This window comes from Oryctolagus cuniculus, chromosome 18 (assembly GCF_964237555.1).
Source record: "Oryctolagus cuniculus chromosome 18, mOryCun1.1, whole genome shotgun sequence".
Taxonomy (NCBI): domain Eukaryota; kingdom Metazoa; phylum Chordata; class Mammalia; order Lagomorpha; family Leporidae; genus Oryctolagus; species Oryctolagus cuniculus.
Genome location: NC_091449.1, coordinates 44483525 through 44627703, shown reverse-complemented (window position 1 = coordinate 44627703; position 144179 = coordinate 44483525). Strand labels below are relative to the sequence as shown.

Sequence of the window (144179 nt, the reverse complement as noted above, 5' to 3'; positions counted from 1 at the left end):
AAACGAATCTTGATGTGAATGGAATGGGAGAGGGAGCGGGAGATGGGAGGGGTGTGAGTGGGAGGGAAATTATGGGGGGGGGGAAGCCATTGTAATCCACAAACTGTACTTTGGAAATTTATATTTACTAAATAAAAAAAGAATGATACACTAGTATAGCTTTAATGATCTGCGACTATGTTAAAATTTACTGTATTAGTGAAATTGACATCTTTCCATTTGATTATTGTTGTAGTCCTTGCCTATATTCCTGTTGTACTATGATCTTTTTGCTTTTTATTTGTTGAACTCTTTATTTAGTGAAGCATTAAGCCTTTGACTACATTGTAAATAAAAATATGTTTTCTCAAAAATGAAATTAAATTAAAATTTGAAAAATTGGTTAAAAAAGAATTTCAGGAACTTACAAGCATTGAAGACTAATGTCCCATTCCTATCCTAATTTCTAGGGGATAAGAATGTGAGAAGATGGCTAGGGAAAGGAAAATAGTAGAGGCATTTATTTTGAATGTACAGAAAAGTTAAGAATGTGAATTTACCATGTGTGCAGGAACAACATGGAAAATCTCATCAATATTTGGTCAGGAGTTGAAGTTAGAACAAATATTATAAAACGTTCAACCTTCCCCTGCAAACCACAACACGCTATCTTTTTTTTTTTCTTCCCAATAATGACCTATGACTTTAGGTGGTAGTATCTTGCTTGTGATTCTCAGAACAGTGATGTTAGTCCTATTGTTGGATTTTGGAAGAGTTTCCAGATTATGGACACTGAATAAGGTCCTGGTATACAGGTAAACCACAAAATATGAACTTGGATAGGAACAAGGTATCTGTAAGTGGTTAAATGTGGTAGGTGTAGAACTGATTCAACTCAATTTATTATCTTCATTGAGCTAGCACAGCAGTTGAAAATCACTTTTTTCTCAGCATGACCATATGCACCTGTAAATGAGAATGGGAATACCAGTCTATTTAGGACTATTTTAGGAATGCAATGCAGTGAATGATAGAAAGATACCTATAGACATGATTCAATATTATTATGCAATTGAAAGGTGTTTGGCACAAAGTATATGTTGAGCACATGGCATTTGGTTTTTTGAATCAACTGTAATAATCATCATTGCCATCATTACCACCACAAGTAAGAACATTGAGATCCATAGTGGGAGAAAATAACTTTCCCAATGACACATGACATTTACTAATATGTTTCAAAAAAGGCTAAGTGAGGAGAAGCAAAAACTCTGATTCAGTGTATAAGGATACCTAAGTTCTATTGTGCGATAGTTGATTGCTTGAGAAGTTACCAAGTCTAGTTTCATATTTGTACAGCTTCTCACACTGAAAAATAAGACAAACTTCTCCAAAAACAGTCAAGTGTGCTTTATATATTTTTTTTCCTGATTACTAAAACTGATTATATTCAGCTGTCATAGCAGATGAAGGCCAACATCTGCTCCTCTGGATTTAATTTTCCTAAAAGGAAAAGATCATCTGCATGCCAGAGTGTCAGAAATGAGAGTGCTGAATATGTGCCCCTGGAAGGCAAAGCTGACCTTTGTCTCACTGGCCTGGAGCACCTCTTTGATTTTATATCCCATCTATGATGGTCTATGGAGCAGCTTGGTGCTCCAGCATAGCATGTCACTCATCATTTAATCAACTTGATTGTACCAATTCACAGAGTGTGATGGTAAATACCAACCTGCTGCTTCGCCTACTCTAAATTGTATGTATTGGGAAAATTGTAGTCAGACAGCATGGACTGTTCATGCTCACATATATCCTTTTGAACATATATTACAGGTTCAGAAGTCCCAGGTGTGGCTTCCAGGGAAGAAAAAAAAACATATTAAAATTCCTAGATTCCCTTGCAACAAAAATGTGGATGTAAGATTTAGGTTCTGCAAGACCAGTAATGCCAATGTGAGCCATTAATTTGAAGGGAGTAAATACAGCAAAGAGAGGAATGAATTGCATCTGTAATAAAAACACCAAGAGTACATGTTTTCAATCTTGCTGAATCTGGGTACTACAACTATGTCACAGGGATTAATGTCCCTCTGTTTTTCAGATACTCTTAAACTCTCAACAGTGAAGTTACAAGGCCTATAGCTGGCCACAGCCTACCTGCATTTTTACAGTTTAATAATCTCAGCAAAAGATAATTTAACTTCTTTAGTCATCCCAATGATAGTCTGAAATTGTGTTTCCTTGGTCTTATCAGTTTTACATGCCTGCCTCTGAACTCAGTCAAGGCAGACATGAGGATGGAAAGTTCTAATTGTTCAAACCTGAAGCACAATTCCACACAAACCATGGATTAAGGGTAGTGTAGGAAGTGTTCCCCCTAGGAAAATGAGAGTTCTATTCCTGGAATAAACTTGAACATCTGACCACTTCTAGGCATATGAAAGTGCTCTGCTCCCATCTTAATGTACATCATGGGGTTCTAAACACACTGTTCTAAAATATAGCACCTTAGCATTTGAGAAAACAGCAAGACGAAAGTCTCTTTCACCTTCTCCTGTTCTTCTCCCCCAAAGTGAGTCTTAAAAACTAGGAAGAATTTTCACTCTTCCTCCCCTGAAGCAGGAAGGACATCATGGGAGGAAAGGGATGTCCTCATCTGTGAAAACAGGGACGTTTCGAAGAATCTGAACTAACAGATCTTGCTAAGCCCTCTCAACCCTGGTTTATTACCATTAGATCATGCAGTCTTTGTGAAATTATATTTATGTATGACTGTCCAATCTTCATCAAATACAGTCATTTCTTTGTTGTTTTGAGGTCCTCATTGCTAAAGGCTCCTGTGTTATAAAAAACTTGTGTTACATAAATTTGTATGTATTTCTCTTGTTAATCTGTCTTTGATGCTTTAGCCATGAACCTTGCAACAGTTAGGGTACAGGTATCAAATTTTCTCCCCATGTGAATATAGTCATAGTGTCACCTGGGGAGGACTTGATCTCTCTTGGCACATTCTCCAAAATCGTGCCACTTCTACAATTATTAAGTAATTGTTTAAGCCAGATGCTTTTTTTAAAAAAAGAATATTTATTTATTCATTTCAAAATCAAACTTAGAGAGAAAGGGAGAGACAGAAAGAGAACTCCTATCTGCTGGTTCACTCCAGAGATGGCAGTAATGATCCAGCTTGGGCCAGGCCAAAGGCTGGTGCCAGGAGCTTCAGCTGGGTCTCCCACTAGAGTGGCCGGGGTCCTAACACTTGGGCCATCTTCTACTGCTTTTCCCAGGCTATTAGCAGACAGCTGGATTGGAAGTGCAGTAGCCAGGACATGAACCAATGCTCATATGGGATGCCGCCATCATGGGTGGTGGCTTTATCTGCTATGCCACAATACCAGCTGGAAGCCAGATGCTTTTCAATTACTGATGAAAATGATATTAGACAAACTTCAAAAGTCAGGTAAGAAGCTGATTGAAGAATGGCAGCTTTTACAGGGCAGCTATTTTAGTATGAGTCATGTTGGCTCTGGTATGCTGCACAATTCCCATGCTTCCGAGATATTGGAGTGAGAACCCAACCATTCTGATCCTTATTTTCTCTGAGCACCACAAAGTCCTTCTTATTCCCAATGAAAATGAATACCTCTGAAAACAACACAGAATAATAGAAGCAGATGTATTTAAAAATATTCAGAGTAAATATTGTTGCACTGCAGATTAAGCTGCTATTTGGGATGCCCACATAGCACAACGGAGTGCTGATTGGAGTCCCAGCTACTCTGTGCTTCTCATTCTGCTTCCTGCTACTACACCTAGGGGACAGCAGGTGAATGGCCAAGAATTTAGATCTTTATCACCTACATTGGAGAACTAGATGGATTTCCTGGCTCTTGACCTTGGCCTGACCCAACCCTGGCTATTGCAATCATTTAGAGAATTGATCAGTAGATGGACAATCTCTCTCTGTCTCTCCTTTTCTCTCTGTCATAGTGCTTATTAAATAAACAAATAAATAAACCTTTAAAAATATCGTACTTACCCTTCCCTTTGTATCATGAGATCACAAGATTAGTGATTTTACTACTGCTACTACTACTACTACTACTTTTGCTACTACAATTTTTTTTTATCACAACCAGAAATAATGGAGTGTTAAGGCAAGAGTTTATTGGGACAATTGGCAATTGCTATCAAAAGACTGAAGCAAGCTCTCTGTTTGGAAGTTGAAAACTGAATTTATTATTAAACATGACTATACAAATACACTTGTATACATGGACGTACGCATATGTCTCAATCAGATCTCTCAATTATTCAAAAGGAGAGGAGCTGCTCCAGGTAATTCAGCTAACTTATGACACCATAACACTTACTCTAATTTATACTTTACAAACAAACCTAAATATATCCTCCCCTGAGCTAAAACAGTAATTCAGCTTGTGCTCACTGTGGAACTTAGAGTAACAATTTTGTTCTGAGGTTAGAAATTATGCCTAATATATGCAATGATTCTCTTTTGTAATGCTAATTAAAACAAAAACTCAAGGAGACAACCAATTCAGGTTATTTATGCTGAACTACCTGTACTGCCCTTCATTTTTCTCCAAACAAAATACCAAACCAGATTTTGTGTGCACAGAGGATTGCATTTTCCTTCTATTTTTATGTGTAACATTTTAGAAAAGGAATATTTGACTGAGATGTTAATTGAATGTGAATTTTTCAGGTTTATTTTCTTGCTATTCAGTTGTATAAATTTCTTAAGTATTTTGGATATTACCCTATTCCAGATGTATGGATGCCAAATATTTCGTCCCAGCCTGTAGGTTGTCTTTCCACTCTGTTAATTGTTTCTTTGACTATGCAGAAGCCTTTTTAGTTTGATGTCTGTTTTTCTCTTTCCCTGCCTGTATTTGCAAGCTCATATACAAAAATAACCATTGCTCAAATGAATGCAATGTAACTTTTCTCCTGTAACTTTTCTTCTAGTAGTTTTACAGTTTCAGATCTTACATTTAAATTTTTAATTCATTTTGAGTTGATTTTTGTGTACAGTGTGAGACAAGGGTATCATTTTATTCTTTGACACATGGATATCCAGTTTCCACAACACCATTTATTGAAGAGACAGACTTTCCCTGTTGTGTATTATTTGCTTCTCTGTAGCCTGAAAAGAGCAAAGGATATAATTAGACATTTCTCCAGAAAACAAATACAAATGACCAACTGGTATATGAAAAACACTCTGTATCAGTAATCACCATGGAAACATAAGGTGAAATCACAGTGAGGGGCAGATCTTTATTCTGGTGTGTAGGAAACTGAGACCCCATGTTCCACGCTGGAGTATGCAGGTTTGATAATTGGTTCCACATTCCAACTCCAGCTTCCTGCTGATGCAGACCCCAGAAAACAACAATGATTGCAAAAATAATTCAGCTCCTGTCACCCATGTGGGAGAACTGGATGGAGCTCCCAGCTCCCGGCTTTGGACCAGCTCAGTCCTTGTTGTTGCAGGTATTAGGGCATTTGGAGGGTGGGAGTCAATCTCTCTCTCTCTCTCTCCTGCCTTACCTCATTCTCCCTCTCTCTCCCTCTCTCTATCTCTATTACAAACTCTGTCTGTCTCTCATATAAAACAATATCAAAACACAGCAGGGTTTTCAGCTTGCCCCCATTACAATGATTACTATGAAAGAGACAATTATAAAATGTTGTGAGGACTTGAAAAACAGGGAACAGGTGTACATGGTTGGGAATGTAAATTAGTACAATCGTTATGGAAAAGAGTGTTAAAATTTCTCAAAAAGTTAAAAATAGAATCACCACATTATCCAGCAAGCCCATGTTCTGAGAATACATCCATAGGAAATAGAATCACTACAGCAAAGAGATGTCTAGTCTCCTGGGTTTGCTGAAGCATTATTCACAATACTCAATATATGAAATCAAACTATGGATAGATGAATGGAGAAAGAAAATGTGGTGCACCATCCTGCCTTAATAAATAAGGAAATATTATCATTTGCAAAAAGGATGAACCTTGGGGATATTATATTAAGTAAAGTCAGACAGCCACAGAGGAGCAAATATCACATGATCTCACCATATGGAGAATCTCAAAAAGTTGAGCTCATAGAGATGGAGAGCTGAATGGTTACCAGCAGTTGAGCTGGAGTTGAGGGTTGTTAGTTAAGAAGATGGTAGTCAAAGGATACAAAAGTTCAATAGCTAGGAGGAATAACTACTTGAGGTTGATTGAATAGCTTAGTGATTATAGTTAATAGCAGTACATCATATACTTGAAAATTGCTTGAAGAATGGCTCAGAACTGTTCTCACCACACAAAGATGAGAGAAATATATGGAGTAATGCATGGATTATTCAGTTTGGTTTGGTCATTCCATAAGATCTACACATTTCAGAACATCAAACATAAATCAATATGTTTTTTAAATTATAGATTAAATATAAATCAACAGAAGAAACTACATTTAATAATCATGAGAAAATAGGTTTATAAGAATTTGGGGGTTAGTTATTGTTATCAACAAATAATAAAAAGAAAGGTAGTTGAAGTAAAAGAAATCAAGTTTAATCTAACATCTTTTAAACATTTATAAAGCATAGAAATTTAGACACTCAATGAAATTTCAAATAAAGATCAGTGTGTGGCACAGCAGGTTAAATCACTACATGTGATGCTGCCATTACATTTGAACCCTGGATCAAGTTCTGGATGCTGCACTTCAGATCCAGCTCCCTGCTAATGCCCCTGGGAAGGCAGCAGAAGATAGTCCAAGTACCTGGGTCCCTGATACCCATGTGGGAGACAGATATGGAGTTCCAGCCTCCTGGCTTTAGCTTGGACCAGCTCTGGCTCTTCTGGCTATTTGAAGAGTGTACCAGTAGATGGACGGTCTCTTGCTCTCTGTCTCTTCTCTCTCTCTCTCTCTGTAACTTTACCTTTCAAATAAATAAATAGATTTTTTTATGAAATAAAATTTCAAATGGGAAATCTAAATGTCTGCCTATTTTCTAGTTACAATGAGAATGTTCCCCTTCACAGCATGATACAATGCAGATTTCTCCATGCTGGCCATGGTACTTTTACTAGTTTTGTGGCCTTATAACCAATGTAGCCTTTTAAGAAAAGATTTATTTATTTATTTATTTTAAAAATGTTTATTAATATAAAGAGAACAGATTTCATGTGTTTCATAGATGTAATTCTAAGAAGATAATGATACTAGCCTACCTCTCTTTCTCCCTCCCTAAATCCCCTCTCCTTCCTTCCTTCCTTTTTTCTTTTAATTTTTGCAATAACACAATTTCAATTTATTTTTTAATCACATGGTTAACTCATCACTAACCATAATGTTCAACAAGTAAAAAGTAGAAAAATCACTGTTCCACAGGAAAATAGACAAGGGCAAAAAACAGAGTGACAAAGAGATGGAGAGACAGAGAGTGATCTTCCATCCCTGGATCTGAGCCAGGTCTGAGCCAAGTTGAAGTCAGGAGACAGGAACTCCATTTGGGTCTCCCATATGGATGGCAGGGGCCCAAGTACTTTCTTCATCATCTATGGGCTTTCAGGCAGATTAGCATGGTGTTCGATCAGAAGCAGAGCAGCTAGGCCAGGTTTAGAACCAGCACTCTACAACACTGGCCCTGATCAAGCCAACTCTCCGAAATATCATCTTCTTCCAACCCCTTCGTTAAGCCAGAGCTATAAAGTTTCTACATGCTTCTGTGATTGTAATGCCTCCACAGGCATTATCCACTGTCACTGTCACTTTCAACTCATAAAGATAGAGGATACAGGTATGCAGGGGGTGGCTTAGCCAGCTGCTCTGGGGTGTCCTCTCTTTTAACAGCTTCCCTCCTCCCTTAGGTTGAGCTCTTTTAACTGTACTGTATATTACTACACCGAAAACTCCAGATACAATTCATACGTTCATCTCTGGTGTAAACTGACTCTCTAACTAAATTTGGAGCTGAGACCATAATACACATTTGCAGTCCTGTTTCCCTTGGACAGCCAAACTCAAGGGCTGTATTTGAGATATTCTTTTCTGTGGACTAATCAACAGAGAAATCAGGCTGGAGGGAGAGGCATAGAAATTGTGGCACTAAGGGAAGCATAGTACGACTTGGAGGCAATTCCATGTGAAATCTTGTTTCTATTTTCTATCCTGTTTATATACCTGCATCTGCATCCATAGCTGCATCCATATCTTAGTAATAACTCTACCTGGGTTGAAAATGTTTTAAAAATATTGTTTATTTTCATTACATGTGGAAGGGAGAAGGAGAGAGGAGAGGGAGGGAGGGAGGGAGGGTGGGAGAGAGAGAGAGAGAGAGAGAATCTCCCATCTGCTGATTCACTCCCCAAATCCCTGAAACAGCCAGAGTTTGGCCAGGCTGAAGCCAGGAGCCTGAAACTCCATCAAGGTCTCCTGTGTAGTAGCAGGAATATTAGCACTTGAGCCATGATCTGTTGCCTCCCAGGGTGCGTCTTAGTAGGCTCTGATATGGTGAAAGCAGCAACCTAATGACTGCACCAAAGCTCACCCTTGGATTTTTAAAATATGGTCAATTTGCATTAGTTTCTGTAAATTTTGGGAAGACCACTTAACTAATACAATTGTTTCAAGTAACAAGGTATATTGTAAGTTTATTATTGTTGTTATTTTTGAGAAACATGCTGAAGATTTTTTAAAAATATTTTCTCCTGCTGTATAAGAATGTTAGCTAGGGAACCCTGCCAAGTCTTACAATAAACAGACATCTGGACTAGATAAATTTTATGTAACTATGGAAGATTATATTCTGGAGCTTAATCAGATAAATTCTATTCCTTTCAGAATGCTGCTTTACAAAAATTTAGGATGTGCTATATTTCATATTATCTAATGCTTTCACATTTCATTTCTTTACTGAATATGAATACATTATGAATGTGTAATTTAAAAATTCAACAAAGATGAAGAAAGCATTTGACACATCTATCACCTTGCCCAAGTATAAAATTTGGTTTTAATTACACTAATTAGAAAATAGACTTTAAAAACTGTGCATAATTCTTAACAGGCTAGCAACATAACTTTTTATGTTTCATAATCAGTTACAAAACTGTGAAATTCCCAATTGGTACCAGTGCTAATTTATAAGCTGCACACTTAGAAACTTATGTGAGCTCTTTTAAAAATGAAAACAACAGAAGCAAAACAAAAATCCAACACACACACACACAGACACACACACACTGATTTTCTTTTTGTGATACACAGGGATTGACAGTTGAGTATCCAAAGCAGACTACCAGTTTGCATTCACTCCATAATGCAGAAAAGTTATCTGTGTTTGAGGGTAGTGTGATCTATGCTTTCAATACGATTGAGTAATGACTCAAAGCCAGTGGTGCTGCCAGTCTTGATTAAGGTGCCAAACAAGATTTTCATTCCCATCAACCGTGCTTTATGTTGAAATGATCATGCTGCTGTCAATAGGGATATGATCAATGGAATTACCCAAATAAAACTAAAATCTTGAGAATAAATATCTACTTATTTGCCAATTATATCAATGTGACTGATAATTTCTATAACTATAAATTTATTTCAGCACATTTGATAATACCTTTGCAAGGGACTGAAAAACATAAATTATAAAATATATAGGGGATCACTCTATGGATTTATTGTCATCATTCTAGAAAAAATCAATTTGTCCTTCCAAGGATCAGTTAACTAGTTTTTTTAAAGATTTATTTATTTATTTATTTGAAAGGCAGAGTTACAGAGAGGCAGAGTGAGAGCGAGAGCGAAAGAGAGAGAGGTCTTCTATCTGCTGGTTCACTCCCCAGGTGGCCACAATGGCTAGTGCTGATGTGAAGCCAGGAGCCAGGAGCCTTCTCTGGGTCTCCCCAAGGACTCAGACCATCTTCCACTGCTTTCCCATGCCATAGCAGAGAGCTGGATTGGAAGTGGAGCAGCTGGGACTCGAACTGGCGCCCAAATGGGATGCTGGCACTGCAGGTGGCAGCTTTACCCGCTATGACACAGTGTCAGTCCTGTGGATATACTTTTAACTCTAATTTGTTTAATCCAAATTTTGTTCTTCTACTACCCAATAATATTTTGAGTCCTTTTACAATCTCTTTGTTACCATGTTAATGAATACACAATTTCACTACAGCTAAATTTATCACATTTGCTACTCTAAAGAAGGTTTCAAGGAACATTTGCTCTTCTATATGCTTTATGCAGGCATCTTTGATTATTTAATGAGAGGGAGGGAAGGAGGGAGGGAGGAGGGAGAGAAGGAAGGGAGGAAGGAAGGGAGGGAGGGAGGGAGGGAGGGAGGAAACAGAAAGAGAGAAAGAGAGAGAAAGAAGGAAAGAAGGAAAGAAAGAAAGAGAGAAAGAGAGAGAGAGAGAAAGAAAGAAAGAAAGAAAGAAAGAAAGAAAGAAAGAAAGAAAGAAAGAAAGAAAGAAAGAAAGAAAATATCTTCCTCATTGCCCAAATGCCCACAATTCTCCAAATCCTTTCATTGATGATTCCAAGGCCAGGCTGATACTGGGATCAGGGAACTCCGTCTGGGTCTCCCAAGCAGATAAGAGAGATGTAACTACTTGAGACATCCCCTACTGTTCCCTAGGGTGCAAATTAGCAGAAAGTTGCAAATGGGGGCAGAGCCAGTATTCCAGCCTAGGCATTCTGACATGTGATGCCAGTAAACTAACCAGTACTTTAACTGTTAGGCCAAATTCTCATCTCTTCTCTTTACTTTTTGATAAAGATGCTCACTTACAGCATTGCTTTATACTGAGTCTCCCCAAACTGACATGATGCATCTCTTCATACCTGATATAGCATAGATTACTGTTTCACCGAAGTACACTTCCCTTTCAATCCTTGTTTCATGACCTTTTGGAGGCACCATCATAAGCAGCTATGACCCCGTGACATTGTATTTGCATCTTTGTCTTAGTTAGCAGAAGCACAGCAGACCCAGTCAATAAAAGCTCTTTTCTGGGAATAAAAGCTGGCATTTTAGATCTGTTACTTGAAGGGAAAATTCTGGGCAGCCTGTATGTTAAAGTTCCATCTCTGGATAATGTAGATAAAGAAAGAGGGAAGAGTTTTTGTTTTGTTTTTAAGATTTAATTAAGGCTGGCGCCGCGGCTCACCGGGTTCTAGTCCCGTTCATGGCGCCGGATTCTGTCCCGGTTGCCCCTCTTCCAGGCCAGCTCTCTGCTGTGGCCCGGGAATGCAGTGGAGGATGGCCCAAGTGCTTGGGCCCTGAACCCGCATGGAGACCAGGAGAAGCACCCAGCTCCTAGCTTCGGATCAGCATGGTGCGCCGGCCGCGGCCATTGGAGGGTGAACCAATGGTAAAGGAACACCTTTCTCTCTGTCTCTCTCACACTGTCCACTCCACCTGTCAAAAAAAAAAAAAAAAGATTCATTTATTTGCTGGAAAGATGGAGAGAGAGTGTGTGTGGGGGACAGAGAGAGAGAGAGAGAGAGAGAGAGATGAGAATCTTCTCTAACACTCAGGGCTGGCCAAGGCAGAATCCAGGAACTCCATCTGTGGGTGCAGGGCTCAAGCACTTGGGCCATCTTCCTTTGTTTTCCCAGGCACATTGGCAGAGCACTTGGTCAGAAGCAGAGGAATGCTGACATTGCAGACAGCAGCTGAACCCACTGCACTAAAATGCTGGCCCCAAGAGTGAGAGCTTTTATTTTTTTACTCTCATTTTTTTAAAGATTTATTTATTAATTTGAAAGTCAGAGTTACACTCTCCAATTGGCTGCAACAGCCAGAGCTGAGACAATTGGAAGTCAGAAGCCTCTTCTGGGTGGGTCTTCCATCCAGGTGCAGGGGTCCCAGGACTTGAGTCATTCTCCACTGCTTTCCCAGGCCATAGCAGAGAGCTGGATCGGAAGTGGAGAAGCCAGGACTCGAAACAGCGCCCACATGGGATGCTGGCACTGCAGGTGGTGGCTTTACCCACTATGCCACAACGCCGGCCCCAAGTGAGAGATTTTAATCAATGACATACAAACCTAGTCATTCTTCACTTTCAAAGTTTGAAAGAACACATAGACTTCCTGATGCCAAAGACACCTGCCTGTCCTGGGACACAGCAGAGGAATAATGCATTTTGGAAAAGAGAAGGAGGAAGTTGAATGTGTAGATATTAAAATATATGTGAGTAGCATGATAACTTAAAGCATCAAATGCAAAAGAAACAAACAGTTAAATCTCTGTTAGGCTTCTCATATTCTGCATATTTATTGAATTATTTGAATTTCAGTATTTTAAATTTTTGTATGTATTTAAAGCTGATATTAAGCAGTCATTCCTTGGTAACCATGAGGCAATGATTCCAAGACCCACCACAGATACCAAAATGTGAAGATGTCCAGTTACTAACACAAAATGAGAAAGGCTGGGGGGGAGGTGGCGGGTAGCTGGTGTTTGGTCTCGTAATTATGATGTCATTTGAGAGGGTCAGTGCTGTGGCATAGTAGGGTAAGCTGCCATCTCCAGGGCTGGCATCCCATATGGGCGCCAGTTCCTGTCCTGGTTGCCCCTCTTCTGATCTAGCTCTCTGCTATGGCCTAGGAAAGCAGAAGATGGTGCAAGTGCTTGGTGCCCTGCAACCACATAGGAGAGCTAGAAAGAGCTTCTGGCTCCATGCTTCAGATTAGCTCAGCTTTGGCTGTCATGGACCTTTGTGGCGTGAACCAGTGCAGATGTAATTTGAGACACCTGCATCCATATGGAATTGTCTGAGTTTGAATACTGTTGCTGGTCCCAATTCCAGCTTCTTGTTAATGTGCATCTTGGGAGGGAAGGTAACAGCACAAGGAATTGTGCCCTCCTGCCACCCTTGTGAGAGACTTGGATTGAGCTTCTAAATACAAGATTCAGCTTTTCTCAGCCCTTGATACTGTGGGCATTTGGCAAATGAACCTGCAGATGGGAGCTCTCTAACTCTTTTCTCTCTGTTTCCTGCTCTAAAATAATGTGGTGTTTTCATTTAACAAATATAATCCTCTTAAATACATTAAAACATTTCCAGATTACTTATAATAACTAATATATTGTGATTTATAAATATTCATTATACAGTGTTGTTTAAAGAATGGTAACAGTGTGTACATGTTAAGTACAGATGGAATTCCGCTAATATATTTGCTCCATAGTTAATTGTATCTGTGGATCAGAACCAATGGAAACAAATGGATACTTGTGTAATAATACCTGGGATGATTACTCCAAGGATTTATTGAATTGACATAAATTAGTAATTTGGTAGTGCTCAAAAAAGAATAAAAGCATGTCTTATAACTTTACAGAGAGATGTCAAAGTTTTGCTTAAATTTAGTATAAATATCTTGAAGGGTTTCTCCAATGTTCTCTAGTAACTTGATGGTGTCAGGTCGTAGATTTAGGTCTTTAATCCATGTTGAGTGGATTTTTGTGTAAGGTGTAAGGTAGGGGTCTTGCTTCATGATTCTGCACGTGGAAATCCAATTTTCCCAGCACCATTTATTGAATAGACTGTCCTTGCTCCAGGAATTAGTTTTAGATCCTTGATCAAATATAAGTTGGCTGTAGATGTTTGGGTTGATTTCTGGTGTTTCAATTCTGTTCCATTGGTCTATCCATCTGTTTCTGTACCAGTACCATGCTGTTTTAATTACAACTGCCCTGTAGTATGTCCTGAAATCTGGTATTGTGATGCCTCCGGCTTTGTTTTTGTTGTACAAGATTGCTTTAGCTATTCGAGGTCTCTTGTGCCTCCATATAAATTTCAGCACCATTTTTTCCAGATCTGAGAAGAAGGTCTTCGGTATCTTGATTGGTATTGCATTGAATCTGTAAATTGCTTTTGGGAGAATGGACATTTTGATGATATTGATTCTTCCAATCCATGAGCATGGAAGATTTTTCCATTTCTTGGTATCCTCTTCTATTTCTTTCTTTAAGGTTTTGTAATTTTCATCGTAGAGATCTTTAACGTCTTTGGTTAAGTTTATTCCAAGGTATTTGATTGTTTTTGTAGCTATTGTGAATGGGATTGATCTTAGAAGTTCTTCCTCAGCCATGGCATTGTCTGTGTATACAAAGGCTGTTGATTTTTGTGCATTGATTTTATACCCTGCCACTTTGCCAAACTCTTCTATGAGTTCCAATAGTCTCTTAGTAGAGTTCTTTGGGTCCCCTAAATACAGAATCATGTCATCTGCAAAGAGGGATAGTTTGAGTTCTTCCTTCCCAATTTGTATCCCTTTAATTTCTTTTTCTTGCCTAATAGCTCTGGCTAGAACCTCCAGAACTATATTGAATAGCAGTGGTGAGAGTGGGCATCCCTGTCTGGTTCCAGATCTCAGTGGAAATGCTTCCAACGTTTCCCCATTCAATAGGATGTTGGCTGTGGGTTTTTCATAGATTGCTTTGATTGTATTGAGGAATGTTCCTTCCAAACCCAGTTTGCTTAGAGTTTTCATCATGAACGGGTGTTGTATTTTATCAAATGCTTTCTCGGCATCTATTGAGATAATCATATGGTTTTTCTTCTGCAGTCTGTTAATGTGGTGTATCACATTGATTGTCTTGCGCACATTAAACCATCCCTGCATACCAGGGATAAATCCCACTTGGTCTGGGTGGATGATCTTTCTGATGTGTTGTTGCATTCTATTGGCGAGAATTTTATTGAGGATTTTTGCATCTATGTTCATCAGGGATATTGGTCTGTAATTCTCTTTCAGTGCTGCATCTTTTTCCGGCTTAGGAATTAAGGTGATGCTGGCTTCATAGAAAGAATTTGGGAGGACTCCCTCTTCTTCGATTGTTCTGAATAGTTTGAGAAGAATTGGAGTTAGTTCTTCTTTAAACGTCTGGTAGAATTCAGCAGTGAATCCATCTGGTCCTGGGCTTTTCTTTGTTGGGAGGGCCTTTATTACTGTTTCAATTTCTGTCTCAGTTATGGGTCTGTTTAGGTTTTCGATGTCTTCCTGGTTCAATTTAGGCAGGTTGCATGTGTCCAGGAATCTATCCATTTCTGATAGGTTTCCCTGTTTGCTGGCATACAAGTCCTTGTAGTAATTTCTGATGATTCTTTTTATTTCTGTGGTGTCTGTTGTTACATTTCCTTTTTCATCTCTGATTTTATTGATTTGGGTCTTTTCTCTTCTTTTTTTAGTTAGTTGGGCCAATGGGGTGTCAATTTTGTTTATTTTTTCAAAAAACCAGCTCTTCGTTTGGCTGATTTTTTGTAATGTTTTTCTTGATTCAATCCTGTTGATTTCTTCTCTGATTTTAATTATTTCTCTTTTCCTACTAGATTTGGGTCTGATTTGCTGTAGGTTTTCTAGATCCTTGAGGTGAATTGAAAGCTCATCTATTTGGTGTCTTTCCAATTTCTTGATGTAGGCACCTATTGATATAAACTTTCCTCTTAACACTGCTTTTGCTGTGTCCCATAAGTTTTGGTATGTTGTGCTGTTATCCTCATTTACTTCCAGAAAGTTTTTGATTTCTCTTTTGATTTCTTCTATGACCCATTGTTCATTCAGGAGCATGTTGTTCAATCTCCATGTGTTTGCGTATGCTCTAGGGATTCCTGAGTTGCTAATTTCCAACTTCATTCCTTTATGGTCTGAGAAGCTGCATGGTATGATTCTAATTCTTTTGAATTTGCTGAGACTTGCTTTATGGCCTAGTATGTGGTCAATCCTAGAGAAGCTTCCATGTACTGCTGAGAAGAATGTAAAATCTTTAGCTGTAGGATTGAAAGTTCTGTATATATCTGTTAGATCCATTGGGCTATAGTGTCGTTTAAATCTACTGTATCCTTGTTGATCTTCTGACCGGATGATCTGTCTATTTCTGAGAGTGGAGTATTGAAGTCCCCCAGTACTACTGTATTGGGGTCTAAGTCTCCCTTTAAGTCCGTTAATAAATCTTTTAGATAAACTGGTGCCCTGTAGTTAGGTGCATATACATTGATAATTGTTTTATCTTCCTGTTGAATTGATCCCTTAATCATGATATAGTGTCCCTCTTTGTCTCTCTTAACAGTTTTTGTGGTAAAGTTTATGTTGTCCGATATTAAGATGGCGACGCCCGCTCTTTTTTCATTTCTGTTGGCATGGTATATCTTTTTCCAGCCTTTCACTTTCAGTCTGTATGGATCTTTGTTGGAAAGATGTGTTTCTTGTAAGCAGCAAATAGATGGGTTTTGTTCCTTAACCCAATCAGCCAATCGGTGTCTTTTAACTGGACAGTTCAGGCCATTCACGTTCAAAGTGACTAATGATAAGTGGTAACTTTGCCCTGCCATTTGCCCTAAAGGCATTCGGAGCTGGCTGAAAAGCTCATGAGAGTATTTCAGGCATGGAAAGCCAAGACACTCTGGCAAAAGATCTCTGCGAGTGAGATCCCAGTGGAAAGAACAGGTCATCAAAGAAGGAGGTACCTTTCTCTGAAGGGAGGAGAGAACCTCCACTTTGACTATGACCTTGTCTAAACAAGATAAGAGTCGGAGAACTCAGAGGGCTTCCATAGCCTTGGAAACTCATGACTGGAGCATAGGGAGATTACTGATGCCATAGACAGGAGTGTCAATTGGTAAAGTCAACAACAGGAGTCACTGTGCACTTACTCCTCATGTAGGATCTCTAGCCTTAATGTGCTGTACATTGAGATTTAATGCTATAACGAGTACTCAAACAATATATTTCACTTTGTGTTTCTATGGGGGTGCAAACTGTTGAAATCCTTACTTAATGCATACTAAACTGATCCTCTGTAAAAAAAAAAAAAAAAAAGAAATTATCAATTCCCAACTTGACTCTCACTGGGATTAAACATGACAATAGTTCTGCTCTGATTTCATCATCATTTAAAAAATCATCTATTATTTTTCACTTTATGTTTCTGTGTGGGAGCAAACTGTTGAAATCCATACTTAATGTATACTAAGCTGATCTTCTGTATATTAAGATAATCGAAAATGAATCTTGATGTGAATGGAAGGGGAGAGGAAGTGGGAAAGGGGAGGGTTGTGGGTGGGAGGGACGGCATGGGGGGGAAGCCATTGTAATCCATAAGTTGTACTTTGGAAATTTATATGCATTAAATAAAAGTTTAAAAAAAATTTAGTATAAATACAAACGTGTACATTTATATCAAACTATATATGACAATTTCAAAAGCTATAGAAAATTATAATTATTCCTTATAGTGGCTGGACCATGCATTTGATTTTGTTGTTAGAGAGTGAGAGAAAAGCATAAAAGCTCATATATATTTATTTTGAAAAACATCATTTTCTAAAACAACTCAACATTGCAAACAGCAGCAGATAGGAGGCCTATATTTGTGACAAAGCTTATGTGCTTCAGTGCTAATTTTTTAAGGTAGCATGCAAATATTTAATGAGAGTTTAATTAATGTTTACATATTTATTTTAATGGAGAGATTTGTCTATTTATTCAGGCTTTGTCCAAGCCAAGCTAAAGGTGGCATGGTTTCTGATAGTTATTACTTTAAGCAGTTGAAAGGAGACTAATTTTCTTGGGCAGCTCTTGGATTTCAAAGACTACTGTTTCTACTTCCTATGAGTATCTGGCCTTGTACAGCTCAATTTCCCCTCAGAATCACAATTTCCTGTCCTATAAAATGTTAGGACTGGATTTAAATGGGTTCACAGACCCAGCTACCCTGTTTTCCTTTATTTTTATATTTTTGTGTTAAAAATGTCAAATATCTTCATTTGTACTATCTAAGAGAGTGACTGTGAAAGTGATTGTGGAGAGGGAGATGAAGGCAAGAGAATTCTAAAGGTCCCATAAATCACGGAAAACTGAATGTGCTGTTACAGGCTTTGTCATTTTCTGTACAATGGAATTACCCTCAGAGTAGGCAGGATTCTACTTCCTATGCTTTGTTGAAACATCGCTTTAAATCCCAAGTTCATGGGAAAACATTATCCTTCCTATTGTATTAGAAAATTCTATAAATGCATTAAACCCCAAAGAAATGGGTTTGTGAATGAGGTGCAGAGGGCTCAGATGTGCAGAGGAATGAAGCTGACTTGACTGAGCCCAAAGGCGGTGGTTTAGAAAACATTCACTGAAATTTGAGCCAGAGGTCTTTCTACAATTCCATACAAGCTCACCTGTTCCTACTTTCAAGTCAAAGCATAACAGACATAATGAAAAAAGGGGAAAATGGCGAGATTGTTGAGTTATGTGTATCCCAAGTTGTAGTAGTGCACCTCACACATCCTTCCATCTATCTGATAAGCAACCGTGTAAGGAGCTTCTGCAATTTTCTACAGACCTTGCTAAGCGTGAAGGATACAGATACCAAGAGAGAGTTGGAAAATTCCTGGGATTAGCCAAAAGACCAAACCAAAATGAAACCTTTTATACTGATACATTGCAAAAAACTGGAAAACTAATGAATTTGGAATTTGGAAAATAAAATAAAATGTTGAAATATGTAAGAGTTTTTACCCAAAAGTTGTTCTGCTTTAAGGAGAGGGAGAGAAGATCTGTTATGTATAGCTGGAGAAGCCAATAGTCAACCCTGGCATTTGCTCCAATATTCATGTTCTTAGCCATTATGCTATGCTGTTTCACATTCATCAGGCTCACATACGCAATGGTAATAACAGCTGAAATAGATTGAGCACTTACAAGTATGCTCTCTCTGAATTGTTGAGTTTAGTCCTCATTATAATTTTGTGATGTAGGTGCCATTTTTTAATTTTACTAACCAGAAAACAAATTAAGAAAGATTAATTGCCCAAGGGTCATGAGACTGGAAGTCACAAATCTAAAATCTCAGCCCAGTTTGTGATTAATATTAGGAACTATACTTTTAATCATCAACTTACGTTAAGCTTCTGGCTTGCCATGTAAGTTATTTTTCTCTTCTAATCTATTTCTCTTTTCCTTATATTGATCATATGTTTGGCAGATATTTCAAATTCTGATTTCCAAATGTGCCTACATTTTTGAATGGAAATATTAATACAGCTTGGCAATATTTTAGTCCTATCTGCAATCAACTAATGGTGTTATTTTTGGTGAAAGGTGCACTTTGCCATGGTTTTCTTTTTTTTTCAAATAAAGTATTTTGTGAATGAGAAATTCATAAACTTTTCACATACATATGTGTATACACACACACACACACACACATGCATGATACATTTTAGATGGAATCACCACCATCCAAAGGTTGACATGTGAAATGGTGAAGAATAGGTAGCCTTGTATTTTTAACCCATAGCTGTAGCAAATAAATAAAGCAACTCCATATCCCCTGTTCTAACCATCACCTTGTCCAACCATTTACCCCAAATTCTCCTGAACATTCCCAGTGAAGATTCTCCTTTCATTAATGATTTATTATTCAGTTTCCATCTTCTCCTCATGATTAAAAGTGCTATCAGGCAGAGACAAATCTTATTTGTTACTATGCATCTCTAGTATTCAGTACACAGGGTGATACTCATAAAATATATTTTAAATACAACTACATCTCACCTTTTTTTTTTAAAAGATTTTATTTATTTGACAGATGGAGTTACAGATAGTGAGAGAGAGAGAGACGAGAGAAAGGTCTTCCTTTTCCATTGGTTCACTCCCCAAATGGCCGCCATGGCCGGAACTATGCTGATCTAAAGCCAGGAGCCAGGTGCCTCCTCCTGGTCTCCCATGCGGATGCAGGCGCCCAAGCACTTGGGCCATCCTCCACTGCCCTCTTAGCCCACAGCAGATAGCTGGACTGGAAGAGGAGCAGCCGGGGCTAGAACCTGGCACCCATATGGGATGCCGGCACCACAGGTGGAGGATTAACCAAGTGAGCCATGGAGCCAGCCCCCATCTCACCTATTTCACGTCACCATCATCTTATCAGATCATGGTTTCTATCCTATTCTCCAATAATCTCTATACAACAGTGTTCCTAGAAATCCTAAAATCAAAAAGCAAATTAGGATACCCCTTAAGAGCTTCTAATGACTCCCATTTCCATTGGCATAAGCCCAAGCTTCATAAACATGACATAACATTAATAAACCACTTCAACTTCCTTAACTTCATATCTTTTTTTAAGATTTATTTTATTTATTTGAAAGTCAGAGTTGCACAGAGAGAGAAGGAGAGGCAGAGATAGAGAGATCGCCCATCCACTGGCTCACTCCCCAATTGGCCTCAAAGGTTGGTGCTACACTGATCTGAAGCCAAGAGCCAGAAGCTTTTTCCAGGTCTCCAAAGTTGGTACAGGGGCCCAAGGACTTGGGCCATCCTCCACTACTTTCCCAGGCCATAGCAGAGAGCTGGATTGGAAATGGAGCAGCTGGAATTCACTGGCTCCTATGTGGAATTCTGGCATTGCAGGAGGTGACTTTATCTGCTATGCCACAGTGCAGTCCCCATCAACTTCATATCTTGCAAGTTAATCTTTTTGCACTATGTTTCAGCCACACTGATTCCTCACAGAGACCAAGGCCACCGTTGTCTCAGAATATTTGACTCTGCTGTTGGCTTTGACCTTTGTTTTGTCCAGAATAGATCACTTGATTGGGTACTGCTAATCATCCAGAAATTGGTGTATATTTTTCCTCTCCAGAATGACTGCTGTGACAACCCTTTCTAAAACCATCATTCTCTGTCCTCTAGCTCATTTGATCTTATTAATATCCTCCATGTTCTATTAACTAAACAAAGAAGATAATTTATAGTGATATTTCATTTCATTAGAAGGTATGCACTGAAAACAATCTGAGTCAGTCTGGGTCTGACTACCTTGTACATACTAGAAATACAAGAGTTAACAATGAAAAGCAAATAGTAAACATTCAAATATTAGTGGAATTACTGAAATGTGAGTTTAAGTATATCCTAAAGGGGGTGGTCACGTGAAGTGTCATCAGTAAAGAGCTCCACATGATCAAGATGCAATACACATGGAAACCATTGGCTTCATATGCCTAATATTCCTTTTTGAATAGCTGGATACTGCTACCTCTTTGCCCAGGCAATGTGGCTATGTTTGTGCCTATAAGAGCAATTGATCTAATCATATTTTCTACCTTAGGAATACACATTTAGATGGAGGCACACAGTTATAAAAAGTCAATAGGAAAAACACTAGGAATGCAACAAGAGCAGCAGATACTCATGTAGTAATATTCCTCCAGTATCTTCCTCCATTGTAATCCATAGACTGTACTTTGGAAATTTATATTTATTAAATAAAAGTTAAAAAAAACATTTTATTAATTTATTTGAAAGATAGAGTTAGAGGGAAGTGGGGTGTGGAGGGGTCTTCCATCAGTTGGTTCATTTCCCAAATGGCCACAAAAGTCAGGGCTGGGCCAGGCTGAAACCAGGATGCAGGAGCTTCTTCCAGGTCTCTCACATGAGTGTCAGAGGCCCAAGTACTTGGGTCATCTTCTGTTGCTTTCCCAGGTGCATTAACAGAGAACTGGAATGAAAGTGGAGCAGCCAGGACTTGATCCAGTGCCCATACGTGATGCCGGCATTGCAGGCAGTGGCTTTACCTGCTATGCCACAATGCTGGCCCCAAATGTCCTATATTTTCAATCCATATCTTAGATTTGCAGAAATTTGGCAAAATTGGCTCTGTTGCTGGTTACTGAAGAACATAGCAAGGAAATGACATCAAGGGATTATGACACTTTGCACTGCACAATCACCTTTTTGTCAACACAACATGACTTCGAGTGGCAATTTTGTACCTATCTCTTCTTTTTCCCTTTCCACTGCCACCACCCAAAGCCTCTGATAACTACCACTATACTCTCTATTTCTACAAATTCCACTTTTTAAAATTCCACACATAAATGAGATTATGCAGTATTTGTTTCTCGAGGCAACAAAAGGAGAGTATTTTGCATGTTCTCACCACAATAAATGTTCAAAGTAATGGATGTAATCATTATTTTATTTAACTGTTCCATCAAAATATTATTTAGTACCCCAAAATATGTATACATATATATATATGTATAATTATCTACCAAGTCAAATAAAATAAATAAAATTGAAAAGGAACTCAAAAAGAATGGGCATGATAGCATCCAAAATATGAGTTCGCAGTAGCAGGTGCACTGTTAGAATTTTATCAATGGTGTTCCAATGACTCTAGTGGATGTTTAGATAGACTAAAGGAAATCTGTGCTTTTGGGGGCAAATCACTTGTATTTAAGAAGGTATAAAAGGCTAGATATAGAGAGGTATGGCAGTGGCTTCCAGTCTGTTTCCAGATTTATAGTTTTTAAAAAGCAGTAAGACAGAAATATAAATAAAGAAGGAAATGTCTTTCTGAAGTTTATTATGACCTCATATTGTTTTGTATTACTCTGACATCTTAAATATTGCTTCTAAGTAAATTTTTCCCAAGATACTCTATTTATATTTTAAATAACCAAAGTATGCAAATATTTTGTATCTCGAATATATCATGCTGGGCCATCAAAATGAGTTTCCTTGGGACCATTCTTAAGTTTCTTTTCTTCTCCTTGATTGTGTGTGCTTCCCAGAAGTCTCTCCATGATTTGGGTCAATTGATTATTGACACCGAATTTCTCCATTCCTCAATGGGGATTTGATAGAAGCAGAGCTCAGTCACAACAAAGGCAGTTTCATTACACTGAATAATTACAGTTTTGGATATAATTGTCCCCATTGGGACCTCATGAAAACCTAAAGTAACAGAGATATTAAAAGGCTATGGATAGCCCTTTATTAACTGAGAAGATGATTTTCATGGGGAAAATTTCTATAACAAAAGAAAATGTTTCCTTTTATATATACATGAAGCGTTTTTCTGCTACTTTTTTTTAACACCCTTATATTCTTATTCAGTGTTTGGTTACCTCCCAGCAGTTTAAGGCCAACAAGCCTGTCATTATTGTTGGGGAATTAAAATGGAGTTGACAAACACATGCATATATTTTTCTATATACATACCTCTTTTTGTAATCATAACATGAGAGATCCATATCAGTAATAACTACATTTATATAGCATTTTCCAGCTCCTAAAATATATTGACTTCTATTCATTAATATCAAAATATTAATTTTACAAGCAAAATAAAGAAAGATGAAGACTTAAGGGACTATACAGGATCATATAGTTAGAAAACAAAATAAACAAAACACCCTCCTCCTCACAAAATACAACCCTGGATTTGGAGCTAAGTCTGCAGCATACCAATGTTCACATTCTTTCCACAAGACATACAAAAGATGTAGTCTTAGGAGGCTAAACAGCCTCAATAAGTTAAGTTTTCGCTCTCAATTCTGGAAAAAATAAATTACTATTTTTCATTAATGTGTCTTGTCTAATGTCTTGGTAGATCTCTGATTTTGATTTCAGTTCCATAAGAATTCGTCTCTAACTAGGCCCAGAAACTGTAATTTTTTTATCTCATTCTTATTACTATTATTATCATTACACGTAGATAGAATATTTAAAAGTCAGCATTCTCTCACAATGATCATGAATAATGCTACCTGGTGGACAGGCAGATGAAAACTGGGAAAGCCAGTAAACACACACTACTTAATCACACCTTTTCAAATCTCAAGGCTGACTGTCAGCACACGGCAGCTTCTAGTGGTTCTCACAAACAGAACAGTAATCCTGAATGTTATAAATAGGTTGTTTGGTCAAAATATTGACAACCTAATTGAAAAATATATATCCTACTGTTTCACTGTTTGCTAGCCAGTGAAATGAGACAGAAACCCCAAGGAACCACCAAAGGCTTCATATGACCTGCCACTTTGACTTATGTATCTGCATTACCCCTGCGAATGAAAGCCCTTGTTTATTTTTAGTTTCTTATTTTTCCCTGTCAATTTGGTCTATGAGGCAACTGTAAACAACAAATGTTTAGAAGACAAAAATACTGTTAAAACTTTTCCGGTCTAAGTCTTCATCTGGGTTTTTAAATAGACAGCACAGGGTGCTTGATGCAACTTGACCCCACTAGGAATCCACACAGACAGCAGCAAATATTCCTATGGGTGACAGTAGAGTATTCAAACTGCCGGTGAGTAAAATTGAAGTGGTTTAATGGGACGATTGTTCGGGAAGTATTCTTTACACTCTGTTATCCTGGTTGATTAATCATGAATGACTATCTAGTAATATTCACATCTAAGTGTTTTACAAGAGTGGCATCCATTGACTTACTTTGTTTTATGATCATCAAAAATATCTGTGGGTGGGTTGTGATGTGACAGGTTAAGTTGCTGCCTGGAATACCTGAATCCCATATGGAAAGGCCTAGGTTCTATTCCTGCCTCTGTTTCCAATCCAGCTTCATGTTAATGTTTACCCTGGGAGGTAGCAGATGACAGCACAAGTACGTGGGTCCTTGTCACTCACATGTGATACTTGGATTGAGTTCCTAGCTTGGCTTCAAACTGGCCCAGCCCCAGCTGTTTTGTGCACTTTGAGAGTGAAAAAGTGGATGGAAGATATCTCTCTCTCTCTGCATGTGTCACTCTGCTTTTCGAAGAAATGAAATTGAATGCATGCACTTTAACAATATTTGAACACCAATACAAGCAAGATTCTGGGAGAAATTTTGGCCTGAAGGAAATTGAAAAAGAGTAATACTCAGTACCTACAAGTCTTACAGGTCCAAAACAAGAAGCATAGGCCCATCACTTAACTTCTCTAAGCTGAAGTTTTTTCTTGTTAACTGGAGACAAATTATGTCTGCTTTTCAATCACTTGGTGAAACAAACATATATAATTTTCCGTGTATGTCATATTATTCAGCATTCCTCAATCTTCAACTTGTCCCTAAGTCTTACCATTTTTCCCACTGTATCCTACTGTATCTTAAATCAGTAATATTAAATCATTTGCTGCATGGCTTTCAACTCTCTCCTCAAACTGCTTGCATATATTATTTATGGTAGAGAGTACAAAAATATTCATTATTCTATTTTTTAATGTAATGAGACCTAGATTTTTACAAGTCCATAGCATGCTTAATTAAAGCAAACCAAAATAAAATAAAATAAAAACAAACAACACTACAGCTTAACAAGACTTCTTGGAAATCTTTTTTGGCAATTCTTGCTTAAATTGTGCTATCCTTAATTTAGGCATGTGCTCCTACATAACTGAACGGGAGTGGTAGGTAGGGGACAGTAGCTAAAGTATTTGTTGAAACACACATTCACTATATTTTCTTGAGTAAATAAAAATGTTATGAGTAGTTTACCACCAGAAAAGACAGCATACATGTGTTAAAAATGCATAATGTATTGGAACTTGAGACCTTGTTAAGAGAAAATCTATTTCCTAATAGGAATAGATATAACAAAAAGACAAGCCTTTCAAAAAAGGCAATAACTTACATTTTTCTTTTAATCCAGTACAGAATATGGATATGATACTTGTAAACACATCATCCTTTTTTACCATCAGGCAACCTGAAACATGATACAGAAATTCCGATTTTGACATCTTTGGGTGGTACAGACGATGATGATGACCACTCAGTAAATGCATGTTGTAAGAGCAATAAGTATCTGTTTAATTGACCTGCCAGTTATTTGAAGTAGAAACATGTCTAATGGGTACACTTAATCATTAGGGCTATTTAGATCCCAAATATGCTTCTAATTCCAGAAACAATTTCCAGTCTTTATGCCATATGTCTCAGGTCATTTATGCCTCTCTCTCTCTCTCTCTCTCTCTCTCTCTCTCTTTCATTTTGACTGCTTTACAAAGTCCAAACAAATAAGAAAACTGATACGACTCTTTATAGATTGCCACCAAAAGATTATTACAGAAAAGATCTTCAGAATCAGACAAGTAATGTAGGTGACTACTATGAAGAGCACTGGATCCTAGATCTTGATGTAAGCAAGTCCTTTGTGTCATCTCATTTGGTATTTCCCAAACGTGGTTACACATTGAGTTTTCAAACGAATGAGAGAGAGAGAGAGAGAGAGAGAGAGAGAGACTGATTTTCTGACTTCTTTCTTGAACAACTGAATCTATAGTGGAAGATAGTGGAAGAAGACACATGGCAGGTAGTCTGACATAATAAGGTGAAAAGTTATTTTCATATGAACCTCTCAAACTAGGTCAATGCCTTATGAGATCAGTTCAAATTTGAAGAAACTAAGGCTCAAATAAGGAAAATCACCATTTTTGATGTCAGAGCTTGAGCCAGCTAACGACAGAATCAACATTACGACATTACAATCCTATATCTTAGGCTACCATTCCAATTCATTCTACATTGCATCTATCTGATGTCTTTGGTGATAATCTTGTTCTGGTTCCTTACTTCTGAGGCACTTGAAAGCACAACACTTGGAAACTTCTTTATGCACCCGCCCCGTGTGCACCTCACATGCAAAAACTGTAGCTCAGTTTCCTACTCATCAACAAATAGAGAGAGAAAAAAGAAGTAGAAAAATAGGGGAAATATTTAGGCATCATTAATTAATGTTAGGTGAGAAAATCAGTGAGTTTCTGAAAATTATCTAAATTCACAAAGCCCAAGAATAGCACAGTTTTATGAGAAACAATCTAAATAATTTGAACAACTTGTGTGTTTTTAATATTGTCTAGCTACTGATGAAGTACAGTTGACTCTCTGGATCTGCAGGTTTGTTAACATCATGATTTCAATTAACAGTGGTTTGAAAATTGCTTCTGGGGGCGGATGCTGTGGCACAATAGGTTAATGCCCTGACCTGAAGAGCTGGCATCCCATATAGGTGCCAGTTCAAGACCTGGCGGCTCCACTTCCAATCCAGCTCTCTGCTATGGCCTGGGAAAGCAGTGGAAGATGGCCTAAGTCCTTGGGCCCCTGCACCCTTGTGGGAGACCTGGAAGAAGCTCCTGGCTCCTGGCTTCAGATCTGTGCAGCTCTGGCTATTGGGGCCAATTGGGGAGGGAACCATCGGATGGAAGACCTCTCTCTCTCTGCCTCTCCTTTCTCTCTGTGTAACTCTGACGTTAAAATAAATAAATAAATAAATTTTTTTTAAAAAAAGAAAACTGCTTCTGTATCGAAAATACACAGACTTGCTTTCCTTGTCATTATTTCCTAAATAATAAGCAAAACAATATTAATAAAATATTCTTATTCAATTACTTGTTATAATAATCTAAAGATGGTCTAAAGTACATGGGAGGAAGTGTGTAGGTTACTGCAAATACTGTATCATTTTATATAAGAGACATGAGCATCCATGGATTTGGGTATTTGCAGGGGACCAAGAACTAAACGCCCACTGATCCTCAGGGATGACAACGCATGGCTTAGTGCACACACTTGATGCTAAAACTGGAATTTGAGACCCGAAGCAGCTTGACCTTCTCTACCTGAAAGTCTCTCAAAGCCAATGGACTAAGTGTCAGAGCTAGATTTTGGAATCAGTTCTGTCAGAATATAAATCCTGTGCTATTTTTATTAAACAATGTTTACACTGAGTTTGCTAAAAACTAGAAAAAGCAGAAGCTGCATTATGGTGGGTTTTAGGGTCTCTAGTTCAGTTTCTCTCCTCAGTTGTGGCCACATCTTCCTGACCACATAGAACTTACATCAAAGAAGAAAAAGTTGTAGAGACAGCAACATTTCCTAGAGTCCAGGTTCTTTCCTGATAAAAATGGTCTCATATGAACTTCTGTGCAGAACAAGCATGCCAGGGGCAGAAACAAGACTGGACAATTAATTTAAAGAAAAGCTTTCTTAAGCCTCATTCTGCCTGTGTTGTGTAATTGGCAGGCCCCTCTACTCCTGTAGAGAATCATACAGTTATCAAGTGATTGAATCTTGGTTTCCCAGCCTTCACAGATAAATACAGATCTGTGTTCTCTAAGGACTTGTGAGGGCGATATGATTTACCCAACTTGCTCTCATAAAACTTTCTGTGGGGCTAGCATTGTGGTACAGCAGGTCAGGCTGGTATTTGACATGCCTGTTTGACTCCTGGCTGCTCCATTTTTTTAAAAGATTTATTTATTTTACTTGAAAGTCAGAGTTACATAGAGAAAGAAGGAGAGGTCTTTCATCTGCTGATTCTTTCCCCAAATGGCCACAATGGCCAGCGCTGTACTGATCTGAAGCCAGGAGCCAGGAGCTTCTTCCTGGTCTCCCACAGGGGTGCAGGGGCCCAAGGACTTGGGCCATCTTCTACTGCTTTCCCAGGCCACAGCAGAGAGCTGGATTGGAAGTGGAGAAGCCGAGGCTTGCACCGGCGCCCATGTGGGATACTGGCATTGCAGGTGGTGGCTTTACCCACTACTCGCAGCGGCAGCCCCAATTGCTCCACTTTTGATCCTGCCTCCTGCTAATGCCCCTGAGAAAGCAGTGGAAGATGGCTGAAGTACTTGGGACCCGTCACCCAAGTTAGAGAAGTGGATGGAATTCTTGGCTCTTGAACTTCAGCCTGTCTCAAGTCTGTCTGTTGCAGCCATTTGGGGAGTGAACCAGCAGATGGAAGATTTACCTCTCTCCCTCTCCCTCTCTTTTTCTCCCCCTCTCTCCCTCTCTCCCTTTTTCTGTCACTGTGCCTTTATAAATAAATAAATCTTTTAAAAAATCTGTACAATAGCAAGAATTCAAAATATGTTAGATAAGATCACTCATTCTCCTTCAAACCCTTTCTCAGTTTTCCATTATTTTAAAAATTGAATCCATACTCCTGCATAGCCCACAATGTGGACAATTTTTAACCCTGAAGGTTTCCTTGGTTTCACATCAACTATCCCACCTTCCCCCTGATGCCCCAGCCCACTGACCTCCGTTATTCAAAATATCCTTGATTCTACCTCAGAGCCCTTCCCTCTCTGTTCTTCCTTTCCGAAGAATTCTCTCCACAGCTCATGCTCAAGTTTCTGCTCCCCAGCTCCAGCCTGAGAGAAGCTGTCCTTGTCCTCTTCACATCTTCTCCCCTTTTCTTTTTTTTTTTTAAAGATTTATTTTACTTATTTGAAAGAGTTACAGAGAGAAGTAGAGACAGAGAGAGAGGTCTTCCATCTGCTGTTCACTCCTCAGATGGCTGCAACAGCTGGAGCTGTGCCAATCTGAAGGCAGGAGCCGGGAGCCTCCTCCAGGTCTCCCACGTGGGTGCAGGGGCCCAAGGACTTGGGCCATCTTCTACTGCTTTCCCAGGCCATAGCAGAGAGCTGGATCGGAAGAGGAGCAGCCGGGACTAGAACCGCCGTCCGTCCGTATGGGATACCTGCGCTTCAGGCCAGGGCTTTAACCTACTATGCCACAGCGCCAGCCCCTCTTTTCTTTCTAAATTCTGGCACAACACACAATCACAAAATTTGTTATTTTACCAAATCTAAGTGTATTGTTTAGTGACGTTAAGTATGAAGTATTGACATTGTAGTGCAACAGATCTCAAGAACTTTTTCAACTCGCCAAACTGCATGCCCATGAAACAAGTCCCTGTTTCTCTCTCTTCTCTCTCTAACCCCTGGAAGCCAGCATTCTGCTATTCTTTTGTGTTTCACTGCTTCAGATAACCTTGCATAGGTGGTCGCACAGTATTTTTCCTGTATTGGTTGCTCTGTTTCACTTAATGCAGTATCTTCAAGGTTCATATATGTTGTAAATTTGTCAAATTGTCTTTCTTTTTAAAGGCTAATAATATTCTGCTGTGTATATATTAAATAGTTTTTTTTACATTCATTTATTTCATGGACAATTGGTTTGCTCTTCTCTTTTGGCTAATATGACTAATTCTGCTATGAACATAGTTTTTCAAACATGTATTTGAGACCCTGTTTTCACTGTTTTAGATAAATATTCAGAAGTGGAACTGATGACTTACATTTTATTATAACTTTTTTGAGATTTCCATGCTGTGTATTATGGAAACTGCATCATTTTACATCTTCAACAACAGTAAGTAAGAGTTCCAATGTCCTCGTGTCCTCATAATACTTGTTATTTTCCCTTTTTGCTCTTTTTTGTTTGTATATAGAAGCTATTTTTATAAATTCATAGTGATATTTGATTGTGGTTTTGATTTTTAATTTCCCTGGCAAATTGGTGTTGATCACATTTTCATATGCTTGTTCCCCATTCGTATGTCTGTTATGGAGAAATGATATTCAAATCTTTGCCCATTTTAAAATCAGGTTATATTGAGGCCAGTATTGTGGTACAGCAGTACAAGCAGCTGTTTGGAATGCTAGAATCCTTGCCAGAATCCAGATTGCATCCTCTGGTTCAAGTCCTAGCTACTCCAATTCTGATCTAATTCCCCAGTAATGCACCTAGGGAAGCAGTAGAATATGGCCCAAGTCCTTGGGTCCCTGCCACCTACCTGGTAGACCTAGATGGAATTCTGGTTCCTGGCTTTGGGCAGGATCTGGCCATTGCAGCCATTTGATCCAGTGCATGAAGAATCTGTCTTTCTCTGTTTCTTTCTCACTCCCTGTCCCTCTGCCTTTCAAATAAATGAAATAAAGCTATTGACAACAAAGAATCTTAGACGTTCTTTATATATTCTAAATATTAATCTCCTGTCAGAGTAATATATTTACATATTTATTTGGTATATACATATAAGAGAAAGATACAGACAGAGATCTTCCATCAGTTGATTCACTGCCCAAATGCCTTCTGCAGCCAGGCTGGTCCAGGCTGAAGCCAAGAGTCTGGAACTCAATCCCGTGTGCTTCATGGGAGGCAAGTACCCAAGCACTTGGTCATCATTTCCTGCCTCGCAGGGCCTGCGTTAGCAGGATGCTGGAGTCAGGGATCAGAGGCAAGTATGGAACCCTCATATTCCAATATAGGACATGGGCATCTTATCGTCTACCCTATCAACACTCCTGTCAGACATTTGATACACAAATGCATTCTCTCTTTTTTTAGAGTGCCCTTATACTCTGCTTATTATGCCCTTTTAAACTTTGATCTCATATATATATACATATATATATATGAAGATTGAGTTCTTGGCTGTATATTCTATTCTGATAATCTCTATGTCTGTTCCTTCTTTTCAAAAAATCCCATTAACTTGAGTGATTTCTTCCTGGAAATTATGATAGTTATTTTTAATTATAAAAGCTATTTTTGATTGTTTCAGGAAATATCCCTATTACTAGTAAGACTTTAAATATGTTATCTTTAAATTCAGCTGCCAAGAACTATTGTTATTTTCTTGTCATTTTGTGTTCTCTGCTTATTTGTTTCCTTTACATATTTTATTCTAATACAATTATACTACTATAAAATTATACTGTATGATATAGTTATATATGGAGGCCGGTGTTATAGCATCATGTATTAAGCTGATGTTTGCAGTGTTGGCATCTCATATTGGAGTATTCATTAAAATCCTAATCGCTCCACTTCTGATCCAGCTTACTACTACTGAATCTGAGAAGGCACTGGATAATGGCCCAAGTGCTTGGTCCCTGCCAACCATGAGAGAACAGATAGATTTCCCGGCTCTTGGCTTCAACTTTGCCCAGCCCTGGCTGTTGTCATCATTTAGGGAATGAACCAGGAGATGGAGGATCCGTCTCTCTCATTCTCTCTCCCTCTATCAGACTTTCAAATAAATACATAAATAAATAGAAAATATTTATATATGGTACAATCTCTGTATTTATATATATATACAAGTTATTATTTACTCAGTATGATACTATATTATACTACATACACTATCTTAGGCTCTTAACATTTTGATTTTATGCTATTAAATAGTTCTATACATAAATTATTTTTAATACTTTTTGAATATTGTATGTCTAACTTTGGTGAATATAGGTTGTTTATGACATCTTATTAATTAATAAACAATATGGCACGTAAATATTGATTGAAACTTCTGATTTTCACCTAAAGACAAATTTCCAAGGAGCAGAATTAAAATTACAAGGTGTAAATGTATGAGCATGTTGTAGGCATTTGATTTATGTTTCCAATAGATTTACGTAACTGTTGTGCCAATTTACACTCCCACTAATATAACAGAAGAAATATCTCTAATTGAAAGACACAGTAGCAAGGGTATTACGTGTAAAGATGAAAAATGAAAAATAAACTGTTACTGATTTTGGAACTGACTGAAGTCCTCCTATGTTACCTGAGTCACTGGAATGTTTACTTTTGCTCTTGTAAATCCGCATTCTCACCTGTGATAATGGGGAACATGTGGTGCTTAGAGACTTCTCAAGAGCTAGAACTTGCATACCAATCCTGGTTTGTGCTTTGTCATAATTATTAGCTGCAGGTTGTTAAGAAAACACAAGGATTCTACCACATCATACCAGGAGACTGTACTGATGAAAACCCTCTCGATGGAACACACAGTCCATCATCTTTGAGCAGACAAAGCTGAAGACAGACTAATTCTGAGGCAGTTTTGAGAGCTTCAAGGATACCTGAGGATTACTGATGATTTTTCTTAGCAATACATGATTTGAACCTTTTTATTTGTAACACATTTTCAAATGTCATTATCAAATTCCTGTGGCATTAGAAAATGGATTTAAAACCAACACAGACAAGTCAGTGATATTACAAGGCAGCATATCTCATAAGGTATACAATCATATTTCTTAGCAATTTGACTGTTTTCTTGATTGTCATATTACCTTGTGTAGTAGCTGATTTTATCAAAAACTCCAAAACTACAGGCTGACTTTTCACAGATGATGTTCTTAACCAACCCAAAACTCAGTTATTTTAATCTATAATACAGAGGTAATTATACATCCCCCACCTGGAAAAAGTCCAAAGTTTGATTAATGCTGTTACCTGTTTTATCTCTCAAATGTGCCAATTTTGTTTCAACTTCCAGTTAGCGTGATCAGTAAACAAAGATTTTTTATTAAAGATTTATTTTATTTATCTGAAAGGTAGAGTTACAGAAGGGGTTGTGGGGAGAGAGAGACAGAGAGATCCTCTATATCCAAAAGGCTGCAATGGTCAGGGCTGGGCCAGACTGAAGCCAGGAGCCAAGAGCTTCTTCCAGGTCTCCCACATGGGTGCAGGGGCCCAGTGATTTGGGCCATCTTCTGTTACTTTCCCAGGTACATTAAAAGGGAGCTGGATGGGAAGTGGAGCAGCTGAGACTCAAATTGGCACCCATATGACATGCTGATGTCACAGGTGGTGGCTCTACCCACTACTCCACAATGCTGGCCCCTAAACAGAGATTCTTTAAATTCAATTTGCTGATAACTTTTGAACTAGTTTTTGTGGTGGAATGAGAAGGCCATGCCAAGATGGCCACTGGCAAGTGAGTGTCAGTTACTCAGGAATGGCTTTAGAACCCGCCTGGCAAAGGAGCCTGCCTGGCAACAGGCAGTGATTGGTTAGGGCATAAACTGCCCCTTGACCAGAGTGGCTGCCTCGGCTATATAAGCTGCTGCACCAACTGAAATAAACAAGTCTGTGAGCTGCTTGCATCCAGCCTGCTTTCACCCGACTCCCAGTGTCTGTGTCGTGACTCTGTGCCTCTTGCCCCTACTGCGCTCCTCTTCTCAGAAGGAATCCACAGCAACAAGTTTTGGGAGACATCATTACATACAGTAGAGACTGACATTGTGACACAGTGGATTAAGCCACTTGCAGTGCAAACAATAGGAGTGCCAGTTGGAGTCGGCCAGCTCTGTTTCTGAGCCAGCTTCCTGCTAATGCACCTAGGAAGGCAGAGGAAGATCGCCCAAAGGGGAAACCCAAGTGGAGTTTCAGGCTACTGGGTTCAGCCTGTCCCAGATCTAGTTGTTGGAGGAATGAATTAGCAGATGGCAGATACCTCTCTTTTTCTCCTTTTCTCTTTGTAGCTCTGCCTTTCAAATAAAGATATAAATAAATATTTAGAAAAATGCATCTACTAATATTAATGAATTAAAATGACATATATTTTCCCCCTCAAGCTTGGAGTAAAAATTTGTGAAGAAGAATTAAGAGACAAACAGGACAGAGCAGGCACCACCTGTTCGCTGGTGTACTGGCTTCTCTTCTCTGTAAGGACTGACTTTCATTCCCTATTTACATTATTTTGTCCTCACTATAAAACTCATCTTCTAGAAAATCACAAAGAACGTATTTTAAAGCTGTTTTTGGTCTAGAACTTCTCTGTAGCCAAAGCATACAATTCATAAGAGGAGAATAACCAAGGAAGATAAAAGAAAACATGACAGTGTTTACACAATACTGCAATGGTCACAGACTTCACAAATATTAACTTTTGTATCATACCCAATGACTGAATTCCTTTGTCAGTGTTCTTTTCATCCTATACTATCCATATCTTCTTTTTTCAGAGTCTCCCTCTTTTATGTTATACCTTGGCCACCAGTAATTCTTTAAGTATTTTTCTACTTTGCAAAATCTTTAATTCTCCTTCATATTTTGTTCCATTTTTTAAAATAAAAAACATCATGTCCTCTTGGCTTCTTTTTATATTAACATCCATCATTTGTTGGCATCTAACTTTCATGAGAAAAGGATGAGAAATATAAATTATTTAAGAAATGGAGAAGGATAATGGTGTTTAGTGATAATTGTGATGGCACTGGGATGGTAATGTATATAAACTGTAAATGAAATTTAAATGTACTTGCAGATTTTATCTATTCAAATATGACAAACTTCATTCAAAATTGGAAGTTTTAGGAGCAGCAATGAATAAAAATATAAAATACTTTGAGCTATTTATTTATTTATTTATTTGAGAGGTAGAGTTACAGACAGTGAGAGGGAGAGACAGAAAGGTCTTCCTTCCACTGGTTCACTCCTCAGATGGCCTCTACGGCCAGAGCTGCACTGATCCGTAGCCAGGAGCCAGGAGCTTCTTCCAGGTCTTCCATGCGGGTGCATGGGCCCAAGGGCTTGGGCATCTTCTACTGCTTCCCCAGGCCATTAGCAGAGAGCTGTATTGGAAGAGGAGCAGCTGGGACTAGAACCGGAGCCCATATGGGATGCTGGTGCTGTAGGCAGAGGATTAACCCACTGTGCCACGGCACTGGCCCCCTGAACCAATTATTTATAAAAACATAGATCTTAGATAAGATGAAGAAAGTAATATTGTACTGGATCTACAATACTTTCATTTCAAAGCTCACTTCTGCCCCACTGAGTTTTTATACATTTATAAAATAATTTTAAACAAATCATTTCGTCTATGTGTACCACTATTTCTCCAACTGTAAATGTGTAAATGGGTATTGAATTGCATTCACGATTCTTTGTTAAAAAACTTATTAATTTGTTTGTTTGTTTGGAAGGTAGAATAACAGAGAGGTAGGAGAAAAGAGAGTGTGTCTGTAGAGAGATTTTCCAACAGCTGGCTCACTCTCCAGATTGCCAGAAGAGTCAGAGTTGACTCAGGCCGAAGCCAGGAGATAGAACTTCATCTGGATCTCCCACATGTGTAGCAGGGACCCAAATACTTGAACCATCTTCTGTTGCCTTCTCAGGTACATTAGCAGGGATCTACATCAGAAGCGGGGCAGCCAGGACTTGAATGGACACTCTGATATGGGATGCCAGCATCACAAGCAGCAGCTTACCCACTGAGCCACAATGCCTACCCCACATTCACGATTCTTAAATGAGTTTGCTGAGGTCTCCCAGGGTCCTGCAGTAGAGTAGGTTACCTTTTTTTTAATTTCTTTTTTTACAAAGCTGAGTGAGGGAGGAGGATTTATAAAATACCATAAACTACAATCCTTTAATAAGCAAATCAATAATCTTGGAAACTACCAGACGAGGTATATACTTTTGTTTCTAATTATCTGTGCAATTTGAGAGGCAGAGCAACTGATAAAGTGAGGAGAGAGAAAGTGAGCCAAGTGAGAGAGAGAGAGTGTGCTCGCATCTGTTGGTTCACTCCTCAAACCACTGGCACTGGACCATACAAAAACCAGGAGTAGGGAACTCATTCCAGGTCTCTCACATTGTGGCAAGAACACAATTACTTGAGCCATCACTACTCCCTCCATGCTCTCCATTAGCAGGAAGCTGGAATCAGGAGCCAGGGCCAGGGCCAAGAATCAATTCTGATACTCCACTGTGGGTAACGTCTGGACTGGATGCCAACTCTCAAGCTGTCTTTCAGACTCCAAGTCTATTGTTTTATAATTTCTCTTCCACATTTTGATCCAGTTAGCAGCTAATGTCTGTAACTGTCACAGGAAATGGATTGAAAATGAGTTTCTTGTTAGCTAAATTGTGTTTTGCTTTGTATTTCATGTTTTTTTATCTGCTGATGTTTTTACATTACCATTACTGTGTAACTCATGTTCACATGGGAATTCTGGTGACAGTACCTGATTGGGATTTTGTCTCACTCTGATGAAGACTGAAGGATGTGGACAGGAAGGAACAAATAAAAGAGGGTGTATCAATAAAATAAAAGTCAGAAAGGACTTTCAGCACAGTAAGGGCTCCGAAAGCAGGAAGCTATCTGGCTTCTTTAGGGCATACTTTTTATCCAGGTAAATGGGGAACTTCTTTTGACTGGCTGGCTAAAATGTCAATTCTGAAAGTAAGATACCAGCCAAACATCAGATTGTTTGGTTGTAGCCAGCCAACTTGCTTTTTGCACAGAGGGTCTCTGCTTTACCTTCTCTTACTCAGTCTGCCTAACTGTAACCTTTTCTGTCTCTTCTCTTATTATCCGGCCCTTTTAAAACTAAAATATCTACTACATCTCCTCTTATGTCTTTAGAAATATAAATTCTTATAAGAAGAATATTTCAAAAATAAATATTGGGGAAAAATGGGGAAGCTGCTTTCTCATTATTTTGCTTCTCTGCATGCACCAGTCCATGCATTTTCTATTCCTGGAAGTATGAAATGAAGTCCTTCGTGCTAATGCCTTTCATAGAAAGCAGTGTGTAGTATAATAGATGTTATGACATACAGAAGAAAGAGTCTGCTGATTTGCTGGAGTTGAGATGTAGCAGAGCATTGACTTACATCTTGAGAAAAACAACTTCAAGGGGCCAGTACTGTGGTATAATGGGCCAAGCCTCTGCCTGCAGTGTCAGCATTCCATATGGGTGTTGTTTCAAGTGTCGGCTGCTCCTCCTCCAATCCAGCTTTCAGCTTTGGCCTGGGAAATTCTTGGGCCCCTGAACTTGTGTAGAAGACCTGGAGGAAGCTCCTGGCTCCTGGCTTCGGATCTGCCCAGCTTTAGCTGTTGCGGCCAACTGGGGAGTGAACCAGTGGATGGAATATCTGTCTCTCTCTCTTTCTGTCTGTAACTCTATCTCTCAAATAAATAAAATCTTTGAAAATAAAAAGAAAGAATAACAACTTCAAAATATATATTAAGTTTACACAAAGTCTGTAAAACAAACTGGCTATTGCAACATGAAAATTTGTTTTCCAATAATAATTGTGCAACTTCATGTAGTCTAAGGGTGGTCACTCCCTTGCCCTTCTCTAGATCTAATATTGATTGTCAAGGAGTTCCTATCATCTTCTTACTCCTTTAGGAGGAACAATTCACTTCTGCAATCTTTCTGCTATTCTAGGGCTCCAAGCCCACCTTTAGCTTCCAAATCCAGAAGCACAAAGAGGCTTTCTATCAGGATCTACTTTTCTAGAAAATGTACTTGCTGCAAATAATTATATTGTGTTTTTGCTTTGGTATTTTATTTTTTCCTTAATTCAATTTAGGAAGACCCATGTATGTTGATGCTCATAATAATCCCATGAGTCATATGGGGATTATTTCAAAGGGTGATGCTTCAAACGTGTAGAATTTTGAGTTCCTCTATATTTAAACATATTGTTTCAAATACTTTTCCAAAAGTATTTGCCCTTCGGTGCCCCAATGTGACTTTTAATGACCCACTTCACTGGTCTCAAATGATTCAGGACTTTAAGTGGGCATTCACACACTGTGTCAAATCCATTTGTAAAACCTTTATTAAGTTTAACAGAAAAATCTCGTAAGTTTGGCTTGGTTAATCTATCAATTTAAGGCTCATTAAGATAAGGAATTACAAAGCTGGAAGTGAATGCCTCTCTTTTCTTTGAAAAATACTTATAAAATTAAGCACTCAGCTGTTTCCTTATTGTATGCTGCTTTGGAAATGGCAGGCTTGTCTGAACTGTCAAAGCCATCAAAAATACTGCTGAAACTGCAAAGGGGACAATGACTGCCTAGGAAGACTCCATACACAGCAGGACCAGGAGGCTGTTTATCCCATGAGAAGGGAGGAAATTTCGAAACGGTAAAGTTATAGGGCCAACTTTCTTCATGCGAGGTCTACAGAAGAGTGAGTACATGCGGGACTGTGCAATGCCACACAGCTGCCTTGAAATGGTCTCCCCTACCTCTAGGGATCTGTGTTTTCACTGGCTCCTATCCACCTTTGCTATTTTTTGTCTTCCCCAAAACCTTCAATTGCTTTTGGGTGGAGAGTTGTTCTGGTGTGACCCGAAGCCTATATGCATCTTACTGAAATATATAGTAACTTCTCCAGGCTGGAGGCAGTTGTACCTAACAACCCTAAAAAAAAAAATAAAAACTTGTCCAGCTCTTTGAGGTGTCTTAGAGTCCTCCCGAAAACAAAGCCTGAGCTAAGGGCTTAGTTTCAATTGCAAATAACGGGGTCTAATTTCCACTGGCAGCTTTGGAGACAGCATGTTGAACTTCTCCCACTGGAGAATGAGAGATATAGGTAATCCCCATTCTCTTTTGGAGAGGCTTAGCACTCGGTGTATCAACCCCTCCTTATGTATATGGACCATCGAATAAATCAGTTGAGTCAGCTATCAAGCATTTGGAAAAATGGTGAAAGCAGAAAACCAGAGGAATGCGGCAGAAATTTTCAATGCGGTACATTTGAAAGGCAAGGTAACAGGTCTGCCATAACTACGATGGCTTCTGTATTGTTAATAATATACCCACTATGAAGGAGATGAGAAATCCTATATTACTGAGAAACTTAGCACTCTTTTTTGCCATGGATTTCTCACACTGAAGACTAAATGGGGACTGCACAATACAAACTTGTCAACATGAAAAGTTTGGAATTTTAAATACTATATTCAAATTTCTTTACTGAATAACATCAATTACTTTTCCTCCCTCATTCCTTTATCTGTTGCTGGTCTCTTTAATATAACTCTTGTTTTAAACAAACTAGTCTATTCAAAAGCTCAAAATCTTCCTCCTAAGACATATTTATGGATCAAAGCTATCCTCCATCAAAAAGTTCAGGATGTGCACTAGTAGGAAGGTATATTGGAAGTGGAGTTGGAACTAGAACCAGGGTCTCAAATACAGGTGTGAGTGTCACAAACAGAATCTTTTTTAAAGAAAAAAATTTATTTATTTATTTGAAAGGGAGAGAGAGAGAGAGAGAGAGAGAGAGAGAGAGAGAAACCTTCCATTTATTGCTTAACTCCCCAAATGGCCACAACGCTTGGAGCTGGGCTGAACTGAAGGCAGGAGCCTGGAACTTCTTTCAGGTCTTCCACACGGGGGCAAGAGCCCAAGGACTTGGGCCATCTTCTATTGCTTTCCCAGGCCATAGCAGAAAGCTAGGTTGGACCAGCCAGGACTCAAACCCATATGGGAGGCAGGCATGGCGGGGGGCAGAAGCTTTACCTGCTATGTCACAGCACCGGCCCCCCAAACAGAATCTTAACTGCTGTGCCAAACCTAGCCCTGGCTTTTGCAGATGTTTGCAGAGTGAATCAGCAGGGGTAAGATCTCATTCTGTTTGTATCTGTCTGTCTTTCTAATAAAATAAAAATTAAAAATTAAAAAAAAAGATTATGGAAAGCTCTGGAAATCATGGGACCCTTTGGAGGGGAAAGGAGAATGGACAGTTGCCTATAGCTTCATTTCATAAACTAATATTTGTAATTTTTGTCTATTCCTTAACCTTGTTATTATTACAAACACTTGGAAGTCTCATATTGTCAACTTTAACTGACATAGTTTCCATTAAGGTCTCCAAGATCTTAATGATCACCAAGCTCTGTGGTTATTTTCAGTCTTTGCTTATGTGAATAGTTGGCCAAATTTGATGTCATTAACTGCAACTTTTCTTTAAATGCTCTGCTTCCCATTTCATATCTAACTTTTTAAAAATTTTATTCATATATATATATATATATATGAGCGACAGTAAGAAAGCAAGCACACTCTAAGCCATGACTTCTACCCCTGAATTCCCATAATGACCAGCCAAGAGCAATGAATTCAATCCAAGTCTCCCTCATGTATGGCAGAGACTCAATTACTTGAGCCAGCTCTACTGCCTCCCAGGATCTGTATCAGCAGGAATCTGGAGTCAGGAGCTGCAGGCTTTCCAGAGTGGGATGCAGGCATCCTCACTGGCATCTTAACAGCTATGCCAAATGCCCACTCTGTTATTTTTATTTATTTATTTTTGTTGCTACTATCCTTGTTTTCCTTCAGATTTCTTTCCTTTGCCTATACCTTAATATTACTTTTGGCCAGCTTTCCATCCTTGGCTCTGCTTTTTACTGGAAGTCCTTTCCTAGACATCAAGGAGAAAGAAGAGATCATCTGGTTGGCAAAATATTAGCATATTCACTATAAATTGCCATGTGCTTAGAGCAGTACACCAAGTGCTTAAACCAGTCACTTAAAGCTAAATTCATGGGCCAGCACCGTGGCTCACTAGGCTAATCCTCCACTTGTGGCACCGGCACCCTGGGTTCTGGTCCCAGTTGAGGCGTCGGGTACTAGTCCTAGTTGCTCCTCTTCCAGTCCAGCTCTCTGCTGTGGCCTGGGAGGGCAGTGGAGGATGGCCCAAGAGCTTGGGTCCCTGCACATGGGAGACCGGGAGGAAGCACCTGGCTCCTGGCTTCGGATCATCACAGTGCCGGCCATGGCGGCCATTAGGGGAGTGAATCAACAGAAGGAAGACCTTTTTCTCTGTCTCTCTTTCTCTGTCTAACTCTGCCTGTCAAAAAAAAAGTTTTAAAAAAAGAATTCACTAAGAAATGTTTTGTTTTATCTATACATACTTCTAGAGATAATGGAATGAATCACAAAACAATCAGATTTTTCTGCATCTTGCATCTTATGAAAAATTAAACAATCTGGAAAAACTAGGATACCACTTCTGCATACAACTGGTTTCAACTCAGTGGTAACCTTCTACGTTTGGACTAATGATCTCCTAAAATACCTACACATATTCATTTCCCCACACATGTATGCTTTATTCCAGCCAAGCTCTTCAAATTTAAATAGGGTGGTAAAGAGTAGAAAGCAAAGTACTCATCTATCAAATATACCTTGAGTTCATTATCCTATCATTTTTTTCACAATCTTAATCAATATTGTTAAGTCATCCTTAAAGTTATATATATCCTTAGATCTCATAACTTCAGCTTTTGGTTTTCCAAATAACACTGAAAATAGCTCTTCTTAATCTTCTTCCCTTGCTTCTATGTTGATGCTGTATTCATAAACGCTGACATTCCTAAAACTTTCATTTTTGAAAATTTTATCTATAATCTGAGTTTCTATCTATTGTCTATCTTGTAGATGGCATTTAGGATGACATCATTGTGAATGCAGCACAGCAGACTTGCAATTTATATCTTCTATTCTTTTCCTGTGCCTCTAAATAAAATGTGTGGAATCCACTTTACTCTTAGATTTTGCAAGTGTGGAGTGTTTGTGTTGAATTAGATATCCTTGAGAAATTTGTTGAAATAGTACTATTTTTTTTTTTTACTTTTCCAACCTAAAGAAGCCAAGTTCTCAAAGCATGAAGCTCTTTCAAGTAAATTTTGATCAGAATTACTTTGATATTTCACAACTTTATTTAGCATATTATTCTATTTCTTAAAAGCCTTCTTTTAGATTATATTGACAGTTCAGTTGTTTTTCAAAAATATTTACACTGTAATAAATATAACTGGATTTTTAAAACAAAACTCTTTTTCCTCCATGTATGCCTGAGGGAAATTATCCTGGAAGTGAAATAGTGGTCTCCAAGGAAAAAGAGTTAAATTTGAAACGTTGAATTGTAGCAAACACTTTTTAACAGTTAAAATCAACTAATAAAAGCCTATTTCTTCTTGGTTCCCCCCCAAGGTCAACTCCAGTACTGAGTCTGGATCCAAAGGCACTAATCCTCCCTGCCTTTCATCAGGAATTTTAGAATACTTTGGTGTTTCCTGGAAGAAAGTGATTAAAATAATGCATAAAGCATACCTGATACAATGTTGAGTTCAAATAAAATGCCAACTGCATGTAAATTTTGCTCTTTATTTCTTACTGCCCTCAGCACTACTCATGAGGATTATGCCATTAGACCTTTTCAATCAATGACTACTGAGGTCTATTTGGCAACTTATATGATATTTTCTCCCACTGTTTAATACTATTCATCTCAGGAACTCATGAAGATTCAGTCCAAGGACTGTTGTCCAGATTGAGCAACATATATCATCTCTAGAACTTGGGTAGCTGACGTAAATTATTTGGGACTCATTGTCTCTAGGAGCTAAAATAAAGCATTTGGGAAGGGAGGTCTTTCATTATTCTCAGGTTGTCTTGCAGCATTCTATGATTTCAGCCTATCATTCTAGGAGGTTCTCTCCTGACATATAAGGAAGATTCATGCCTGCATTTCTTATTAATCCTGAAGTTCTGTGATTTATTTCCTCAAGTTTTATGAAGTAATTACTTGCAAGAGCTCTTTTTTGTATGAACTGTAATAAAAATGACTTAAGAAAAACGGTTAGTCCTTGCATAAAATTAAGCTGAAATTAAATTAAAAGGCAGGACATCTGTTCATTTCACATCAAGCTTTAGAGAATGTTCCCAATGAGTTACTAAGATTGCAATAATAAAGAGACTTGGGAAAAACTTTGATTTCTAGAACCTACCTTTCCTTTCTCCTTGTCATGGATGTCTTCGTTCCCTCTCTTCTGCCTGATCTGGTGCATAATTTCCAATTTTCACACAGAAAGTTCTATCAGTTGATGAGTCAACTATTCCAAGAGACATCTTTCCTCTCCAAGCAAACTTGTACAAGAGAATAGACAGAAATGTCTGAAGATACACACACACACACACAATTCTGACTATATATAATTTTTGTTGAAAACTTAATTTATGTCAGGAAATTAGCTTATCCTTAGTATTTCAGTAAATCATGAAGACAACTGTGGAGTCATTCTTTATAGTAGGGTACCAAAAGATTGTATAAGAAATAACAGAATCTAACAATTTACATTAAGAGTGAACCAGGTATCTGTCATCTTATTTGTATTTCAAAACTTTAGGCAATCCTGAGTGAAGCATGGTGTTGTTAATCCCTGCTTTATAGTTCAGAAATGTAAGATTCAGAGAAGTTAAGTAATTAGTTCAGTATCACGTTAAGTAATGAAGCTCAAATGTGGATAAGAAATGTAAGCAAGTATGTGCATATTTTTTTGCCTAATCAGGTCCAGAAATAATAGAGAATAAACACAGACATCACAAGGTTTTCCATCTGAGAGGGGGTGAATATTCTTTCGTGGACACATGAGGGCATAGGTAGAGTTATCCTTAACAATCTAGATTCAGAAACATATGTTCTTATGAACACATTGCATAATTTCTAGGACACAAGGGCCAAATGACTGAAGAATATTCATGGAATTGGTGTGATTTTTAAGGAAGTGAGGGAAGAAGTGAAACTGTCATTCTATTTTACTATAAGTAAATCTATGTGAAATATTAATAAAGTTACTTAGTTTTCTAAAAGGTATATTTGCTTTCTGCCACAGTCTAAGGGAGAATTGGTCTTGTCTAGGCTTGCAATGACTGGAAAGGAGCCAAGCTGAAGCTGAGAGTCAGGAACTTAATCCAGATCTCCCAGGTGGGTGGCAGGGACCCAGGTATTTGAACCATCATCTGCTGCCTCCCAGTGAGTGCATTAGCAGAAAGTTGGAATCAGGGGTAGAGGCGACTTGAACCCAGGAACTTCAATATGGGATTCAGGGGTCCAAAATGATATCTCCACTGTCAAGCCAAGTGACCAGCCAGAGTTTTATTTGTTGTCAAACTATTTTCATCCACGTCAATAAACCAATGATAAAGAGGCTGTGTTTCCTAGGAAAACATAAGGCAACCGTGCATCTTGCCAAGGATGATAAGATTCCATTCCCTTTCACTACTGCACTCTGGAGAAAACAGTTGGATACATCAAAGAAATGAAAATGAGAGAGAGAGGGAGAGAGAGAATGTCTTCAGGAAGGAAAGAAGTTTTTCCAAGAAGAACCCTGAGAGTTCAGAGCATGAGCTGGCAATGGCTACTGTGGAAGGATTAACAGAGCCAGCATCTGCTGCAGGCAGGTGGCAGCCCAGCAGAAAGGGAAGTGGAGGCTTTTGGTGTCAGGGAAAGAGAACCCAGGTGAAATCACTGTTCACTCTACTTTAGAGTTTTTTTTTTTAACCTATCAGATGAGTATTGATAACATCCCCATTTTCAGTGAGAATTGGGACTGCGCAAGACTTCAGCATGATGTATAATTCCTGTATGAGATTTTTTAAAATTAAGAGATGTCATTAAAAATGTAGAAGTAAAATCAGATGCTATATATTGCAGGGCTTTCCAGAAATTTTGGGCAGAGGATTATCACATGAAACAGAGATGTTTGGGGAGGGGCTTGTGGTACAGCAGGTTAGGTCACCCTGGAGGTGCCATATCCCATTTTGGAGCACTGCTTCAGGTTTTGGCTGCTCCAGCTCTGATACAGCCACTTGCTAATGCATTCTTGGAGGCAGCAGAATTATGGTTCAAGGGCTTGGGTTCCTTACACTCTTGTGGGAAATTCTGATGAATAGCAGGCTTCTTACTACAACCTGGGCAGCCTTGGCTGTCCCATTTGGAGAATGAATAAGCTGACAAAAGATGCTCTCTATGTATTTCAGGTATATGAAAATAAAATTAATAGATATTAAAAATTTTTTGTCAGCGATTGTGACCAAAAGAACCAAAAAGGTAAGCTAGTTCCATCTCATCAGTGAACCACGAGAGGGAAAGGTGTTTCCCTGTCTACTGAGACTCTCACGCCAAGACTACATCTGCAGTTCACCAGAATTGATGTGAGCTCTCACTGTTCCCCTCCTACTTCTTCAGGATTCACCATTCCTGAAGGAACTTTTTCCTTATAATCCTTCTAGCTGCTTTTCTTGCTAATATCCACTTCAAGTAAAATTTTGATTAGAAATTTAGCTACTCTCTAATTACCTGTTGTATAAAGCATACAATGTAAGTAAATAAACATAAATTAATTGAACTACATAAACAAAGGCACTTGAGGCTGGTGCTGTGGTTTGGTAGGCTAACCTTCTGCCTGTGGCACCTGCATCCCATATTGGCACCAGTTCAAGTCCTCGCTGCTCTCTGCTATGGCCTGTGAAAGCAGTGGAAGATGGCCTGAGTGCTTGGGCCCCTGTACCCACATGGGAAACCTGGAAGAAGTTTCTGGCTCCAGGCTTTGGATTGGCCCAACTCCGGCCCTTGCTGCCATTTGGGGAGTGAATCAGTGGGTGGAAAACCTTTCTCTCTGTCTCTCCCTCTGTCTGTAACTCTATCTCTTAAATAAATAAATAAGATCTTTAAAAGAAAAAAAAATCAAAATGAGGGATCTTTCTGTATAAATAGTGGAAATGGGGATTGTCATGTTTTAGTTGTTTTCTTTTGTATGGTGGCAGAAGTTATTGTACATTTTGTTTTACTAATGCTTGCCTCCACCTTTTAATGCTCTTCCAATATAAAGTCTCCTGAGTAATTCTGGGTGATCCCAGGAGCTTTGTCAAATGGGCTGTTTATTTTTGTCTTTTATTTTACATTGCCCTCTTGTATCTGGCTACTAATACTAGCAACAGACTTTAAAATATAGCCCCCATTGAGACATCTGCACAGGATGTATTGTTGGTACTTCCAGTGACAATTCTCACATGAACTGGGATCTTGCACATAGCCAAGGCATCCTTATACTCAAATCTAGGTTTCTTGGGGGTGGAAAGCCTAAGCAGATAAATAAAAAATAGCTAAAATTTAATTATCATGTGTAAGAAATGATTGTTTTGATGTGTTCTCATGTTAAGAAGAAAAAGAGCTCCAAATTTCTCACTCAGAATCATTTTTTTTCAAAAATTCAATGTTTATTTATATGTTACATGCCTTAAAAAGTTTTGGGGTAAAAGATCCAACAGGAAGTTAGCAAATACAGTGCTTAGGGAGAAGGAGACTTGGAGTCCCCAGAGCTGGAAATCTTGATGGCAGAAGTTCAAAGGAATCAATCACTTGCCAAGGAAGTGCCATATTTGCTCTTCTTCATTATTTTCTTTATTCAGTGAAGATGAAAATTCAATTCAATGAATGATCTTGCTTCCTTTTGAGTACAAAGGAAAGGACTATCAAATACCTGCATGTTTTTGGAATTTATTGGCCTTCCATCACACTTCTTCATGAGCAACGCTATCCAGCCATCATGAGTAGATCTAATAACTTCAAGAGCAAAAGCCTTGTTTCTGAATTCTCCATTAACAACAAACTGGTTTTCTGGTTTTCCATCTGGTACATTTTAAAGTTTACACCAGTTAAGAGTAGCTCCCAGGTCACCAGGTTTGAGCTTCTTAACATCATCGATATCATCAAACCTTGAGGCTTCAGGATCAATCACACGGATACTAATTAATTACCAATCTGTTTCACCTGCATCAATCAGAATCAAAATTCCAAGAATCTTCACATGAGTAACCTCTGCATGAGTAAGAACCTTTGAGCCTATTTCACAAACATCAATAGGATCATTGTCTCCACAGCAGTTCGTGCTCTTATCTGTTCAACTGGATCTTTCAAGTCTGAAAGAACACCGTAATTCCGTATGTAACCCTTGTGAGGGAGGATATTCCCCACATAGAGTAGTTTGCCATGTTTTATATCTTGTTTAATGGAATTCAATGGCTCCTTGGTGGTAACCTCCATTTTGGCATTTGTCCACCAAAGTACTTCTACAACCATATTAAAATAATTGTCTTTAGAGTCTATTTTCAGAGCAATATCATGAAAGGGGGAAATGTGGTGACCAATTACATTCTCTGTGAGTAGAAACAAACATTTCTGGGAGCTGGGCCCTCATCAGACTCCACTACCCCTGGCGAGAAGAGCCACATTGTACTGGGCTCTGCCCCAGTGGGTGGGCGGCCGGGCTGGGACCTCCGGCCCTCCTTCCCCAACTCTCACTGAGATTCTTAAAGCATTACTATTCAGAGCACAACAGCCACTTTCTCTGAGAACAGTGTGGCATCTGAAAATGATGACTTTATTCCTAGGTTAATCTTGACCTTGATTTCTTTACCTTGGAAGATGATTTCTGTTTCTGTAACCAGTTTGGTCCTTTACACAAGGATTGTATCCACCTCAGTAATTAGCATTCTAATCAGAAACATAAGCCCCAAACAGAGTGTTAAGTAAATTGTAGGTTTAATATATCTGTACATGTACATCGCATAGAATATAGAAAATTAGAGTATAATATTCCCTGTGTATGCATACAGATGCCAAGAGAAACAGGGCAAGACAGTGAAATTCAAAAATATACAAAGTCATAGAAGAAAAAATATCTCCAACTACTATGCAGATACAACCATTTTTAAAAATTGATTTATATATTTATAACTACATTGTTTTATACCATTTTCTAGTTTTTATTTGTAATTTACAAAATACTGTGTCTTTCCTTTCATTAAAATTTCTTCTAAAACATGCGATGTTAAAGAACTTTTAGAAATATGGCTGTAGTGTAAGGTATTTCATTCATCTCATACTGACAAACTTGTGCTAGAAAATAAACTCAATTATTTGGCTTTATTTATTGCAAATGTTGTAGATTGTCTGCTGAACTACTTCTGATGCTGCTATGCTGAGTGCCACATCTTGGATGTTGGTCAACACGCACGGTGGCACACCCCCTAGAAAAGATCCCTTGAGCAGCCAGTCAAGCTCCCACTGCATACCCTCTTTTACATTTGAAATCATGGCATTTTTAATATAATTCAGAATATCATTTGTCTTCCAATCAAGTTTTAAGTGGTCTACTTGGCATAACAGATACAACATTGTATAGAACAGAATATGAAGCCCTTATCTTTATGAAACTGGTTATGTGAGTGCGGGAACAGCTTATATAAGAAGCAAGGCAATCAAAATTTCAAATTTACCAGAGATACTACAGTCGTATATAGGAGTGTTACCAGGGGATAAACCCCAGGATAAAGGCCCTGAGATTTCTTCTTCTTCTTTTTAATGAAATCCAATGCCCTTTTCTTTGTGGAAGGCCAGACTTAGTGTCACATTTCCTTTTTGTTGTTGTTCATTTTCATCTGTTCTATTGAGCTTCTTTCTTTCTTTCTTTCTTTCTTTCTTTCTTTCTTTCTTTCTTTCTTTCTTTCTTTTTTGAAAGACAAAGTTACAGAGATCTTTAATCCACTGGTTCACTCTGCAAATGGCCACAATGGCTGGGGTTGAGCTGATCTGAAGCCAGGAGCCAGGAGCTTCCTCTGGGTCTCTAACATGGGAAGAGAGGCCTAAAGACTTGGGCCATCCTCCGCTAATTTCCCAGGTCCGTTAGCAGGGAGCTGGATCAGAAGCGGAGTAGCCGGGACACAAACTGGTGCCCATATGGGATGCTGGTGCTGCAGGCTTGGGCTTTAACCCACTACACCACAGTGCCACCCCGGCACTGTGATTTCTACCAATTACTCTCCTACCTTAATGGGAGCCAAAGTGGGAGGTAGTCTCAGAGTAACTGACTTAGACTAGTCACATCCAAGGTGGTAGCAAAACTAGGCCAAAGATTTCCCCACTTCCCATCATAATAATAAAATCTCTTTCCCATGGGAGCTATGAGCAAATCTTAACTGCACAAGAACAGAGAAGTGGGGATAATTTGAGTTCCTGGAAATCACTCCTGCTTTCCCTGAAATTTGATGTCACCAATTACGAACCATTTTCCTTCTTCTCCATCCCCTACTAAAACCTATAGCCCCAGACCTCCCCAGCCTGGACCTGAAAGAACCCTTAGAGCAGAAGCCCCCCTTCCCTATCCTTTGGCCAAGGAGTAAACTTTTCACTCTGCTTTTGAAACTCAGTATCATTTCATTGGTTAGGATGACCCAAAGCAGGGGCAAGAGGGAAGTGACAGGAGCTTATGCATAGAGACAGATAAATGTGAGAGTTTGGCCCCGTGTAAATCATCTCTGCATTGTCTAGGAAGCAAGGTCATTAGGCAGAAATGAGGATTAAGGAAGTCATATGCACATTTCATCACCTGCTTTTTTTCTTCCAACGTCCTTCGTTTGTTTTAAATTTTCTCAAGTTGCCCTGTGTGGGACACACAACAAGACCTACCTGTCCTATTTCTATTTCACCTCTGTGAGATTTGTGTTCCTCAACACCTTGCAAACCATGCACAAGTTTGCTCAGGAAAAAAATGATGAAACTTGCACTGAAGTCAACTGTGAAATTTTAACACAAAGTGATTTCTTTTTCCAGCCTGAGGTGCCTAACCCTCTTTAAATGTTCTTCACAGAAGCAATCAGATCCAGAATTCATATCTTTAGAAAAGCAGCCTTCCTCTTTCTCAAAGCAAGCCAGGCGCATAAGAAGCATTCTTGCGATAGCCAGCCCTCTAAGCCATATAAAACTGGGCCATTATTACTTGTGTCCTTGTAGGTATTTTAGCCTTTAAATGGTGATACTATCATTTTAATTAAAGCTGAAGTTTTTGCAGCATTCAATTCAAAAAGGGACTGCCAGACCCAATTCTACAATGGAAACTAAATCCTCAGTCCACAAGTAAAACAAAGTGTATGCATGAAGGTAGACAGGCTTGGGATGGTTCCAAAACGTGATGGTGGGAGATCATTGGCATGTAAGCGCAGCAAAGAGATCCCTCCAGAAGGATGAAAGTCATACTCATAAAGCTCCTTTTCTGATGCATAAGATAAGATATAGAAAAAAAAAAAAACAGGATTCTGAGACTGTTTAAGGAATAAGATCTGACAGAGACCCTCAGCCCATCTTTTATCTTTAAATTTTGAGTGATACAGGACAGGTCTTATGGAGCAGCAGATTAAGCCACTGCTTGGTGACACCCACATCCTATTTCAGGGTGCAAGGGTCAAGACCTAGCACCTCCACATCAAAAATAGCTTCCCGCTAATGTGTTTGAGTGCCTGCCTTTGGCTTGGCCCAGCTTTGGCTGTTGTGGAAAGCTGGGTAGTGAACCAGCAGGTAGAAGCTCTCTCTTTTCTCCTTTTTTTCTTTTTTAATAAAACCTATCTCTTAAACACTGTCAATACAGTTATGCTACAGCCAACCTTTTCTTTATTTCTTTAAAAGATTTTTTTTAAAGATTTATTTATTTATTTGGAAGGCAGAGTTACAGAGAAGCAGAGGCAGAGAGAAAATCTTCCATTTGCTGGTTCACTCCCCAGATGGCTGCAATGAACGGAGCTGTGCTGATCCGAAGCCAGGAGCTTCTTCCAGGTCTTCCACACCAGTGCAGGGACCCAAGAACTTGGGCCATCTTCTACTGCTTTCCCAAGCCACAGCAGAAAGTTGGTTCAGAAGTGGAGCAGCCAAGACTCGAATCGATGCCAGTATGGGATGCCAGCACTGCAGGCAGCGGCCTTACCCACTAGGCCACAGAGCCAACACCTCTCTGAATTTTGCTCTGCTTTGCGTTTACATGAAAAAATCAATGAACATTTAAAAGATAAAATTTGAGTTATAAACATAATTTAATTCACATACCCATCTTAGACATAAGATGTAGATAACAGAGATTTTTCAGTACACACAATCACATAAATGTTGGAAATATATATGAATATGTTATACTATTATATTATTATAAATTATATTATCATATATCCTAATAATATACAATAATTACATATATGATGGATTTTGCAAAATCCTCACTATCAACATTTTGAGCTGGAGTGGAAGCTATCTTCTTCATCCTAATACGTTTACTAGCATCTATGGCCTCTAACCATTGGATGTTAGTAGCAGTTTCCCCTGAGCTACAATAAACAAAACAAAACAAAATCTTCAGATGTTGACAGAAGTCGCTGTGAGAGTGGGTCATGTCAACATCATCCTAGCTTGAGAACTATTGATATAGACAAAGTATCTCAGGGTGTAATATGTACCATAATATGGTACTTACTTCCTGCACTACAAAGAATACTTCATAAAAATAATAAAAGCCATAGCTTTTCTATTCCCAGTACAATGGTTGTGAGATTTCACATAAAACCATACAGCCAAACCCTCTCGGTTTACTTTTGTTTTTCTTTCTTATTAAGTAACTCATCTTCTACAGACATATTCTTGAGAGAAAAGATAGATGTATCTGGGACAGGCACTGTGTTGTGGAGGGTAATGCTCCTGCCTACAGTGCCAGCATCCCATATTGGCGCCGGTTCGAGTCTTGGCTGCTCCACTTTTGATTCAGCTCTCTGCTGTGGCTTTGGAAAGCAGTAGAAGATGGCCCAAATCCTTGGGCCCCTGCACTGATGTGGAAGACCTGGAAGAAGCTCCTGGCTTCGGATCGGCGCAACATCGGCTGTTGCGGCCAAATGGGGAGTGAACCAGTGGATGAAAGACCTCTCTCTCTCTCTCTCTCTCTCTCTCTGCCTCTCCTTATCTCTCTGTGTAACTCTGACTTTCAAGTATATAAATAAATCTTAAAAAAAAAAAAAAGATGTATCTCAGTTCCCTTTAGAAACAATTGTAGGATAGAAATGGATCTGTAATAAATAAAAGTCAGCCTTTTCTCCATGATCCTACACTCTAAAATTGTATAGCAAATTCACTATGTATATGAATGCTAACTACAGTTACTCATGGATTGCCTAGGGAAAAAATGTGCTGAAAGCTAAGCAGACATTCCGGTGTGCTTGGCAGTTCTACTGACCTGAAGAAATTTTGACGTTGGTGTTTTATGGCACGTGTTAATCTACTGGCAGTGTATTTAATGCGGATCTCTCCCTTAGAGCCTCATCAATTTTGGGACATATTATCATCTAGACCAAGAAGATAGGGCCTCTATTTCAGGTTTTGTGACTCTGGGGCTTTCAGGTTTTTGAAAATTTAAAAAAAATCTCCTCTGTTGCCAGGAGTCATCAGTAAAACATGGCAGTGAAACCGTTGCATTGATTAATCAATGCAAAACATTAAGGGTAGCGTGCCTTGGGCTTAGAAGAGAAACTATAATGAATTTAGGGCTCAGAATCTTGCACATTTCATGGATGTACTTGTCTGGGTACATGACATAATTGAATGTAGACACCTTCAACTAATTACTTGCCCCTATTTCTTTGGGGTTGTGGTGGTTATAGATACTTCCTACAGTGGCCAATTTACTGACTTAAACATTTTTTAGAGGGTTATACAATTACCGACATGTTTCAGCTGATGAATAAACCAGGAGTGTTAAATCTGAGAAACACTGTGAGCTTCAAGATACCTTTTATGCTTCGAAATAAATTTGAGCATGTGCTCATATGTGAGTTAGTCTTGGGAAAATGTTTATAGATTTGCTCAGATTATAAATGTATCAGTAATGCAATTTCCTTATGAGTGGGCTTCAAAATATTCATGGAAAAGTTTATTTTGAGGCAAAAACCAATTTTTGAAATCCATGCATAATATACATTTTCCATAAAGACTCCCTTCATACTAACCTTAGAAAGAAATTTATATTTGGAAAATTTGAGTCCACTTGAGTAGTTATGTATTTCTATGATTACCTTACAAAGGTGTTTATATTCAGGAAGTTTTAGTGACCTCCCAATTTATTTGCAAAAGTTTTCAGGTTTTTTGACAATTGTGACACATTTGGAGGATCTGCACATTCAGAGATAAGTCAGATGGTTTACTATTTCAATGATATAATTCTCATCTTATATGAACCTCAGGAAAAAGTATTTAGCATGTTCTCTCTTTCAGGAACATCCATGGTTTCCTTGTCCATATTTGAAAATGTCTTACTTTGTTACCAAGGTAGTCTTCTAAAAGGGACAAGGGACGAGATTACTGGTATATGTATTTTCTTGTAACCTGTTGGAAATTCCATTTCCTGCTATACATACTAAAGGTTCTTAGCGGGTCAGATAAAATCTGGCTTCTTAATATTCAAACGTTAACATTTCATTTAAAAAGTTTAAGTTTTCACCCTAAATATTTTGTGACAATTGGTATTTTAACCACTAGGCCAAGCAACATTTCCATAATATTCTCTTTTCAGTCCTGTGGAATGCCTGTTGTCTTGCATTATTTGCAACACACTGCAGTCAATGTGGAAATGAAATAAAGTTAAGTGGAGCTGCAAGGAAAGAAAACACTTAGAAAACATCAGCAATCAGTGAGACAAAAATCTGACTCACACTTCTTAGTAATTCTCTGCTCTAGGCAACACCAGTCCCACTTTACAGGTCATAAAACTTAAGTTCAAAGAAACAGAGAATTGTTATTTCTAACTACAGAAGCAAAACTCCAATCAGTATGTCACAAGAGCATATATTTTTCTCCTGGTTGTTTTGAGACATTTAGAGAGAGAGGAAAAAATAGCGAAAGGGTCTTTTTGGGACATAAAGATCAGGAACCACAGGACCATATGTGACTGCTGTCTTCCAAATCGGTAGAGTTGACTACCAATTTATTATTTATCAAAAGCACATAAAGCTTACAAGATGTAACCCTTTTTGTTTAGACAAGATATGAAAGCTTACCAGGATGAATTCAAGTAAGACTATTCATATTAACCATTATATCACAATGTTTTGGTTTGGGCAGGAACTTCCCTAGATACATCTAATTCTTAGTAAATTTCTGAAATCCATTTTTAAAGGAGCCTACAGAGTCTTATTATTATCACTATACAAATTTTTAAAAAATTCAGGAGCTTATATTGGCATCAAACTTGATGATCCTCTCCTTACTTGAATAAATGAAAGTTTATTTTCATTAAATGATGTCAGATTAATTAAAAGTACAGCCAGAATTAAAACCTATGTCTCTTGCTCTTCAGACCAACAGTTTCATGATTACTTTGTCCCTTTGCCTCTTTTTCTTGATTCAAATACTCCCTATCATAGTATCAAAGAATATATGTATTCTTTTTATATCACTTTCAATACATTCATAAGATCGATTGATAAAGGAAGGACTTGGCTTGAAAAATACTGCTTTATATTTATTTTGACTCATTTTGCTTATGACAGTTTGAATTAGGAGACTTTCTTTAAGGAATTAAAGTATTTTATTCACTTTGAAAAGTTGCATAGAAGTCAAACAGAAAAGAAGAGCGTGTTAGAGACTTACTGGCTTATGTAGCTCAGTAGTTAAGAGTGTATGCTTCAGTATTAGCTGGATCCAGGTGCTCTTGTGTTTTCGGGGCTGTTTGTCTCCCACTACCTGTCTTGGTGTTGCTTTCTTCTGTGCAGACTTCATTCTCAAGAAGTCCTTACTCGTGCATTTTGGAACTTGCTTGAATCATTGCTAGCATGCTTAGACCAGTAGTTGTGAACTCAGAGTGTACCATGTTTGCGAAAGCCACATCAGTTATTTATACCTGAAGCCAGGGAACAAGTGGTACTTTGATTGGATATCTAAAACAAACACACAAACACACAAACAAAATCTACCTGTAATGCAGAAGTAACAATTCCTTAAATAAGGAACTTTTTTGTACTACAACTGTCTACATAGAAGATCACTGAGATTGTGAAAGGTCTTTTATTTAGTAAAAATCACCAACTCAATAGAGTCTTTCTGTACTAAAATTCTTTTTGTTTTAAGTTAAAGCTACCTAAATGAAGACTACTATTTTATTTTGTTAGCAATTGACTATATAATGCACCCTTTAATCCGGTCAATGGAAAAGTGGGCCTGCTATTTCATGTAGTAAAGCTAATATCAATGAAGTCCAGAATATCATTGTCTATGCATTATCTACAAGAGCAGCATCAATAAGACTTGGTTCTGTCCTCAAGATCTCCTTTTTCTTCCTATTTTTTATTACAATGTGTAGTTTAAAGAATAGAAAATTCACTATTCTAGGTGAAACCTCATCTCTACAAAGGGTTTCTGAGTTATTTGTTTCAGACTCTCTTGGGCAAATGGGTCATAAGAATATTATAACTCCAATTCCAAATCCCTGGAGGAGAAGGAAGAGATAATTTGCACGTAGTAAGTACCACTTTTTATTAAACATCTGGAATGAGAGATGGTAAACTCTAGATGAATAAGGTGCAGATGACCTATCTTCAACTGTTAATCTTTTCCTTACTTCCACCTGCATTTATTCATCTCTGTATCCCTAAGCATCTAAACAGCCCCTGGCATTTGATGGGAGTTCAATAAGATGTAGTGACTCCCCTTACAGAAGAAGAGACTGACAAGAAAATCAATGATTATAATGCAGAATATTAAGTGCTTTGATGGAAGAAGTAGAACAAAGGAGAAGAACCTAATGAAGTCTCAAGAGGTACCATGCAGTGTTTGCAGAAGATACCAGGAAACAATTCACCAGAACCTCTTACATTTCTAGGCATCATTCTTACTGGGTCAAAATTGCAGCGGCCAACTCTCAGGATGACTTACACTGTTGGAAATTCTGAAAATGAGAAAGTGCAGTGCAGGAATGAGCTACAGGGTCTCATAATGGACCTGGTTTGCTCTGTATAAATAGCATGCTTATTTACGTTCACAAAAACTAGAGGAAATGTACCCTAAAGATACACTCAGCAATATACATGCACGCTGTAATCAACTGCAGTACTGTTTGTAATTATCTGTGTTCTCTTATATGTCTTTACATAAGTGGGGTTGGAGAAATGTGGTACATCTGCACAGTGGAATATTCTGTGTCTACAAAATAAAACAATGAAAAGGATAAAGTGAACCAAAGTGGAGAGCTGTCCAGGATGAAATTTTAAGAGAAAAATAATGAGTAAAAAAGTACCCTTAATAATCGAAAATGAATCTTGATGTGAATGGAATGGGAGAAGGAGCGGGAGATGGGAGGGTTGTGGGTGGGTGGGAAGTTATGGGGGGGGGAATGCCATTGTAATCCATAAACTGTACTTTGAAAATTTATATCTAGTAATAAAAGTTAAAAAAATAAAAATAAATATTTGTCATTTAGCAAAAAAAAATACACTTATATTTAAAAAGGAGATAGAATGATTTGTTTACTTGATTCCAAGAGTCTGGGTTAATCACCTAGATTGAGGAATTATGGGGAGAAAAAGGAGTTAAAAAAAGTACCTTTAGAATGTTATCTTTGTATTAGAAATATGGAGCAATAGAAAATAGACAGATATATGCTAATTTTTATAAAATGAAAAGTCACATGAAGCAAAAATAGGCTAATGATATTACTTACTACCTATAAGGGGTGATGAAGGTGAAAAAGAGAAAAATGTTGGGGGAGTAGGGGTAAAAAGTGACACAGTATCTTTTGGAATCAAGTTAATGTTTTCCACACTCAAGAATAATAATTTTTTTTGAAAAAAAAATGAGGCTGGGTAAAAAGTCCAAAACTATGAAAATAAATGAATGAACTCATATTTCAAATGAATAATATAACCTCACTAAATGGAGGAAACATGAAAATTCTATATTTATAGAATTCTATATTTAAAGAATTGTAGTAAATATTGAACACTTCTTAGTAGGTTTGGTTTTTGCAAAGGTATAAATTTCCAGTTCTGACATCATTCTCTGTATATTTTAAACCAAGCAAATTGCTAAATATATCATAAATATTTGCAACTCAAAACATTCAGAATAAAAAATACAGTTACATATGTTTTTAAGCATGTAGGAGGGAAAGGCAAGCATTTTTTTAAATAAAAGCTTGCAACATAAGAAGAGAGAACCTTCCCTTCATTAAAGCATTCACTTTAGCAAAATTGTGACTTTAAATTCTCTATATGAAATCTGCAATTTTTTTTTAAAAAACTAAATACCCAGGAAAGTCTTCCTCAAAGTGCTGAGAACCATCATTTTGAAATGTAATCATCAAGATAGTTTCCTTATCTCTCAGTTTTTCTGATAGGTTAGGTGTGTGTATTTGGTGGTCTCCTTTCTTGAAGTGAAAAAACTATCTCTTGTAATGACAAGGAAAAGTCAATTAGCTAGCATAGAGTCACCCCATTACTTGTGAATTTAGAATTAAATGTATTTGACAGTGTTGTCAAAGCCTCTCATTCTATTGTTTTTTCTCGAGTACAATTATGTAACAGGTTGTTTCTGGCTAACTATATAAAGGGAGGAGATTTCTTTGTGTCTACGCAATCTCTTAGCAGATTGCCTGTGATGCATGTCAAATTCTGATTTAAAGTTTTTTCAACAATAATGTTGCTTTCTTCTCATTTAATAAAAACATGAAGAATCGCCTGAGATACAAGTTCCTCACTATGGTACTCCTCATGGCATGTACAGACTCCAATCTAGAGAAATTGGAATGAATAGAATGCATGAATGGATCATTAGGAAGATAATTTTAATGGATGAAACATGATTGCACTCATTGGTGTTATTAGTATAGATGGTAATAAATGGATGTGAGATGCAGATGCATTGAGGGAGGTGAAACTTCTCTTAATAAAGCAGAAATGATGATAGACAGAATAGGGTTATTGATGTATTCCATGTCCCAAAGTAGGCTTAGATGGCAGTGGATGTCAGTTACTAAAACTTTATTCAGTTTTATAGTTTTAGTAGTTATTGGTATCTGTGATGGGTTCATCAAGGTGAATCAATTGTATTTTGTAAGATGGAATAAAAACTGCTAAATAGTCAAGTTGCTATACCACTAGAAGTCACGTCAGTTAACTTATTTCAAATTTCAGCTTTAACCATATGCATTATTTCATATCCTCAGAGCAAAATGATAAAGTCTTAATTATATTTCACACATGTATATTGAACTCGTTCATGACTCAAGTGTTCTATGCAGCCTGGGCAAAGTCCCTCTTTATTCCATTGTCCATGGTTTCCATACCTAAGTGCCCTTCCTTTAAAACAGTGTTTTTGTTCTTTAAATAGGGGACACATACTTTCTGATAATTTCAAGCACATCTATGATGAACCTGTTCTGAGTTCTATTATTATTTGTGATTTTAGGTTTCAAAATGGTTGAGACTCAATAATTTGTTTAGTTGAGGAAACAGAACAATTCCTTCCTTTTTCCTATTCTCACTTAGAACTTAACATTTAATTCATAGATGATATATATTTTGGCAATGTGCTATATACATTTTATCTCACTTAATATTTTATAAAATGTCATCTGACTGGCCAGTGCCGCAGCTCAATAGGCTAATCCTCTGCCTGCATTGCCTGCACCCTGGGTTCTAGTCCCGGTCAGGGCACTGGATTCTGTCCTGGTTGCCCCTCTTCCAGGCCAGCTCTCTGCTGTGGCCAGGGAGTGCAGTGGAGGATGGCCCAAGTGCTTGGGCCCTGCACCCCATGGGAGACCAGGAGAAGCACCTGGCTCCTGGCTTCGGATCAGCACGGTGCGCTGGCCGCAGCACGCTGGCCGCAGCAGCCATTGGAGGGTGAACCAACGGAAAAGGAAGACCTTTCTCCCTGTCTCTCTCTCTCACTGTCCATTCTGCTTGTAAAAAAAAAAAAAATCATCTGACTGAGTTATTACATTATAACAATCATTTTAAATATGAAACCAGCATTGTGCTTTCACTTGTGAGAGGCAGAATCTTACACCTAGTAGTTACAAGTATGCAAACACTGACATACACACAGACATACATACATGCATACACACACACATACACAAGTATTAGAATACAGAACATGCATACTGCTTTCTTGTGTAGACTGAAGAAGTGTGAACAGTGGAGGACAGTAATTTCCTTGCTAATGTTCAACAACTTCTCAAAAGACACTGGCACTGTGGGCTGGCACTGTGGCACATTAGGTTAATTCTCCATCCCATATGGGTGCCGGTTCTAGTCCTGGCTACTCCTCTTCTAATCCAGCTCTCTGTCATTGCCTGGGAAAGCAATGGAAGATGGCTCAAGTGCTTGGGCCCCTGCACCTATATGAGAGACTTGGTAGAAGCTCCTGGTCCCTAGCTTTGGATCCACAGTCATTTGGGTAGTGAACCTCCAGATGGAAGATCTTTCTTGCTATTATCTCCCTCTTGCTCTCTGTAACTCTGTATCTCAAATAAATAAATAAAATCTTTTTTTTTTTAAAAAAGACAAGAGACCTTCCACCTGATTATTGGGCCATGCTTTATGTCCTACACAACTGGTTGATGTTATTAACATATGTAGAAAAAAGTATCTAATACAATGGAATATCATTATGTGGTATTATTAATTTGTTTTCTTGCCGATTTATTTTAACTTCTCCAAATTAAAAAAAATGGAAAAAGATTTGCTTTACACTTTTTCCAAAGCTGTGAAAATAGAAACTTTCTGGTTGAGTGCAATGCTGTGAGTCATTCATCAGATCAAGTTACAAATAAAAAATAAAGACGGAAATTTGACTTCTGTATGCTTGCTCTGATAAGGACATTGAAACATCAAACTGGACATCCATGGAGCGCTACTACAGGAGCAGTTGCCAAAATGCCTTTTTGTATTGGTTGAACTTGGAAAAGTCTTGAATATCCCTTTGACCCTCAGCTGTGTAAGTATCAGGATTAAATTTCAAGATCTGATGTGGTAAGTAGCTGGATCAGCATCAAGAGCCAGAGTCAACGTCAAGTCCAGAAGGAAAGTCCTGCCTTTCTGCTGCTTATGGATCCAAATCAGTAATGAGATGAAGGTCATAATCCAGGTTTGAAGCAAAAGAACCATCTTAGAGGTTTGTCTCTCATGGCTTCTGCATCCTTAATATTCCTGCCAAAGCTGAAATAAGAATGCCACATATTGTCAGGTATCTTGATACAAATATCCCGTGTGCTGTAGCTCCAACTCCTTTGAACCTTTCTTGTATTAGCTTTGGCTTGCTTCACACACAGTCTGACACAACTGCTATAAAAGTCCTGGGTCAGAAGAGGAAAAGGCACATAGTTAGGAAACAAAAATGCTTATCATACTTTATTGTTCTAAACTTATTTTTAGTAACATGCAGTATCTGTTTGCCTTTCTAGAACACGTATTTCAACACATATATTAATGTAAACTGATTAAATCATGAAAAACAGCATTTTTGGAGCTTTCCAAGTCCTCTCTTTAACAGCTTCCTTGAAGAAAATGGTCAACCTTGTTTTTAACCCTGGTTAAAATCAATCAGGTTCTTGTAAACAGATACAAGATATAGCTTTTAAGAGGAGGTCACATTTCTGTGGGAGACTCCCCTTGATGAGTAATCATGAACCCTGACCTGCCTGAAGCCAAGTTGAGGATCCTGTGTGTAAGGAGCAGCTGAGTCTTCATCTTTCCTTTTTTGATGCAGAAAGCTTCAACCCCTTCCTTCCTTCCTTCCTTCCTTCCTTCCTTCCTTCCTTCCTTCCTTCCTTCCTTCCTTCCTTCCTTTCTTTCTCTCTCTCTCTCTTTCTCTTTCTCTCTTTCTTTTTCTCTTTCTATCTCTCTCTCTCTCTCTTTCTCTCTTTCTCTTTCTCTCTCTCGTTCTCTCTTTCTCTCTCTCTTTTTTTTTTTTTTTGACAGGCAGAGTGGACAGTAAGAGAAAGAGAGAGACAGAGAGAAAGGTCTTCCTTTTCCATTGGTTAACCCCCCAATGGCCACTGTGGCTGGCACGCTGTGGCCGGCGCACCACGCTGATCCGAAGCCAGGAGCCAGGTGCTTCCTCTTGGTCTCCCATGCGGGTGGCAGGGCCCAAGCACTTGGGCCATCCTCCACTGCCTTCCCGTACCACAGCAGAGAGCTGGACAGGAAGAGGAGCGACCGGGACAAATCCTGCGCCCCGACCCGCACTAGAACCTGGGATGCAGGCGCCACAGGCGGAGGATTAGCCTAGTTAGCTGCAGCGCCAGCCTCAACCCCTTTCATTATAATATTAAATCTCTGCCCTCGACTGAACATGGAAAACCTATAACATATGGGAAAACCTAGTAGGCTTGTGCACCCAACCCCTTTTAAATATGTATGATGCTTCCCAAAATTCACAGTGAATTTGCATCGCCTTCCTAGAAGTAAGCCATATAAATTTCATGAACTGTTTTATTGTGTAGCCTTGACTTTGTTTGGAGACCACCCTGGCTCTTTGTCTTGGTCAGTCCAAGTGTATTCCTTTCTGCTTACAACTCAAATTGGTATCTATGTATTTCCAGCAGCAGGCACTGTAGGTAAGTACTCGGGAGATTTTCTGATTTCACCTCTGTTTCTTTATAGAGTAAACAATATATTGTTAAAACTGTAATTGCTCCACTTTGCTGTGGAAATTAGAACCTGTTACTTGCATCTAACCCCCTCTGTCTCTAACTGAGACTGCTGAGTTTAATCTCTCAAGCACTATGATAAGTAGTTAACTAAAATGATATGTCAATTCTCAGTGACATTTTTAAAAACCTAGCCCCAACACGTATTACCTGTGTATCCTTGAGTCAAATTTAATTCTCTTTCCTATTAAATTTAGAAATCATTGTGTGGGGGCCAGCATCATGGCATAGCAAGTAAAGTTGCCGCCTGGCTGCTGTGGCCACTTTGGGAGTGAACCAGAGGTTGCTAGATCTCTGTCATCTGTCTCTCTCCCCACCCCACCCCACCCCATCTCTCTCTCTCTCTGTTTATGATCTTCTCTCTCTGTAACTGATTTTCAAATAAATGAATAAATCTTTTTAAAAAATAAATTATTGTATACACTTTAAAAGATAATACTACCACAAGGAGTTGATATTTAACTATCTCACAATATTCCAGACAGTATGCCAAAGTCTAAAATGGATTTTAGAATTATAATAATTACCCTGTAATGTAGATTTTATCATCTTCCTTTAATAAGCGAAGAAATGGAAGTTCAAGGAGTTCCAAGTGACTTAGTCTGAATCACCATGAAAATAAATGATTAAGATGGCATTCAAATCTAACCCAAATACTAATCTCAAAACTTCAACTCTAATCTTGAATATGTTTTTATCAGTTCAACATCTACTATATCTTTTTTTTTCTTTTAGATTTATTTTATTTATTAGAAAGGCAGAGTTATGGAGGGGGAGATGTCCTCTGTTCACTGGTTACTCCCCAAATAGACACAATGTCTGGAGCTAGGCCAAAGTGAAGCCAGGAGCCTGGAACTCTAACATGTGGGTGGCAGGGCACAAGTCCTTGGGCCATAATCTGCTGCTTTCCCAGGTGCATTAGTAGGGAGCTGGATCAGAAGTGGAGCAGCCAAGACTCAAACTGCTGCTCATATGGGATGCTGGTGTCACAGGAAATGTCTTAATCCACTCAGCTACATGCTGTCTCCCAGTGTATCTCCTTGATTGTGCAAAAAATTATTATAAACATCTTTGGGATGCTTATATCTTTGTATTGTCATTGGAGAAGAAGAGAAGAAAAAATACCACGCCCATTTTCAAAGGTATCTTTCAAAAAATTTTTAGGATTTAAAAATATTGAATGTTTTTCATACTATCACTAATTATATTAATAGACATGTGGAAACAGATTATTAATAGAGATGTAGAAATAATGTAATACCTTCCTGTGGAATTAATGTTCTAATGGCTGTGTCAAGTTATTATTGTCATTCAAATTGATAGGGCATTACGTCTTTAATGGCTTTGAGTGTTCATCTGTTTGAAAAGTTTTAGAATCCATGCTGATGTTTTAATATGTGCCCTTCCTGTAGACTGGATATTTCACAATTAAAGGAAAAAAATGTGTGGAGACTAATATGTTTAAAGGTAGCTATTTATATACTATATTTTCTTTATATCCATCTATCTATATATATATAGATATCATTCAGCTGTAAAAAAGAATGGAATTTTATCATTTGCATCAAAATGGTTGCAATAGGAGGAAATCATGTTGAGTGAAATCAGCCAGACACAGAAAGACAAATACCACATGTTTTCCCTTATATGTGGGAGCTAAAATTAAATAAAGTTAGGAAGTAAGTAAATAAATATATAAATAAATCTGACTGTATTAGTTTTGCTGAGAATATCAAGTTTTGTCACTTTGTTTTAAATCTTTTCCAAATTAAGAATTGTATGGTACTATAATTTCAATGTAAAAAAAGCAGCTATCCCTGTTTTGTTTGAAATAATAAATCACAAATCTGAAGCATCTGTGTCTGCTGACTTGGAGTTGTCAAAGTCGATTAGTATTTAATTAAGGAATGAATCTTGAGTTGTGATTTGGAAATATCTTAGTTTTACCAAGGGAAAGAGAGGAAGTACAATAATTGCTGAAGTTAATGGACTAGTTTTACTTTTTAAGTGAAACACTATGGCCAAAGTGTGAGAAGAGAGTGAAACAAAAAGGGAAAGAGAGAGAGAAACTGTTTCTACGTTGGTTCAATTTGTTCTCATTTCTAATATCCATCAGCTAATCCTAAAATACAAGAATGTTTTTGTCCTAGTGCTATTCTCTATCAAAATATGCTAATGGATTTGTTTTTATAGTTTTGAATCTATTAGCCAGACTGTGTCCTGATAATTATTAAGACCCATTAGTCAAAAACAATGTGCTAGCGGTCATAATAACTGGAATCTGCTCTCTCCATTTATATATATCTCTGTCTCTGTCTCTCTCCCTCCCTCTCTCCTTTGCTCTGGTCCTCCTTTCTCTCTCTTAGCATCTCTCCCTCTCAATTGAGTTTGGTTTTCATGAAGGAATCATCTTTATTTATAAAGGCAAAATCTTTACCTGAGCTTGTTTCCTAGGACCAAAATTCCTTTAAAAATTCATACAACCACCAACTATGTTATTGTTTTTTGAATATTGCTATCAAATATTTATACACAGCATGAAATAATTTTAGGATAAACTATCTCAAGTTTGATACCCATATAGTTTTTAAAACTGAGAATTTAAACCTGTTGGAAAAAAATCTCCCCAATCATCTGAAAATTATGTGTAAAAAGTTCTCTAGTGATTTTTAATAATTTTCTCATAGGATTAGCAAGTTTATAAAATATTTTGGTCTTGCAAACTCATAATCATACACTTTACTTTTGACACGTAGCACATTTTAAAGAGGCATGGATATAAACTCATTTTCCCCTACAAGTGACAAATCATAAAATTAATATTATTATAATCAAAGATGCTTAAATTATTTCTCATGCATGTTAGAAGAACTGCTATTTTTTGCATTGCTGATTAAAATCTGTTTGCACTATTGACCGGGGAGGTATTCTTCCCAACATTTAAGTTTCATCAAAATATTCAAGGTTTAACACTGTGTCCAAATTAAATTTTAGAGAATGTCTTAGTCAACTTGACTGCTATAAAAAAAAGAAACATAGACTGGTTGGGTTAAACAAGACATTTCTTTCTCAGAGTTCTGAAGATTATAGAGTCCACAATCAAGGGTGGCAACTTCAGTTCTTCAGAGCCCTCTTCCTGGCTTGCAGATGGCCAAGTTCTCACTGCATTCTTGCATGGAAGAAGCACTAATTTCTGACATCTTCTTCTCCTTTTGTAGGGGCACTAGTTTCTTTCTTTCTTTCTTTTTAAAGATTTATTTATTTATTTGAAAGAGTTACACAGAGAGACAAGAGGCAGGGAGGGAGAGAGAGAGAATGAGAGAGAGAGAGAGAGGTCTTTCACCCACTGGTTCACTCCCCCAATTGGCTGCAACAGCTGGAGCTGCGCCGATCCAAAGCCAGGAGCCAGGAGCTTTCTCCGGGTCTCCCACACGGCTGCAGGGACCCCAACACTTGGGCTATCTTGTACTGCTTTCCAAGGCCATAGCAGAGAACTGGATAGGAAGTGGAACAGCCAGGAATCAAACTGGCATCCATATGGTATTCCAGCACTGCAGGCCGCGGCGGCTTTCCCTGCTATGCCACAGTGTGGGTCCGAAGGGCATTAGTTTTATTGGGGGTTCTACCATCATGAAATCATCTGAAACTAATCATGTTTGGGTCCACCACCTAAAATCCTCATATTGGAGATTTGGACTTCAATATATGAAGATAGTAAAGAGTTTGAGGAAAAAATAATTAAAAGATAAGTTAAATTTGGTGCAAAAATATTTGAATCTCATGCATAGTTTCTTCATAATATATTTTCCACGAACTTTTGAGTTTAGTTAATTTTATTAAAATTATTAGAAACATTATGATTGTTATGATTTATTAATGCTGGAAATATGTTTGATTATGCTGATTGATTTTACAAATAAAGCAAGATAATAATGTAAGGTAAATAATTTGAAAAGTAGGAAAATATTTTGAAAAGAAAATATGAACAATTCTGATATAATTCCTAGCTATTAATAGTGTTAGCAATTTAAAACATTTTGTTTTGTTTTAGTTTGTATATATTTTATTATATTGTGTTACAAAATTGAACTTTTGTAAAATGACTCTATGGGGTATATGAAAATAGTTTTTTAAAATGCATATGTTTATCTGAAATGCTAAGTGGCACAGAGAGAAAGAGACAGAGACAGAGAGACAGAGCAACACAGAGGGAGACATCTTCTATCCTCTGATTCACTCTGCAAATGCCCACAACAGCCATTGCTGAGCTATGCCAAAATCAGGAGCCTGGGATGCCATTTGGGTCTCCCATCATGTGCTGTCCCCAGTTTAACCCACTGCTTTAGTTTAACCCAGTGCACCACAACACCCATGAAAATATGTTTGATATATATTTAATGATTTCCTTTAAGAAAATGTATATTAGCTTCTGGTTATTTGTATTACATGAAGTAGCCATAAAATTGAGCAACCCAAATAATCAATAAAACATGTGTATATGCCATTTATAAATATGTACATGGGCATGTTGTGGATAGTACACCAACATATACACACTCAAACATGTGTTTATGGGGCTGGCACTGTAGTGTGGCAGGTAAAGCTGCCGCCTGCAATCCCGGCATCCTATTAGGGCACCGGTTCAAGTCCCAGGTGCTCCACTTCCAATCCAGCTCTGTACAATGGCCTGGGAGAGCAATAGAAAATGGCCCAAGTTCTTGGGCCCCTGCACCCGTATGGGAGACCTGGAAGAAAATCCTTGCTTCTGGCTTCGGATTGGGACAGCTCCAGCTGTTACAGCCACCTGGGCAGTGATCCAACGGTTGGAAGACCTCTCTCTCTCTCTCTGCCTCTCTATAGCTCTGCCTTTCAAGTAAATAAAATAAATCTTTAAAAAATCCATTTATGTGAATACATACATATATTGCTAAAATTCTCATTTGTAAAAACCAGACTACTTAACAAAAGATATATGAATATTGTATGAATATTTTTAAGAGAGTGACTACTTGATATAAGAATTTAAAGAATAATTATTTTGTGCATATATGTAAAGTACTACAGAATGTAAGACTTTTTTTCGATATTTTCTCATTTCTTCCTTTGAACGATAGCATAATTTTAATTGTTTTCATACTGCATTTGATAAACACAATCTCTGACTAGTTAAAAGAAAACTAAACTACTTAAACCCAGGTGCTTGAACTCCAAATACTGAACTTCTGTTGTCCCCGATGTTCTCATCAAATGATTTCTGCATGACACAATGGGAAATCACAGGAAAAGTGATCGATGATCAGAAAAGGTTATAATTAAAAAAAAAAAAACAAAGAAAAAGTAATAGCTATTAAATGGTAATGAACCAGAAAGATTGGAATTCAGAGCCAGACTATAACGTAGTGAGGTAATTTTAATATGAAAGCATAGAAATCAGAAAACCCAAGACTACAATATTTTTCATATGCAAGACCTTAGTAGAACAGTTCTTCAAGTTCTCTGTTAGTTTTCAGAGCCAGAATTAATTTATTAATTAATTAAGTTTTGATTTTCTAGAGGTGAAGGGGAAACATTTCAAAAATCCAGACTTAAAATTTCTCTTGAAAAAACTGGGAAACTTTGCAAAAAAGTACTGGGTCCCATTCCCTCCTGGAAATAACTGAACAAGGCCGAGTGGACCATGGCTGCTGCTCTTAGGCAGTGTCTGTTAGTCACAGCATTAAGTCCATGTGAATAAGTCCAGGTCACTTTTCTCGTTCAATGACTTCTGGCAACGGTAGCCCTCTGAGTTCACCACCTCCGAGTGGGGCTTCATTTCCTGCCCCCATTGCATTACTTCAGGGACCATGGCAAGCAACTTCATGTCATTATGGACTCCTCGTGCTCTCATCACTACTGCTGCTGAATCAGCACATGCTCAAACCCTGCTGATTGCAAATGGGAAGTGTAACTATGATCTCACGAACGCTCATTACCTTCTCTATTAGCACTGGTCCAAAACATAAGACATCATTGTCTGTGACCCGCTTCATTTCAACAGCTTCCTAACTGCCTCTGTCCCAGCACTCGTATAAACCAGAGTAGAACTTGGAAAATGTAAATCACAGCATGCCAGTTCTGTCTAGGGATGGGGAACACCCAGCTGGTGGGCAGTACAGGGCCTGCGAAATCATATGGTCTGGCCCCACCAAGGCAGCTGCAGGCAGCACTCGGGATTCAATAAATGCATAGCATGCTAATTATAAAGTTGATAGTTTCATATGACTCTTAAAAATGTTATAAATATGCAGATGGCCGTTGCCAGAGAAGAGATTTCCCCATCCAATTTAAACCATGCAATGTGTTTTTTTCGTTATCAAAATAAAATCCAAAATCCTAACAATAGACAAGACTCACCAGTTCTGTTCCTTTTTACCTCTATAATTATTTCCTATGAATCTCAAAAAAACTCTATTAGTATCATGGAGCTTCTCGGTATTTTTTTCTAACCTTCGAACATGATTCTGACTCAGATAATTAGCACTTTTTTTTGGCTCTTGTTTTTGTTTTTACCCTTTCTTCCTCACATATCACCATTGTTATTCTGTTACTTTCTTAATATTTCTGCTAAAATTCACTTTGTTATCCAGTTAAATAATTTAGAATATTCATGCCATGGCATACCAAGTATTCATTGAAAGGACTAAAAAGAACTTTGTATAATAAGCACAGTAATACAGAAAGTTCTCTATGATGAACTCATTTTAATGCAAGGGTAAAGGAGTGTGTAGTACTCCAATACTTATTTCTTTTTGCAAAAAGCTAGAGTTACAATTTCTGTTAGTTTGTGTATCTACGAGAATAACTCCACAGGAATTAAAAAAATGTTAACTTTTTCACTGTAAGAGATATAGTAATTACCATACAGAGAAATGAGTAGAATAGAGGCATTTGTCTACACTAAAATGTCTCTGATTTTCCTGAGTAAAATGCCATTTTGTGACTTCCTTTCAATGCTCTTAATTGTCAATAGATAAACAATGAGCAAAATGCCAAATAATTTTCAGCATCACTACTATGTGGTCTTCAATAGGAATGGGCTTTGCTATTTTGTTATCTGCCATATTATTATGTCCCTAATAAGTCCCAGAGCACATTAAAGCCAAAATGTAAACAAACACTTCAATGAGAAAAATAATCATAACATTATTATTGATATTTACTTCATTTAGTTATGAATACTAAATGAACTAAGATATCTGAAATTACTTGACACAAAACTTGTTCAATAAATATTAAAAGTTATTTTTGTGGGGCAGCGTGTGTCATAGTGGGTAAAGCTGCTGCCTACGATGCCAGCATTACGTATGCATGCCAACTGGAGTCTAGGCTTCTCCACTTCTGATCCAGCTCCCTGCTAATGCACCTGGGAAAACAATAGAGAATGGCCTAACTACCTGAGACGTTCCACCCACATGAGAGATGTGGAAGAATCTCCTGGCTCCTGCCTTGGGTCTGGCCCAGCCCTGGCTATTAGGGCCGTTTAGGGACTAAATCAGCAGATGTAAGATCTCTCTTTCTGTCTCTCTCTTCCTTCCTCCATAACTCTGCCTTTTAAATAAATAAAATAAATATTTATTTATTTTAGGATTTATTTATTTATTTGAAAGTCAGAGTTACACAGAGAGAGGAGAGGCAGAGAGAGAGAGAGAGATCTTCCATCCACTGGTTCACTCCTCAATTGGCCACAATGTCCAGGAGCTTCCTCCTGACCTCCCATACAGGTGCAGGGGCCATCTTCTACTACTTTCCCAGGCGAGCCCCAATAAATCTTTTTTTTTATTTTTTATTTTTTGACAGGCAGAGTCAGACAGTGAGAGAGAGAGAGAGGCCGAGAGAAACGTCTTCGTTTTTCCGTTGGTTCACCCTCTCAAGTGGCCGCTAAGGCTGCTGTGTTGCGGCCTGCGCACAGCGCCTATCGAAAGTCAAGAACCAGGTACCTCCTCCTGGTCTCCCATGTGGGTGCAGGGCCCAAGTACTTGGGCCATCCTCCACTGCACTCCCGGGCCACAGCAGAGAGCTGGACTGCAAGAGGAGCAACCGGGACAGAATCTGGCGCCCCGACCGGAACTAGAACCTGGGGTGCCAGCGCCGCAAACAGAGGATTAGCCAAGTGAGCCTTGGCACCGGCCCAATAAATCTTTTTTAAAAGTTACTTTTCTTCTTATGAGATATAAGTACTTGTGCTATTGTGTAACCGTAAGCATAGTTGTAAGTTCTCATGGCTAAAGTATCTGGAAGCCTGTGGCCAATCCATTTCTGGCTTATAGTTACACAGTTAAAATAGGCAAGAAAATTTTAAGTCATCCTTCATCTTCTAGTTTGATCTTTGTATCTTCCTTTTAAATCATTTCACTGTAACAACAGAAAGTTATACCATGGGCTACATTATACCTGGGCTACAACTCTTTTCCTGAAAGTATTTCTGTATATCAGAGTATGAGATATATCTAAACTATACCTTAGATTTGGAATGCAGGCTAGAGTTTACAAGGTAGGTAGTCTCCAAACATGGCCACCCACAGTCCTCCCATATATACATGGGCACCAACACTCCAGCCTTCATGGAATAGAGTCTATTTCTAGTCTTAAAACTTATTTCAGTGAAATAATGTGTCTGAGGTAAGTTCATGCAAGTGTGGGGTTTAGCTCATAGAATTGGTCTGGCTTTTTTAAAACTGAGCCACCATGAAAAGAAACTCAGGGTAGTCTACTAAAGGGTGAGAGGTCATATAGAGGAGCGAGGCCATAAGAATAAAAAAGCTATGGCTTCCCAGCTGTCCTTCAGATATGTCTTCAGCTATGTGAATGAAGCCACCTTGAATGTCATTGCTGTAGCCAAATTCAGTGAAAAGCCACATCAACTTGATCTGAAGTTTAGTGTCAATAGCGAGGCAGAGCTGCCCAACTAAATCCAGCCAACCTACAGAATTATGAGAAACAAAATACCACTGCCTTAAATAACTAAATGTGGTTATTACGCAGCGGTAAGTAACTGAAGCAGTGGAGCTGTTCACATTCTCTGGGTGCAGTTGCATAAGAAGCAGGATGGAAGTGAGTTGAGAGCAGAAGTCTTTCACTTACGGATGTATGAGATCCTGACTACCTGTTTCATTAGAACTTACTTTATTTTGCGAAATAATCTTCAGATTGTCTATAATGTAGAGAATATTCACTAAAATTCATTGTGGCAATTCAACTAATATAATTCATGGTGTCATCTTCTCTTTTTTTTTTCAAATACACACTTTATTAAGCAGGCTTTATTTGACATCTGCATTATTAAAATTAAATGATAAAATCTGAATGACCTTTATTATTTTGCATGGAGCTGTTCTCATCAGCTTATCTCAGTTTTTCAAAAGGTCATCACCAGTTGTACTATGGGATCAGTTAATAATGTATTAATATTTGTTTTGTAGGCCAAGGAATTATCCACAAATCAAAACACATAAACATTATGAAAATAGAGTTTACAACCCTTGGAATCAATTCTAGTGGGATGAGTGTGCTATTTTTATATATGTTCATTGCTTGGCAGTAATTGGAAGAATTTAATGCTATTAGTATAAAATTCTACTTGTGACGGATAAGCCATACTGAATAACATGCAATGATGTATACTGGTGATGGTGGTATGGACAGGAGACTAAAGCTTAGGCAGCCTGAATCAGAATGCGATGTCTCACATTGAATGTGTGATTAGAAACAAACTCCTGGGCCTCTTTACGTTCCTTATCTACAAATGTCAATCATTTTCCTTTCCTAATTGACAATTAGCTTGCTGTGAAAATCAACTGTCATACAATTCTAAATATTTACAAATTACAATGTTCTTTATTTAAAAAAAGTTCTCAAGTATAATGATTGTTTCATGTTCAATATATAATACTCCAATATTGTTAATTCTTCTTAGTCGAAACAGTGTGTGCATGTATGTCTGTGTGTGTTGGGGGCTGGTAATGGATCTGGACAGATTTGGGATTGAACCTATAACCACAAATTACTACTTGTAAAAACTTGGGTTCATACTTTTCCACTCTGCATTACAAGTTCCTCAACTGCAATACAGGATAACCTTATGAGTGTGGTAGGACTTAACTAGCATCAGGCAAATCGTTTTTTTTTCCCCTAAATTTTTTTTTTTTTTTGACAGGCAGAGTGGACAGTGAGAGAGAGAGACAGAGAGAAAAGTCTTCCTTTGCCGTTGGTTCACCCTCCAATGGCCGCCGCGGCCGGCGCACCGCGCTGATCCGATGGCAGGAGCCAGGAGCCAGGTGCTTTTCCTGGTCTCCCATGGGGTGCAGGGCCCAAGCACCTGGGCCATCCTCCACTGCACTCCCTGGCCACAGCAGAGGGCTGGCATGGAAGAGGGGCAACCGGGACAGAATCCGGCGCCCTGACCGGGACTAGAACCCGGTGTGCCGGCGCCGCTAGGCGGAGGATTAGCCTATTGAGCCGCGGCGCCGGCCTCCCCTAAATATTCACAGTTGTTTCTCTGCCCTTCTCGTCAGTGCTCCTTGCCCCTACATGCAGCCATTTCGTTTTTTGTTGATTCAACAATGGGAAGTAACCACAGAAAAAGGTAGCGCAGAAGGAAAGAGAGGTCAGGTTATTTTTTCATTGCCAATGTTTGAGATCTTCCAAGGTTTAGTCTCTTGATGGGTCAGTTCCTCTTTCATCACTCCAGCTCTTACAACATCAGATACCTGCATCCTATGACCTTCAGTCTTAGAGGCATTAAGAGCTTCTTCTCATGTCAATCCTTTAGTGCCTCAGTGTCCCTTATTTGTTCCTTCAAACACTTAAATTCCTTTAGGTTTTCTAAATAATTCATTTATTTTTACATAAACCCTTCTGAGTGTTCCATCTGTTTTCTTGGCAGGATCTTCAAAGCTTCCAATTTTACATTATTCTATTTTTTTTATTTTTTAAAGATTTTATTTAATGAATTCGTTTTCCATAGGTACAACTTTAGGAATATAGTGGTTCTTTCCCCCATACATGCCCTCCCACCCTGACTCCCATCCCACCTCCCACTCCCTCTCCCATCCCCTTCTTCATTATGGTTCATTTTTAGTTTAAGTTTATATACAGAGGACCAAATCAATGCTAAGTACAGATTTTAACAGTTTTCACCCCCCACAACATATAAAGTACAGTTTGAGAAAAAGCTTTGTAGTTAATTCTCATAGTACAAATAATAGGTATATTATAGATATATGTATAGATACACATAAAATAAAATAGAATGAAATTTAACCTGTTGATTTAGCAGGCACACTGATGTATATAGAAAGATAGATAAGGCCGGCGCCGCAGCTCACTAGGCTAATCCTCCGCCTTGCGGCGCCGGCACACCCGGTTCTAGTCCCGGTCGGGGCGCCGGATTCTGTCCCGGTTGCCCCTCTTCCAGGCCAGCTCTCTGCTGTGGCCAGGGAGTGCAGTGGAGGATGGCCCAAGTGCTTGGGCCCTGCACCCCATGGGAGACCAGGAGAAGTACCTGGCTCCTGCCATAAGATCAGCAGGGTACGCCTGTCGCAGCACGCCAGCCACGGTGGCCATTGGAGGGTGAACCAACGGCAAAGGAAGACCTTTCTCTCTGTCTCTCTCTCTCACTATCCACTCTGCCTGTCAAAAAAAAAAAAAGATAGATAGATAGATAGATAGATAGATAGATGATAGAAAATAAATACTTGTCTGGCTAGACAGGTAACAATGTATTAAGGTGTTATACTTCTATATGAATATTTTACATATATTTAAATCCCAAAGGCTTTTCATCACAAATCTAAGAAGAAATAAACTTCCTATGCTTGTTAAAAAGTTTTCCAAGACACCACATGGCTGCTGTCTTGGGTTATCAGTCAATATTTTCTTTGGAGGATATAATTTTCAGTGTATCCACCCAACTCTCAATCATCCCCCAAATGCCCATTAAACATCACCCAAAACACTTTATTGTGATTCACCTGTATCTTGGCTTTTTCCCTTTTGTTTGCACCTGCAATGGAGTAGACATCTTGTTTACTAGAGACTGTAGGAAAGTGAATTCACTTATTGATTGACATTATCAAGCAGGCAGACAGACACCGTAGCAGGTAAAATTGCTTTTTTGTGTGTTGTTGTCTGCCAAACTTTAACAGAGAAAGTGATGTGCTTTTGCCAAGCAGGGCTACTATACAATCAGGTAATGGGTCTTAAAAATGCTGCAAACGTTAATGGTATCAGATCAATAATATTACTACCACAGGTAAAATGCTATTACATATATTATTAAGACATTGCTCAAAATGGAGTGACTCAAAAGGATGTTGAAAATGTATGAATAATTGCTGGATCATTAGTACAATAAAATGCTAATGGAAGTTTTGTCATACAACATGCTGTGTGTATTTTTTCTGCAAGATTTCAGAGTGAATTAGTGCTAATGCGTGATACAGACCCCAATTACTCCATCACAATCTCATCTTCCTCCTAAATATGAGTCAATTTAGAATGCAGAAGATGCTATTATTTCTCTACTAATGTATTTCTTTTATTCCAAAATATCCCATATAACAAAACAAACATCATAAGCACTCCTTATTGTTGCTTATTTTTAAAAAAAATTAGTATAGTGATTAAATAACAATATCTTTATTCTTCATTTGAAAAAGGTGTAATATCAAATGTTAGCTCCAAAAAGCACTGCAGATTACCACCAAAAAGAAACATCTTTATTTGTTAATTCCAAAGATAAACGAATGTTATTTCAGTGAAGTTAGCCAAACATGAAGTTCAATGCAACAAAAGAAGGTAATTTAAAGGCTATTGTAATAAATTGTTATTTCACATATGTTCTCTTTAGAGAACATATTTTTAATACATGAGAAATTAGATAGATGTTAAATAAGCTGGATATATATTATATAAAATATCATGAATTCAAATCATGTAGCTCTTATACTTTACCCATTTTCATTACCTTAAATGCTTAGCATTGAATTTGTTTTAATTTTTGTCAATCAAAATCATGTATTGTTGAAGAAATATGTTAAGGTGAAAAAAATCAAAGGAAGAAAGAAGGAAAGAAAAAAGGAAGAAAGAGAAAGAGGAAGATCAAAAAAACAAATAGCAAAGAAAGGATGAAAGAAAAAAGAGGGAGAGGGAGAGAACAAGAGTGAGAGAGGGAAGAAAGGAAGAAGTAAAGAATTAAAGAAACAAAGAATGAAAGGAAGAAAGAAAAGAAAGGAAGAGATAAAGAAAGGCAGGAAGGAGGGAAGGGAGGATGGAAGGAGGGAAGGAAGGAAAGAGGGACGGAGGGAAGAGGGAGGAAGAGAAACAAAAGAAGGAAAAAAGGAAAGTCATTCAAGTAGTTTAAATGGGGGGGGGGGAGTACTTAGCCACGAATATGAAAACACAGGCCCGATATAGATGAAATTGTCTATGGGCACTCAGGAAGCATCTTTTCACCCTAACATATTCAATTCTATTTCTAGCTCAAGCAACTTGAGCACAGTATTCCTGGTATCAATTTTAGCTTGTACAAAATACAGCTGTCTAATTGCTAACTGAGAAGGGAAATATATTTTTCCTCAAATTTCTGGTGCTTTCTATTGATTTCTAATCCTGTCACATCTTTATTTTAAAAAGTGTATCCTTTTTGTGTTTCCTAATAACTGGAAGAATCTGTTATTGGAATAGATTCCTATTATTTTAGTATTCTAAATTGTGGAGCTTATAGCACAAAATAACACAGCACTGTAGGTAGAAATGCAAAATGAGTTTCCAACTTTTCAGAGGTCTCGTTTTATAAGATATCTCATTAACTTGAAGAGGGGCTCCTTCAGGACTTAGCAGAAGAACCCAATATTGTGTAAGGTAAACCCAAAAGGACTACAGGGACACCCGACTCAAAGGCAAGAAAACCCATCATGCTATCTACAAGGGAACAAGGTAGATCACAATCAAAGTTACCAGATGGAGAGGGCAAAGTGAAAAGTTGTGTCAAATTAGAGAGGGAGAGATGACCAATCAGTAAGCAGGTCAAAGTAGGTTGGAGAGAATACGCAAAACTGACAAGAAAGCCTGCCGGGACAGCCCCTCGTGCGGTCTATGTGGCCGCTTGAGGAGAGCATCCTTGGAGCCATTTAAAGAGGCAGATTAGGATTTGGCATTCTACTCACGTATCTGTTTGCATTTGGATTTGTTTTCATATTAATGTACAGGATGTTAGCACATATTAAATTATTTTTGAAAATAGGTAGACAACAATACGATCAAAATAAGAATAAAACCACAAGCAAGGGCTCCTTCCAGGACTTCAAAAAAATTTAAAAAATAAAATAAAAGAGGAACCTTTAAACAAATAAGAATCTCAGAGACTCGCAGCACAGCCATACATCTCAGCCAGTGAAACCCAACATTCCGGACCCAGACTGACTGCCCCCACTCTGCGCTTCGCTGTGTGTGTTTCCTGTCCTCGCCGCTGGGCGCGCCGGGCCGCTCCCACTTTTCCCCGTCAGTATTCACTGGACCTCCGGACCCCACGCAGGAGTGCGACCCGGGAAGCTGGTCAGGCAGACCCCCGCCTGCCAGCCACTGTCCTGGGTCGGCCTCAAGAAGCAGGCAGCAGCATCCCTCCCGCCCCCAGGCTTGGGGGAACCAGAGCCCAGGGCGCCCTTGATCCTGCCACCTCCCCTGTCCCTCCAACCGACGGAAGGGATCAAGGTCCTGACATCCCCCAGACTCACCCTGGGGCCCGTGTTACTGAACCTGTGAATCGGATGCCAGGGCCTCAGTCTGACATTCCAAACCTGGGGTGGGTGTGAGCTGTGTGATTTCAGGCTGCCCAGGAAACACCCCTACCCCAGGATGCCCCTTCCCCCCAAAATACATTTATTAAATGTGTCAAAGTGGAAAGATAACTCTTAGAGTAGAAGGGAAATGATTAAGAATGTAGATTTGGACGGGTAAGGGTAAAAGGAAAGAAGCTGGTACACAGAGCTCTGTGATACAATAAGCAAAAATGACTAGGTCACCAGGACAAATGCTTACAATCTGATTGCTAAAACTGGACTCCAGTGAAAAACACTGTATCAGATTACATACTGCTAACACTTCAAAAATTCTTCTCTTGAGCCCTAGGATGGGCTCAACAAATTAATTATTTGTGATAAGGATTTTTGCGATCTGCACACTTTGTATGAGCTGCTTAATTTGAAATAGGGTCTGTGGCATAGGTTTGAATGAATTTCGATTCTTAAAGGTAAAGCAACTTCACTTCCTGCCCGACAATACAGAGCTGAAATCTGAACATAATCATGGCTGACTCTGCAGCACAATTTTCTTGCACTACAGTTCCTATGTTCAGTATAAAACTTATCTCTGTTTATTAATATATAGAGAGGTGCTTTGAAATGTAGGGGACTTCTTGTCCAGTTGTGTGAGTGGTTTCAGTTTATGGGTTAGTTCAATGACCAATAAATTATCTATACTTATTTTAAAAATTCAACAGTGTTGAGGTGGGCTTTTTGGCATATTGCAGTGCCAATTCAATTCCCAGACACTCCACTTCCTTTCCAACTTCCTGCTAATGCAGAAAGTTGGGAGGCAGAATGTGGTGTTTCAAGTGTTCAGGTGCTCCCCAAATGGGAGACCTAAATGAAGGTTACAGTAGAGGGCATTTGTGGAGGGAACCAGTGGGTGGAAGATTTCTCTTTCTCTCACAATGCTTTTCATTTAGGTAAAAATACCTAAAAGTTTTTAAAGTATAACACTTATATTTTTAAAATAATACTTCATCTGCATGATTCAACTTTAAATATTTTACAAATTAATACACATAGCTTATTTCTGGGAATAACTTCAGAATGCCATCTAGAAAATGAGTATTCTCTCTCCTCTGTACTTCATATGGGGCCATTTTGGAACCAATAATGCATTTAAGTGTTTGTAATTATTAAGTGTGTCCAGGGACAATTGCCATTTCACACAATTGCTCTCTTTATACTATCTTCTAAATGTTGATAGTCTCATTACCTTAATTATTTTTGTAATTGATTTCTAAATTTTACTATTAGGTAATTTAATTAATGATTCTATTGTTAACTTCATGGTTATTAAAGTATTTTTAAAGCAACCCTTCAATTCTGCTAAGTGAACCCTGAATTTGAATTTTTTTGTTAATAATTATGAAATTTGTACCCAGAATACAAGAATGACCCTTGAGGGATTTTTATTATTGTAATATAGACAGCATTGAAAGAACACGGAGCATTGATCAAGTGCAACAGTTCTTCAGTGATTAAAAACATCAAGGAAGATTATACTCCATTCCTCCTCTAATGGGTAGAAAAGGAAAGGAAAGATAATTACAGCCAAAGAGTGATCCTAACCATTAATTAGTTTCTACTTCAAAGTAGGTCTATACTGGAGGGAGGTGACTAACAGCCACTGTTTTCTTTTAAAAGCATGAATTTGATTATGTTACTTCCTTGTTTAATGCTTTTGAATGAATTGTCGTTAGACCAATGATGGAGTTGAAAATGCTTAGTGAACATTATAAGACTGCGTAGTCTAGCTGCTGCCTACTTGTCTGCACTATGCTTGCTCTTCACTTTCTAGTTACCAATTCCTTTCGCTCCTCATTCACAATTACACTTCTTTCTGTCACGAGGAATTTGCAATAATGTTGTGTCTTCCTGGAAAGCTCTTTCTGTTCTCCCTGAGTCAATTTATTTCTTCAATAAGGAAAACGCTTGAAGAGATAACTGTAAGTACCCTAATTGGACATATGACAGAATGTACAAGGAATAAAACATCACCCCATACTCCCTGAATATGCAAATTTTACTAAAAGCTATAATTAATTATTTATTCTTCTGTAGGATATTCTGTGAAAGAACAAGTTGATGGTCTCTATACATATTGTGTACTGTAAAACATTTTTTTAACAAAACAGAAATAACAATAATAGAAGGAAGTTAATCTGGATCAGAAAAGTAGTGCAGAAAAGATATAATTAGGAACAAATGAAATTAAGGTCTTGTACACTATATGGTATTTCTGACTCCGTAGTTAGACAATGCAATTAGTGGTAGTGATTACTATAAAATAGTAACTTCTAAATATTTTTGCTAAATCTTTTCTATAACATTGATTTAATTAGTTTTTATAAGGGTATGTAAATCAACCTATTAAATGCAGAAGCAAAGATCACTTCAGAATTGAACACATGTAGTAATTGATAGAGTTTGGTTAAATTGTTTATGAAGGAGAGCATTCAGGATATCATATAGGGAAACTTCTTTAAAATGCTGTAAGCATGTATCATTCACTTGTGCATTTTAATGGCTGTGTTTGGGTCCCTTAAGTGCCAGGCATTGCACTAGCCACCAACTGAATGCATGGGCTCAGAAAAAGGAATACATCCAGTTAATCAGTGCCATTGTTCACATTATGCTTCTAGATCCTATGCTTTCCGTAGCAATGCCCTCTTGGTCATGATGAACTCCTTCTGATGAGAAATGTGAAAACCTGTGTAACTGAGAACACCTACACAAATGCCTGAAATGAAGATAAGCATCCTGATCTTTGAATGAAGGGCAAAGTGTTTCAATCTTTATTTTATTCTGTTTATTAATGGCATGAATGAAGAAAAATCTTGCTTCCCTGAGCCTCAGCCATTCCCTCACTCATAATATTTAGAGATATTAACAACTATCTTAAAATAACTATCTTATGGCAGTTGCTAGTGTTTAAAGTTAATATTATTAGGGGCTAGTGCTGTGGTACAGTGGATAAAGCAGGTGCCTACGAGGCTGGTATCCAGCATAGATGCTGGTTTGTGTCCTGGCTGTTCCACTTCCAATCCAGTTCCTTTTTAATGGCCTGGGAGGGCATCGGAGGATGGCGCAAGTGCTTGGGCCCCCTTCCACTCATGTGGGAGACCTGGAAGAAGCTCTGGCTCCCGGCTTAGGCTGACCCAGTGCTGGCTGTTGCAGCCAACTAGACAGTGAACCAGTGGATAAAAGATCTCTCTCACTCCCCATCTCTCCCTCTCTCTTCGTGATCCTGACTTCCAAATAAACAAAAAAATCTCAAAAACAAACAAAATAAAAAGCTGATTTGATTAAGTTTTCCAGTAGCGTGACAACAAAACACATCCACTTCGCAGCTTTATGCTTCAATATTTGCTATCAAGTAATTTATTGGGAGCAATGTCGGTTTCCAACAGTTCAGAATATTTTAATGCATGCTATTATTCATTATTGTGAATCTCTAAGATGTATTATCACTGTAGTAAATATTTCTTTATCAAAAGAAAAGTTTCAAAGTGTCCATAATGTTAAAATATAAATAGTGAAAGATGAACCTTAGACCTATTACCCTAATGAAGTTCTGTGAAAATATAAGTCTAACTTTTAAAATGGCTACATAGTAATACATTGGTTAAAAAAATGACAGAACCAAAGTCCACAAGCTGCGTGAGAAGAGATAAATGGAGGTGACTTGATAATGACCACATTTGCAAACAATCTATCACTCAAAAAGCTAATAATAGTATCCATTTCATGTATATTTTTGGGATCAAGCAAAAATAATACATGAAATTTGAAAAAGACAGGATATGACTTGAGACTAACATTTATTAAATCCTCATATTTGAGCTAATGCTGATAATGAGACATTGAGCATGTTTTAAATAGTAAAAGACAAGTAGAGTAAAGGAAAATGCCTTTACTCTAAAACTTAATAACCTTTCAATTTTTTTAGTTTTGACATAAGGAAGCATGCAAAGAAAAGAAACATTTTAAATCAATACCATGAAATACAACCTATAAAGACAGTAACACAAATAATTGCTTTGACATAAATTATCTGATTTTTAATATGCAGTCAAATCTTCTATGATAGATTCTGAGAATTCATTTAAGAGGACTATAGAATTTCTTTTCTTTTTGAATGTAACCTTAATACAAATATGAAAATGACTTATTAAAAGCAACAAGGAAACTGTAGTCATTCCGTAGGATGAGGAAAGAATGTGCTAAAGAAAGAAAGCCAAGACAAGCTGTAGCATGCAAATATAAGTCCATTGTCTATTCCATCTTTATCTCATTCTTCATGCTGCCTCCATAGATGTTTGGAGAGAGGCACAGGGCTGAACTGGACAGAATGAGGACTAATTCTTTGGTTTTATTATCTAAGTGAATTTTAAAACTAGGAGAAATTTCTATGGAAAATAGGATCACTCTCTATAGACCAATGTGGAGATTTTATTTTCAATTTTGAAAAAATAGCAGTGGGAAGGGAAGCATTTTCTAGGTACTAAACTATTCATGAATAAAGCCAATACCTTTCAATTTTCCCATCTAGAAACTTGACAGATGTGGTCAAAAGCCAATATGTAGTGCTCTTTTCTGAACATGGAGCATCAAATTAAATGTAAGCCCCCAGTCTGCAATGATAGGATATTAACATCTGACTCAGACCTACAAAGAGTGATCCGTTGCCATAACTGACCTCACAGTGTAATGCAGCTCATATATTACGGATAAGTAGATTAGACTCTGAAGTTTTCACTTTGAGAATCTTCTATGATCAATCCAGTGATCCTCTTTCTCATGTAACTTCTACAAACACATTCCCCTTTAAGTAATATTTACTAAACATAAACTTAGACATTTCCTTGTATTTCCTAAAGAATTAGATTAATAATCTCTTTCAATGTTGCTGAATGAATTTTCCTTCAAACACAAAATAACCACGCACACAAAACTCATTAGTAATCTACTAATACCGAATTATTTCATTATTCCCTGATTCTGGAAGGCTCTTTCCTTAAGACAAAACCAGCACTTTTTAAAATTTTTTTGTACCTTGACAACTATGTTGGGACTGATAGTAAACACCTTAGTGGGGATCCCAAGCGGTATGTGATGCCAGATGACTGACAAAAATCCTAACTCACAATTACTTATTAATTCCTATATCACCAATAATATCAGCTGTATTATTTGGAATTCATTGGCTTTCCTATGCATTATGCAATGCCTGAATAACATTTCCCTGTGCAAAAACTCTATTAAAATTAATGATGCAATGGAGCAGCCTCATAAAATCATGCATTCATATTCTTACAAAGAGCAGCAGCAATTGTGATCACGTTTACCAGGAAGTTGATAGCATTTGAGGTAAAATACTCTATCTGTTGCGGGTTGGTTCAGTGGAAGTCTCTGTACCATACCTTATGCTGAAATTCTCCTGGTGTGTATCAGTTTTCCTCTCCTTATCAATGACTATTCTATTTTCAACTTGACAAACTTACTGTCTTATATCAAGCTATAAGCTCATTAAATAATGTAAAAGGAACATTTCATTCTGTTAATGATGGTGAAATCCTTACTCAAGGAATTAACTCCTAATCATAAATCTTCAGTGGATAATAATACAGAACAAGACACCCAAAGCTCCATCCCCATATGAAACATACAAAAAGGGATCAGAATGGCTTTTTCTGTCATTAGTATGTCTAGAATTCAAGTCTGTATTTCTATTATTAAATTTGTAATTATGGAGAGGGGGAAAAGAGATTAATTATTGTCCATACAAATATGTATTAAATTTCAGTTCCCAAGGAAGTGTCAGGAATTTGTAAACATTTGATGAAACACAGGTTCTCTGGAAAGGTCCTTAAGGTTATTTCCCAGTATAAAATTGAAGTACAGAACAGGAAGGGATATTAATGAATTCATTTCTTCAAATATTCCACTTAAAAAATCAACAAAACCAAAATTGTGCTTTCTCTACAACTAAACTCTGTTTGATTCTAAAAGTCATTCCCAGGGCTGGTGTTGTGGTGCCATCTGCAGTGCCGGCATCTCATATGGGTGCTGCTTTGAATCCTGGCTGCTCCACTTCTGATCTAGCTTCCTGCTGATGTGCCTGGGAAAGCAGCAGAGGATGGTCCAAGTGCTTGGGCCCCTGCACCCGCATGGGAGAACTGGATGAAGCTCCTGGCTTCGGCCTGGCCCAATTTCAGCCATTGCAGCCATTTGGGCGAGTAAATCGGGATGAAAGATCTCTCTCTCTCACTCTCTCTCTCTAACTCTGACTTTTAAATAAATAAATAAATCTTTAAAAAAAGAAAACGTCATTTACACTTGCATTCTGGTTGGAGCAATTCAGTCTGCATCTGACAGTCCATGTGGTAGTTCATGGGGATACCAAGAAGAAAAGGAAGATGTATTTCTTAACATAAAGTACCTACCATTCTTATATACACAATAATGTTCTCAAATGCTTGCTACACTGTTTTCTAGAAAGGATATGGCTTCTATCTGATGCCACCTATAATAATTGTATCTCAGAAGAAATTTTAAATATAACGATTTCTCGTTATGGATATCAGGTACATCTTGATGCTGCTAAGAAAAACACTCAGAAAAAAATTTAAGTTTCTTTTGTGCTTCACCATAAAATATAGCTAATTACTAACTTATAATGTTACTTATTTATAAATATCACTTACACATCCCATGTGTCAGGTACCATACTGGTATCTAGAATGCATTAGTGATATAAAATGGTATGGTCCCTTCCTCTAGAGATTACTAATTGGTCCATATTTTAGACATGAATGGCTTTTCCTTTCTTTGTCTACTTTTCCTTGAAAAGTGATGGACTCATTTGAAGAATAAACACATTCTTATGTCTCATACTCAATGTGGATAGCACAGGGATAATTTAGTCCATAGAATACACTCCAAATATTTTTACAGATAGATTTATTTTTTTATTTGAAAGTCAGAGTTACAAAGAGAGAGAAAGAGAGGCAGCCAGAGAGAGAGAGAGAGAGAGAGAGAGAGAGGTCTTCCATCTGCTGGTTCACTCCCCAACTGGCCACAATGGCTGGAGCTGCACTGATCTGAAGCCGGGAGCCAGGAGCTTCTTCTGGGTTTCCCACGTGGGTACAGGGGCCCAAGGACTTGAGCCATCTGTCACTGCTTTCCCAGGCCACAGCAGAGATTTGGATCAGAAGTGGAGCAGCTGGCAGATGAACCAGCACCTACATGGGATTTCATTCTGGTAGGTGGTGGCTTAAACCATTACACCACTACACCACAATCCCAGGCCTCTGGAACAATGAAAATTGATTGCTATGAAGACTTAAAATCGCTGGAAAATTTGTTGTATTCCTTTTCCAAATAGCATAGGTCATCTTGAAGCATGCTGATCCTTGACCTTTCGCTAGATACTCATGTGAAAATAAGTGAAGAGATAAGAAAAGGAATTGGTGAGACTGGGTGGAGCCAAGTCAAGAGCATGGGTGTATAGATTTGCTCAATGCCTCGTTTATCATCTTTTTATGTCATGTTGGCTATTGTCTTCCAATTTTAACCCAGATATAATATGCCATTGACCTTGATCACCAATTGCCTCCATCTTTAAATACCTAACTCTGATACTTTGCTCCCTAAATATCTAGGAAGAAGACACAATAATCTTTGAATAAATGAATTGTTTTTGCCACACCTCAGGCTTCCAGCTCTTCTGTAAGGGTCTAGTTTTCTGACAGCACGGGAACATCCCTAGCCAAAAAGTGCTGAAGGCACATTCTCCATTTCCAAAATCTTTGGTTCCTTGTACCAGTCACCTCTAATTTTAATGAAGGACATTTGTAGAAGCATTAAGATGATATTTGGGATCCCTGCATCCCCTAGCTGAGTGCCTGGGATTGAATTTTTGCTGTACTTTGGATACCAGCTTCCTAGGAGGCAGCAGGTGAGGATTCAGGTAGTTGGGTCCCTATCACCCATTTGAGAGACCTAAATTGAGTTCCTGGCCTCTGGGTTTTGCTCTTCACGGTTCCTGGCTTTTGACTTCTACCCAAGACATTGTCAACATTGGGAAATAAATCGGTAGATGAGAAATCTCTCTCTCCTCTCTCTCTCTCTCCCCCTCCCCAACTTTACAAAAACTTAAAATAATAAGTAAAACTCTTTTTCGAAAAAGATATCTGTAATTTTAGAGTGACCTCAGGGTCAGTTGAGATTTGCTGCCATATTTTTAAGTAAAATGAAATTTTAAGAGAAAACTACTTAATGAAAAAAGTCAATGTAATGGGATTGTAGGATATCATTTATATAGCATTCTTGAAATAATAAAATGGAGTTGGAGAAGAGATTAGTGATTGCCCAATGTTACGGAGCAGGAAGAGGAGAGAGTGGATATAAACATAAGGGAGCCTGATAATGACAAAGTAATCTGTATCTGGATTGTTTTGGTAGCTATGCAACTCAACACATGCAATAAAATCATATGGAACTATGCATACAAGGGTGGGGAGAGAGGGAAAGGGAGCGAGAGAGAAGAGGGGGAAGAGAAGGAGAGAGAGAGAGAGAGAGAGAGAGAGAGAGAGAATGGGTGAAATCTGAACAAACTCCCTGGATTGCACCAATGTTAATTTTGTGGTTTAGATACTATATTGCAAGGTATTTCCACTGACCAAAGGGTATCTGAAACCTCTTTGTACATTTTTTTAGAGCTTTCTGTGAATCAATAATTATTTCAAAATAACAAGAAAAACAAAACAAAATGAAATATAAAGTTGGGGGCTGAGTCATGGCACAGAGTGTTAAGCTGCCACCTACCATGCCAGCATCCCATATGGGCTCCAGTTCAAGTCCTGACTGCTCCACTTCTGATCCAGCTTCCTGGTAATGCAGCTGGGAAAGCAAGGAAAGATGTCCTGAGTGCCTGGGCCCCTGTACCCATGGGGGAGACCTGACTTCTGCCTGGCCCAGCCCCAGCCATTGCAACCATGTGAGGAGTGAACCAGCAGGTGGAGTCTTCTTCTCCCCCCCCCTTCCTCTCTCTCCTCCTCCCTCTCCCCCTCTCCCCCCTCCTTCTTCTCTCTCCTCCTCCCTCTCCCCCTCTCCCCCCTCCTCCCTCTCTCTCCTCCTCCCTCTCTCTCCTCCTCCCTCTCCCTCTCTCCCTTCTCCTCCCCCTCCTCCACCCCTCCCTCTCTCTGTAACTCCGCCATTCAAACAAATAAGTAAATCTTTTTTTTTTTTTTTTTTTTTTTTTTTGACAGGCAGAGTGGACAGTGAGAGAGAGAGACAGAGAGAGAAAGGTCTTCCTTTTTGCCGTTGGTTCACCCTCCAATGGCCGCCGCTGCAGCCGGCGCACCGCGCTGATCCTGGCAGGAGCCAGGAGCCAGGTGCTTTTCCTGGTCTCCCATGGGGTGCAGGGCCCAAGCACCTGGGCCATCCTCCACTGCACTCCCTGGCCATAGCAGAGAGCTGGCCTGGAAGAGGGGCAACCGGGACAGAATCCGGCGCCCCAACCGGGACTCGAACCCGGTGTGCCGGCGCCGCAAGGTGGAGGATTAGCCTATTGAGCCACGGCGCCGGCTCAAATAAGTAAATCTTTAAAAATAAAGAGTAGTAAAGAAGAGAAAAAAAAATTATCCTTGTTATCAGTAATTTGTTTGACTAGGCAACCAAGCTACTTAAATGATGACTACAGACATTGTCCAGATTGGACATAAGTTATTATACATATACTTATTCATGCTATAATTTTGAAATTCCCCAGTGCTGTGGACATCTCATAGAATGCATTTATTCAAGTCACAGTCCGTTAATAACTAATGCTAAATACTAATGCTACAGAATAAAATTCTATGGAAAAAAGTGTGGAATTTATGACCCAGTCTTAGACAGATGGTCTGAATGATTATTCCCAAAAGGTTCGGCTTTCTGACAAGATCAATTGCTATAGCAAATACATGTGGTGTTTCACACCCAACTGAGCTCTACTGTGCAAAAATGAATATCGGAAAAGCATCCAATATTGAAAATATCCCATGCTTGACCCCATTAGAAGGGGATCTCAACATTCAATGATGTGGGTCCCTTCTCTGAATTCAGCAGGATAAAGAGAGCCTAATTAATGGCACAAGAGGTGTGAAAATATTGCTGTGCGATGGGAAGCACATGGAGTTTTCAACTGTGCAACCAAAGAATTGGCAGGATTTTCCCATGTCCACTGCCAGCAATTCTCTTCCTCTATTCCTCCAGATTTTGCCAGCTGGAAAGCTCAGGCTGTGCTTTCGGCTTTTCCCCAAGCGGTAAAACTGGCTCTGCTCTCAGACACCCATACAAATTCACACAAATGCATCTCTCTTGGGTTCCAAGAAATCAATAACCCAGTGTGTTGAAACTGCTTAAAAGCAACATATAGAATTAAAGCAAAGGGAATTTGTTATTAATTTATTTAAGCATCTTTCCCTTGTAGTTTTCCAACAGGAAAACAGATCTACTTACAAGCACCCTGGAAGAGTTTCATTGTAGGAAGAAGATGGTGGGGGTTTTATTGACTTTAACACTGATGAAAATTTTTTCAAAGTTTCCTTGTTTTTGATGCTTTTGACAGTTTTGAGAAGTGCTGGTCAGATATTTTGTACAAAGTACTTTAATTTGATTTTGCCAGAGACTTTTCTCATGATTGGACAACATTTGTGGGTTTGATGGAAGAAAATCTCAGTGGTAACCTGCATTCTCTTCATATCTGATCAAGGGCATATTCTATTATCTTGAGTCATCACTGTTGATGTTAATCTTGAACACCTAATTGACTAAGGCAGTGTTTGTCAGCTTTGTCCACTGCAAAGTTACTCCTCCAACCCTGTCTCATTTCTAGTCTATTCTTTGTAAGAAATTCACTTGGCACAGCGTAAACTTTAAAAAAGTGAGGAGTTGTACTCCTCTGTGCTGAAGATGGATTATGTACATACATTATCTGGAAACATTTTTCACATTTTTTTCTTCTCCTTTACATATTCAATTACCTATTTATATCAATGTGGACTCTCAAATATTTATTTTATACACACATATATAGGTACATGTATATAAGCATATATTTAATATTGTACATAAACATAAAACAGGCATATATGTATATGTTCACATACATGTATGTACAGTTCACATTCACTCTGCAGCAATTTATCAGAAAATACCATTTTAGTGTGTCTACTAGCTTATGGTTTCAGCCATTGTTTCAATAACTTCTGCCCAAAATAAATACATTCCAACTGTGTCTCTCTGGATCTACCTGTCTCTCTAGATTTTGGATTGGCCACATGCCCTGCAGCCTCAGATCACTGACTGATTAAAAAAAAAGTTGTTGATTTTCAGTTTGTCCATTTTTTTATTAATACAAGGAAAGGAGCAACAATTTCTCATTTTTTACCTGCTGATGTGGAAAATATAACCCTATTTTCCTGGCTGTTTAAGTTTTTATTTTTAATACTTTTTATTATTTATTTTTTTAGAAGGTTGAATGAGAGAGGAGAGAGGAAGAAGGAGATCTTCTCACTGCTATTTCACATCCCAAAGGCCTGCAACAGCAGAAGTTGTGCCAGGCCAAGGCCAGGAGCCTGGAACTCCGTTGGGGTCTCCCACAGTGCTGGGAGGGACACAAGCCTTGAGCCATCATCCGCTGCATCCTAGGAGCTTTAACAGGAAGTCTGATGGGAAGGCAGCACTGGCACTTGATCTCAGGAGCTTTGATAAGGGATGTGGGTGCCTGAGAGAAAGTTTAAAACACTGCAGCACACCCCCATCCCTAGCCTCTGCTTGAAGCACGCAGCTTTGGATGTGCTATGTGTGTGCTCACTTCATGAGATAGCCTATCCACGCCAACAGCTTCGCCTGTCTTACCTGCCTAAGTGATTCCTTTATCTTTATCTCCCTTCTTTCCTTATCCTGTGACCCAGCATCTGCTTATGTGCCACCTGTTAAAAGGATACACATGAACAGAATTCCACAGACATTTCTAACTCTAATGGCAAAAACTAGGCTCTTTCACATCTTAAAACTGTTCTTGGCTAACTTTATGACTTCTGTTGAACAAAATGTATGTATTCCTGTGACCTATATTCTGATCGTCAGCATCATTTTTTAGTGTGTGTCACAATATGGAGAAAAAATCCAATTTCCAAACTAATCCTGATAACTAATACCATCATCTCTGCATGAATTCTATAGGTACCAAGTAGTCTGTATGTCTGCTTCTAATTTCCTCTTTTATTCTGCTATTATCTCTAGCTTTCAACTCAAAATAAGCCCAAAATAGCCTTCTGGAACTAGCTATCACTACCTATTTATTCCAAGATTTTCCTCAGACAACTTGTATGGTAATAGAGATCCTTGAAGATTTAAAGTAGAAGAGTTTGGGTGGGCGTTATTTTGGAACTAAAACTCACATCTCATTGTTCAGAATGTCAATCTTTTTTATTTCCCTTCCCTCCACTGCCTTTCAAGGATCTTGTTCCCAAGGCACCTCATTCAGATAAAACAAATTGCTTGATTTACTAGACCTTCCATTCTCCCTATCTTTTAATTTGTGTTTTCCCTTTACCTGACATATATCAACTTCTCCCTTCATATGCACAAACTCTACACTTCTTTGCACCAAATGCAAAGCAGTCTCCCTACATAAAGGCTTGCTAAGAATTCACTGGAGAAATTGTTCTCCATCCTCCAGTGTGTTTATCTCTTATTTTATTGTGTATTATACTGTAACACATTTCCTTCACTAGTCTTTCTTGAACTTAGTGAAGCTCCTTGAGAGTAGGTTTTGTACAGATCATAGATTTGTATCATATGTGCATCTGCTTCATACATGTGTGGCATCTTCAGTGCTAGCTCAGTTGTTTGAACATTGCACATATGTGAAACAATTTTTAAGGATATATAAATCATAGAAGAAATTGCATATTCTAAATTGAAAGCTGAATTTCAAGTATATGTATTGCCAAAATTAAATATTTCTCTTGAAATAAAGAAGCATCAGTGGGAACAAAAACAAAATAAAACAAAATCCAGAGGGTTTGCAATTGTGAATTCAGTAACCAAATTCTTCAAACTGATTATATTCATAACACAATTTTTAAACTTTTTTAGACTTTTAAAATCATTTCATATGTGAACAGAGTAAGATGCCAACATCATGAAGAACTTATTGATGACTTCTTGACTTGAAACAGAATCAAGAATTTGGAAGTCTATATAAGAAAATCTGCATTTGTTAACAGTAGTGTTTCAGAGGAGGAAGAATATATGCCAATAACTTGAAAAGAAAATTTAAAAATGTTCAAAGAATCTTCCTAATTATGAATATTAAATGCTATTCTAGGGAATTCTTAGAGAATAGCAGAAAGCTTATAAAAAATCTTACATGACTAAGACAATGGTCTGTGATTTTTCTCCCTAACTTGTCTGGATAACTTTGACTCTAGAAGGAAATGTCAGAGAAGTGAGGAGTCAGTTTCGGGTTCCATTTGTTCAAGTGGGGCTAATGAAACATGAGAATACTCAGGTTATCAAATGCACACCTGTAGGTAATGACAACAGTATTGTCAATAAAATAACCCAGAGTTTTGATGTTAGTATATGTCTTAGAACTTTTTTATTGTGGTAATATAAAATGGACTCTTTAATATACTTATGGAAAATGGAAATGGTATCATCTGTAGAAAACATCCCTATGGCAATGATGTTCTTAACATATAATTTAGCCCTAAAAGTCTGTAATGGATAAATGAGTTTTATTTTTAAAAGTATATAAAATATTATGTATTTCTTAACAGTATCTGAAAATTCAGGCAAAAGTTCACAGAATAAATCCTTATAAAATTACAAGTGAGAGACCCTGAAAGCACATCAAAAACATCTGTAGAGGGAAGTTGTGGGTTTGATGGTATAAGTGGGTGCAAGAATAAACAAAGTTGGATATTCTTGTCCTCATGATTTAGGTGTAAAAGATGACTTCCAGTTCAATGCAGGGAGTATCAAAGCCTGCCAAGGCAGATGCAGATATATGAGGCATTGTGAAATTGCACTCATATATTTTTCCATGCCTGTGATTATTTGCTGATTTACTGTTGTCAAACTCCGGTGCTCATTCATTTAATCACAAGTCCCTTCACAACATAATTTAAGGTGATCACTCATGAGAATCTGGGTTGTGCCAGGAGTCTGAGGAACCACGGTGAGTTAGTGTTTTTGTGGATTCCTTGAGGAGCAATGAATTCCACTCCTCAAATGGGTCCAACATGAAAATGAGGCTGGTTGCAATGTACACTTTCAGATGTTCGAACACTGAGACACATTTTGTCAGAATGAGAAGGGTTTCTTCTCGAGACTGGGAATTAGAATCAGCAAGTTCATGAACTCCAAGGCTTCTGCAGGACTGTGGCAAGAGCATGAGCAGAAGCTATCCTTTTCCCTTTTGTCAAGTGACTCTCTGGCATCATTCATCTGCACCCTACTATGTTTCAAGAAGTATTTTAAATAAATTCTCATCTCCAGAGATGAGCTCCAACTACTTGTGAGTTTAAATGGATATGGCAGTTGTTACCAAAATATATCTGGCAGAAACTAGTGGTTTTTGTTTTTTTATTCTAAGATTTCTTAATCTCAATAGTTATGGTTAGGGAGTGGTGTTGGTTCTCAGATTTTGGATGGCATAGCATTTCAGTTATAGTTTTAAGAATCCATGCTGCCTATAGTACTGTATTATTGCTGATTCCAATGACTTTCATCCGAAAGTCCATCCCCTTATCATTGTCAAATTGTCCTTATGAATCATAGGCCCAACAATGCTCTATCCAATACCATTGGTATATTTTCATGGACTTCTTAAAAAATTCCTAGCCCATCACTTAAGAAGATCACATCAAATAGACAAACCATTGGGTATTTGGGAGACAATTAACCAAATTAAAGTGTTTCTGTGTGTAAATCTCCAATATGGTAATATATCTTGTGACTATCTAGCTAGAAAAGGATGAAATAGGCTTCCACCCACTGGTTCACATCTCCTATGCCCACAACAGCCAGCTTTGGGTCAGACCTAAGTCAGCATAGACTTTCATTCTGGTCTCCATGTGAGTGGCAGGGACCCAAGTATTTCTGTCATCACTACTGCCTCCCACAGCGCACAATAGCAGGAACCCAGAATTGAGATCAGAGCCAGAACTCCAATGCAGGCACTGTGTATGGCATGTGGGTGATTCAAGTGGCATCTACTTTGCATAAAATCCCTGCCCCACTCCGCCTATATTAAGCCAGGATTTATTATTCCAAGTTTAATGGGCCATTAACTCATTAAATGAGATAGGAATTCACTCTCTACATTGGGGAAGAATTTAGAGTCTAAACATGTGACATTTACATACATGAAAGTGAGGAAGCAGCTGAAATATTATCTGTGAGCCAGATTACATGTACATAGTCTCAGACTTCTTCATACATTCTGCCTCTGCTGTACGTACTGGTTCTGCTACATACTTAGAACAAAAAAACTTAAGTGTTTACCAACATTATGTTCACTGGGCAACATCATCCCTTTGATGTTTCTCAGTTTTCAGAATGAATTCATTGCAAGTTTTGCTACTGAGTAGCTGTTGAATAACACTAACATTTTTGTAGATTTTTTTTTATTTAATGTATATAAATTTACAAAGTACAACTTTTGCATTGTTGTGGCTTTTTCCACCATAACCTCCCTCCCACCCGCGACCATCCCATCTCCCACTGCCTCTCCCATCCCACTCTTCATCAAGATTCATTTTCAGTTATCTGTATATACAAAAGATCAACTTAGTGTATACTAAGTAAAGATTTCAACAGACTGCACCCACACAACCACACAAGATATAGAGTACTGTTTGACTAGTAGTTTTACCATTAATTCTTATAGTACAACACATTAAGGACAGAGATCCTACGTGGGGAGCAGGTGCACAGTGACTCCTGTTGTTGATTTAACAACTGACACTCTTATTTATGATGTCAGTAATCACTCAAATCTCTTGCCATGAGCTGTCATGGCTATGGAAGCCTCCTGAGTTCACCAACTCTGATCTTATTTAGTCAAGGCCATATCACAGTGGAGGTTCCTTCCTCCCTTCAGAGAAAGGTGCCTCCTTCTTTGATGGCCCATTCTTTCTGCTGGGATCTCATAGTAGGTAATTATTGAGAAAATAATTTAGAATACAGCTAATACATTTCACCATACCATGAAAATTAATATACAAGTATTAATAAATATAAATCATGGAGCAGGCATTGTGGAACTGCAGGTTAAGCCACCACTAGTGATGCCAGTACCCCATATCTGAGTGCCAGTTCAAGTCCAGCTGCTCTGCTTCCAATCTAGCTTTCTGCCAATATGCCTGAGAAGCCAGCAGATGATTGTCCAATTACTTGGACTTCTGCCAATCATGTGGGAGATCAGGATGAAATTCCTGACTCCTGATTTCAGCCTGGCCCAGATCCAGAGTGAAACAGAGGATGGAAGATCTCCATCTCTCTCTCTCTCTCTCTCTCTCTCTCTCTCTCTCTCTCTCTCCCTTTTAAACAAACAATATAGATCTTGAGGGGGAAATCAAAACCACCAATAATTTATCAATCTACTCATATTACTTACATAAAAATAACAATTTGCTTTTATTTTTTAAGGTGAGATTCAAAGAGACACAGAGTGAGAGACACACAGAGAAGGAGATAGAGTTCCCATCTTCTGGGTCACTGACCAAATGCCCTCAACAGCAAGCAGGACTGGGCTGAGCTGGGAGCTGAGTACTAAACCGCTGGAGTCATCACCTGCTGCCTCCGAGGGTCTGCATTAGCAGTGTGCTGGGATTGGGAGTAGAAGCGAGACTTGCAATCCAATATGAGACAAGCATTCGAACCGGTGTCTTAATGGCTGGACAAACTACCTACGCCAAGAATGTATGTTTTAAACAAAGCAGTACCTCTCTACTTCTCTTCTTCCTTTACCCCCATAGGCCATACTGTGTGTACACTTTAGCATATTTTTTCCCAATAATTTTATCTTGTGAGCTTTTCCTTGTATAGAACACATCACAGAGTATTGAGAAAGAGAAAAAGGTACTATGACTCCCGTGTGTTTTAAAGTGCAGTGTCCTTATTCCTCACATACCTCTGCCCCAATTAAAAAAAATTAATTACACATTAAATTTAGGAGATTTCTTCTGCTGTCCTTGTATGTACTAAAATTCTGTGAAAGGAAATGAATACCTTTTTATTGAGCACCTGTTTTCCTGCACAATTATTAAAATAACTGATACGCCAAAGATAATCTGCAGAAATTACAGGATAAGTTTTTGTTACATGCAAACTGAAGATTAACAGGCAACTTTCATCAGGTGAAGACAGCTTGGGTAAACAGTAATTAGAAGTACCTACACTTTTATAGTTCTAAGATTTCTAAAAATACATATGCTTCTCTAAATTTCTTGGTAACCATGTGTAAAAAGTAAGGGTAAGTTAAATAAGTTATATTATTTAATCCAATGCATAGAAATTCTATCTTTTAGCATGTAATCAATATCAAAAATTATTGATGTTGGAGGACACATATGAACTTATTTTTCTCTTACATAGAAAAAAATTATTAAATGGGCAAAAACAGTATGTTTTCCAGAAATAAAAGTCAAAGTTCTAGAAATGGAACATTTTTTGATGCTTCCACGATTTTTCCCTTTCTAATATCTAATTTTAATTGTCAGTGGACCAAATGATAGTAATATCTAAGCTCAGTTTCATAATATTTGATGAAAATAATTTTTCTCTAACACATGTACATAAAGGTGTATTTTTGTAATATTACTCTCTAAATATTTAAAAAATGTCATAGTTATTACAACATAGATCAATCTTATTTTTAAACATTTATTTATTTATTTATTTGAAAGGCAGAATTACAGAAAGGGAGACAAAGAAACAGAAAGAGATAGCAAGAAAAAGAGAGATGGAGAGAGAGAGAGAGATCCCCCAACCACTGGTCCATTAAACCAAATGGCTGCAATGACTGGGTCTCTGCCAGGCTGAAGCTAGGAGCCAGAAGACTCCTTCAGATCTCCCACATGGCTGCAGGGGGCTAAGGATGTGGGCCATCCTCTGCTGCTCTCCCAGGCGCACCATCAGGGAGCTGGATCAAAAGCGGAGCAGCCAGGACTCAACCTGACATCCATATGGGATGCTGGTGCTGCAGGCTGTGGCTTAACCCACTGTGCTACAGTGCTGGTCCTGATATTGTCTAATGTGGCTACTGTCATATATTATTAAAACCATACAACTCTGGAAGTAAAATGTCTTATTTCAAGTGCAATCATTATTGAATGCAAAAAGATAGGCTTAGAGCTTTAACAAAAACTACTTTGCTAAAAATAAATAAACAAACAGGGCTGGTGTGAAAACTGTTATGGAACTGGTCTTTGATCTACTATAGAGATATCTCATTATTGCTCAGGAGCAGTCTCAGTTCCCCTCTTCAAGCTGGAATTCCACAAAGAGGCAGCCCTCACTTCAGAAATAGACCTGCTACTGCACCTGAGCATTCAGAAATACAACACATGGTCTAAATATAGCGTCATGTGTTTAATAATTGCACAATAGCTCTCCAGAGAATGGTTAAAGACTTTCACTCAAACAAGTCACCTCACAAATTAATTTGCAACTTTTAAATGTTTATTAATGAAAATTGACTGGATACTGTAAATAAGCACAGAAACTGTCTCGAGTGCTTTCCTCACACACTGTGGCGTGTTAAAAATAAACTTTACAAATAAATAGACACAACTTCAAGAAAGAAGAGTGTTGAAACCTCATTTCCATACCGAAACTTCTCTTGAGACCAATTTTTCTTTCCAAAAGGAATTTGACACTTACTTTCAAAGGCGATGTTAAAATTACCTGGGTGGGGCCTGCACTGTGGCTTAGCAGGTGGGTGAAGCCACCGCCTGCAGTGCTGGCATCCCATATTGGCGCTGGTTCGGGTCCTGGCTGCTCCAGCTCTCAGCTATGGCCTGGGAAAGCAGTAGAAGATGGTCCAAGTCCTTGGGCCACTGCACCCGCCTGGGAGACCTGGGAGAAGCCCCTGGCTCCTGGCTTCAGATTGGCACAGCTTGTGCTGTTGTGACCACCTGGGGAGTGAACCAGCAGGTGGAAGACTTCTCTCTCTCTCTCTTTTTCTCTCTCCCTCTGCCTCTGCCTCTCTGTAACTCTGTAGCTCTGCTTTTCAAATAAATAAAATACATTTAAAAAAAATGCCCTGGGTATATTTCTCTGCATGTAAACCACAGACTGACATGGTATTTTGGCAACACAAATTTTCTGAATTACCAAGCCTTAGTATAAATCAACTTGAGGAGACATGTAGTACAATCAAATTTTTTTAGTGTTAACTACTGTAAAGTGTGAAAATAATCTGGGTAAGATGGAATTACTTTCTCATTCTTTTTGGGTGAAATGTGTATACATTGCTTCTTAGTTCAACATGTCTAAAGGAAGGCAAACTAAGGACAAACACAGAACACAACCAACTCACTTTTCAGAGAATGAAACAAAAGCATAAAAAATGTAGATGTTGTATAATAAAAGACATAAATATGTCAGTTGTTATATTCAATTTCTTTAGCTACTTTGTCAACTAGCAATCATAATTTATAAATGAGAAAAAGAGATTCTGGAAGTATTAGATAGCAGAATGTAGGTCAAGTTGGTGCATATAACCAGCATATAATAAATGACACTGGATAAAATTTAGCACTTTCATAATGATCTTTAAATCCTTCCTTTTCCTCAATTAAAAAAGTACATCATTTCCTTCTCTATTTTCTGTCTTTTTTTGGTAATTCTAACATAATAACCATAGACATACAGTGATAGTTGTGTTTATTTATCTATTTTGTCTGTTTTAAATATTTATTTATTATTTATTTGAAAGGCAGAGTTGTGGAAAGGGAGAGACAAAAAGAGAGAAATATCTGCCATCCCCTGGTTCAGTGCCAGGAGTCCTAAATTCCATTCAGATTTCCCACCTTGGTGCAGGAGTCCAAACACTCTGGTCGTCTTCATTGCTTTACCAGGCACATTATCTGGGAGCTGTATCAGAAGAGGTGCAGCATTGATTTGAACCAGCTCTTTCAATAAATGGTTAATGTGTGTATGTTATATCTGTTGATGAGAATATAGCAAAATATGTTACGTCCTTATTTCCTTACAATTACATTCTAATAGGTACTCAAGCGAGTGAAATAGTTTTTAAGTGATAATTCTTTTAAAGATTTATTTATTTATATAAAAGAATGACAGAGAGTGAGGGACAGATAAATGGACACACACATAAACACACACACACACACACAGAGGAGAGAGAGAGAGAGAGAGAGAGAGAGAGAGAGAGATCTTCAATCCACCACTCCTCAAATGGAAGCAACAGCCAGGTGTTGCCAGACCAAAGCCAGGAGCCAGGCACTCATTCTGGATCTCCCTTGTAGGTGGCCGGAACACAAGTACTTGAATCATCTTTCACTGCCCTCTCAGGCACATTAGCACGGAGCTGGTTCAGAAGCAGAGCATCAAGGACTGAATCCAGAACTCCAATAAAGGATACCAGCTTTGCCAGAGGCTACTTAACCCACTGCGCCACACTCTGTCTGGTCCCTCTGAAAACTATTGAGAATCCAAACATCAAATGAGAAGCCAATGAAAAGAGTGTTGTCAACAGGGTACCCAAATATTAACTAAGTGAGAAAAACCTTGGATATTTGATGATCAGATGATAGAGAATATTGGGCATTGTTTGGAATTTACACATTAAGTAAAAATCCAATAGAAGATGAGTAAATTATTTATTTTTTAAAAGTAAATGTTTTTCATAACTTCCTCCCATCTATTATATGTTGCTTGGCTTGTGACCGGGAAAGAGAGAGAAAGAGAAAGAGAGCGAGCAAAAAAGTGACTATTACAGTGGCCCATCATGGGGAAAGGAACAGCATAAATAATTTCAAAGTATTATTGGAACAAACCAAAGAGGAGTTTTATGTACAGTGGTCAAGAAAAGAAGGAATAAAAATAACTCCCATGTACTGTGACTTCAGCAATTAAGTAAAAGGCAATGACATTTAGTAGATAAAGACTGAGAGAGGAAGATGCTTGCAGAACAGAAATCAAAACCTGTTTTAGGCATATTGATTTCCAGATAACTATTTTGTGTTCAACTTCCTTCTGCATATCTAAATGTAAAATCGAGGAAATAAGGTGTTATCAGAGACACAGAACTTGGACATGATTCATGTTCACCAGGGAAGGACAGGTTTCTTGGCAATCAGTGTTACTTAATTATTGTTAACTGGGTGAGTAGAATTCAATATATGAATCCTGAGTGTTTAATGAATAGTGAACTATTTATGGTCAATAGAGGCTTTTAGTATAAATGAATTTTGATACTTTCCTGAGAACAGTGATGGAATGTGATAGAATCTGCCCTTTAAAGCAATGTTTCCCATAAAAGGTACCTATGGGCAGAGACTACGTCTCTCTTACATTCTCCTGACATACTAAGCTCTGGATCAGGACCTGACACACCACAGTTACTCAGCAGGTGTCCACAGAAAACACTATATGAAAGTAGGCCAAGCCTAGAGAGTGATGTTGGAACCATCAAGTTCCTATTTTTTCCTGAAGGAGAGTTTTGGCTCCAAGTGTACTGAAATTAAGTAACTGATGTATTTGTCATCCTCCTTTCCCCTCAGTATCAAAAATTATGCCAAAGACTCTGCAAAAGGAATCAATAACTGAATACTATTGATTGCCATATAATATCATCAAAGTTCTTCTCCTGGACTCAGAAGCCAGAAGTTTCTGGAACATTTCTGGGACTGGAATAACTGAATGGACTTGTGCTTCCTTCAGTGTCTGTCTCTTCAGAAGAATAACTCTCAGATATTGCTAATTGTTCCCAAGTATCCCCAGGATGTTTCTGTTCTTTTATTGTGATTAGTCTTCAAATAGCCAAGTTTATAATGTTTATTCTATCTTTGTAGTGGTTTCCTCAAAATAATGTACACCTAGCCCAATGGCAGTGTTGGATCTCAGAGAACACTGGAAGAGATTTTGTTATTTCAGTTTATGAGATTGTTTCGTATGTTTATAGTCATACTACCTTTTTCAACAGCAACCACAAAAAAGCATTCCTCACACTGATCAGTAACCACAATATTCACCTACATCATGCACTTGAGTATTTACTGTTTCCAAAGATTATGAAGATAGCTTCTGATCATCACAGAAGGGATTATTAGGTGGTATGACGTGAAGTCAAAGGGCAGTTGCATGGATCCCTACCACACTCAGTATTTATTTGTACAGAGAAGAGATTTGTACTGCATAGACATTTGGAGGTCTTCAGTATTAATGTTCTGTTTCCAGAGTTCTGAAGAACTTACCCTCAGCCATCAGGTGTGTTTGCCTGTAATTAATCATGAAGAGGAGGCTAGAACAAACATGCTTTGAGAGAAATGTTGGGATGAGTATGTACCAACCAGTGAGATAAAGGGCATGCTTTAATATATCTGTTGTGGAGTTGTATTATTTTAAATAAATTAACTTTTATTTTCATTAATTTGAGAGAGAGAGAAAATGAGAGAAAGAGGAGAGAGAGAGAGAGAGAGAGAGAGAGAGAGAGCGCTCTCATCTGCCATGTTACTCTTAAAGTATCTACAGTAGCAAAGGCCTGGCTGAGTGGAAGCTAGAAACCAGAAACTCAATCTGAGTCTCCTACATCAGCTGCAGAAACCCAGTCTCCTGATCCGTGACTGCTGCCTCTAAGGGTCTCTTTTATCAGAAAGCTAGAATCAGGATCCAGAGCCGGGGATCAAACCCAGGCTTATGAAGTGGGATGTGGATATCCTAACACTTAGCATCTCAACCACTAAGCCCAAGACCCACCTCAAGTTTTCTTTTTCAAGGGAATTTATTTTGCTATTCATTGATATTTTTCACTCAGGACCTATATTGAATTAGTAAATTCAAACACTAAGCAACAAGAATCCTAAGGACTGCACTATTTACTGCAGCTTCCTTGCTGTAACTCTCACTCTGAATATAAGAGAAAACCCAAATCATTCCTCCTTCCTTAAAAGAAAACAGCAACTTCTATTTCTATTATTATTATTATTAGCATTAGAGGCTTAGATAAAGTGTACATTAACATCACACCCAAATATACCAGCTGACAGTCTGTGACAATCTAATTGCATTTCTGCCATCCAGAGAAGCTATTTGTTGTCACTTATAATGATGCCATAAATTAATAATCAACTGGAAGGAGACAGATTTAAATGCAACCTCTTCACAATTTAAAGCAGGTCTTTGGTACTAAACACAATACCACAACAGCCAAGTGTTCCTAGAAAGTAAATGCTTTTCTCCTTCTCTCCTTGTACTACATAATATCATGAAGCTGGGATTGGAAGGCATCACTGGCTTCCCAGAGTCACCAGCAGTGTTGCTGATAGCTCACCCCTCTGTGTCTAACATGGAACAGGAATCCTGGGAGGAGTCATACATGGAGCAGCTTAAGAATTATTCTTTTGCATCTTTCATGGGATGCACTACAGAGTTGTGGTTAAGAATGGGGACATTTGAAGGCATGTCAGTTTGATTCCAGTAGGTTACTTTCTGGGCTGCATGACCTAATGGGAAAACCACTGTTCATGTGTGGTTGCTGAAATTTAAATTAAAGTCAAAAAAATTCAAAAGGAAGTTATACAATCGTGCTGGTCACATTTCCAGTGCTCAGATTCAGAATAGTTCCACCATCACAGAAAGTTCTGCTGCATAGTGCTGTCCCACAACGATCACTTTCATTCTCCTGGTTGGTATTCCAGTTCCATCTCCCCTCCTTGCCCACTTGTGTTCAAGTAGCAGCCTCCCTTACCATTCTGATTCCCTCTATTTTCTTCCTTATCAGGAGTCATTGAAAATATTTAAAAACTTAAATCAGAACTTAATACCTTCTTTCAAATTTCTCTTTATATTGGAGTAAAATCCACGCCAACAGTTGCACAGGATGGTTCTTTCTATCTCATAGCCTCCATGTTTCACCCTCATCCCTTCTTCCATCTTACTACTTTCAAACCACAATGACTTCCTTGTGCTCTTTGAATGCTCCAAAAAGAACTTCCCCTTAGTGATTTTGTCCAGACATTCCCATCACTAAAACTACTTTTTCCTTTATTCATGAAATGTCTTAACTCCTTCATTCAATCAAATCTCAAATTAAGTTTAATTTATCCTGAAAGACCTTGCATAGCCATTTGATTATGTTCTATCATCTTAACACTTTTTTTGTGTCCTGTGTATTACCTGTTAATTTTGATTGCTCATAATTCTTATCATATATTGTTCCTTTTATCCACTGTTATTTAATCTCCATGAAAACAAGATTTTGTACCTTTTGTTCTATGTTGATCCCTTAGCACCTAGTAAAATGTCTGACACAGATAGACACTGGATAAGTAATTTTAAATGACAGAACCGGACACATTATTTTATCTCCTGGAGCCACTGAAAATTTCGGATGAATTTGCTCATTTAATCTTCATAATTTCCTTATGAAGAATAAGGAAGAGTTTTATTTTCTAGATAAGGAAAATGCTTAGGCAACATATATCACCTTTTATAGGTTTAATAAATGGCAGTGTACGATTTCTCTGGGCTTTCTTGCCAAAGGAGCAATTGAAAATTTTGTAAAACATGAAATATGGCAATTTTTATGGACACAGAATTTGAATAAATGTGAGGAGTAAGCCTGTTAACATTTCCTTTCCATGAATTACCCAATTGTAACTTCTACCTTATCTGTCTCATACCTAAATTATATCTTCATGATTTCTGCTTTTGTATACTTGACTCATGTGTGACCCAGGTTTGATAGTTCAGGCCCAGCTATGTTGATTTTAGAATATTCACAAAATTACATTGAGTTTTGTGTTCAAATCAAATCTCAAGTAGATAACTCTGTAGATAAAACAACATGAGCTAGGAAATTGGACTAAATTTTCCAAAGAACTCTTTCCTTGTAAATGTCTAATCTTACATGATTACACTCAAGTACTCTTATCCCTAGATCTGAGTTAGGTAAGTAATTTCAACTATCTGTGCCATTGGACATATCATACATATTATCTATATACGTACTTATAGGTAAACCAAATCCATTACATAGGCTCCAAGATACACATAATTTTACTCTATACATGAGGCAGGCAGGAGGCTCCAGGAAGTCTTTCTAAAGATAACACATATTAAGGATACATCAATCAAATTTATAGAACGACTCATTCATCCAAGTTGTAAAATGCTCAGTTTTAATTTTATGCTGATTTTAAGAATGCACAGAATTGTTTTTGATTTAAATACTAAGGCATTCTCTCCTAAGGAGAGTGTATTTTAAAAGGGAATGATAAATTCCTTGGTTATCCAATTCTAACCAGAAGTAGGATGCAAGTGGCCTCATCTGGGGGAAGCTAAAGATGGATTAGTCTAACTAGTTTGGCACAAAAATAAATTGTGCCCATTCTTTCTTAGGGAAACATAGTTATATAAGATACTTAAGACCGGGATGGCATTGTGGCTTAGCAGATACATATGGGCCCCTGTTCATATCCTGGCTGCTCTATTTCCAATCTAGTTCATTGTTTATGACCTAGGAAAAGCAACCGAAGCTGGCCCAAGTACTTGGGCCCCTGACACCCATGTGGGATACCCAGATGAAGCTTCTGGCTTCTGGCTTTGCTGTGCCCATTTGGGGAGTAAACCAGCAGATGGAAGATCTCTCTAAACCAGCAGATGGAAGATCTCTCTCTCTCTTTCTGTCTCTGTCTTTCCCTCTCTGAGTGTAACTCTGACTCTCAAATAAATAAAAAAAAATCTTTAAAAAAGAAAAAAAAAAGATCCCCAAGACCATGGCTCACACTGTGAAATAAGTAAAACTCAGAGACAGAAGCTAAGAGCAATGCTGAAATCCATATACTGGAAAAGAAATTAAGAAACCAATGATTGAGTGTCTTTTTGAAAATGCATCAAAGCATCATAGGTGAACAGGATCATATCTAGAATAGACTCACAGTGCCAGTAAACTGATTTCCACTCAGGAGTTTACCTCAGATAACAGGAATGACTGCCAAAAGTCATATGAATATTAGGTGGTAGATCTTCAACCGGATTCATGGCTCTTGAAAATTAGTTTTGAGCTTTCTTAAATTTTATTTATCAAACATTTCAGCTGAAAATTAAAAGTTTATACAAGATAGACTTCAAATGCAGAAAAGCTTATTATTTTAAATAAAGTATAAAAAAGTAAAGAAATAATCACCTGGCTACTAAAACATGCCACCAAGAAAAATAAGAAAAGTAGAAAATGACCTTAACAACTAATTTCTCCAAGATAGCCTACATATCAATCTATATAGAAGAGTTCAGAGACTGAATTTCTTTGATTTCTTTTAATTTCTACAGCCTTTCTTCCTGGTGCTATACTGTCATCAAAAGGAAATAAGACACTTTTGTTTACGATGAATTTTTTTTTTTTACTTAAAAGATGTATTGTTTATCAAAAACTGTTTTTCAATCTGTCTTTACCTTTGTTTTTAAGGCTTATTCATTTATTTATCTGAAAATCAGAGTTACAGAGAAATAGAAGGGGAGAGAGATATAGGAAGAGGGAGAGTGAGAGAGGAAGAGAGGGAGAGAAGGAGAGAGGGAGAGAGAGAGAGAGAGAGAGAGAGGTCTTCCATGTGCTGGATTTGCTCGTTCACTCTCCCAATGGCCACCACAACCAGGACTGGACCAGGCCGAAGTCAGGAGTTTCATCTGGGTCTCATACATGGGTGGCAGGGGCCCAAACACTTGGGCTATCTTCAGCTGCTTTTTTTGTTTTCAGCCATTAACAGGGAGCTGGATCAGAAGTGGAGCAGCTGGGACATAAACCAGCTCCCATACACGTGCAGGTGTCTCAGGTGGTGGCTTTACCAACTACTCCACAATGCCAGCCCTGTCTTTGTCTTATGATTCTATATTTGGTCTAACTCAGCCTGACATCTCCCTACACCCATAATTCCACAATCAGCTAATCATTTCTTAATTATATGATAGACTTTTCCACTTTCCTATGCACACCAAGCCTTCAGCTTGGATTTTTCATTGCTACATTTATGGTTAAGTTGAGTCTTGAAGGTAGGTCAGGTTTCAACATTTAGAGAAGTAGAAGAGAAATATTTTCTGTTTCCAATGTTCAAATTAAAATAAACTTTCTTCTAGCATTCTGTAAAAAAAGATGACAGTTTTGTTCTAGTATTTCATTAACTTATTCAACATTTATTGAATGCCTACTATATACTGGGTTAATATGTTATTAAGCCTACAGTACCAATAAAAAAAACTATTTTACCCACAGGAGCTTATAAACTTCTTAAGGTCATGGAGCACATCTTACTCATTGTTTTTTTTTTTTTATTGCCCACAGCTTCTAGTGCCATTCCATAAGCATATTGTGAGCTCAATGTTTATTGAATAAACAACAGCATGATCCATCAGCTTCAAAGGGATTCTTGAGCCTGAAGGAACTGAAAGTCACCTCTTGAAAAACAAACTGAGCTGTTCAAATTCACTGCAAACTAAGGACAAAACACAAGCCTCATTTTCAGAAATATTGAATCTGTGTCACACATTTGGAAAAGTCTCAGACATCAGGAGAATGAAACACTGTATGACATTTCCCCTGGAGGTTTAAGCAAAGACAAATGATTTGAGTACCTGGCCAAGTGTGGGCATTCCCACAGTGTAGGTACAGCTGAGGTCTTTGAGAAGACCTTAATTAACATGGGTGTCTCCCCAGGAAGGAAAACAGGGAGGAGATAGTATGCATTAGGCAGTTCATGGGTTGATGGGCTGTCAAATGGCTTGATGGAATAAAAAGGAGAGGTTCTAAGATCACCTTCATCACAAAATAAATTGCCCATCCCTATGATAGGACTGGGCTATTTTCCATGAGACAAGGACTGGGCTATTTTCACTAGACAGTATGTCTCCTAATTTCTGAGTGGAAACAATACAAGAGCAAATATTGAATTATATGTAAGTATATATTTATAAACATACATGTAGATTTCTAGAACATATCCATAGATGTAGGTATTGATAATATTGGTATTGATCTATCCTCTGTATATAAGTCATTAACAAACATTGAAGTGCATCACAATCATTTGTGCAGTTTTTCAATTCGGAAATCATACGAGTAACTTATCTTAAAGTCCTGAAAATAAGAATTCTAAGGAAGTATGTCATATAATTACCATGATGTCCTTGGAAACCATTGCAGTGGGTATCCATTGGGGTAACTTTGGTTTTCTTCTTCCTTTTCTCTATTGGAATGATGTTTTCAACCAAGTCAACATCTAAAAAGAAATAATCTCGTTACCATTAAGTGTTTCAAACTTAAAAATTATGCTTCCTCTCAATAATTAGTGTTTGTTATAAAATTGTAGCTTATCTTCTTAATGTGACTTATATATAGTTACCCAATTTCTTGTGGGCCAAAAAGTCACACAAAAACTCACACACTCATACACAGACACAAATCTGTATATACATACATGTCATATCTTTGGGTATTCCATTAATTTTCTTTGAGATCTGTAATATAAAATTAAAACTGTTATTTATAAATATTTCTTTATCATATTAATCTTACTAAAATACACTTAGACATAATCTTTGCCTATCAATCTTAGTAAATTTCTTTTTAATTTTATTTAAAATTGGTCATTTTTTCTTCCAGTGGATGATACATGAGATTTCACAGATACCTTCCAGCTCTTTCTCAAAGGATGCTCCTCTCTCCTCCCATATTAAACATCTCCAGTGTACTATGAAAGGGTGAAGGATGACTTATCAACTACTATGTTGATCCATATGTAATTACAAGTATTTAGCTAATTCTTCTTTCAGAGGCAATACTTTTCCTGTAGTTCAACCTGACACACATAATTAGTGCATGAGTCTACTAAATGCAAATCTTTAAGTCATGTTAAGTACGTTATTGATCTAAAATGATCATTTTTTTGGTATGAGAGATTGTCACTACATGGCAACTTGCTGTTAAGTAAGATTAGAACAGTAATATAATGATCACAATGTATGGAGTTAGCAATGAAGGAGTTTACTCTCTCAGGTTGGAGATGCAGTCCTAGTCTTTGTAAGAAAGACTAGAAGTTTACTAGGGACAAAAAGAAGATTTAACACTCTAGCAAAAGTAATGTACATGTGCAAAAAAATTATGTTGTGAGATAGGGAGGTGAATTTAGGAAATTTGACTAAAAATAAGAAATAAATGACTAAAGGATTATTATTTGAATATTCGTCATTCTTTATAAACTTCAACTTGTAAATTATGATAACCTTGATGTCTCTTTTTAAATAATTTAAGATAAAATATTTATTTCTTGGGGCCCGTGCTGTGGCATAGCAAGTAAAGGCGCTTCCTGTAGTGCTGGCATCCCATATGGGCTCTGGTTCGAGTCCTGGCTGCTTCACTTCCCATCCAGCTCTCTGCTATGGCCTGAGAAAGCAGTAGACGATGGCCCAAGTCCTTGGGCCTCTGCACCTACATGGGAGAACTGGAAGAAACTCCTGGCTCTTGGCTTTGGCTTGGCTCAGCTCTGGTCATTGTGGCCATTTGTGGAGTGAACCAGTGGATGGAAGACCTCTCTCTCTCTCTCTTTCTGCCTCTGCCTCTCTGTAGCTCTGCCTTTCAAATAAATAAATCTTTTAAAAAGTATTTATTTCTTCATTGGTTCTTTGAGAATAGGTGGGCTCATTTACGCAATAGGATGAATCACTGCAAATTCAAAAGCCTGCATCAGAATATTTCAGAATCAAGAAACATTAAGATTTAAGGAACAGAACTATTATTAATGTGTCATCCACATTAATCTTAAACATTAATCTTAAACTTCACATGAAAATACTCTAAACCCAACAATTCTTTAAAAGGTATCATTTTATATTTTAAAACAAAGTGTAGAAAACTCTTTAAAAGTTGTCTTAGGTTGAAACTAACATTTATTTAGAATATCTCACATAGTAGCTGCAATGTACCATGGCAAGCAGCCTCTAAAACGGACCAATAATTTCCCTCCACAGGCTATCCACACTCTTATATAGCTCCTCCCCTTAAATGGGGACTGGGTTTAGTGACATCTCTAAGGATTAGTATATGATAATCGTGGTAAGATGTCATTTTTGAGATTGGGTCATATGAAGACCATTGTTTCTGTCAAGGGCATTCTATACAAGCCCTCACTCTCACTGTGTTTTTTGTTCTCTCTCTGAGAGAATACAGTTGCTCTGCTGGGAATATCTCAGTGGAGACATCCACATGATGAGGAAATGGGATCTCCTTGCAACAGTTATCAAAGAAAAGGTCTCTTGATGACAGTCATGTGATAGAGTTTAGAAGCAGAAACATTCGCCTGATCAAGTCTTCAGATGACTTCATCTCTCATCAATGGCTTAATTTGAATCTCCTGAAAGATCCTAAACCAGTACACAGCTAAGCCACTCCTGGAGGTGTGACCCTCAAAAGCTATGTGAAATCATAACTATTTATAGTACTAAGCTGCTAATGTTGGTATAATTGTTATGTAGCAATAGATCGCTAAGATACATGTATCTTTATTTTATCCATATAAATCTTTATTATAGTTGCCAAGATTCTCATTTTGTAGGGGAGTCTGAGTCTCACAAATGCACAATTATTATTGAGATATGAATTCTGAGTGGCCTGGCCCCTTCATCACTCATTCTATTATAGTTGAATGCCTTCTGGGAATTTAGGGCGCTCTAGAGCTAATTGATGTAATTCCTATGTTTATGCAACATTTACTTCCTTAGTTTTATTTCCGACCACTTTCTGATCATGCTGGTACAGACAATCAAGTTAAGAGTAGGTGCTAATATACGGTACAGCTGTTTCAAGCAACCTGCTGCTTAGGCTGCAGCTGGGAACAACTAACTTTCCCAGCAAGCTCTGATTAGCATTTTGATCTTGACAAGCACTTTCCTCTCTGAAAGCCACTGCAGGAGTGATTGTTGTCACCGCCACACCTTAGGATTCTGCTGTACACATATTCTGTAGTTTTCCTCCACTTTCTGAACACACAATCTGCTGCTGGCATGCTCCAAATGTGAACCATTTCCCCCAATTTTTAGACACGTGTACCACTGGAAGAGGAAGTCATATCTTGCAGACTGTGCTCAATATAGATTAGAAAGTATCAGGTTGCAACGAAGGTATGGTGGTAGAACTGGCATTTGTGAGCTCCTTTTATATGTTTGGAACTTGGCATATATTTATTTACTTAATACGTATCTGACAAAGATTATGAATGGGTTACTACTATTGCTAGAAGGAATTAAGAAAAACTAGAAGAGCTGTGTTCTCAAGCATGCTTCTTAAAGCAGACCTCTTTTCTCTTTATAGTCACTATTTACTGAACACTGATCATATCCAGGGTGCTTTATTTTCATTCCTAACATTAGCTCTTCAAGATAACTCATTTAGTTTCCTAGTCTGCAAAATGGGAATGAAGACTTAGATAAATGTCTCAGGGCCAGAGATAATCAGTAGCAGACTTAGAACATAACATTATTGTTCATTTGTTTTCTTGATACTAAATGCAAAATGCCATTCAGTATATTCATCTGGCTTTATCAATGGCAACAAGGATAATATTCAGAGAGATTGAAGCCTGAAAGGGGAAAGTAATCAAGGAAGGAATGAAAACAGGAGGAAAATATTCCAATAAAGGAAAAACATAAATAGATAAATAATGTCTTCATGAAGTAATTTAAAAGAAGAGTTCCAGAAAAAGAATCAATTTTCTCAAGGCATAAGCAGTAGTAATCATAATCATGGTGCTCACTGTATACCAGGAACATTGCCTTTAGGGTTATTGCAAGAATTGTAAGATATAAAGAGTACTAAGTATTGTCTTTATGTCTTTTTTATATATGGAACATCTAAGGCTCAGAGAATCTAAACTTGCCAAAGGCACACAATAAGAATTCAAAGGGATATAGACTTGGTAAGTAATCTGAGTCCTGGTCCATAACCTCAATCACTCAGTCACTGGTTTCCAATGCTAATGCTTCTCATCAATTTAAGGATTAAGGATTCAATGGTTTACATTTTTTTAAATTATTTATTTATTTATCAGAGAAAGAGAGAAAGATAGAGAGAGAGAGAGCTGTCTTGTATCTGCTGGTTCACTCCCCAAATGGCCACAACAGCTGGGGCTGGGCCAGGATAACCCAGGAGCCAGGAACTCCATGTTAGTTTCCCTCATGTGGGTGGCAGGAACTTAAATAATTGAACCATCATCTGCTGCTCCCCAGGTGCATTAGTAAGGAGTTGGACTGGAAACTGAGTGGCCAGGAATTGAATAGACATTCCAATGTAGGATGCAGGTGTCCAATATGTGATGGGTGTGTCCAAAATGGTGCCTTAACCCATAGTACATGCCCCCTTGCATCTTGATTTTAAAGTAAGTGACAATCGTAAATAGCGGAAACTTTTGTTGATGGTTAAGAGGGTCTAGCATTGTGGTGCAGCTGGTTAAGCCTCCACATGTGATGCTGGCATTCCATATGAGTGTCAATTCAAGTCTTGGTTGTTCTACTTCAGATACAGCTCCTTACTAATGCACCAGGGAAGGTAGCTAAAGAAGGTTCAAGTACTTGGGACCCTGCCTTCCATGTGGGAGTCTCAGATGGCATTCCAGCCTCCTGATTTTGGCCTGGCCCACACCTGGCTGCTGTGGCCGTTTGGGAAGTGAACCAGTAGATGGAAGCTCGTTCTCTCTCTCTCTCTCTCTCTTTTTCTGTCTTTCCCTCTCTCTCTATAACTCTACCTTTCAAATAAATTAATCATTAAAATGAAAGGAAGACTTTACTACATAATCAAAATAATGCATGCTTCGAGCAAACTTTTGTTTCATTTTGTTTTTTAAAAATATATCTATTTATTTGAAAGAGCTACAGAGAGAGGAGAGGCAGAGAGAAAGAGAGAGAGAGAGGTCTTCCATTTGACGGTTCACTCCCCAATTGGCCGCAACAGCTGGAGCTGTGCTGATCCGAAGCTAGGAGACAGGAGCTTCTTCCGGGTCTTCCACGCGGGTGCAAGGGTCCAAGGATTTGGGCCATCTTGCACTGCTTTCTCAGGCCATAGCAGGGAGCTAGATTGGAAGTGGAGCAGCTAGGACTCGAACAGGCGCCCATATGGGAGGCTGGTGCTTCAGGCCAGGGCATTAACCTGCTGTGCCATATTGCCAGCCCCTCGAGCAAACTTTTGAATATTTTAATGAAAATCAACTCTTTTTTTTCATAAATGAAACATGGTGGCAAAATTTGATTAATATAACATGCCAAAATAAGAGAAGTCATATAATTTTTGTTGTATAATTTTTTTTCGTCATATAATTTAGGTTGTAAAATTTTATTCCATGTGAAAACATTGTACCCTAAAATACCAAACAAGTGATATGTTTTAATAAATAATAATAATAAATGCATCAGTACAAGAAATTATGTTGGGTTCTAGGCAGCTATGTTTTCTTCCATAGATTTCAATATTTTAAAGATGTTATTTTTATTTATTGAAAGGCAGAATGATAGAGAGAGACACCGAGAGACAGAAAGAAATATCTTCCACCAACTGGTTCACTCCCCAAATGACTGCACCAACCAGAGCTGTACCAGGCCAAATTCAGGAGCCTGAAACCCCATCTTGATCTCCCACATGGGTGACAGCTATGCTCCTCTGCTTTCCCAGGTGCATTAGCAGGATCTGCATTGAAAGTGGAGCAGCTGTGACTCTAACTGGCACTCCTGTGCCACAATGCCGATCCCAGATATAAATATTTTTTAACCAAACTCCATAATAATTCAATCAGTTGTACTTGTTGATGACCATCAGGTGTAGAGAGCATCTACATGCTAGATTCCTATAGATGAACAAGTGAAACCTGATCCTAAATTGGAGATACTGCATTGCAAGACAGTCTGAACTTAGTTATAAATTCTGCATTGGCAAAGATAGTATTGCTTAGATAACTCTACCAATGATTTCTGCTTTGCTAATATATAAATTATAGATATTGATTTGTTGTACCTTGTGCCTTGGAGTTGCCATGGCTAAAGGTCACCATTTTAACCCAGTGTAAGGCATGGAATAAAGCAGGGATGGGGAACCTTTTTCCTGCCAAGGGCCATTTGTATAATTGTAACATCATTGATGTGCCATAGAAAGCTATCAACTTAAAAATTAGCCTGCTATTGATTTACTGAATTTTGAATCCCATCTGTGGTTGCCTTGGCAGGGCCAGATCGAATGATTCTGCAGGCCTCATACAACTTGGGGTCTGGATGCCCTCTACTCTTGCTGGGCTTCAAATAAAAAGTGTAATGCTTTTGAGTCTTGAAACTCCAATATGAATAGACATGCCAGATAAAACACAGGCTTCCAGATAAATTTCAATTTTAGATAAATATTGGATATTTTTGCTTGTTTGTTTTAGTATAACAAGGTTCCAAATATTGCATGGAACATTCTCACACTAAATAATTATTCATTGTTTATCTGAAATTCAAAATTAAATGGATATCCTCTGTTTGTATTTGTTAAATATGAGTTTGAGAAGATTCCTGGACCCAAAAGTTGTTGATTAAGTAATGTAGATAAATATTAATTTCTTACCCAACTCACAGATTGTTGAGAGGCTTAAGCAAGAAAATAGATTTAAAAGCCCTACCCACTTCTGTCATGTCTGTCAGGGGCTGGGCCAAATTTGAACTTATTTAAATAGTATAATATTGCATAACACTAAAAAGTACTTTAAATAATCTTTACCCTTGACTGTGATATTCTTTTTCCTATTGAATCAGCCTTCACTTAATTTAGATTAATGTTTGACATTGCTTAGTTACATATCATGATTAGATGCATTAAAATGGATAGAAATTGTATTATAAAGATATTCACCCTATATGGTTCTCAAAGTAATTACCTTTTAATAAATTTCCTTTCACAAAGCCGGTACTTTGCAGGGATGTATTTTGAGAATTGTAGTTATGTCAGTGAAAAAAATGAATGTCTCAAATAAGAGATACAATAGAAGATTATTTGTCCAATGATGTGAACATTAGCAGTGATCTAGTCAATTCAAGCCTATAAACAAGTGAAAAACTGCATCTTCACAATCCTGATATACTGAATAGCTCATTGTATCAAAACCTGGGCAAAATAATAAATTGAGAGAAAATAAAGTTAATATGAGATTTTGAGTCATCTATGCTTAAAAGTGATAGCAAAACTCAGCAAATTGCTTACACATCTTGATGGAGAGAGATGGATTCAACTCAATTTTGTATGATAATTCAATTAGTCCATATTTACATAAATAAAATCAATCAGTGATGCAGATGTCAGCAAAATATTAAAAAAGCCTTTGAAATGCAGTTCTGCATCACTTCTCGTTGGAATCCTGGGTCTTGTTCCAATTCTAGGTTCTAATAGTCACAATGAAATCCTTTAAAATTCTATCAATCTGAACTGTTTTGCATAAAATTTAGATTTAATTTTAAAGATTTCTCATATAAAAATGTTGGGCAATAGACATTTTCGATATTGAAATGCAGTAAGAGCCAATTGGCAATAAGACTTTAAGTTAGCTTTCAAAAAGATCTTGCAAAAAATTTAAATAATTGAATTTTATTCATCTTTGATGAGTGGCTGTGTATCTCAAACTTGCTTGTCAGCTAAAATTTATTTTCCAAAAGGACAAAAGACAAAAAAAGAAAAAAACACCATGTTCTTCATTGCTGTAACCATTTGAGCATTTTTAAAGCATATTTGTAAAATTACAGTGCTAATTCAATAATTTATTGAAATTATCATGAAAGTTCAGCAAATCATGCACTGCGTTCAGATCCTGATATATGCTAGATTTCCTGTTTTTTACGAGTCAGCAGCTTTGTAACTATAACCATTTGAATTTCAAATGATAAGTTTATATCTAGTATAGCCCTAGAATGCATAAAAAATGATAAGAGGGTGCCCTTTAGAGAAATTTAAAAGGAACTGTGCATTTCATAATTTGATATATGTAAGATAATCCATTATACACCAGGGCTTATATTGTGCCAGCAAATGTAAAAGAGAATGCAGACTCTTGTCTGTGCCCAGCACAAGGCAATACAACAGAGATATGTTTCCGTGAGTTATGAACTGCTGGCTTCCTGGTATCCAACATTCTCTATCCTCTATTGGAAGGGGTGCATATGTAACACACTGAAGGGCTCTGTGGGCTTAATTACTATCTTAGCATTTGGCAGAATGAGAAAGAAGAGATGCCAAGCAAACTGAGAAAAAGAACTCTGTAGCCATCTCCACCGGGCTAGAAAATTCATAGAAGTATTTATTCTACAGGCAAGATGGAAGGATATGTTTTCTATTCTTTGAAATGCCTTCTTTCCATGTTTTATCTTCTCAAAGTCATTACCGATTCATATATATGTTTCCTGAAAGTAATTACTATCTTATCTGATTTATCAATGAATTTTCTCTATAGAAGCCCAATAATAGAGCCATGTAACATAATTTTTCAACTCAGCTAAATATTAAAATTCCTGAGAGTATGGCTAAATCTCATTCCCCCTACTATCAAACATACTTTTCCAATGACTAGAAAGATGGTGGGGTTCAGTAATCAAAAGATGTTTGTGGGACCAAAATGTGTGGATGCTAATGCCAGTTACCTACAAAGACTGTGTGGTCATTAAGTCAAAGCCCTTAGTTTCCATTAGTTGCAGTTTCCTTATATATAAGAAATATATTAAAAGGGTAACACTGTAAGGATTGTTAAATGTACTATGATGAGTGTACACGGTACATTAGTCAAGTGTAAGTGTTCATACAGGTTAGTTAAAGCCCTTTGTTTCCATCTCTCTTCTCATATTCACCAATTATACTGTTTTGATCACTTTTTTTTTCTTTAGATTTTATCTGCATTTCAAAAAGAAGCCAAACATTCATGCATTCAAAGCTTGGGATTTTTAATTTTAGATCATTAGTTCATAAAGTCATCTTGGGCTTAGTTGTATGATTCCCACTTACTCTATATGAGAGCACTTTGAAAAGATCATGGAAATGAAGTTAAAAGAAGTTACTTTAGTGCAAAAGGTTTAAAATCAGTGCATAATTTTCTCATGATATGCATTTCATATATTTCTATTAATCCATTCTCTTTTTTTTCTGACAGGCAGAGTTAGACAATGAGAGAAAGAGACAAAGAGAAAGGTCTTCTTTCCGTTGGTTCACCCCCCAAATGGCTGCTATGGCCACTAGCGCACTGTGCGGATCCAAAGCCAGGAGCCAGGTGCTTCTTCCTGGTCTCCCATGCGGGTGCAGGGTCCGAGCACTTGGGCCATCCTCCACTGCCTTCCCGGGCCATCACAGAGAGCTGGACTGGAAGAGGAGCGACCGGGACAGAATCCGGCACCCCAACCGGGACTAGAACCTGGGGTACTGGTGCCACAGGTGGAGGATTAGCCTAGTGAGCTGTGGCACCGGCCTCTATTAATCCATTCTAACCCTTAAATCAGATGATCATTAAGTCCAATTCCTTGCATCAAGGGTTGAAGCATTCATTTTTTAAAGATTTACTTAGTTATTTTAAAGGCAGAGTTACTGAGACAGTACAAGACAGAGAAAGAGATCTTCCATCTGCTGGCTCACTCTTAATGTGGCCATGACAGCCAGGACTGGGCCAGGCTGAAGAAGCCTGGAGCCAGGAGCTTCATCCAGGTCTTGCACATGGATGGCAGAGAGCCAACTAACTGGGCCATCCTTCACTGCTTTTCCCAGGCCATTAGCAGGGAACTGGATTGAAAGTGGAGCAGCCAGGACAGGAATCATACCCATATGCAATGCTGGCATCACTGGCAGCAGCTCTACATGCTACACCACACAGCAAAGGTGGAAAAAATTACTCTATAAAACTTTGTAAATTTATAAATATGCAGGTAATTAAATACATACATATTTATTCATGACCTTTGCAAAATTGTTCTGTTCTATTTGTAAATTAATTTTATTACATGAATCTTGTTATATAACCCATCTGTGTTAGAGTAACAGAAACTGAAGTCAAGCAAATTAGATAACACAAGATGCTTAGCAATTAATAGGCATTCAATAGTTAATTGCCAGACTGAACCTTTCCTTTTGCCTCTTCCTTTTTAGAAAAAGAGCAAGACAGGCCAGCGCCATGGCTCACTGGGATAATCCTCCGCCTTGTGGCGCCGGCACACAGGGTTCTAGTCCCGGTCGGGGTGCCGGATTCTGTCCCGGTTGCCCCTCTTCCAGGCCAGCTCTCTGCTGTGGCCCGGGAGTGCAGTGGAGGATGGCCCAGGTCCTTGAGCCCTGCACCCCATGGGAGACCAGGAGAAGCACCTGGCTCTTGGCTTCGGATCAGCGCGGTGCACCGGCTGCAGCGCACCGGCTATGGCGGCCATTGGAGGGTGAACCAGCGGCAAAGGAAGACCTTTCTCTCTGTCTGTCTCTCTCACTGTCCACTCTGCCTATCCAAAAAAAAAAAAAAAAAAAAAAAGGCAAGACAAATATATCTATATATATATGCACACATATTTATTTATATACATTCAAAGAAAATACATACCCTAAACATGAAAATCTTCCAAAAGCGCTGAGACTATAATTACACTGCACTGGCAAACAAAGGAAGACCTTGACATTTTGTGTGTGCGCTGGTAGTTTGGAATCGGTGTGAGGTTAAAGCACCACAGTGTCAGCTTTTGTGTTACAGCATCCAGTGTGAAGAGCATACTCCTCTGTAACCCTGGTTTTTGGCAGTGATTTGCTTTTGCTCTATTTTTTTTTACACTTTGGAAACCACCCTTGTCCTTCCCTATAAAGGAAGTCACTAAATATTAACACGGAAGGAATATTTTCCTAAGATCTGGAGTACTTCAGTGAGGTGGAAGAAATCGCAGGGCTTGCGGGTGCTGGAGAGCAGGAAGGAAGCGTTTTCACTTCAGTGCAGGCCCAAAGCTGATGAAGTGAACTCCTTGTCGAGCAGTCAAATGCAAACATTGGCAGTGATAGCGTCTACATCTATGGACTCATCATTTGCGGCTTCCAGAATTTGCCACAAGTCCTGTCTCTTCCACCAACATTGCTTCTTTGTTTTTGTTTTGTTTGGTTTTTCTGTTTTGCTTTGTTTTGTTTTGTTTGTTTTTTTCCCCCTATAAGCAGCTTGGGCTGCGGAAGGTGAGATTAATAGTGTTTGAAACTACAAATGACCATTAAATACGGAACTGAAAGAAACGCTTTTTTTCTTGTGGGGGAGCTGACGTCACAAGTTGAAAGTATAAACAGGTCTAACTGATGTAGAGGACCTGATAGCTCCCTTCTTTCAGGAGAGAAAGAAAACCCGTGATAGGCATGTGCTTATGCCCTCCAGCAAACTCACTCAGCATATTTGGACCTGGCTGCCAGGGCCTCCCCATCTGCTGCAGCAGTCACAGGCCAGCCTGTGGAGCCCATTGCCTTTCATGCATCTCAGGGGGCTGTGTGCTAGAGACCTTCTCTCTGGAACTGTCAGCTGGTGAGGCACTCTGTGGACACCTTTGACCTCTGTCCCTAATCCACTCTGGCACATTCCAGGCTGTCGCACCGGATCATCCTCTCTGGTTCATTGCACACCATTCGAGCCAACAGTCCACATGTCCTTTCTCCCAACTGCGTGTTCTTATTTAGGCTGGGTCAGGAGAGATGTCACTGTTTATCTACCACACTCCTGACAGCTCTCTGATTTCCTGCATTTAACTTTATAAACACTAACTTGCAAAGACCTGAAGTCAAGTGACAAATATATTGGTAAACTCAGTATTGTGAGATTTTTTTTTTTTATTTGCTCGAGAAGGGCGCTGGAACGCCCTTTTAAACAGACTACCTCAATTTAATCTATCCACCTTTTCCACCTTCCTGAGTATCACAAATTGTTATTATCATTATTCATTTATCAAGGCTCATTTCTACTGCCACCTGCTCTGAAAAGCTTTCCCCACTTGCCCCACAGCAAATGAGAATCAATCATTTTTATGACATCGTTAAACATTTTAGCTCTATATATCTTTTTTATGTAATTCATCCAAATAAATACAAGGATTTACAATACACCGCATTCTCTGTTTCAGACATCTCATTAGATCCTGGTTATGTATGGTGGTAAACAAGGAGTCTGATAGAATTCTCAGTTCAGGAGGGGACACCCGTGATAATTCATAATTGAGAGAGATGAGTGCAAAGAAGACAAAGGAGCTGTAAGGAAAGAAGTGTTAATTGTCTCTCGGGACCATGAAAATGTTCATGAAAGGATAACAGAAAGATGGGAGTTTGGCAGGACAGATGCCCACCTCCCGTACTGGAGTATCTGCGTGGACGTCCCAGCTCCGCTCCAAACTCCAGTTTCCTGTAATGTGCACGTGAGGGACGGGAGGTGATGACTGAAGCAGCTGAATCCCAGTCACCTACATGGTAAACTCAGATTGAGTTTGGGGCTTCTGATTCTGGCCTACTCCACCTCAACTGTTGTGGGCATTTAGGAAAGGAAGCAGAGGATGGGAAATCTCTGCCTGTCTTTCCATTTGTCTGTGTGTATGTGTGTGTTTTCAAATAAAAACAATAAGTAAATAAAGAAATAAGTAAATAAATCCTATTGTGAACACAGATCAGTTCAAGCTCCTTTTACCATAGTTAGTAGATAGTCTGGAGCAAAGCATTCTACATGTTTGGCCCTAACGACATCCATCATTAAGACTGTGATAATGGTAACCTATATGCATATTCTGGAGATTAAATGCCATAATTAGGCAAGTTCCTGAATGTCAATTGTTTAGCATGTGTATAGAACATTTACATAGAACATGATTCATCCTCATTGGGGGAAGGGAGCTGTACTAAAACATGTCAAAATGAGTACAATCCCTGGAGTTGTGGTACAGAATGTACTAAGTCAATGGCTGTGACATCAATAGATTCACAATGCATGACTTCAAGTGGCCGCATCAGTTAATAGTGATGGAAGAAATGGAAGAACCTTGTCTCTGATTTCAGTAACTCTAAACCTTGTATTAAAGACCTCATTTTCACAGCGCAAGAAACCAGTATGTGTGGTAGGGGGAGGAGCTGCCTTTGCACAGACTGTGATTAAGTTCAGAGATCTATCCCTGGGGGATACATGTATGTGGCAGTGGGCAGGGAGGGGGTCACCATGGCAGGAGGTGGTTGGATGTGCTCTAGATTAGTCTCCATGTACATAGCATGATATTTTCTCCTATTTCATTGATGTTTTATATATCTTAGTATATATTTTAGAATCATATATCTAATAAACATCTATGCTATTTTTCAGTCTTACCTGCATTAGTAAAGGAGCTAGTGACATTATCTTGCCGGTAGAAAAGAAGCAATCCTGAAGGCCATGCAGTTTGGCATGGCGAACAGAAATCACACTGATGGTATTACAAGGAGTCAAAACAACCCTGACTTCACTGGGATCTAGGTTTTGGTCAGACTGTGGTGACCAAGGAAACACAGATTAAATATTTGCTCTGCATTTTCTACTAATCTAACATGCAAATCTATTAGTTTTTCCAACGTGATGGTGTGGGCAGTGAGAAAAAAAGTGCAATTATATTGTTTCTTAGTTTTTTTAAAATTTTTATTTTATTTGATGTGGTTTAAAACAGGAATATAATCCTACCCATATGCAACCTAAATAGCATGCATACTCAAACATAACAGCACAAGGGGAAAAAAGTGTTTGTAACCAGCATTCTATGAGTTCAAAGGCTGAATAACTCACAGATTTAGGAGGAAGAGAGGTTTAGGAGCAAAAGTCTGTCATTAGACTAATCTGCATCTGTTGGATTTAGCTGTCATCCTGGCCATGGTATTTAATCCCTCGGCATTAAGTATCTTTGCTGTAAAAAGGAACTAGTAATACTTACCTCATAGGGTTGGTCTGAGGTTACTGAAGAAATATAACATGATGGCTGAGTATGAGACAGGATTCTATCTATTTATATATTTTGACTCTTCCCTATTCTTGCTTCTTCCCATTTAAATCGGTGACAAACATGTGTTCTATAGGTAAACTCAGAATGGAAATACGGTAGAGGGTAGAGTGAGAAAGAGAGTGGATTAATGAGACAAAAAATAGGCTGGTATCATATTGGGGAATACAAAGAGGTCTGACTGAAAGTATTTTTTTTTTTTAAGCAAAAAACTACATAACATCTGGAGGAACATCTGGAAGCTTAGCATTGTAGGAATGGTAAACAGTTGTTATTTTGTGACATTTAGTGTCCAAGATTTGAGTGACAGTGTAGAGTAATATCAGAAATCCCCCCTTTCTCAGGGCATACTTACTTTTAGAATTGGCCCCAGGACTTGTTGTTAAAGCTTGCAGAAATGTTTGCTGTATGGATTCTTGGTAATAAAATGGTGCAGCACTCCTTTCCTTCATTCAAGGAGCACTGGGGCTGCGAAGTAGACAATGCTTTGGAGTTAATTAACAAGTTGTAATTGTTTATTGCAATAATGAAATTCACACTACTGTTCACCAGTCTTAGAGCTTTTCTGCTATGTATCATGGGAATCATATCTACCTCACTGTTGAAAGGTAGGGTTCATCACTGGTCCCTTGACATTCTGGGACCTTGTCAGCTTTACTGGATTCAGAGAGCCAGGTCAGTTTTATCATCCTCATTGTTGTTCTGGGCCCACTAGGAAGAGCTCTCACTGGGTTTCTGAAGAATGTTGTTGTTTCTTTCACCAATGTAGTTCTCAAAGTTTTGGTGCAGGGAGTGTCCCCTGGAAGTTCTCATGGTACATAGTTGAGAGTTGCATATAGAAATCTTATTTAACAAATATTTTCTAGACTTCTAAACTCCCTAGGTCTTGGAATAATTTTCTGGAGTTTCAAGAAATTCCAAGAATTTCAGTTGAACTACATATAGGCCATCCTCAGGGTCATGTATCAATCATCAGCCAATTAAACTGTTTGACAGTTTGTTGGACAACTCCCAGTCACTCCAACTAAATAATTATCTACAAGTGGGCTTAGAGTGCCTGTATCTATGAAATCAAGTGCATTCTCCATTTTGTTTTTTCCACCCTGATAAAATACACTTATAATTGGCCAGCACCGTGGCTCACTAGGCTAATCCTCCACCTGCGGCTCTGGTACCAGTTCTAGTCCTGGTTGGGGAGCCGGTTCTATCCCTGTTGCTCCTCTTCCAGTCCAGCTCTCTTCTGTGGCCCAGGAAGGCAGTAGAGGATGGCCCAAGAGCTTGGGCCCTGCACCTGCATGGGAGACAAGGAGGAAGCACCTGGCTCTTGGCTTTGGATCCGCGCAGTGCGCCGGCAGCCATTTAGGGGGTGAACCAACAGAAGGAAGATCTTTCTCTTTGTCTCTCTCTCACTGTCTAACTCTGCCTGTCAAATAAAAAATACACTTATAATTAATGTCCATTCATTCCTAGTCTCTCGATATATGAATATGTAAAATTATGCAATTCTTTTGACAGGTATGCGATCTCCCACAAGTCACACTTTGTGCATGGCTCCTTGGGGCCTGTTGGAAATTGAGCCCATTTATATGTTTTGAAGCAAGGAGAGGTGATGAGCGTCACTTTGAGGAGAATCAGAAAACTCCTGCAAGGTAACAACCTCATTTCTCCAGGAAAAGGTGGATGCAGTGACTTAGGAAGGGGTGTACTACGCAAAACTTGAGGTATCTTTGACATTTCACATTATTCCCATCTCAATGTTCAGGCTATTAATCTTTGATAATCAATGTCATAAATTTAGCATGAGACCCTGTAATGTCGTAATTTCAATGTATATTGTAAATCACTTCCTCAAAGCACGATAATTTGGGTTTAATTTCCTGAAATTGTCAACCATTTGGTATAGAAGATAGAGTTTCACTTAGGGCAGACACAGAAGTTTCTTATTATACCTTGGTAGATATTGATCTAACAATTTAATGCCCTAAGCTATGTTTTCTTGCAAATTTTCCAACACATTTAGAAGCTTTAGCCAGTGCCAGTGCTGTGGCCTAGCGGGTAAAGCCGCTGCCTGCAGTGCCGGCAACCCATATGGGTGCTAGTTAGAGTTCTGGCTGCTCCACTTCTGATCCAGCTCTCTGGCATGGCCTTGGAAAGAAATAGAAAATGGTCCAAGTTCTTGGGCCCCTGCACCCTTGTGGGAGACCCAGAGGAAGCTCCTGGCTCCTGGCTTCAGTTCTGCACAGCTCCAGCCGTTGCAGCCCTCTGGGGAGTGAAACAGGGGATGGAAGACCTCTCTCTCTCTGCCTCTGCCTCTTGGTAACTCTGCCTTTCAAATAAATAAATAAACCTTTTTATTAAAAGAAGAAATTAGCCCTATTTTATGTACTATTTACTTCCGCTAAAATATTCTGTAGGCATTCAAAAGCATGTGAAAATAGATGAACATATTATTATTATTATTATTATTGACAGGCAGAGTGGACAGTGAGAGAGAGAGACAGAGAGAAAGGTCTTCCTTTGGCGCTGGTTCACCCTCCAATGGCCGCCATGGCCAGCGCGCTGCGGCCGGTGCACCATGCTGATCCGAAGGCAGGAGCCAGGTGCTTCTCCTGGTCTCCCATGGGGTGCAGGGCTCAAGGACCTGGGCCATCCTCCACTGCACTCTCTGGCCACAGCAGAGAGCTGGCCTGGAAGAGAGGCAACCGGGACAGAATCCGGTGCCCTGACCGGGACTAGAACCCGGTGTGCCGGCGCCTTAAGGCGGAGGATTAGCCTAGTGAGCCGCGGCGCCGGCCAATAGATGAACATTTAAGTAACTTTTTCTACCACATGCTATGTACTACTAGTATCCAATATTCAACATCTTTATATCTACTCAGAAAAGAAATCTGGGTACTTACAACTCTGTTGGAAGTTCAACTTTTCCATCCTGAATCATTTCTGGTAGGAAAAAAAAAAAAAAACCAAAACAAACAAACAAGCAAACAAAAAAAAACTGTGCCAACATCAAGGTGACTAGGAGTATTATCCTATACAATAAGATCATTATAGAAAAAAAGGAATTATACAATAGGGGAAGGAACAGAACAAGTCAGAGCCTAGAAGGGGATCTAGAGATAATCATTAGCTCATTCCAGCTTCTGAGGTTGGGAAGCATTTGGACGTCTATGAGATCTTGCTTGTTCTGTGTAGCTGTCATGTTTGTTGATCCACAGACACATGTATGATGATTGGCTTGCCACTGCTTTTGCTTAGCAAGATAACCAATGAGAAAGAAAAACAGAACAGAGTAAAGACACATCAGTACCCTCTGGGTAACCCTACATATGTCTGTTCCTGAATCTGACATCAGTGAATTTCAGAGAATAATGGCTACAGCTCATTTTAGCCTTCAACAATAAAAGGAAACAGAGATCCTTTGAAAAATGACAAATTCTAAAGTGGGGACAAGAACATTGTTAAGACAAACCTTGAGGGGCCCGGCACCACCGCCTGCAGTACCAGCATCCCATGTGTGTGCTGATTCATGCCCCAGTGCTCCACATCCAATCCAGCTCTCTGCTGATGTGCATGGGAAGGCAGCAGAGGATTGCCCCAGGTGCTTGGGCCCCTGCACCCACGTGGGAGACCCGGAAGAAGCTCCTGGCTCCTGGCTTTGGATCGGCCCAACTATGGCCATTGCGGCCATTTGGGGAGTGAACCAGAGGTTGGAAAATTCTTTCTCTCTGCCTCCATCTCTCTTGCTTTGCTCTCAAATAAATCTTCAGGAAAAAAATATACATTCCTGTTTTTAAAAAAAAGACAAACCTTGAACATATTGTACTACTAGAAAACAAGGCAGTACCAAAACAACAGGAACTGCTGGAAAAAATGGAGACTCGTCAGAAGGACAGAGATGAAACTGAAAACATCACCAATGCTGCATTCTGGGACATTCAAGAAATAAAATAAGTCACCAGAGTATTAAACTGTAACCCAAGGGATAGAATAAATACTCATGAGCTCATACTGACACAGATTAATGGATAAATACACAAATAAATCAGGAAGAAAGGAAAATTCTCCTTTACAGAGGAATTCCAAATAATACAGGTAGCTATTTTCCCTTTCATTAAGTGGAGTTTATTTTTAAATTATTATTTATTGTTACAGTCACTTGAGAGAAAAGAGAGTCAGAGGCAGATGGAGAGCCGCCATCCATTATTCAGGCCCTAAATCTCTGTAGTACCTGGGGTTGAGAAGGCTGAAACCAGAATTTCAATGCAGGTCTCCCACACTGGTGGCGGCCAATCATCCACTTGAGTCATCACCTGCTGCTTCCTGGAGTGTGCATTTGCAAGAAGCTAGAGCAAGGACTCAAACCCAGTACTCTGATATAGGACAAGGGTGTCTGAAGCAGCATCTTAACCATTAAGCCAGACTGCTGCCTCCAATAGAGTGTGATTCATTCCCCCTTCAGTGTAGGTTGGCATCAGTGACTCACTTGCAAAGAAAGGAGTGTAGAAAGGAAAGGAAAAATAATTTGCAGTGTAGAAGATGTGAAATATCACATTAGTCAATCAACAGAGATTAAAAATATCATTGATAAGTCATATGGATAGCATATACGCCATGCTATAATAAGGTATTTTATCACTGTGATTCTTAATCCAGAAAAGCATAGCTCTAGTCAAATAATGAGAAAATATCAACAGCTCAATCTGAGGGGCTTTCTAAAAACACCTGACTACATTTTAAAAAACTAAGTTCAAGGGCCGGCGCTGTAGTATAGCAGGTAAAGCTGTCGTCTGCAGTGCTGGCATCTCATATGGACACCGGTTCAAGTCCTGGCTGCTCCTCTTCTGACCTGGAAGAAGCTCCTGGCTCCTGGCTTCCGATAGGCCCAGCTTCAGCCATTGTGACTGTTTGGGGAGTGAACCAGCGGATGGAAGACCTCTCTCTCTCTCTATCTCTGCCTCTGACCCTCTGTAAATCCACCTTTCAAATAAAATAAACAAACCTTAAAAAAAGTAAGTTCATGAAAAGCAGAAGAAATGATGAACTGTTATAGATCAGAGGAGGTTAAGGAGACATGGGAATTAAATGTGAGGCCAATGTTGTGGCCTATTTGAGTCCTGCCTGCTCTGCTTCCAATTCAGCTTTCTACTAATATGCTTGGGGAAGCTGCAAAAAGATGGCCCAAGTTCTTGGGCTCCCACATCCATGTCAGAGTCATGGAAGAAACTCCTGTCTGGCCCAACCCTGGCTATTTGTGGCCATCTGGAGAGTGAACCAGTGGTTAGAAGATCTCTCTCTTTCTTTGCTTCTCCCTCTCTCTCTGTAACTCTGCCTTTCAAACAAATAAATTAAAAAAAAAAAAACAACTAAATGTAATGTTATGTGTTTGATGAGCAACTGGAATAGAAAAAACAAACAAAAAAAGATAGTGGAAGAAAAAATAATTTGCAAGTAGTTAATAATGTGCTAAGTATCCATTCATAGTTTTGACTATGTGCATATTTTATATAAGATTATAATTTCAGGGAAACCCAGATCAGAAGTGCATGAGAACCCTAGGTAGTATCTTTGTGACTTTTCTGTGAATCTGAACTTATTTTAAAACAAAAATAATAAAATGAGGAAAATACTTTTAAGTTCCTCTTTTGTCCAATATTAACTGAAAACTACACATGGAATATGATCTTGAAATGACAGTTGTAGTTAATGTAGATTAAAGACTACAGGGCCAGTCCTGTGGTACAGTAGATTAAGCATTAGACTGCTATGCTGGTACCCAATATGGGTGCCCGTTCAAGTCTCAGCTGCTCCACCTCCAATCCAACTCCCTACTAATGCATCCAGGAAAGCAAAGGAAGACGACCCACATGCTTGGACCCCTGCCACCCATATGGGAGACTCAGAAGTTTCAGACGCAAAGCTCTTGGTTGGTGGCTTGGCCTGGCCCAGCCCTGGTCATTGCAACCACTTGTGGAGTGAACCAGAGGATGGAAGATCTCTCTTTCTGCCTTCACCTTCTCTGTAACTCTACCTTTCAAATAAATAAATAAATAAATAGAATAAAGACCAAAATCACACAATTAAAGGAAGAGGGATATTAATTCAATTCTCCTTTGTGATCTGAAAAATTCAGATGCTGAAAAGCTCACTGTGTCACACTAGAAGGGCACCAAGTTCCAGCCAGCTCTGCATTCGATGTGCGTTGAACATAGAATTCAGGGTATCCCTTCTTTGCCATAGTTTTATTTTCAATGGTGAATTCTGATATCAAATTTTTAAGTATTTTCAATTAATATTAATATTATTTAAATATGAACTAAAATGAGACATGGTTATCATTAGGATTCCTAATTACAGATACTTGAAAGAGCTTAGAAAATATGTATATGATGCTACTGCAGAGTCCTGCTTATTAACAAAACAAAACAAAAAAGCAAGAAATCTCTCTGATGACCCTTGAGAGAAAGAAAAAATAATTCTCAACCTAAGATTCATTTTTACCTTAATAAAAATAAACTTGAGAATTAACAAACTCCTCCTTTATTTCCCATAACTATTTAGGAAAAATGTCCCTACACACAGGCATTTATTGCATTATTTTGAGACAGTAATAAAGTAACTTTTGCAAAAGAAATGGGGAAAGAACAGTTTCATGAATATACATGTATCCTTCACCTAGATATGCCAATTGAAATGTTGCCATATTATTTTATTCAACGCTCCTCTCTCTATATGAGTGTTGTATCATATTTATATTAATATTCATGTTTATCTGACAAACATGTGAGAGAAAATTTTAGGAATTCATCATTTTGCCAAGTAAAATAAATTACAATTGTAATATCACTGAATACCAGGGCAGGGTAGGCCTTTTCATGGGCTGGATCTCATTCTGGGTTCAAATAATCTTCACAGCATCACAAAGACTCATTATTCAACTTTCACTTACTTGAAAACCTTCCAGGTATGTGAAGCTCTCCGAATCTTGATTCATCTCCCATTTCATCTACCTGGATTTCTACAAGCCACCATTATAAAGCATTTCATACTTATATTCTACTTTGTTTTACTCCTGGCTCATTCTGTAATTTGGTTATGAATTTGTATTATATTTCCATACATGAAATCCATGCATTTTTATAATATATATTTTCCAAGAAGTCTTTCTTTCCAAGAAGTCTGAGGAACCTTCAGACACATGGATTTCAAAATTGTTTTACCAGAATCAAATTTTCTTTTAATTCCATTTCCATGACTTGTCTGAAGAACACTCTTACAGACATAGTCTTATTGTAGTTGTGTGAAGCTAGATTCTCTATTTACTATGTTTTTGTTTGTATTTGTTCTAACTTCTTGTAATAAAGAAAAAAACCAGAAACAAACAGATAAGAACAATTTCTTAACCAAGGTAGTCTTTCTTATGTTTGGGAGCATCTGTGAGTCCCACTTGTGTCTTTTCATGTGGTTACTACAGAAATTTCATTTGTAACATTGATTTTATTTCCTTCACATTTGGGATATTCTTTTAGGCCCTATAGACTATCCTGTTGCTGCCTACCATTAACATCCAAAGAAGCTTATCAAAGCAATGAGATACAAAAAACAAAACAAAACAAAAACTTATTATATTTTATAGGTCTATATCCCAAAGAACTAATCACCTACGTTTTATGGAAGAAAACAAGTAATAAGAAGATAATTGAAAGAACAGATATATTAGACAATACTTCAGAAACATACAGAAGGCAAAATGATGGTTCATATGATGTCAATCCATCTCTGGAAGCAAGCTTAGTGAATAAACATTCCAATTTCCCATTTGAGCTACAGAGTTCTGAGGTTTAACTTAAAAGGATCATATGAATTTTTGAGGTAGAAAACAGTGGCATAAAGAGAAAAGATTTCAGACACAGAATTATTTTTGAAGTGATCTCATAGACTATTTGAAGCAATTGCCTAAACTTGAAACTTTCTGGAGAAAATTTAAGATGAAAATTTATAACAGTTAGGGGTGGGCATTTGGTGCCTTGGCTAAGTCACCAGTTGGGATGCCTGTGGCTGAGTCTGAGCCCCCACTGTTCCCCTTCTGATCAACTTCCTGCTGATATGCATTGTAGGATATAGGTGATAATGGTTCAAGTGCTTGGGTCCGTGAGACCCATATTGGAATCCATGACTGAGTTCCTGATTTCTGTCTTCAACCTGGTCTAAATCAGCTCTGGGTATTGTGGGTGTCTGGGGGTATGAACCAGCAAATGGAGTCTCTCTCTTTTATAGAAAATGAAAATTATAAAAAAATTGAAATAAATACATGATGCAACTAATAATATTTGGGGAGAATGCACAGTAAACTTGAGTCAAAGGTGAGGCATTGCATCATAAATATGCACAAGGGACTATGTTAATATCCAAGAAAAGGGGTTAGAGAAGAGCAGGATCCATTTCTGAGCAAGTATTATGCTATCCTAATGAATATAAGTTCTGAGAAATGTAGAAACCTAGATATATGTGGCCGATTAGAATCTTCTAGTATGGCATAGATGTTATTGTTGATGGAACATTCGTTGTTTCATTCGTTGAATACTTCCCAAGTGTCTGCCATAGGTCAAGCACTGCGAATTTGTATGCTAGGGGTATGATAATGAACAATGAGAATCTCTGCTCCTGTGGACTTTAAGTTTGAGTAAGTTGTGGGAGACAAGTAACAAGTAAGTCCATATTTGTCAAATGTCTCATGATATTAGAAAAAGTAAGCAAGTTATGAGGATAAGGGTGGTGAGAGTGAGATGCTTCTTTTCAGAATGGTTAAGGAAGTCCCCACTGATGAGATGATGTTCCTGCAGAGATAGGAAGTCACTGACCGAAGAGATAAACCAGCACACACAAAACCCCTGAAGTTGAAGATGGCCTAGAATGTTCCAGGAACAAAGCACCAGCTCCAGGAGTAGATTAAGTAACAGGGAAAGTGACAGGAGATTAGGGAAGATGCATGATGGCTTTGAGGTTGCAAGCACATTTAGCTGGGTGCACATCACATAAAGCTTTTAAACTAAAACACTTCCCCTTCCTGGTAAGAGGAGTTACAGTGGGAGAGTGAGAGGGTTTGAATAGGGAGTGACATTTGATTCACATCAGGATCATTATGGCTGCTTTGTTAGGGACACTGACTATTTAACAATAATAGGATGAGAAAGGATGTGACATTTCCATGCTGTATTACAATGGGCAAATTAACATGGCCGCATTTCAGCAACCACATGTGTAAAACTGAGACATTGATCTCTCAGTTAACTGACCAAAGTGTTATGACAATATGTTTAGGCAATACTTGCTATCTCATAGTTAAAATTCTAGCTTAAGTTTGGAGGCAGAGGACGTTGCTGCGGCTCACTTGGCTAATCCTCTGCTTGCGGCGCCGGCACCCTGGGTTCTAGTCCCAGCTGGGGCACCGGGTACTAGTCCCGGTTGCTCCTCTTCCAGTCCAGCTCTCTGTTGTGGCCCAGGAAGGCAGTGGAGGATGGCCCAAGTGCTTGGGACCCTGCCCCCGCATGGGAGACCGGGAGGAAGTACCTTGCTCCTGCCTTCGGATCGGCGCAGCGCTGGCCATAGCGGCCATTAGAGGAGTGAACAAACGGAAGGAAGACCTTTCTCTCTGTCTCTCTCTCACTGTCTATAACTCTCTGTGTGTCTCTCTCCCTCTCACTAACTCTGCCTGGCAAAATAACTAACTAACTAACTAACTAACTAACTAACTAAATAAATAAAAAAGTTTGGAGGCAGAGGTGAAGGCAATTGTCTAACTGAGCTAAAAAAAAGAAAACAATCACATGGACAAAGCGTGTATACTCCACTAGAAGCCTCTGGGTATTTCTACTGCTTAAAATTAACTACTATTTTATAAAAGTACTTGTAAGTAAATGGATATCTGGTTAGGGCCACATTTTCAGCCTGGTCTCAAGTGTTTATACATTTAATATTTATTTTACAAGAAATCTATAGCTAGTTAATTAGATAGCATGCTTAATATCTCATTTTCTTTAGTTGTATGAGTAAATGCTAATTAAATTCCTGAGCATTCCTCACCAGTGTAATGTAATAATAGGAACATCGTCACACACTTATTGGTTCTGCAGATTTGAATTAATTACATTGCAAGAAGATTTATCTTTCATATATTTATACCTCAATAGGTGCTCTTCCCTTGCAATCATAGGGGATTTAATTTCCATACCACCACCTTATTAATTCCAAATTAAATATGTTTAGTAGGGGTTTAATACTCGCTGAAACTCTAGTTAGTGATACTTCTTTCTCACATCTGTATTCTGAATATTAGGGCCTGCAATTCATGTTGCCTTCTGATGCTGAGAAAGGAATAGGGACGATTAGTCAGACAGTAAGAAAGACTACACAAATTTAACTTGGAGAGCAGCCAAGCAGTCTGTTACTAACAAGGCTTCGTGTCCATCTTAGGGGACCTAATTTGATGTTGAATCTGCCATTTTCCTCTCTACCTTTGGGCAGATGAGCCTTTTAGAAAAAATAAAATATATATTAATTTCTATCCCTTTCACTCCTTCTCTGCGTCCCTACTGATGCTACTACCTACATTATGAACCCCATCATCTCTCACCTGAATCATTTCAATAGATTTCTTCTTGTTCTGCACATATCAAGTCTAGCCTTCATCTATCCACTCTCTACACAGCTACCAGAGTGATCTTTCTCATATCTAAATTATGAGTTTGTCACCCTTCTCCTGATATTTTTATCTCCAGAATGTCTTCCAAATTCTTTGCCAATGACATGTAACTTTTTCTTGTTATACTTTTGATCTCATGTTTTGCATTTTCTCCCATCATTTCCAAAGTTAGCTTGGTATATGCAACTCCCAGTACACCAATGCTTTTGTCTGTCTTTTTAGACCTTACCTCCCCCGGCCTGGTTACTCAGACCTAACTCTTAGAGCTCAAGTGCACTCATATACTGATTCAATCAAGGAGCAGGTATTTGTGTTGATTTTGAAGAGTGCAAATCTATTTTATTATTCTGGATAATAATCAAGATGCACAGTGTGGGGTTGGGCATTGTTCACAGGGAATTAAGCTGATGTTTGGGAAGCCTGCATCTCATGTAAGAGTGGTGGTTTGAGTCCAGGTTCCTCCACTTCTAATCCAGTTTCCAGCTTATGCACCTAGGAAAGAGGCAGTGATGGCCCAAGTGCTCGGATTTTGGTCATTCAGGTGGGAAACACAGTTGGAGTTCCTGCGTCCAGGCTATTGCAAACATTTGGGGCATGAACATTTGGGGTAATCTTAAAAAAATGTATATTGTGAAAAGAACTGTTAACATTTACTGTATCTCCTATCAGTTTGCTTTTTAAAAAGATTTATTTATTTATTTATTTATTTGAAAATCAGAGTTACAGAAAGAGAGGGAGAGACAGAGAGAAAGAGATCTTCCATCCACTGGTCCACTCCCCAAGTGGCCGAAAAGGCCAATACAGAGGCAGGCTTTTTTTTTTTTTTCTTTTGAGAGGTAGAGTGGACAGTGAGAGAGAGACATAGAGAAAGGTCTTCCTTTTCCGTTGGTTCACCCCCAAATGGCCGCTGCTGCCAGCGCACAGCACTGATCCGAAGCCAGGAGCCAGGTGCTTCTTCTGGTGTCCCATGTGGGTGAAGGGCCCAAGCACTTGGGCCATCCTCCACTGCACTCCCTGGCCACAGCAGAGAGCTGGCCTGGAAGAGGGGCAACCAGGACAGAATCCGGCACCCCGACTGGGACTAGAACCAGGTGTGCCGGCTTAAGCCAAGTACCAGGAGTTTCTTCCAGGGCTCCCACGTGGGTGGCAAGGGCCCAAACACTTGAGATAACTTCTGCTGCTTTTCAGGGCACATTATCAAGGAGCTATATTGGACATGGAGCAACCACAGGGGATGCCAGCATTAATAGGTGGCAGCTTTATCCACTATACCATGACACTGACCCCCCCCCCAGTTCTTTCTAATGTGCTCCCAGACCACTCCCCTTTATCATAAGAATGATCACACATTTTCTGTTTCCTATTTTGGTCATCTCCTTGAATCTAAAACTGACTTGTGCCAAATCGGCTTATTCAATAATCATTTACTGAGTGTACTGAATACTAGGAATTCTACATGCTAAACTCTGGAGAAAATATATCATGTTACAGAAAGGAAGTGAAGGACACATGGACAACCAAAAGCTAAAGTGAGATTAATTCCATAAAGATCATGGGATGAAAATCCTGGAGATATATTGCTCAGTCATTTATTTAATAACAGTAAGCAGGCCGGGGCCGCAGCTTACTAGGCTAATCCTCCGCCTACGGTGCCAGCACACCAGGTTCTAGTCCCAGTCGGGGCACCGGATTCTGTCCTGGTTGCCCCTCTTCCAGGCCAGCTCTCTGCTGTGGCCACGGAGTGCAGTGGAGGATGGCCCAAGTGCTTGGGCCCTGCACCCCATGGGAGACCAGGAGAAGCACCTGGCTCCTGGCTTCAGATCAGCACGGTGCGCCGGGCACAGCAGCCATTGAAGGGTGTGAACCAATGGAAAAGGAAGACCTTTCTCTCTCTCTCACTGTCCACTCTGCCTGTCAAAACAACAACAACAACAACAACAACACCAATAACAGTAAGCAAATCTCAAGCAAAATCAAGAGCAAAGGGATATTTTTGGAGTGCTATGAGGAACAGATAAAATAACCTAGGTAAGCATCTGAATGATCTGCTCACAAAAGTTATTTGGAAAGAGCCTATCTCAAACATCTGATGAGAACTGAAAATATTCTATTTTGGTAAATCTAAATGTGCACACCATAAGTAATCATACATATTACCTTTTATTATAATAAATGATTTGTTTATATCATAGATGAAGAAACAAGGACTTAGTGGCTTCTTCCAAGACAAGTAATGTATACCAACTCTAACAGTGCCTGTCCTTTTATTTACATATCAATGAATAATAGATACAGAGGACATGTAAATAAACAAGCAAGAAAATAAATAATTAAAAGTCTGCAATTCCATCAATAAGTCATACATTTCATGCAGGTTGACAGAGGATTTATTTATTTTTTGATGGTGTTGATGATCTTGATAGCCTGAAAATTTTGAAAAAATTTAAGTTGGATATTTCACAAGAGTTAGCTGCAAAAAGATATAATCATCGGTGAATGTGTATACTTATGTAGCTAAATCACCAGTGTTTGCACACATTCAGAAGACTGAAGAGCTAGGAGGAAGGAAAAGGGCAAGATTCATTTCACAGGAGTTTTCTCAGTAATACTGTACCCACCACACTTATGACAGTAAAATAACTTTCTCATGGATTATCTTATTTAACACAGAGGCTTGTAGAGACGCTAGGGGCCCGTATTATAATGAATAAGGAAACAGAAGCTTAGACGGGGGAAAACAACTCCCCCACAGTCACAGACACGGTGTCAGAACTGAGGCCACAGCTCTGTTCCTCCGACTTGATACCAGGCTATTCCTCTTCAGCACGCTGCAGTAACTCTCCTTCTTCCCTCACAGTCTCTGGAAAGGGTACATTTCACCCATCCTCTGAGTTTGGGAAGCATCTTGTTTTCATTAATTTATGTACAATTGCAGTGCTTGTGGAAGTATTTAAAGATTTTAAAACATTATTTTAAAAACTGAAAAATAAAAGAAAGTAAATGTTTTAAAAAAATAAATTTATGCCGGCGCCATGGCTCACTAGGCTAATCCTCCTTGCGGCGTCGGCACCCCAGGTTCTAGTCCCGGTCAGGGTGCCGGATTCTGTCCCTGTTGCTCCTCTTCCTGTCCAGCTCCTTGCTATGGCCCGGGAGTGCAGTGGAGGATGGCCCAAGTGCTTGGGCCCTGCACCCCATGGGACACCAGGAGAAGCACCTGGCTCCTGGCTTCTGAATGGCACAGCGTGCCAGCAGCAACGCACCAGCCGTAGCGGCCATTTGGGGAGTGAACCAATGGAAAAGGAAGATCTTTCTCTCTGTCTCTCTCTCTCACTATCTAACTCTGCCTGTCAAAAAAATTTTTTTAAATAATTTACTTATTAGGACTCTTTTTTACCTTTGGTTAAGGAAATTATTCAGAAGGTCTGGCCTTGCAATGCAGTGCATTAAGCTGCCACTTGTGATGTTGGCATCCTCTATCAGAGATTCAAGGCCTGGCTGCTCCACTTCCAATCCAGCTCCCTGCTAATGCTCCTGGGAAAGCAGTGGATGATGGCCCAAAGTACTTGGTCCCCTGTCACTCACATGGGAGACCCAGATGGAGTTCCTAGATCCTGACTTTAGCCTGAAGCAGTTTTTGCTGTTGCTGTTGTGGCCATTTGGGGAGTTAAGCGATAAATGGAAGGTTTCTCTCTCTCTCTCTCTCTCTCTCTCTCTCTCTCTCTCTCTCTCCCCCCTCTCTTTCATTATGCCTTTCAAGTAAAATAAAATAAATAAATCTTTAAAACATAAATTATTCTGAATTCAATAGAACCAACGAAACTCTTTTTGGTATATTATAGGAAGATAATTGGTGCATGATGATGCCCATTCCTAAAGAATTCTTTGTGGTTTTCCTGACACATTGTCACCAAGAGGAAGTTTTGGCTTCTGAATGTACATAGTGCTCACACTGCTCCTCGCTGACTTAAGGTCTCTTTAAGCACACAGAGAATCCTCTTCTCCTATCTCTATCAATTATATTAAAATCCTAATCTTTTTTCAACTCTCTAATTTCTCTTCCAGCTTCCAAGATTTGTGCTAATATTAGTATTCTATCTCTACCAGACCCACTTGCTGATTCGTCCATCATTATCCACCTCTACATCATGTCTGAATCACAATCTTTCCCCTGAGTCTAGCCTTGCTTCCATTCTGCTTTCACTTCTGCTCTCCATTCTGTAAATTCACTCATCCTATATCCCCCATTAGGCACCTTTATCTCTGTACATCTGTGATGATGCAGGAGCTTATCTATGTGGGACATACTAATTGCTTTGAGTAATGAGAATGGTGGGGTGGAATAAACTCTTATTCTGTCAGGTCTGTGATGGGAATCAATGGAATGCTTGACTTATCAATCACATCCTTGATCTTATAATCCATTTAGACTTTTTATTCTTCATGTACCCTGCGATCAAGATATTTTTAACTAGTATCTTTTTAGCCAGTTGTTCTCAAACATTAATGTGCATCATAATCAACTGGAGGCCTTGTGAAAACACAGATGATTGAGCCCTACCCCTTGGAAGTTCGCATTCTGTATGTTTGGGTGAAAACTGGGAGACCAGGAAAAGCACCTGGCTCCTGGCTCCTGCCATCGGATCAGCGCGGTGCGCCGGCCACAGCGCGCCGACCGCGGCGGCCATTGGAGGGTGAACCAACGGCAAAGGAAGACCTTTCTCTCTGTCTCTCTCTCTCACTGTCCACTCTGCCTGTCAAAAAATAAAAAAAAAAAAAGAATTTGCATTTCTAACAAGTGCCCAGATGATGTTGACACTGCTGGTGCAGAGACCTCCTTTGAGAACCACCTTTTCAAACATATCTGATCTCTGTCACATCTTTGAAATAGGGTCCCCATCTGCAACATTCTTGAAGTCTATCTCCACGATTTCAGACCAACACGTCCACAGACACTATCTGTTAATTGAAGACTAATTGAGGTCCTACTGTACTAGGTGTTGAGTTAGGTATGTGACCAATATTAGATTAGATTATATCACTTTAGATCACAAAGCCACTAGGCTAGATTACATAAGATTAGAATAGAAAGATTAGATTACAAATATAAATACATTTTATAAATGTATTTAGTTACTTGACAGGCTGAGTAAGAGAGAGAGAGAGAGAGAGAGAGAAACTGCATCCAGTTGTAACAGCCAGGTCCACCAAGATGAAGCGAAGAGACAAGAGCTCCATCCAAGTCTCCCATGTGGATGGCAGGGGCCCAAGCCCTTGGATCATCTTCTACTGCCTTCCCCCACACACTAGTAGAATTCTGGATCAGAAGCAGAGAAGCCATGGCTTGAACTGGCACCCCTATATGGGAGGCTGGTGTCACAAGCAGCAGCTTAACCAGCTGTACCACAGCACCATTGTTAAACTTTCCAGTTGTAGAGAACTGAATTTTCTCCACACAGCATGACTTTTATCAAAGGGCTACCTTTGTTCCAGAATTACTGACATGCCAGATTTTAGAGCCCACAATTTCCAAAACCAGAATTCACACTATCCAGACATCAGTTGATTCACACACAAATTAAAATTTGAGAAGTAATGCTTTACTATTCTATTAACTTCCTTAGATAAAAATCTGGTTTATTCAGTTATAAATTACCAAAAATACCTAGCAAAATGTCTAGCCATTGATGGAGAGGGAAGGGGAGATGACGCAGGCAAAGGATCATTACCATTTTGTTAAGATTTACTTAGTGTACGTAGAGCTTTAGCACATTGCCTGAATCAAGCTCATTTAATCTTTAATCTTTACAACTGAAAGTAACTAATGACTACTTGTTGTATTGAATCAAATTGACTTTGCTTGTGTTTGTTCTGGAATAAAAGCAAGCTGCAAACAACCCATCAAAACTGCCAAAGAAATAAAAGATATCTAAAATTCGTACACAAAAGATATTGCTTTCAAAATCATATTTTGTTCTGTCAAAAGGCAGGCAATTATGAGTGATAGCAGTCATCATTTATTGAGCAGTGTGTCAAACACAAAATTAAGTATTTTTATTTGATAGAGTTTCATTATGATGATTCATTGAGAAATGTTATTTTCTGTACTTGTTAAATAATGAAACTGAGACAGATCATGCTACTTCAGGTGGGAAAATTAAATAATAAAATGGCCAGTATCTGAATGCATCAACGAAAATTCTATTACATTGTCAGATCAATATCCAGTGTTAAGGAACCTCTTGAAATCCACTTAAGTTTTTACTATTTTAAGAAGCAAATTTTTTATTCATAACTATGGTTGTCGACTCTATTCTAAAAAACAAGAAATCTGTACTAGCTAGCTTGAGAACAAGCTTCATGGAACACAATTGTGTCATTAGTAATATCTATTTCAATGGTTAGTTGTTTTTAATGGGGATGAGAATATACTGTCACCTCCCCCACTCGGATTACAAACAGCAGCATCTGAAATACTCTTGGTTCTTACAACAAAGGATGAATTTCTACTGGAATCTAGGTCATGGAGACTATGGATGGTGCTAAACATTTTACAGTGCATAGAAACCCCACCCGCATCCCAGCATACATGCAAGAATTTGGTCCAAGAAGTCAATGTTTCTGAGTTTAAGAAACTCTCATTCAACACTTAATATTATGCAAAATATATGTAAAGGGATTATTTATTTAATCTAATAACTTGAGACGACAGCTGTATAAACTATGACATGTACAGAAATTAATATTTAGAGGGGCTGGCACTGTGGCACAGCTGGTTAATGCCCTGGCCTGAATCGCCGGCATCTTATATGGACGCCGGTTCTAGTCCCAGCTGCTCCTCTTCTGATACAGCTCTCTGCTATGGCCTGGGATAGCAGTAGAAGATGGCCCACATCCTTGGGCCCCTGCACCCTCATGGGAGACCCAGAAGAAACTCCTGGCTCCTGGTTCAGATCAGCGCAACTCCAGCCGTTGCAGCCATCTGGGGAATGAACTTGAGGATGGAAGACCTCTCTCTGTGTCTCTACCTCTCTCTGTAACTCTGTCTTTCAAATAAATAAAAATAAATAAAAAAAGAAATTAATGTATAGAAAGTTTGAATGAATTATTTCAAGTAACCCAAATAAGTTCTAGTGTCATAACTTGAACCTACTCTCTAGTTTAACAGCTTATGCCTTATCCATGATCCACCATCCGTGTGCACCAGACTGATACACATGCTCTTCTTCCATTAAAGTATATGCCCTCTTATAAATCACACTACCATGCAAGGCTCTGATTAAACTGGTGAATTCTGGAAGAAGATTGCAAATTCTTACCTTTTTCCTTTGACATTTTTTATTCATTCGATTCATTTGAAAGGAAGAGAACCAAGGAGACAGAAATAGAGACAGAGAAATCTTCTGTCTATTACTTGACTCTCAAAATATCTCCAACAGTCAGGACTGGGTTATCCAAGATTTTAATCCAGGTCTACCACTTGAGTGGCAGAGATCCAAATACTGGAGTCATCACTAGTTGCTTGCTTCCAGGTTGCTCATTAGCAGGAAGCTGGAATTGGGTGTAGAGCCAGGACTCAAAACCAATCACTTTGACGTAGGATGCAGGCATCACACGCAGTGTCTTCACCACTGCACTGAACACCAGCACCACTTGACCTGCCGATTACCAGTTTGTGACTTTGGACGTATCTGACTTCTCTTCCCCTGCTTTCCCTTGATCATCCCTATTTCCTACTTTTTTTGTTATAGGATCATTATTTATCAAATGGGAATAACATATTCAATCCCCAGAACCTCAATAGAATTCCTGGCAGCGCTCCCAGTACTTAAAGTAACAAACACTTATTGAGATCTCTAGGCCATGTGGTGCAGCCAGTTTACGCAGCATTTCTCATTCCTATCTCACAGTAACTCAACGAACCTTCAAATTCCAGCCTCAACTGTGACCAGCTGCACCCAGTAACCTGAAAGTGCAAGGATTTAACTCTTAGACAACCTTGGAATTGTAGAAAGTAATAATTAGGGGCTGGCGCTGTGGCACAGGAGGTTAATCCTCTGCCTGTGGTACCGGCATCCCATGTGGGTACCTGTTCTAGTCCTGGCTGCTCCTCTTCCAATCCAGCTCTCTGCTGTGGCCTGGGAGAGCAGTGGAGGATGGCCCAAGTGCTTGGGCCCCTGTACCTGCGTGGGAGACCCGGAAGGGACTCCTAGATCCTGGCTTCAGATCAGCACCTCTCTGATCGCTGTGACCATTTGGGGAGAGAACCAGCAGATAGAAGTCCTTTGTCTCTCCCTCTCACTGTCTGTAATTAAGCCTCTCAAATGAAATAAAATCTTAAAAAAATGTAATAGTTAGTCCACCAAATTTTTGAGTTCTATCTCTTGGGCCAAACATTTTGAGATATATTCTGCTCAGCTCTTCAGGTTCCACCTCAAAACTGAGACCACATTAGCCACACCAGGGACCAACTTCACACATCTTTGGATTAAATCTTCTTTCTTCTTTGTTGGTTTATCCTCCACTGTTCTGTGAGACCCCTTCTCAAATAATAATCTCCCTGTACAAATCATTATTTTTGAAATACACTGAGTAAAGTTGTAAATTTTGTTTAAAAAGCACAAAAAATAACAGACTAAGAGAGCAATAGTCTATCTTTCTCTTTCCATTGTATTATAATTCAGATTGGTTGACTCAAGCTCACATGAGTGTCTTAAAAGTCAACTGGTAGGTGTTTTGACATTGTTGATGGCAATGGTACAAGGCCTTGTGCTATATTATGAAATTGGTTTTGCTTTCTGAAAGGAAGAACATTTTTAGTAACTTAATGTGGATATCAGTGAAAGCTCCTACATTTGTGTCACATGAAACTGAAAACACACACATATACTCTTTCCCTACTTGATTGGCAATTATGATAATACAGAATATCCACTTTTAGGGAAGGAGGGGACCTTTGCAATGAATAGTGTGCACACACAACTAGTGAGCAAGTGGTAAAAGTCACATTATCCACGCTTCAATGGATATAAGTGGGTAAACAGTGGATCCACGCTTCTGTCTTACAGTGGTGGAAATAAAGCCTGATATGTCCTTATTCTGAGAATTTGGGAATAAAGATGTAAGTTTTTCTTAGTGAATTGGAATACAGCATCATTTATGACTTCATAAAAGAGCACAGATTTAGTTTATGTTTATTAACTGTCAAGTATTCTGAGTTTATCTGGATAAAACAACTGTTTATACTGAGCCATATATTTATAAAATGGTTTGGCCACATCATCTGTCCCATGCCTGGCAAGAAGGCAGGAAACTAAGATACATTGCATCACACACTTGGATTATTGTGCTGTAGAGACACAGGAATGGGACTGTATCCCAGATGCAGGATATTATTTGGAGAATAAATAAACCAAACAACATCAAAATCCAGATTTACCTAGAAACTAATGCTAAATTTAGAAAGGATAATTTAAAATAATTTGTATAAATGATTTCTTATAAGAATGTTACAGATGTTACAATAAAATGGACAGAAACCTTGGTTTGATTTAGAGATGATTGGGTTTTAAATATACAAGAGAAATGTACCCAAACCCAGGCCCACCTGCTTGTTCATTGACCATCAGTAACTATTCAGAAATTGAAAATCAGCCATGTTTAAGTCTATATATTTTGGATGATACCTGACTTTTGCAAAATTGAAGAAGTAAAAGTCAGGAGACAAAGTTAGTGATTTAACAAATGCTTAAATTGAAAAATTTTTCCAAGTTTACTTTATCTATTTGTCTCATTTAATTTTACCAGTGAGAAAATTGAGTCTCACAAACAGCAGAGTGACTTTGTTGAGGTCAATAACAACTTGATGGGAGCTAGAATTCAGGTCTTCAGAGTCCCACTGTAATATACCCTGTGCTATAAATCCAAATAGATTGGATTAACCCAAAGCACTAGGTAGATACTGTTCCATCACCCTCTCCTGCTCCTTTACCCACACTTCATCATCACTTCTTCAGCTCTCCATCCAAGTTTTCATTGCTATTCACGCAGCCTTCCACTGCTGTACAAAACTTGCTTAAAGCTCCAGCACAAGCCTGCTTACGGGAAATCGCAGGGCTGAATGTTGCAGAGATGCCTGGAGGATATATTTGGTTATTGATGCTCTGAGAAGCCTGAGCTGTGTTCTTTTGAAATGGACAGATGATGACAACAGCTTTTACTGAAGTGGTGTTTTCTTCCCTGCGGGCTTAACTGCAGGAGGTATGTGAAATATGAAAGGATTACTTCATTTTGTTTATTTATTTATTTAGTCTTTTTACAATCTGTGGTCATCACCTCCTCTCATCAAGCCCTGACCCACAAATTCAATTAGAGAGCTTTCCTGGAAGTCTGTTCTTTCTTGAGGTTCACCTGCAGGGTAAGAAAAAAATATATATTGGCCAGAAATCAAAGACAGTGCAAACATCCTCTTCTCAAATTACTTTGAGTCCATATTTCTATTAAATTTCCAGTAAAGCATGCTCAATAAATCATAGCATTTGAAATTAATTGTTTCAATGAGGCATTTAATTTTATACAATCCATTGCTCTGGGTGTATATTAGCTAAATATTTATGAGTTGATTATTTCCAAAGCAGTCAGATTTGTTAAGGATGGAAGATAACTATCTTCCCGTATGTTTTGCCCAAGATTTTTTTTTCCTAAGTGATTACTAAAATGTCAAAGTTATAAAGAATGTTTGCACATTTTATAAAAAATGAAATGTAATGAGTTAGATTTTCAATTAATGTCTTAGGCTGTTTCATAAAGTGTGACAGTTTAAAGCTATCTTGCACATCTCTATCCATCAAGTTCATAGAATGAAACAACTAAAAGTATACTTCTACAAGCAAATTGTTCATTATAGGGACACAAGCCAAAAGATCTGAACCCAAAGCAGTAACCCCACTAAAAACTCATTTAAAAAGGCAGGTGTATTTGCTATAAAGTATTTTTAAAAATAGACAAAGGAAAGAAAATACTATGCCCAAATATACTGTTTCCCTATCAGTGATTATTAGAGGACAGAAAATAAAAAAAAAATTCTAGTCAGAGAGTTTCTGATATTTTTAATATAAGCTCCTGCTGGTACCTGCTTTAAGATATTGTAAAGGTCACACCCTTTCTTCTCATCCCACTACTTTCTCTCATTCCAGGTTCTTCAAGGGTAATCAAAATGCAATCTTTTCAATACTAAAATTTATGTTGAAACACATTTAGGATCTGGCTTTGAATACACATTTGTAATTGATATAAAGAAAGGTGGGTGGAAGATAGGATGGACTAACTCAGAGAAAGTGATTTCTAGGGACATAGAAATTGATGGCACAATTTTCAGAACAATACTGGAAGATAGAAGGCATCTCTCATATGCATAATTCAGACAATCAGTTCACAAGGTGAAACATGAAAATTTACCATGAAAAACAAAACTCAAAGGGCTATAGTGTGTATGTTTCAGAGTAAGAGTCTTGGCAAAAACTAAATTTGCTAACTTTATCACTGTCTTTGAAATGTCAGAGATACTTAATCTCTACTGCCAAGTGGTTTGAAATAGCTTACATGCTTTTAAATAAAAAATATGAATGCGTGCATGGAAACTTGATCTAAGTGCCAGGACTTTTTGACTCATGCACTTCTTACCTGTGCTCTGATAATGTTGAAACCCAGTACCACTCATGGAAACTTAGGACACATACTCAATTTCCCCCACCTTTTCCAGTCACAAAAAAGAGCTTCCCAATTCACATCTGTTTTGCCTCCTAATGTGTTTCCATTTTATATTCTCTTTTTCTGAAGTCACTGTCCTGGTTCAGGTCTTCATTATTTTCTTCCAGCTGGATCCTTGCAATAGCTTCCTAATTTGTACTCTCTTATTGTCTAGTTCACCACCATCTATCTCTTCTACCAGAGTAGCCTTTCTAAAATGACTCTGGCCTCAGAATCAGCACTTAAGGCATTCGGATCTGGCTAAAACACCCATGAGAGTTTCTCAGGCATGGAAAGCCAAGACACAGTGAAAAAACAAACAAACAAACAAACAAACAAAAAAAACTAAATGAAAGATCTCTGTGAGTGAGATCCCAGTGGAAAGAACGGGCCATCAAAGAAGGAGGTACCTTTCTCTGAAGGGAACAAGGGAACAGAGAACTTCCACTTTGACTATGTCCTTGTCTAAATAAGATCAGAGTTGGCAAACTCAAGAGGCTTCCATAGCCTTGGCAGCTCATGACAAGAGCCTCAGGTAATTACTGATGTCATAAATAAGAGTGTCAATTGTTAAATCAACAGCGAGAGCCACTTTGCACCTACTCCCCATGTAGGATCTCGGTCCTTAATCTGTTGTACTATGTGAATTAACAGTAAAACTATTACTCAAACAGTATTCTATACTTTGTGTGTCTGTGGGTGCAGTCTGTTGAAATCTTTACTTAGTGTATTCTAAGTTGATCTTCTGTATATAAAGATAATTGAAAATGAATCTTGATGAAGAATAGGATGGGAGAGGGAGTGGGAGATGGATGGTTGCGGGTGGGAGGGTGGTTATGGGGGGGAAAGCCGCTATAATCTAAAAGTTGTACTTCTGAAATTTATATTTATTAAATAAAAGTTGAAAAAAAATAAAATGCCAACATCATTTGCTCAAAACCTTTCACTGACTCCCCTCTGATTGGAGAATAAAGTGTAAACACTTTAGCATGGTATAAAAGTCCATCTGAAACTTAGCCTCCCTCCTGCCCCTACAACCTCATTGCACATTTATCCACCTGCTCTATGCTCAAGATAACCAAACTGCAGAAGTTTCTTAGCTGTTCCTGTTCATACACTTCTATGACTTTACGGAGATTAATTCTGTCTTGAATCCTCTCTCATTTTTATTTGCCTGGAGAATTCCCTCTCATGTTTCAGTGTTCATCCTTTGCATGACATGTGTCTGCTGTGAAATGCTTCCAGTCATAATTCTCTCATTTACTCTCTCTTCCCTTTTTGAATTTATCTTTATTTTTTATTGTCATATTCCCACAGACCTCTATCTCTCACATTGTATAGTAACAAAAAGTCACTCAGTTTCTCTCAAATTGCTCTTCCTTGCAAAGGTGCTACACTCTATAACTTGATTTGGTGATCTTATTTAAAGCACATGAATCCTGGATGATAGCACCAAGTAAGCTGTCTGTAATGTGGAGTGATCAATTATCAGGCTGTATGAAATTTTAGTGAATGCAAGTCAACAATTATTATTAAATCCCTGTAGGTCTTGCTTAAAACATATTTTATGTCCAAAGTGCTACAAGCATTTAACTGTTCATATTTCCTAAAGGAATTTAAAATTTAGGAAGGTTTAGGTTTTGCAATTTCACAACCTAGAAAAGAAACCTCCTTGCTATGAATGAAGAATTAGCCAAGTGTTAAGTAGTACTTAAGCAGTCTTGACCCTTGCATATTATTCAGGTTAGGTTTTTAAAGGAAAAAGTGATGCTGTTTGTAATTATTTTTAAAATTTATGTATGTGTTTATTCATTGGGGAAGAAAAGACACACACACACATGCACACAAACAAACACACACACACAGAGGGAGAGGGAGAGAGACAGAGAAAACAGATTGACAAATAGAAAGAGCTCACAACAACAAATAGAAAGAGCTCTGCAATAGCCAAGGTAGGAGGAGGGCCAGGAACTCAACCCAGTTTCCCATGTGGGTTGCTGGGTCCCATCATTGCTACCTTGAAAGTCTGCAGGATGTTGGACTGCAGAGTTACAGAGTAAGAGAAGAAGAGAGAAAGAGAGAGAGAGAGAAAGGGAGGGAGAGAGTGAGAGATCTAGAGAGATCTTCCATCCACTGGTTCACTACCCAAATGACTGCAATGACGGGCTGGGCCAGGCTGAAACCAGGAGCTAGGAGCTTGTTCCAGGTCTTGCATGTGGATGCAGGGGTCAGAGGACTTGGGCCATACTCAGTTGCCTTCCCAGGAGCATTATCAGGGAGCTGGATCAGATAGTGAAGCAGCTGGATTTCAAACTGGTGCCCAGATGGGTTGCCAGTACTGCAGGCCATGTCTTTAACCCACTGTGCCACAGTATTGTCCCCTTAATTGGCATGATACCAGCTAAGGCAAAGGCCTGACTCTCACTAATCATATATTTATTCATTCATCCATACATTTATTCATCTACTGATCAAATTAAATTTGTGAGAGGCATTTTATTGGACATCTGGGTCTATGAAACACCTTAAACATCTCTATTTTTTAGCTACAAAGTAGACTGTCAACTTACCAGTGACATCACTATGAGAAAAGAGAATATATCTGAACTTCTTATTGTCTACACTGATTATTCAGAAGTTAACTTTTTCTCTTTGCCGATGATTTGGTTGGCTTTCTTGCTCATCCAGAGATCCAAAGATACCAGCATATTTATATCAGAGACATAAAAGACACTATTTTACATTTGCATTAACACAAGCTAGTTAATGAATTCAGTAAACAAATATTAATTTAATAACACGGGCCAGCTACCTCACAATGTATTAAAGATTCAAAGTTGATTAATACACAATTACTTTTATGAAGTATTTCCCAAGATGCTTAGACAGAAAAAAAGATATTGTCTTAAAATTATTTAATTGAATGGAATGTGATAGATATGTTTGTAGTGAGTATGTGGGTGGGAACAGCAATAAACTCTCCCTGTGGAGATGACAGAAGCCATTCCAGAAGGAAGCATGTTCAATCTGTCATGAAATCTGAGTCTTAGATGCGTGCAAGTTTTCCAGAGAGGTGACATTCTAAAAACAGAGATTACACATAAATGGTTGTGGAGTTT

At 38.5% G+C, this 144179-nt stretch overlaps 1 long non-coding RNA gene and 1 pseudogene across 3 annotated transcripts; both read right to left on the bottom strand.

The window, feature by feature from the left end:
* Positions 1-46330: 46330 nt before the first annotated feature.
* LOC127491403 (inorganic pyrophosphatase 2, mitochondrial-like) lies at positions 46331-54648 on the bottom strand (annotated as a pseudogene).
* A 4710-nt stretch (positions 54649-59358) lies between these two features.
* Positions 59359-111997, bottom strand: LOC103348476 (uncharacterized). 3 transcript variants are annotated; one of them, XR_007919927.2, is made up of 6 exons: positions 111847-111997; positions 111524-111750; positions 105053-105092; positions 104753-104854; positions 85161-85235; positions 59359-60129 (listed from the first exon to the last, which is right to left on the bottom strand). It is a non-coding gene; the product is annotated as an uncharacterized lncRNA (long non-coding RNA). The 3 variants fall into 3 exon arrangements; XR_007919929.2 differs by lacking the exon at positions 85161-85235; XR_011384229.1 differs by lacking the exons at positions 59359-60129; positions 85161-85235 and adding an exon at positions 101522-101685.
* Between the last annotated feature and the right edge of the window lie 32182 nt (positions 111998-144179).